Source organism: Ranitomeya variabilis, chromosome 4, assembly GCF_051348905.1.
Source record: "Ranitomeya variabilis isolate aRanVar5 chromosome 4, aRanVar5.hap1, whole genome shotgun sequence".
Taxonomy (NCBI): domain Eukaryota; kingdom Metazoa; phylum Chordata; class Amphibia; order Anura; family Dendrobatidae; genus Ranitomeya; species Ranitomeya variabilis.
The window spans coordinates 367,308,546-367,452,724 of record NC_135235.1 but is presented as its reverse complement, the minus strand read 5'-3'; the positions used below and the strand labels follow the sequence as shown (position 1 = coordinate 367,452,724).

The 144,179-nt window shown below is 48.5% G+C and overlaps 1 protein-coding gene across 1 annotated transcript; it reads right to left on the bottom strand.

The window, feature by feature from the left end:
• Window positions 1–60,186: 60,186 nt before the first annotated feature.
• Window positions 60,187–105,928, bottom strand: DBP (D-box binding PAR bZIP transcription factor). The gene is made up of 4 exons (XM_077250722.1): window positions 104,936–105,928; window positions 94,137–94,469; window positions 70,970–71,190; window positions 60,187–68,263 (listed from the first exon to the last, which is right to left on the bottom strand). Exons 1-4 carry the CDS (start codon window positions 105,096–105,098, stop codon window positions 68,048–68,050), a joined length of 933 nt encoding a protein of 310 aa, XP_077106837.1. The 5' UTR covers window positions 105,099–105,928; the 3' UTR covers window positions 60,187–68,047.
• Between the last annotated feature and the right edge of the window lie 38,251 nt (window positions 105,929–144,179).

Here is a 144,179-nt window from a genome sequence, read left to right as displayed (position 1 = left end):
CCCGGCTCTCACCGGTCCAAGCGTCCGCCTCCGTTCGTAAGAATGCAGAGTGAACTAGGACCTTCGATGACGTCGCGGCTTGTGATTGGTCGCGTGAGCGGTCACATGAGCGGTCACGCGACCAATCACAAGCCGCGACGTCATCGAAGGTCCTAGTTCACTCTGCATTCTTACGAACGGAGGCACCGCTAAGGTCCAGGGTCCGCCGGAGGGGTGAGTATATCAATATTTTTTATTTTTATTATTTATTTTTTACATGAATATGGATCCCAGGGCCTGAAGGAGAGTCTCCTCTCCTCCAGACACTGGGAACCATACGCACCGCACACTTCCGATTCCGATTTCCGATATCGCAAAAATATCGGAACTCGGTATCGGAATTCCGATACAGCAAATATCGGCCGATACCCGATATTTGCAGTATCTGAATGCTCAACACTACATATAAGTGATCACAGCACAGTTACAGATGCTGACGTTTTTTCTGATGAAGTTGTCCACTTTTCCGGGCTTTTCCATTTGGCCTAGACCGACACAACTTCTTCCACCCAGGACTCGTCTGTAGAGAATACAACAAAGACACATTTCACTTCTCATATTTTCAGCATGTCATCATCTATTCCCAACCTGCACAAATTCATCATTCTACTGGTACCCCAATGCTGCTGCCCTATGTGTCCCTATTACTGCACCTGCTTTGTGGTTCTCTGTGCCCTCTAAATTCTAAAGCAACCCTCTAGAATATAGTAATGCCGGGTGCAAGTGCCCTAGAAAACAGTGCCCACATTTTGCTCCCTAGAAAGTAATATTGCCCTGTGTGCCCCTTTGATAGTCACAGTAACCTGAGTTCCCCTATAACAATAAGTGCCCACTTTACATTGAATAATGTCCTGAGTCTCCCCCCTGTACAGCTCCCCTATACACAGCACGATGCTCTCTTACACAGTACATAACATGATGCCTCCTCACTGTAATGTACCCCCACACAGTATACTGACCCCTTAGTAGCCCCCAAACTGATTGATGGCCCCAACACTGTGATGGCCCCTTCACTGTAAACCCCACACTGTATGATGGCCCCCTAGATAGCCTCCATATAGTATAACTAGATGGTGGCCTGATTCTAATGCATCGGGTATTCTAGAATATGCATATCCACGTAGTATATTGCCCAGCCACGTAGTATATTGCCCAGCCACGTAGTATATTGCCCAGTGACGTAGTATATTGCCCAGCCACGCAGTATATTGCCCAGTCACGTAGTATATTGCCCAGTCACGTAGTATATTGCCCAGCCACGTAGTATATTGCCCAGCCACGTAGTATATTGCCCAGTCACGTAGCATATTGCCCAGTCACATAGTATATAGCACAGACCGCTAAGTCTTTTGGGTAATTTTGCAATGCATCGCTGGGAACGGAAGAGGGCGGCCAGCGCGAGCACCTCGGCGGACTAAGGAGGGTGAGTATAGCAGGTTTTTTGTTTTTTTTATAATTTTTAACATTACATTTTTTTACTATTGATGCCTGGACACCCAGGGTTAATAGCAGCGGTTACAGAGTGTGTTACCCGTGGCATAACGCGGTCCGTTACCGCCGGCATTAACTCTGTGTGAGCGGTGACCGGAGAGGAGTATGCGGGCGCCGGGCACTGACTGCGGGGAGTAAGGAGCGGCCATTTTCTTCCGGACTGTGCGCGTCGCTGATTGGTCGTGGCTGTTTTGCCGCGACCAATCAGCGACTTGGATTTCCATGACAGACAGAGGCCGCGACCAATGAATATCCGTGACAGACAGACAGAAGGACGGAAGTGACCCTTAGACAATTATATAGTAGATGTGCCAAATAGTCCTCAATATAGGCCGATAGGCCTGTATAGTATAATGCATTCCCCATAGGCCTGTATAATATAATGTACTCCCCATAGGCCTGTATAGTATAATGCACTCCACATTGGCCTGTATAGCATAATGCACTCCCCATAGGCCTGTATAGTATAATGCACTCCCCATAGGCCTGTATAGCATAGTACATTCCCCATAAGCCTGTATAGTATAATGCACTCCCTATAGGGCTGTATAGTATAATGCACCCCATAGGCCTGTATAGTATAATGCACTCCCCATAGGCAGCCAGTACAGTATAATGCACCTCCATTAGGCAGTCTGTTTAGTATAATGCACCGCCATTAGGCAGCCTATATAGTATAATGCACCACCATTAGGCAGCCTGTATAGTATAAGGCACCGCCATTAGGCAGCCTGTATAGTATAATGCACCCCCGTTAGGCAGCCAGTACTATATGATGCACCCTCATTAGGCAGTCTGTATAGATTATTGCACCCCCATTAGGCAGCCTGTATAGTATATTGCACACCATTAGGCAGCCATTACAATATAATACACTGTTAGGGCTAGCGGAACGCACCAAATTATAAGAGAGATGGTATAAGGTGTGTTCGCAGCCTGGGGTCCACTGTGCAGAGATGGAACCTGCTGCTGAGTAATGACGGACTATATGGCGGTACAATGTGGATACACACACGGGTTAACTTCACCCTTTGTGAAGGAAGCAAACCCTGTTGCGTCACAGGGCCGCGGTACCGCACCAAGAGCGCAAGCAAGGAGTCTCAGGACTCTATCCCAAGACACTGGATAAGAGTACTTACAGACCACTTGCGCTCGACACCGCAACTGGGGTGTCAAAGTAACAGAAAAACTTAAAGCACAAGAGTGCGTGCTGTGCCGCTTTGGCGGACATCACTAATCACCCAGACTTGGCATAGGAAAGCGCTCTATAAGAGCACGGTGCCGCACTGGTGGCTACCGCAGTAGATCCTGTATCTTGTGTCTTTATGTTGACATCTAGTCGGGTGCTAGACAGCAAGCATCCACCTTTCGCGAGCAGTCATACACAAGGGAGGGGATATTAAAGAACGACTTGCACTCATCAACACACACATGTATACAAATGTACACTAGCGCATGGCCGTGCGGTCATGCGAAGCTTATATAGCTGCAGCACATATAGGACCTTCCAAAAAGGACCAATGGAAAGCTGCCAAAAAAGTTCAGCACCTTCAGGACCTTCCTGGAGGACCAATTGGATCAGCTGCAGCATCTGAGCATGTGACCTTCGATCTCCAATGGGAGATCTTGCCCTGGGCATGCTCAGAAGGGGAAAAGCAGGACTTAGTCCCAAAAGCGTCTGCTCGCCGCTGCCCAGCATTGGCTTTAATGGCAGAAGCTGGAAAAGCAGCAGTAACTCTATGCACAGAGTGAGACTGAGCAAGACGCCTGGACTGACATCTCTGCTGAGCAGACTCCACCGTGGCTGGAGAAGAATGGGAAACCACAGCGGAGATGGTTTGAGATTCCCCCTGTGCAGAGGCAGGAACTCAACACCTAAGATTATCCCCCCTCCAAGGGCCCCCCCTCCTTGGACCTCGCTACGCTCGAAGGCAGCAATGAGTTCTGGAGCTCAAATGTGTTCAGCAGGCTCCCAGGACCTGTCCTCTGGGCCATAACCCTTCCAATCCACCAAATAGAATTTTTTGCCACGTACCACCTTGCACCCCAAAATAGCGTTCACCTCGTAATCGTCCGTAGATGAACCCGATGTCCCGGCAGATGACTCGGAAAACCGGGACATGTATACGGGCTTCAAGAGGGACACATGAAAGGTGTCGGTGATACCCAGGCATGGAGGAAGGGCCAGACGGTAGACCACAGGGTCAACCTGTTCGAGGACCTTGAAGGGACCCAAGTAGTGAGGTGCAAACTTAGTGGACTCAACTCGCAGCCTGATGTTACGGGCGGAGAGCCACACCAAGTCGCCAGGAGCAAAGCTCGGAGCGGGGCGCCAATGAGCATCGGCGGAGGACCTCATTCTCTCCTTGGAGGCCCGAATGGCATCCTGAGGGCAGTCCCAAATGTCCCCTGCCTCCACATCCCAGTCTGCCACCCTGGAGTCAGCGGAAGACACAGGCATGGGCACAGGGACACGTGGATGCTGGCCGTAATTTAGGAGGAATGGAGTCTGACCGGTGGAATCGGCTACAGCGTTGTTAAGCGCAAACTCTGCCCACGGTAGCAAGGATGCCCAGTCATCCTGCCTGGCAGAAACAAAATGTTGTAAATATGTGACCAGGGTCTGGTTGGCCCTCTCAACCAACCCATTCGTCTCGGGATGATAGGCCGAGGAGAGATTCAACTCAATACTGAGAAGACGACAAAGCTCTCTCCAGAATCGAGACGCAAACTGGGGACCCCGGTCACTGACAATTTTGTCCGGCATACAGTGTAGGCAAAAAATATGTTTGATAAACAACACTGCCAGAGCCCGTGCAGAAGTTAGCCGTGGAAGAGGCACCAAGTGCACCATCTTGGAAAAATGGTCAGTGATCACCCATATAATGGTGCAGTTAAGAGACTTGGGTAAGCCCACCACAAAGTCCATCCCGACCATCTCCCAGGGCCTGTCCGCCACTGGCAGGGGGTAAAGCAACCCAGCTGGCCGTTGCCGAGGAGACTTGTTTTTGGCCCAAGAGACACATGCCCGAACATAGTCTGCAACGTCGCGAACCATATGCGGCCACCAATATGTCCTCGCCAGTAGCTCAGATGTCCTTTTGGACCCAAAATGTCCACCCACCCTGGACGAGTGAGCCCAAGAGAGAACCTCCGGACGCAGATTGGACGGTTCAAAAGTCTTGCCCGGAGGCACAGACTCGAGCGAAACCGGGGCCACAGTTCTCAGACTCTCGGTGGGGACAATAAGCCGAGGCTCCTCTTCCTCCTCCTCAGATGATACAACGGAGCGACAGAGAGCGTCGGCATGAATGTTCCTCTCCCCAGAAAGAAAATGGAGGGTGAAATGGAACCGGGAGAAGAACAAGGACCACCTTGCCTGACGAGAATTTAACCTCTGGGCTGTCTGCAGGTACACCAAATTCTTGTGATCTGTGAAGACTTGGAAGGGAAAACGAGCTCCCTCCAAGAGATGTCTCCACTCCGAGAAGGCCAACTTCATGGCTAGCAACTCCCTGTCCCCGAAGGAATAATTCCTCTCTGCTGGTGAGAAGGTCTTAGAAAAGAAGAAGCAAGGATGCTTCCGACCTTGAGCATCCTTTTGGAAAAGGACTGCTCCAGCACCAACAGATGAGGCATCCACCTCCATTATAAATGGCTTATCTACATCGGGGCGATGTAGGATGGAAGCGCTAGCGAAGTGTGACTTAATGGAGTTAAAGGCCTTGGAGACCTCCTCAGACCACAATTTGGGATTTGCTCCCTTCTTGGTGAGGGCAACCAAGGGAGCTACCAAAGTTGAGAAGTGTGGAATGAACTGGCGATAGTAATTAATGAACCCCATAAAGCGCTGCACCGCTTTAAGAGAATGGGGTTCCTGCCAGTACATCACAGCCTGTAGTTTGGCAGGATCCATAGCCAATCCCTGGGCAGAGATGATGTAGCCCAGGAAAGGTAAGGATTCCTGCTCAAACACACATTTCTCCAACTTTGCGTAGAGGGAATTTGCCCGCAAGAGGTCGAAGACTCTGCAAACATCTCTCCGGTGGGAGTCAATATCTGGAGAGTAGATGAGAATATCATCCAGATAGACTATGACTGAGGTGGAAAGCATATCCCAGAAGATGTCGTTCACAAAGTCTTGGAAAATGGCTGGGGCATTACAGAGCCCGAAGGGCATCACCAGATATTCATAGTGCCCATCCCTGGTGTTAAAAGCCGTCTTCCATTCGTCCCCCCCACGGATGCGAATCAGGTTGTAATACCCGGCAGATCTAATTTTGTAAATACCCTTGCTCTCCGAAGCCTATCAAAGAGCTCAGATATCAGGGGCAGAGGATACTTATTCTTAATAGTGATGGCGTTAAGACCCCTGTAATCTATGCATGGACGTAGTTCTCCATTCTTCTTCTGCACGAAGAAGAACCCAGCCCCTGCAGGTGACACTGACTTTCTAATGAATCCTCTTGCCAGATTTTCCTGGATGTACTGTGACATTGCCTCCGTCTCCGGGAGAGATAACGGATAGACTCGACCCCGGGGAGGCTCAGCACCAGGCAAGAGGTCAATAGGACAGTCATAGGGGCGGTGAGGCGGAAGGGTCTCCGCAGCTCTTTTGGAGAACACATCCGCATAGGGCCAATATTGCTTGGGGAGAGAGGATAGATCTGTGGGTACCTCAGTAGTAGCAACCTGAACACATTCCCTCTGACATCTACCCCCAAAAGATTCACCCCATCCCAAAATTCTGCCTGTGGACCACTCAATATGAGGAGGATGGTACCGTAGCCAAGGCATCCCTAACAGGATCTCGTCGATTCCCTCAGGAATGATGAGCAGAGATATAATCTCCTGATGAGATGGCGACATGGACAGAGTGAAAGGGATGGTCTGGTGTGTTATCTGTGAGGGCAGTGTCGACCCATTTACCACTCGTACGGTCACTGGTTGAGCTAACATTACCAGGGGAATTGCGTGACGTTGGGCGAAGGCAGATGACATAAAATTTCCCTCTGCCCCAGAATCCACGCAGAGCTCTACCAAGTGGGAAAATGGACCTATAGTAATTGTCCCCTTAAAGGACAATTTGGAGGCAAACGTCGCCGTGTCTAGTGTACCTCCACCTACTACCACTAGACGCTGATGTTTCCTCGACCGCTGGGAACATCTGGTTGCAAGATGTCCTGACTGCTGGCAAACATGACAAACCTGGAGTGCACGAGCGGTCCGGGACTTAGATCCTGCTCGTGACACTTCCATGGCTTCATGTGACTCAGAGGCTTGGACTGAAGATTCCAAAGGTTTAGCGAAGGTAGGAGCCAGCCGAAACCTCTGCCTACACTGGGCTCGCTCTAACCTCCGCTCATGAAAACGGAGGTCAATACGAGTGGACACTGCTATTAACTCCTCCAGTGTGGCAGGAATCTCCCTAGTGGCCAGAGCGTCCTTCACATGGTCAGCCAGCCCCCTCCAAAATATTGGAATAAGGGCTTTATCCGACCACTCCAGCTCAGACGCTAGGGTGCGAAAGTGGACGGCAAAATGGCTGACCAAGGTCGAGCCCTGAGTCAATGCCAACAGTTGGAGCGCCGTATCATGGGTGACACGAGGTCCTAAAAAGACCTGTTTCAGAGTGCTCAGGAACAACGAGGCACTCTGCACCACATGATCGCCACGCTCCCACAGCGGCGTAGCCCACTCCAATGCCCTGTCTGACAGGAGAGACACAATAAATCCCACCTTAGCCCGCTCTGTGGGGAAACGTGCGGCCAGAAGCTTGAGATGTATAGAGCACTGAATCACGAAAGCCCTACAAGACTTACTATCACCAGAACATTTTTCTGGCAGTGGAAGGCGAGATAGAGTCGGAACAGGGGTGGCAGTGGACAAGGTTGCTGCAGCCACGCTAGCAGCCTGAACAGCAACTGCGGTTACATCCACAGCTGAGGTTGTGCGCTCGAGAGCCGCCAACTTACCCTCCAGCTGCTGGATGTACAGCAAGGATTGCTGTTTGTCTGCCATTACTAGCCAGACCCTGGCACTAGTGTAATGTTAGGGCTAGCGGAACGCACCAAATTATAAGAGAGATGGTATAAGGTGTGTTCGCAGTCCGGGGTCCACTGTGCAGAGATGGAACCTGCTGCTGAGTAATGACGGACTATATGGCGGTACAATGTGGATACACACACGGGTTAACTTCACCCTGTGTGAAGGAAGAAAACCCTGTTGCGTCACAGGGCCGCAGTACCGCACCAAGAGCGCAAGCAAGGAGTCTCAGGACTCTATCCCAAGACACTGGATAAGAGTACTTACAGACCACTTGCGCTCGACACCGCAACTGGGGTGTCAAAGTAACAGAATAACTTAAAGCACAAGAGTGCGTGCTGTGCCGCTTTGGCGGACGCCACTAACCACCCAGACTTGGGATAGGAAAGCGCTCTATAAGCGCACGGCGCCGCACTGGCGGCTACAGCAGTAGACGCTGTATCGTGTGTCTTTATGTTGACAGCTAGTCGGGCGCTAGACAGCAAGCATCCACCTTTCGTGAGCAGTCATACACAAGGGAGGGGATATTAAAGAATGACTTGCACTCATCAACACACACACGTATACAAATGTACACTAGCGCATGGCCGTACGGTCATGCGAAGCTTATATAGCTGCAGCACGTACAGGACCTTCCAAAAAGGACCAATGGAAAGCTGCCACAGAAGTTCAGCACCTTCAGGACCTTCCTGGAGGACCAATTGGATCAGCTGCAGTATCTGAGCATGTGACCTTCGATCTCTAATGGGAGATCTTGCCCTGGGCATGCTCAGAAAGGGAAAAGCAGGACTTAGTCCCAAAAGCGTCTGCCCGCCGCTGCCAAGCATTGGCTTTAATGGCAGAAGCTGGAAAAGCAGCAGTAACTCTATGCACAGAGTGAGACTGAGCAAGACGCCTGGACCAACGTCTCTGCTGAGCAGACTCCACCGTGGCTGGAGAAGAATGGGAGACCGCAGCGGAGATGGTTCGAGATTCCCCCTGTGCAGAGGCGGGAACTCGACACCTAACATACACCTCCATTAGGCAGCCAGTACAGTATATTGCACCTCCATTAGGCAGTCTGTATAGTACCTGAAAAAAGGGTGGCCTGAAAAAAGGGTGGGAATGGATGATAGACTAGAGAGCCCACATTGGGTAAACAGTGACGTGCCTGTTGTAACCTAGTGTGCAGACTCCTGCAGGCTGCACCGACGTGACTGTAAGCCAAGATAATGTGCCTGTAGCCGGTACTGTGCCTGTTGCAAACTGTGAGCCAAACAAGATAATTGCCAAGCAATGTAACTGGTGGTGTACGACGCCCGCAGTGGAAAAAGGCTGACCTGGTATGTGGGTGTAGCGCCCCCACTGCCGCAGGGCCGAGGGGTACCCGGTACTTGGCCTCTGAGTCTCTGCTCTGGGGTTGTCACGGTGGCTAGACTCGGTCCGTAACCCTGCTGAAGGGCGCCCAATGAAAGGTGTTGATGGTGGTGGTAGTGCGGTGCAGTGCTGGTCACAGTAAATAACGAGGACACCAGGTTGCAGTCTCTTTACCTCTTTACTGAAGGCTCCAGGATCCTCAGTCCGGAATATGGTTAACCAGGCTGCGCAAGTCCGGCAGTCCGATGGCACCTCCAGAGTTCCCTTTGCAGGTGGAAATCTGTGCCTACCTTCTAGCGCTTGTGTGTTGTGGTCCTCCCCTGCTGTGCTTATGGGATAGTCCCCACAACTGTTGTGTCTGTTTCTGAAGTTCCCTCACAACTCGATTATGATGTTCTTCTTCGTCCCCCAGATGATATGTCTAGGACGCACCCGTATGACGGGTAGGCTCGGAGCTCTTCCTGGACCCTAGTGTCGCCCTTCTCCTGTTGTTGCCCCCTGTGTCTTCGTAGGTGATTGGTGTGAGACAGCCCGCCTAAAGCTGACTGTCCTGCCATAGGTTTGAGGTACTGATTGGAGCCTAGTACTTCCTCGGCGTTCCGGCCACCGGCTACGCGCCTCAGTAGGATGTTGCCTTGTCTTACAGCACGACTCCTACTGGTGTTTCTCCTTGTTGCGTTGATCTCGTTTCTCACTCAGCACAATAAACCTCGCTTCTTGTCCTTTCTTAGGGAACCGCCGCGATCAGGTGCAGGCGCGGTCCCTTAACATTCTCTCAGTTCGCTAGGTCTCTGCCAGGATCCCACCCCTGACAGGGACCCCCCTGAGTCTCTCCCCGCAACACCCTCTGCCACAGGATGTTGCCTGTTCGATTCCCAGTCAGCTTCTCTCTAACTTCCTGCCTAACCCCCAGTTTTACCAGATTGTGAGGAGTGGCCTAATACATAGCACCCTTAGCTCCCCCTGGAGGCCAGACTGTGAAGTGTATTGGTGTCTGTGATACCTGGTCAGGTTAACTCCTTCAGTGCCATCAGACGTACCATAGCCCCCCTTAGCGGCGGAGCATCAGTACTGCAACGACCAGGACTCTGGGGCGCTGCACTCCCCCCCGGTTAAATCCAGTACTCCTGGACTGGGAAGAAAACAACAATACATGTCAGCAAAAAGACATACAATTTTGGAAATGCAATAACAATAAGTAAATTTGAACAGAGCTTCCCTTTATGGGAGGTGAGGACACTTGAACGTTACAAACATGGTTAAATATTTTAAATAACATACTATAAATAACTTTTCTTACCCAACCGGGTATTCTACTAAGTGCAAATTTTTGAACAATAATTTAACATTGCCTTTAAGGATGTACACGCTAAATCCACTAAAGACCTTCTTATAAAACACTATAAGGCTAATCAACTTTTCCTTCATTTTCCATCCTTACATCTGCAGGACCGCCTGTCTATCTGCCCCAGGCCTACTGCCTCTCGTTCTGTTGCAGGACCGCCCCTTTCCGCCCGGGCCTACTGCCTTTCTGCCACTATACACAGTATAGAACTTATCTTCCACCTCTCAGTTCAGGATCACCGAGCCATCTCTGTATGGCTCCTAGGAGGACTGTTGTGAATTTGCTTTTTGCTCCCTCTAGTGGTTACTAGTTTTTTGACTCTGGTTTTTTTCTGTCATTCCTTTTATCCGCACCTGGGTCGTTAGTTAGGGGTGTTGCTATATAAGCTCCCTGGACCTTCAGTTCTATGCCTGGCATCGTAGTTATCAGAGCTAGTCTGCTGTGCTCTTGTCTACTGATCCTGTTTCCAGTTATATCAGCTAAGTCTGCCTTTTGCTTTTTGCTATTTGTTTTGGTTTTGTATTTTTTGTCCAGCTTGTTCCAAATCTATATCCTGACCTTTGCTGGAAGCTCTAGGGGGCTGGTGTTCTCCCCCCGGACCGTTAGACGGTTCGGGGGTTCTTGAATTTCCAGTGTGGATTTAGATAGGGTTTTTGTTGACCATATAAGTTACCTTTCTTTATTCTGCTATCAGTAAGCGGGCCTCTCTGTGCTAAACCTGGTTCATTTCTGTGTTTGTCATTTCCTCTTACCTCACCGTTATTATTTGTGGGGGGCTTCTATCCAGCTTTGGGGTCCCCTTCTCTGGAGGCAAGAAAGGTCTTTGTTTTCCTCTACTAGGGGTAGCTAGATTCTCCGGCTGGCGCGTGTCATCTAGAATCAACGTAGGAATGATCCCCGGCTACTTCTAGTGTTGGCGTTAGGAGTAGATATATGGTCAACCCAGTTACCACTGCCCTATGAGCTGGATTTTTGTATCCTGCAGACTTCCACGTTCCTCTGAGACCCTCGCCATTGGGGTCATAACAGTTTGCCAGGCCAGTATTAAAGGTTTAATGCATTGCAGAAGAGGGATTATAAGAAAGAAGATTCTGAGTTTTTTTTTTTTTTTTTTTTTTTTCTTCTTCCCCTTTACCTCAGAGTGGCTATGCTTGCTGCAGACATGAATGTCCAGACCTTGATTACAAGTGTGGACCAGCTGGCTACTCGTGTGCAGGGCATACAAGACTATGTTATCAGAAATCCTAGGTCAGAACCTAAAATACCGATTCCTGAACTGTTTTCCGGAGACAGGTTTAAGTTTAGGAATTTCATGAATAATTGTAAATTGTTTTTGTCCCTGAGACCCTGTTCATCTGGAGACTCTGCTCAGCAAGTAAAAATTGTTATTTCGTTCTTACGGGGCGACCCTCAGGATTGGGCTTTTTCGCTGGCGCCAGGAGATCCGGCATTGGCTGATATTGATGCGTTTTTTCTGGCGCTCGGTTTACTTTATGAGGAACCCAATCTTGAGATTCAGGCAGAAAAGGCCTTGCTGGCTATGTCTCAGGGGCAGGACGAGGCTGAAGTGTATTGCCAAAAATTTCGGAAATGGTCCGTGCTGACACATTGGAACGAGTGTGCACTGGCCGCTAATTTTAGAAATGGCCTTTCTGAAGCCATTAAGAATGTTATGGTGGGTTTTCCCATTCCCACAGGTCTGAATGATACTATGGCACTGGCTATTCAAATTGACCGGCGGTTGCGGGAGCGCAAAACCGCAAATTCCCTCATGGTGTTGTCTGAACAGACACCTAATTCGGTGCAATGTGATAGAAAAACCGCAAATTCCCTCATGGTGTTGTCTGAATAGACACCTGATTTAATGCAATGTGATAGAATCCTGACTAGAAATGAGCGGAAAATTCATAGACGCCGGAATGGCTTGTGCTACTACTGTGGTGATTCTACACATGTTATCTCAGCATGCTCTAAACGTATAGCTAAGGTTGTTAGTCCTGTCACCGTTGGTAATTTGCAACCTAAATTTATTCTGTCTGTAACTTTGATTTGCTCACTGTCGTCTTATCCTGTCATGGCGTTTGTAGATTCAGGTGCTGCCCTGAGTCTTATGGATCTGTCATTTGCTAAGCACTGTGGTTTTACTCTTGAACCATTAGAAAATCCTATTCCTCTTAGGGGTATTGATGCTACGCCATTGGCAGCAAATAAACCGCAGTATTGAACAACGCGAGGTGATACGTTTCCTGGTTTTACATAAAATGCATGATTTGGTTGTTTTAGGGCTGCCATGGTTACAGACCCATAATCCAGTCCTGGACTGGAAGGCTATGTCAGTCTCAAGTTGGGGCTGTCGGGGTATTCATGGGGATTCCCTGCCTGTGTCTATTGCTTCTTCTATGCCTTCGGAAGTTCCGGAGTATTTGTCTGATTATCAGGATGTCTTCAGTGAGTCTGAGTCCAGTGCACTGCCTCCTCATAGGGACTGTGACTGTGCTATAGATTTGATCCCAGGCAGTAAATTTCCTAAGGGAAGACTGTTTAATCTGTCGGTACCTGAACATACCGCTATGCGTTCATATATCAAGGAGTCTCTGGAGAAAGGACATATTCGTCCGTCTTCTTCCCCTCTTGGTGCGGGATTCTTTTTTGTGGCAAAAAAGGACGGATCTTTGAGACCTTGTATTGATTATCGGCTTTTAAATAAGATCACTGTCAAATTTCAGTATCCTTTACCGCTGTTGTCTGACTTGTTTGCCCGGATTAAAGGTGCCAAGTGGTTCACCAAGATAGACCTTCGTGGTGCGTACAACCTTGTGCGCATTAAGCAAGGTGATGAATGGAAAACCGCATTCAATACGCCCGAAGGTCATTTTGAGTACTTGGTGATGCCTTTTGGGCTCTCCAATGCGCCTTCAGTTTTTCAGTCCTTTATGCATGACATTTTCCGGAAGTATCTGGATAAATTTTTGATTGTTTATCTGGATGATATTTTGGTTTTTTCTGATGATTGGGATTCGCATGTGGAGCAGGTCAGGTTGGTCTTTAAAATTTTGCGTGAAAATTCTTTGTTTGTCAAGGGCTCAAAGTGTCTCTTTGGTGTACAGAAGGTTCCCTTTTTGGGGTTCATTTTTTCCCCTTCTGCTGTGGAGATGGACCCAGTCAAGGTCCGAGCTATTCTTGATTGGACTCAGCCCTCGTCAGTTAAGAGTCTTCAGAAGTTCTTGGGTTTCGCTAACTTCTACCGTCGTTTTATCGCTAATTTTTCTAGCATTGTGAAACCTTTGACGGATATGACCAAGAAGGGCTCCGATGTAGCTAACTGGGCTCCTGCTGCCGTGGAGGCTTTCCAGGAGTTGAAACGCCGGTTTACTTCGGCGCCTGTTTTGTGCCAGCCCGATGTCTCACTTCCCTTTCAGGTTGAGGTGGATGCTTCAGAGATTGGAGCAGGGGCCGTTTTGTCGCAGAGAGGCCCTGGTTGCTCTGTTATGAAACCTTGTGCCTTTTTCTCTAGGAAGTTTTCGCCTGCCGAGCGAAATTATGATGTGGGCAATCGGGAGTTGTTGGCCATGAAATGGGCATTTGAGGAGTGGCGTCATTGGCTCGAGGGTGCTAAGCATCGTGTGGTGGTCTTGACTGATCACAAAAATCTGATGTATCTCGAGTCTGCTAAACGCCTTAATCCGAGACAGGCCCGCTGGTCATTGTTTTTCTCCCGCTTTGATTTTGTTGTCTCGTATTTACCAGGTTCAAAGAATGTGAAGGCCGATGCTCTTTCTAGGAGCTTTGTGCCTGATGCTCCTGGAGTCGCTGATCCTGTTGGTATTCTTAAAGATGGAGTTATCTTGTCAGCTATTTCTCCGGATCTGCGACGTGTGTTGCAGAGATTTCAGGCTGATAGGCCTGAGTCTTGTCCACCTGACAGACTGTTTGTCCCGGATAAGTGGACCAGCAGAGTCATTTCCGAGGTTCATTCCTCGGTGTTGGCAGGTCACCCGGGAATTTTTGGCACCAGAGATCTGGTGGCCAGGTCCTTTTGGTGGCCTTCCTTGTCAAGGGATGTGCGGTCATTTGTGCAGTCCTGTGGGACTTGTGCTCGAGCTAAGCCTTGCTGTTCTCGTGCCAGCGGTTTGCTCTTGCCCTTGCCTGTCCCGAAGAGACCTTGGACACATATCTCCATGGATTTCATTTCTGATCTTCCGCTATCTCAGGGCATGTCCGTTATCTGGGTTATATGTGATCGCTTCTCAAAGATGGTCCATTTGGTTCCTTTGCCTAAGCTGCCTTCCTCTTCCGATCTGGTTCCTGTGTTTTTCCAGAACGTGGTTCGTTTGCACGGCATCCCTGAGAATATTGTGTCAGACAGAGGATCCCAGTTCGTTTCCAGGTTCTGGCGATCCTTTTGTGGTAGGATGGGCATTGATTTGTCGTTTTCGTCTGCTTTCCATCCTCAGACTAATGGACAGACGGAGCGAACCAATCAGACTTTGGAGGCTTATTTGAGGTGTTTTGTCTCTGCTGATCAGGACGATTGGGTGACATTCTTGCCGTTGGCTGAGTTTGCCCTTAATAATCGGGCTAGTTCCGCCACCTTGGTTTCGCCTTTTTTCTGCAACTCTGGTTTCCATCCTCGCTTTTCTTCGGGTCATGTGGAGCCTTCTGACTGTCCTGGGGTGGATTCTGTGGTGGATAGGTTGCAGCGGATCTGGAATCATGTGGTGGACAACTTGAAGTTGTCACAGGAGAGGGCTCAGCGCTTTGCCAACCGCCGCCGCGGTGTGGGTCCCCGACTACGCGTTGGGGATTTGGTATGGCTTTCTTCCCGCTTTGTTCCTATGAAGGTCTCCTCTCCCAAATTTAAACCTCGTTTTATTGGGCCTTACAAGATATTGGAAATCCTTAATCCTGTATCTTTTCGTCTGGATCTTCCTGTGTCGTTTGCTATTCACAATGTATTTCATAGGTCCTTGTTGCGGCGGTACATTGTGCCTGTAGTTCCTTCTGCTGAGCCTCCTGCTCCGGTGTTGGTTGAGGGTGAGTTGGAGTACGTGGTGGAGAAGATCTTGGATTCTCGCCTCTCCAGGCGGAGGCTTCAGTACCTGGTCAAGTGGAAGGGCTATGGTCAGGAGGATAATCCTGGGTGGTCGCCTCTGATGTTCATGCGGCCGATTTAGTTCGTGCCTTTCATGCCGCTCATCCTGATCGCCCTGGTGGTCGTGGTGAGGGTTCGGTGACCCCTCACTAAGGGGGGGGTACTGTTGTGAATTTGCTTTTTGCTCCCTCTAGTGGTTACTAGTTTTTTGACTCTGGTTTTTTTCTGTCATTCCTTTTATCCGCACCTGGGTCGTTAGTTAGGGGTGTTGCTATATAAGCTCCCTGGACCTTCAGTTCTATGCCTGGCAACGTAGTTATCAGAGCTAGTCTGCTGTGCTCTTGTCTACTGATCCTGGTTCCAGTTATATCAGCTAAGTCTGCCTTTTGCTTTTTGCTATTTGTTTTGGTTTTGTATTTTTGTCCAGCTTGTTCCAAATCTGTATCCTGACCTTTGCTGGAAGCTCTAGGAGGCTGGTGTTCTCCCCCGGACCGTTAGACGGTTCGGGGGTTCTTGAATTTCCAGTGTGGATTTTGATAGGGTTTTTGTTGACCATATAAGTTACCTTTCTTTATTCTGCTATCAGTAAGCGGGCCTCTCTGTGCTAAACCTGGTTCATTTCTGTGTTTGCAATTTCCTCTTACCTCACCATTATTATTTGTGGGGGGCTTCTATCCAGCTTTGGGGTTCCCTTCTCTTGAGGCAAGAAAGGTCTTTTGTTTTCCTCTACTAGGGGTAGCTAGATTCTCCGGCTGGAGCGTGTCATCTAGAATCAACGTAGGAATGATCCCCGGCTACTTCTAGTGTTGGCGTTAGGAGTAGATATATGGTCAACCCAGTTACCACTGCCCTATGAGCTGGATTTTTGTATTCTGCAGACTTCCACGTACCTCTGAGACCCTCGCCATTGGGGTCATAACAGAGGACTCACCGATTAACCCCATCTGGGTTCACTTCCTGTCCTCATTCTTCTAGCAACATCATTAAACATTTCTTACTATCAACTGTCTGACTACATATAACTTTACATGTAAGCATTATCACTATTTCTCTTAAGGCATCATTATACTTTAAGTGCTATGGGTGAACGTTCCCTTTAAGAAGGGACCAAGTCTCTATGAGGTAGTGCAACTTCTCAAGCTGCAAGTCCGTATGCAGTAAGGACTCCGGTGCTGTTTCCAGGAACAGTTTCTTCGCAAAGAGTCCTTTCTTTTATAAAACCAGTAGAGGGCACCTTTAAGAAGGTGCAAACTATTTACAATAAGTTTGTAATCATGTAGTGTTCATGATCCAGCAGTCTTTTCCAAATAGGGGGTAAAAAGGAGCAGAAAGGGAAAACAAAAACAAAAATAAAAGCAATAGGGATCCCGGGTAAACAAAGGGATCCCTTTAAAAATAACCCTAGTCGGGTTTAAAGCAGCAAAGAGCAGGGAAACAAACAGTTAGCTATTTACATATCCATGGCATCGAGGTTTACTCTTGCTCTGGCGGCCGTAGCTCCGCATAGACATCGCTCGGCAAGGTGATCGGCGAGATCGGGGCCTTTAAGAAGTGCTCCATACCCATGGCCCGATCCCAGGGTGTAAGGCGCCGGAGTCTATAGGTCCCAGGGAGAGGGGGTGCCGCGACGGGGCCTATCAGCAGGTCCTCTGCTGGCGGGGCAGGGTCGTTCTTCATACCTGCTTCAGATGCGGTCCCTCCGGTGCCGGTCTGCTCTGCCTCCGCTGGGGTCTGGAACGCTGATTGCGGGGCCTTGTGCTGCAACGTTGTCATCTCTGCTCGCAGCATCTCGCTTTCCGGCAGGGCCTGGCTTTCTGGCTTTGGAGCGCTGTAACTTCCTTCCTGCTCCGGACCAGACGAGGCTGCCGACAGATGTCTGGCGAGGCTCCCGATGATGGTCTTCTTCCACCCAGCCTCAGTGCTCAGCTGCGTCTGCAAGAGTTGGTGGATCAGCTCGTCCGCTCCGGTCTGCAGGAGGTCAGCGTCAACTGTGGAGGTCTGGCTGCGGTGCCTCTCCAGGTAGCTGGGGGAGTCCTCGGCTCTGACCCCACGCTCCGGCTCCGGGCGGCTGGCCATGGCGTCCTCCATGTCACTGACTTCTTCTTCCTGGTCCTTTTCCCGCTCTCTCCTTCGTGGGCGGTTTCGCTTTCTTTGTCTCTGCCCACCATCGAGGATCAGTAGGCGGATCTCGGCTGCTGACGGACACGTCCTCAAGGGGCAGAAATATTTAGACTGGGCGGCCATTGTCTTTCGCGCTCTTCAGCTTGTCTACGCCCACTCCACGCCCCTCTTCTTCTTCTGCGCTCTCCTCAGCGCTGTAATGGCGGCGGTTTTGGCGGGAACTTCTGGCAGCAAGTGGCAATACACAGTCTTTGCAATAAGTCACAGTCCAAGCACAATAAATCACAGTTCCAAGGCACACATGACCTGATTCTTCAGGCTTAAGTAGATCCTGTTCGTGACGCCAAATTTGTATCGCCCCCACTGCCACAGGGCCGAGGGTTACCCGGTACCGGGCCTCTGAGTCTCTGCTCTGGGGTTGTCACGGTGGCTAGACCCGGTCCGTGACCCTGCTGAGGGGCGCCCAATGAAAGGTGTTGATGGTGGTGGTAGTGCGGTGCAGTGCTGGTCACAGTAAATAACGAGGACACCAGGTTGCAGTCTCTTTACCTCTTTACTGAAGGCTCCAGGATCCTCAGTCCGGAATACGGTTAACCAGGCTGCGCAAGTCCGGCCGGTCCGATGGCACCTCCAGAGTTCCCTTTGCAGGTGGAAATCTGTGCCTACCTTCTAGCGCTTGTGTGTTGTGGTCCTCCCCTGCTGTGCTTACGGGATAGTCCCCACAACTGTTGTGTCTGTTTCTGAAGTTCCCTCACAACTCGATTATGATGTTCTTCTTCGTCCCCCAGATGATATGGCTAGGACGCACCCGTATGACGGGTAGGCTCGGAGCTCTTCCTGGACCCTAGTGTCGCCCTTCTCCTGTTGTTGCCCCCTGTGTCTTCGTAGGTGATTTGTGTGAGACAGCCCGCCTAAAGCTGACTGTCCTGCCGTAGGTTTGAAGTACTGCTTGGAGCCTAGTACTTCCTCGGCGTTCCGGCCACCGGCTACGCGCCTCAGTAGGATGTTGCCTCGTCTTACAGCACGACTCCTACTGGTGTTTCTCCTTGTTGCGTTGATCTCGTTTCTCACTCAGCACAATAAACCTCGCTTCTTGTCCTTTCTTAGGGAACCGCCGCGATCAGGTGCAGGCGCGGTCCCTTAACATTCTCTCAGTTCGCTAGGTCTCTGCCAGGATCCCACCCCTGACAGGGATCCCCCTGAGTCTCTCCCCGCAACACCCTCTGCCACAGGATGTTGCCTGTTCGATTCCCAGTCAGCTTCTCTCTAACTTCCTGCCTAACCCCCAGTTTTACCAGATTGTGAGGAGTGGCCTAATACATAGCACCCTTAGCTCCCCCTGGAGGCCAGACTGTGAAGTGTATTGGTGTCTGTGATACCTGGTCAGGTGAACTCCTTCAGTGCCATCAGACGTACCATAGCCCCCCTTAGCGCCGGAGCATCAGTACTGCAACGACCAGGACTCTGGGGCGCTGCACGGGCTCCTGCAGGCTGCAAAGGCATAGCAGGAGGCAGGTGTAGCAGAAATGGATTTGTACGTCCAGTGCTGCAGAGAGGCGTCTGGCATGTGGATGCCCGATAGAAGCGCGGGCAGGTAAAAATGGAGCGGTGGCAGCTGAGTACTGCAGGAAAGCTGCACAGAGCTAGAGAAAGCCCCGGCCGTTGGCGTCTCTGGATGTGAGCGTGGAGGAAAGATGGCCGACAGAGGAGCCTAACGTGTGACGTCACAGGGGCTACGGAGCAGCAGTGGGACGAAAAGAGTACCAACACGTTTCAAAGGAACTGCGTCCTTCTTCGTCAGGGTTACCAGTCCCTTGATGCTCCCAGCTATTTACGCTAGTGGCCTGTCAATCAACCTCCAAACAATCTGCCGGCTTCCCTCAATGCATAAAACACCTGTGTATGCTAATGAGATGCTCAAAAAGAGCCATGGTACTAAAAACTCAAATAGATGGAAAGACAATCAATGAGGATGAATGTACCCCCAAAGAGTGCGTAAACTCAGGGGAAAAAAATGTGAAATACAAAGAGGTGGTGAATAACCTGGTAAAATAACATATATCCTTGTACACATACCGCCCACAAGAGTGTAAATGCATATAGCTGAATGAAGGGAATTTAAAAAATATCAAACCAACATATCTAAAGATAAAACCAACTTTTAATAAATAACAAGTTAAAAAATACCCCATATTGGTGTATGTAAAAACTACTAAATGGAAAGTAAAAACAGAAACAAAGGGGGAATATTGATAAAAACATGTGTAAGGGTTTGCAGTGCAGAGTACCGATACAAGCGAGTACAAGTTGTTAGGGCTAGCGGAACGCACCGAGTAAATATAGAGGTTTTATTATAATAGATGCGTTCGCAGCCCGGGGTCCACCGTGTAGGAGAACCTGCTGCTAGCAAACGGCGGAACTATAAGGCGGTATGAGCTAACCCTGTTACTTCACAGAGTAGCCGAAACTCAAAGCACTGCGCCCTGTTTGACTTCACAGTGGCACAGGCTAACTACCCAACTGAGAGCAGTCAGTGGTCATGCATGCACACAAACTCCTCGCCGGAGGTGCCAGCATTCTAGGGGCTTATTTCAGCCAGGTCCCTGAACACATTCACACAAAATCTCCTCGCCGGAGGTGCCAGCATTCTAGGGGCTTATTTCAGCCGCGTCCCTGAACACAAACTCACATGACCACACTGGCGCAAAGCACATAACATAGAACAGTACTAGCGCATGGCCGTGCGGCCATGCGAGCCTTAAAGGGCACCTGTCACCCCGTTTTTTCCGTATGAGATAAAAATACTGTTAAATAGGGCCTGAGCTGTGCATTACAACAGTGTATTTTGTGGACCCCGATTCCCCACCTATGCTGCCAAAATACGTTACCAAAGTAGCCGTTTTCGCCTGTCAATCAGGCTGGTCTGGTCAAAAGGGCGTGGTGTCTTCCCCCAGATCTTGCTTAGTTTTCCGTTGGTGGCGTAGTGGTTTGCGCATGCCCAAGGTCCCGAATCCACTGCACAGGGGAGTTAAAACAGCGCGATGTGCGTTATTTCCCTGTTGATCGGTGGGGGCGGCCATCTTCCTTTGGCCGCGCGTGCGCAGATGGAGCGCTCTGCTGCCCACGGCTTCAGGAAAATGGCCGCGGGATGCCGCGCGTGCGCAGATGGAGATTGCGGCGGCCATTTTCCTGAAGCAGAATTCGCATCTCGGCTTCAGGAAAATGGCCTCCGCGATCTCCATCTGCGCACGCGCGGCATCCCGCGGCCATTTTCCTGAAGCCGCGGCCAGCAGAGCGCCGCTTCTGCGCACGCGCGGCCAAAGGAAGATGGCCGCCCCCACCGATCACCAATGAAATAGCACACATCGCGCTCTTTTTACTCCCCTGTGCAGTGGATTCGGGACCTTGGACATGCGCACATCACTACGCCACCAACGGAAAACTAAGCAAGATCTGGGGGAAGACACCACGCCCTTTTGACCAGACCAGCCTGATTGACAGGCGAAAACGGCTACTTTGGTAACATATTTTGGCAGCATAGGTGGGGAATCGGGGTCCACAAAATACACTGTTGTAATGCACAGCTCAGGCCCTATTTAACAGTATTTTTATCTCATACAGAAAAAACGGGGTGACAGGTGCCGTTTAAATAGTTGCAGCACGTACAGGACCTTCCTAGAAGGACCAATGGCCTTAGCTGCAGTATCTGATCACGTGACCCTCGAGCTCCACTGAGAGATCTTACTCTGGGCATGCTCAGAACGAGAAAAGCAGGACTTAGTCTGCTCGCCGCTGTCCAGCACTGACTTCAATGGCAGAAGCAGGAAATGCAGCAGTAACTCTTTGTACAGAGTCAGACTGAGCGAAACGCTGAGACCGACATCTCCGATGAGCAGGCTCCACTGTGGCAGGAGACGAATGGGAGACCGCAGCGGAGATGGCCCGAGATTCCCCCTGTGCAGAGTCGGGAACTCGACCCCTAACACAAGTAATATGATAGTGAGGACTGAATTGCCCTTACATATCTAACACAAACCACAAAAAAGTGGTATTAGAATACTTAAAAAATATAAAATATAGACAGAACGCGTCAGTACAATGCCGGTACCACATAGGTGCCCCAGTGGACTCAGAGGAGAACAAGGGGCAAAAAAGGAATGGTCGTGGGTACCGGTGTAGATATAAACCTCTATGGCTACTTAAAAGGTGTATATCTCTAGCCCATGATTCAAGCCAGGGGCGGATTATCAGAGGGTCAATATGGGCTGTAGCCCAGGGCCCAGTGGTGTGGGGGGGCCCTGGGCTACCGCACAGATTGACCCTCTGATAATCCGCCCGAGTACTGTGAATGCCCGCCGGCACCCGGGCGCTGGCATTTATGTGCCCCCGGACCCGGTGGGCAGAGAGAGGGGGCCCGCATCGGGCCCCTTCTCATCTGCTCACCGGGCCCCTTCCGGCGCTGTGGCGGTTTCCTATTGACGTGCGGGCGCGCGCCCGCACGTCAATAGTTAACAACAGCCGCCAGCCAATTGGAGGCTGGCAGCTGAAGTCGGCCGCACACGTCGCCGGCGTCTGACGTCATTGTCAGTCGCCGGCGAGTGTGCGCTGCTGGAGGGAGCTCGCCGCCTGGATCGCTGATCAGGTGAGGAGATGTTTGGGGTTTTTTTTGTTTTGTTTTTTTTTCATAAGCTAACGGTGGTGGACACACTGGGGGCAATGCTGGAGGACACACTGGGGCAGATTGCTGGAGACACTGGGGGCAATGCTGGACACACTGGGGGCAATGCTGGAGACACTGGGGCAGATTGCTGGAGACACTGGGGCAGATTGCTGGAGACACTGGGGGCAATGCTGGAGACACTGGGGGCAATGCTGGAGACACTGGGGAAGATTGCTGGAGACACTGGGGCAATGCTGGAGACACTGGGGCAGATTGCTGGAGACACTGGGGCAATGCTGGAGACACTGGGGCAGATTGCTGGAGACACTGGGGGCAATGCTGGAGACACTGGGGGCAATGCTGGAGACACTGGGGCAGATTGCTGGACACACTGGGGGCAATGCTGGAGACATTGGGGGCAATGCTGGAGACACTGGGGCAGATTGCTGGAGACACTGGGGCAAATTGCTGGAGACACTGGGGCAGATTGCTGGACACACTGGGGCAATGCTGGAGGACACACTGGGGCAGATTGCTGGAGACACTGGGGCAGATTGCTGGAGACACTGGGGCAGATTGCTGGACACACTGGGGCAATGCTGGAGGACACACTGGGGCAGATTGCTGGAGACACTGGGACAATGCTGGAGGACACACTGGAGCAGATTGGTGGAGACACTGGGGCAATGCTGGAGACACTGGGGCAGATTGCTGGAGACACTGGGACAGATTGCTGGACACACTGGGGCAATGCTGGAGGACACACTGGGGCAATGCTGGAGGACACACTGGGGCAATGCTGGAGGACACACTGGGGCAGATTGCTGGAGACACTGGGGCAGATTGCTGGAGACACTGGGGGCAATGCTGGAGGACACACTGGGGGCAATGCTGGAGACACAGGGCAATGCTGGAGACACTGGGGCAATGCTGGAGACATTGGGGCAATATGCTGGACATACTGGGGCAGATTGCTGGACACACTGGGGGCAATGCTGGATACTCTGGGGCAATATGCTGGACATACTGGGGCAGATTGTTGAACACACTGGGGGCAATGCTGTAGACACTGGGGCAATGCTGGAGACACTGGGGCAATGCTGGAGACACTGGGGCAATGCTGGACACTGTGGGCAATGCTGGACAATTGGACATACTGGGGCAGATTGCTGGACACACTGGGGGTAATATGCTGGACACACTGGGGCAGATTGCTGGACACACTGGGGGCAGGACTGGAGGCATGGGCAGAATGTAGACACGGGGCATGATTGGAGACACAGGGCAGAATGAAAGACATGGGGCAGGATTGGATCATGGGGCAGGATGGATACGATGGAGACAGATGGGGCAGGATGGGGAGATCACATGGGGTAGAATGGATACTCATGAGTGCAGGATGGGAGAACATATGGCTGGAGCCAGGAATGAGACACACGGGGACAGGGTGTGGGAATATTATTACCATAGGGGCTAATTAAGGAATATTATTACTGCAGTGATGTATTTATTTTATTTTTTGAGTATACTGTTTTAAATGGGGGGGGGGGGGCGGTCCTGTTACTGTGCAGAGTGACACTATATCGCCTTTTTTCTCCATGTGGTGTAATGTAGAAGTTGTGAAAAATTAAGTAATGTGTTCTGCAACCAGAGCTCGAGATAACTGTGTTATTTCCTGCAGAAACGAGTCCTGGCTGGAAGAAATGATGGCGGTCTGTGCTGGATGAAAGATGAAGGACTTCACCTAGAGTCATCACTGGTGAGTCAGTGTTACCTATACACTTACACTATACAATGTATACTATATACAGAGGTCCTGTGTACAATGTCACCAGTGATCACTGTATTACCTATACATTATATACAGAGCTCCTGTGTATAGTACCACCAGTGATCTCTGTATTACCTCTACACAGACACTGCATACTAAGTACAGATCTCCTGTGAATACTGGCACTTATGGTGATAGTATTGTGTTTTGTTTTGTTTTTTTTAATTACTGATCAGTATTGTAGTATTCAGTCACTATGTGGTGGTAATATGTGGTCTGGAAATGGAGTTGTGGTATTTGTCCCTTGAATGTGCTATTTGGTCACCAAGTGGTGGTAATATGTGGTCTTGACATGGTGCAGTGGTATTTGTTCCTCTTATGTGATATTATTCGATCACTGTGGTTGTAATTTGTGGTCTGGTCATGGTGCGGTGGTATTTGTTCCTTGTATGTGATATTATTGGTCAAAATATACCTAAATTGTATTGCAGATTTTAACAAATATTTAATAGGTTACAGTAGAGTAGGGCCCGGCCATTTTTCTGGAATAATCTGGTTCGGGTATAACATGACCCCCGTCACATGACCCCCGTCACATGACCCCCGTCACATGACCCCTGTCACATGACCGGGGGGAGGGCCCACAGTATCTGAACAGCCCGGGGCCCTGGCTACCCTTAATCCACCCCTGATTCAAGCCCTTAGGTGCAAGGCAATCTAAGGAAAATAACCAATTAGACTCTGTCCGAGACATAGCCTGTAATAAATTGCCACCTCTTATATTGATATGGAAATAATTTGGGTTGGATAAATTTATCCCTCTGTGTGTGCTGTGGCCGCTCCCAATAAGACTGAGTATTTTGAGCGCTCAAGGAAGAATGAGACTGCACAACATTATTGCATCAATAACATTCCATCAATACTGATACTTTATTGTACATACATAGTTTTTATGATAGCATATAGAAAGGAGTGGTTAGGGGTTGTTAGGGGTGGGTTAGTTAAGAACCATATTGTCTAGCTCCTCTGTCATTGGTTATCTAAACATATATGGAATATTGTGATTAATGCTCATATGACTGCTGACCAAGCAACTAGAATTGAGCTCTGTATCTAGGACAAAGTTGAAACATTTGATCAGCAGTTAATACATCTGACACTGTTCCGCTTTTGGGATGAAAAACCCCATACAATCTGTCTGGCTTATATTAGTTCATGTCAGCCATTTTAAACCATTGATTATAATGTATATATTAGTTGTGAGTATATGAGTATAAATGATTATAGAGGAGTATACATGCAAGTGAGATCTACATGATATACATATTTCTGGAGGGGTAGTTTGGCATATATTTAATTGAGTGTCCGTGCAAGAAACTGTATGTAGGCCACACTATGAGGCCCCTTATGGTGCGTATTAAGGAACATTTGATAAACATCCAGAAAGGTTTTGCTGGTCATCCCCTCTCACGGCATTTTAGTGAGAAACATAATAAATCAATGAAAAATGTACGTTTTTGCGGAATCCAAAGAGTTCAGCAAAATATAAGAGGTGGCAATTTATTACAGGCTATGTCTCGGACAGAGTCTAATTGGTTATTTTCCTTAGATTGCCTTGCACTAGTTTATCCCAAACAATAGCCTATATTCCAGGCACTTCCAAAGTAAAGCAAATATCCAAAAAATAGAACCAGAACGGAAGCTTTGTGCCAATAAAAACATAAATTTTATTAATAATAATACATTAAAATCCTAATAAAGTCCAAATGACAATCAGTGGTAAAACATAAGACAGAATATATACTGTCTGCTGAGAAGATACATATGTCAGTTCACCTATCCAACAAAAAATGTTCCCTAATAATTACAGCCCAAAACAGAGAATATATAGGATATATAAATACTAAATAGCATAAATGCTTAAATGTATATTATTCCATATATATGGGCTAAATAGAAATGCATAAGTCTGCACTGCATGTCATTACATAAGCTAGGGCTACATAATGTATTATAAAAAAGAGGTATATAAACCTAAAAGAGTATAAATGAGCCCTTAACAGTATAGACGATGGTATCACTATGTATAACTGAACATATTTGCCACATGGTAATGCTCAAATATAAGGCATCATAAAGGTATATGAAGTAATGCCACTATATATATCAATATACTGACCATATGCCAAGTAATGCACAGACATAAGATATAGGGAGAGGTGAAAAAGTGTTTACCTGTACCAGCAGAACAGTAAATGGACCCCGACGCGCGTTTCGCGGTTAAGCTTCGTCCAGGGGAGTAGTCTTAACTATAGTGGCCATACAGGGGTTTATATAGCAGCTATAAAGCAGTGGTGGCAGCGGTTGGTAATGGTGCTTGCATCGACAACGCCGGTTCGGACGTCACTTCCGCTCAGCGTCACAAGCGGATCGTCCACTCCCCAACCCGACGCATCAGAGCAGGGGAGCGAGACGAGCCACACAGGAAGGACGCGTTGCTATAGTGACCCGATGCCAGGAGTCTCAGCAGGCGCACACCGCATAGAAAGAGAGACAATTTACTATCAAAATTACACTTAAATAGATAGAAAGTGACTAGTGCATGAATTGGCCATTGTGCCTCCAAGCGGAATATCAACTAATGTGAAGCAAAAGAGTTAAAGTGCTATTCTATTATATGTGCTGAATAAAAGTGACTGATGCATAACAGTGCATGATAAATTCCTACTAAGCCCTCAGTCACAGAGATAAAGGTGATAATAATAAATAATAGTGTAAAAAGAATATTAATGTATATATACATTATTAATTAATTAGTTCATATATAAAAAGACAATAATTTAGTAAATACAACAAAATATTTTTTTAAAAATAAAGTGAATAATTTCATCATATATAAATACTTGTGTAAAATGCATTATTAAAGGAACATATAAGTTTATATTACAAACACTAGCAAATATATGAGTGAACAAATACATAAATGTGCAAATAAATATATAATATAAATACAAATATACCCTCCACATAGCACCAAATAAGTAATAATACCATTAAATACAAACATACATATTTCTAAATACACATATAATATAGAAAAATGGTAAATTTTGATAGACGTAAAATCCCAGCTTCACATGAATATCGAACTGCATATATAGCCAGACACTGCTATCATGACATCAAGCAATAGGACTGCTCAGGAGCTAAAAACTCATTAAGACCCAATTATTAGGGAACATTTTTTGTTGGATAGGTGAACTGACATATGTATCTTCTCAGCAGACAGTATATATTCTGTCTTATGTTTTACCACTGATTGTCATTTGGACTTTATTAGGATTTTAATGTATTATTATTATTAATAAAATTTAAAATAAAATAAAATAAAAATAAAAAGTTTTTATTGGCACAAAGCTTCCGTTCTGGTTCTATTTTTTGGATATTTGCCTTGCACTAGTGTTGAGCATTCCGATACCGCAAGTATCGGGTATCGGCCGATACTTAGCGGTATCGGAATTCCGATACCGAGATCCGATACTTGCCGTGTATCGGATACCGGAATCGGAAGTTCCCAGGATTCAAACTGCACAACTTTGTACGAAATCAGCCAATGAGACTGATTCCAAGTGTGGGCACATCCTGTTCAGCATGGAGGGCCTGAAACTACTGGCAAGGCTGTGATTGGCTGCTGAAATGATGTCATGATGCAGTTTAAAAGTCGCTGGCGCCATTTTGCGCTCACTCTGCTGTGAATTCAGTTAGTGACAGGACGCTGTTTGCTGACTGAGGGCCAGTTTAGAGATAGTGATTTGCTACTTTGTGCTTTTCCAAGGCTAAGTTAGCAACCGCTGTGTTCACCTACTAATCACCTTGCTTTTGCCTTGTAGCGCTGTTTTCACAGCGATCTGCAAGGTCTGTGTGTGTGTGTGTGTGTGTGAGTGCAGCCCACTCTCTAGTCTGAGTGCAGCCACATAGGCCATCCATAGCTGGTTGTATTCAGTTCAGGGAGGGTGGTTCATTGCCTCATACTGTTCTTTTTTTTTTTTTTTTTCCAAGTAGTGTAGTCTGCTGCTAATTTTTTCAAAAAAATCCTATTAGTGTCTTTCCACCCGTCTCCAGCTAATTTGTGGAAAAACACTACATAGGATAACGTAGAGGAGGGTTTTTGGGCCTTGCAGCGCCGTTTACGGCTGTCTGCACGGTCTCCGTGTGACTGCAGCTCGCCCTGTAGTCTGTGAGCAGCCATAGCCTGGTTGTCTCCAGCTCAGGGTTCTTCACTGCGTCATACCGTAAAATCAATTTTCCTTTTCTTTTAAGTAGTGCAGGCTGCTGCACATTTTTTCAAAAAATTCCTATTAGTGTCTTTCCACCCGTCTCCAGCTAATTTGTGGAAAAACACTACATAGAATAACGTAGAGGAGGGTTTTTGGGCCTTGCAGCGCCGTTTACGGCTGTCTGCACGGTCTCCGTGTGACTGCAGCTCTCTCTGTTGTCAGTTCAGCCCCCAAAAAATAAATAAATAATAAAGTTCACCAAACACACCAGTGACACCACTTTACATTTGTGTAGGCCACATTAGCTCATATTAAAGTCTAGTCCACACTTTAGAAAATTAGTGTTTCTTATACCTGTTAGGAGTTGTTCAGGAATAAGCACACAAAGCCGTTAGTACTTTTCTGCTTATCTTTATCAGTCAACCAAGATGAAGAAGGCAGTGAGTAAGGCACGTGGGCGTGGGCGCGGAGCAGGGAGGGGACGTGGGGATTCTGTGCCTGCTGCGGGCACCGGTGACTCATCAGCACCCACTTTCACCAGGGAACAGTCATTCATGCGCAGATTTGTCGCAGAGCGCCGTACACCGCTGCTGCGTGAAGGACAAATTGAAGCCGTTGTCGGATGGATGGCAGCTAATGCATCAACTTCAATTAGTGCCACATCCTCTCAGACACAGAGCACTGGAGAGCAGCCATCTGTCTCTTCACCACCTGCCAAATTGCCCAGGCAGACAGAGAGCCCAGGACAGGAGCCGTCTCTACTTCTGTTCTCTGAATCTCTTGGCTTGGAAACAGGGGGCCAGCCAAGCAGCATTGGAGAAATGGAAGAAGAGGCAGGGTGCAGTGATGCCCAACAGCTTTTTCTCTCTTCCTCTGAAGAGGCGGGTGGGCCAGTGGCTCCGGTCACCACATCGCAGGCCGCATCAGCTGATGATGACACTCAGGTGCCACTTACTGGTGCATGCTCTGCTGCTGAGACTACCCAGGAGGAGCAGTTGGGGGCAGAGGGTAGTGTAGATGATGAGGTCCTTGACCCATCTTGGCGTGAGGGACAGGAAGGTGGTGGGAGCAGCTCTGAGGAAGAGATTCCCCGTACGGCCCAAAGAGGGAGAGGGAGGGGGAAGACTGCGGATCCTGCAGCCTCCGCTTTGGCACCCGTTAGGAGCATGTCTCTTCCAAAAGCCAAAAAGGGCGCTCCCAAGACTTGCAGTGCCTGGTCCTTTTTTGACACAGTTGCAGATGACATTTGCTATGTCAAATGCAAGGTGTGTCATCACAAAGTCAAAAGAGGTCGAAATGTCAGCAACCTCAATACCTCCAACATGTGGAAACATGTGTGCACCAGGCACGCGGCGGAGTTAGAAAAACACACTGAAGAGCTAGGCCAACCAACAGCGGCAGCTACCACCTCTTCAGCTCGTGTTGCCTCTTCCTCCAGCTCACACGCAGCTGGTTCGGCTTCCTCCCAGGATCGCCGTGGAAGAACCTCTGGCCTTGTTGTCCAGAGACCCGCTATAATTCCACCCGCAGCACCACTTTCCCAGTCATCCACACACTCCCAGCCCAGTCTACAGCCATCGGTAGTACAGGCATGGGAGAAAAGGCGGCCTTTCTCGTCAAACCACCCACGAGCACAGCCTCTGACTGCAGGCATTGCCAAACTTCTGTCACTGGAAATGCTGTCATTCAGGCTGGTGGAGACTGACAGCTTCCGTGACTTGATGTCATTGGCAGTCCCACAGTACAATGTGCCCAGCCGCTTTTACTTCAGCAGGCAAGCCGTCCCTGCCCTGCACAAGCATGTGGAGGGACACATAAAACACGCGCTACTGAATGCCGTCAGTAGCAAGGTCCACCTCACCACCGATGCGTGGACCAGTCAACATGGACAGGGGCGATACCTTTCCCTCACTGCCCATTGGGTTAATGTCGTTGAGCCAGGTACAGACCGTGCGAGTGGCGCAGGACGTGTCCTGCCCACTCCAAGGATTGCAGGAATCCATTCTGTACGCATTGACTCCTCCTCTTACACCAGTTCCTCAGAATCATCGCTGCAGGAGCCGTCACAGTCCACCTCCACATGGACCCGTGATGAACGTTTACCTGTTACGACCGACATGAGCACAGCCGTGGCCAAACGTCAACAGGCCGTCTTGAAATTAATTTCTTTGGGGAATCGAAGCCACACAGTGCAGGAGCTCTGGAATGCCATCAAGCAGGAGAGCGATGTGTGGTTTGTGCCAGCGAATCTCCAGCCAGGCATGGTAGTGTGTGATAATGGCCGAAATCTGGTGGCAGCTCTGGGCCTCGGCAACCTCACTCACATCCCATGTCTGGCACATGTGCTCAATTTGGTCGTGCAGAGTTTTTTGAGGGACTATCCGGATCTTGATGCACTGCTGCACAAGGTCCGCTTAGAGTGTGCTCACTTGCGGCGTTCCAGCACGGCAAAAGCGCGCATTGCGGCTCTGCAGCGCCGACACCACCTGCCGGAACATCGCATCATATGTGACCTACCTACCAGGTGGAATTCCACGTTACATATGTTGGAGCGGTTGTGTGAGCAGTAGCAAGCTGTAATGGAGTACCAGCTGCATCAGGCGCAAAGAAGTTGCACTCCGCGCCGTTCAGACTTCACAACCACAGAGTGGGCCACTATGAAGGACGTCTGCCAGGTTTTGCGTCCCTTCGATTATTCCACGCGGATGGTGAGTGCAGATGATGCACTAGTCAGCATGACTGTCCCCCTTATCTGCCTGCTTGAAAAATCACTGCAAGCGCTAAGGGATGATGTTGTGGAAGAGGTGGAGGATGAAGATTCACCATTTCCATCATCTTCTGGACAGTCAGCGCCACGTGGTTCCTCACAAACGCGTAGGCAGGGGACAGTTTGTGAGGAGGATGAGGAGGAGTCAATGGAGGAGGAAGACATCCGTCCAGAGGAGGGAGTTACACAATTGTCCAGTACTCAGTGTGTACAGCGAGGGTGGGGTGATGACAAGCGGGCACAGATCACGCCTCCAGCAGGGGACAGCGTTTCTTGGGCAGTCGGCAGTCTGCAGCACATGGTGGATTACATGCTGCAGTGCCTGAGAAACGACCGCCGCATCGCCCACATTCTCAACATGTCTGATTATTGGGTGTTCACCCTCCTCGATCCTCGCTACCGGGACAACGTAGAAAGCCTCATCACACCGTTGAACCGGGAGCGAAAAATGCGGGAGTACCAAGACACACTGGTGAATTCCATCATCTTCTCCATTCCAACTGAGAGAAGTGCTGCTAGTGCATTACAAAGCAGCTCAATGCGTCCAGGCAGTGGTGGAGGCTCTGCACAAAGAGGGAGCAGAAGCAGTGCCTCTGCCCAAGGCAAGACCAGTATGGCCGAACTGTGGCACAGTTTTCTGTGCCCGCCACAAAAGTCTACACCATCACAGACGGCTCCAGTCAGCAGGAGGCAACGGTTCCGTCAGATGGTGACAGACTACATGTCTTGCCCTCTTGCTGTACTCCCAGACGGCTCTTCCCCTTTCAAGTTTTGGGTCTCAAAGCTGGATACATGGCCAGAGCTAAGCCAGTATGCATTGGAGGTGCTGGCTTGCCCTGCGGCTAGTGTATTATCGGAACGTGTCTTTAGTGCTGCAGGTGGTGTACTAACTGACCGTCGCATGCGACTATCCTCCGATAACGTTGACCGGCTTACTTTCCTGAAAATGAACAAGGCCTGGATCTCGCAGGAATTTGCCACTCCTCTTCCTGATTAAATAATTAGGTCACTGTCTACGTTATCCAGGTCTCCTGTTGTGTTCATCTTTCTACCACCTGAACTTAAATTCCTGGGCTCCAACACCGCCAGTTGAGGCTCAGAAGTGCCGTCTGCACAGTCAAAACATACGACATACAACATAAAACATATGCACAAGGAAAAGGTAGCTATTTTTGTTTAGCTCCTTGCACACGCAGAACTTAACACTTATAAAATGTGTCCACTGATGCCGTAAAACCGTCCCGGAGGTGGGACTTTCCTTCGTAATATGACGCAGCACAGCCGTCATTCCTACCCCCTTGGCGCTGCGCATGGCCACGGATCCCAGGCCCGCGGTGGGATTACATTAGACGACACTGCGAGGCGGGCTCTCGGCCAGCGCGTCCGCACAGGCGCAGCCGGCCTGACACCAAATGATGTCAGAAGACGGGCAGCGCTAAGTGTGCCTGGCCAAGGGATAACATAACAGCGCAGGCTCCGGGACGGAATCAAACAACGCTGAGGAGCCGTGGCACGGCGCCGGGGGGGTAAGAATGACGGCTGTGCTGCGTCATATTACGAAGGAAAGTCCCACCTCCGGGACGGTCTCACGGTTTCAGGGGACACATTTTATAAGTGTTTAGTTCTGTGTTTGCAAGGAGCATAATGAAAAGAGCCACCTTTTCCTTTTGCATATTTTGTGCTGCACAAGCTGGCTCTTTCAGCTACAAACGCCTTGGGGGGGGTTAAAGGTTCCCTTTCGACTTTCTCCAATCAGGCTTCGGCCTACATTGTGTTCCTCTGCTTTTCCTGCTGTCCCTGGGCTCCAACACCGCTAGTTGCCATCCAGAAGTGCTGTCCGCACAGTCCCAACAGTCCCTCCTCTGTTATTGGGGTTCAGTAACGTCAGCTGTTCCCCAGCTGTGTGTGTGGCAATCCCTCCTATCTCCTCCACCTCCTCCTCCTCCTCCTGTCCCTGGGCTCCAACACAGCTAGTTGCCGTCCAGAAGTGCTGTCCGCACAGTCCCAACAGTCGCTCCTCTGTTATTGGGGTTCAGTAACGTCAGCTGTTCCCCAGCTGTGTGTGTGGCAATCCCTCCTATCTCCTCCACCTCCTCCTCCTCCTCCTGTCCCTGGGCTCCAACACCGCTAGTTGCCGTCCAGAAGTGCTGTCCGCACAGTCCCAACAGTCCCTCCTCTGTTATTGGGGTTCAGTAACGTCAGCTGTTCCCCAGCTGTGTGTGTGGCAATCCCTCCTATCTCCTCCACCTCCTCCTCCTCCTGTCCCTGGGCTCCAACACCGCTAGTTGCCATCCAGAAGTGCTGTCCGCACAGTCCCAACAGTCGCTCCTCTGTTATTGTGGTTCAATAAAGTCAGCTGTTCCCCAGCTGTGTGTGTGGCAATCCCTCCTATCTCCTCCACCTCCTCCTCCTGTCCTTGGTCTCCAACACCGCTAGTTGCCGTCCAGAAGTGCTGTCCGCACAGTCCCAACAGTCCCTCCTCTGTTATTGGGGTTCAGTAACGTCAACTGTTCCCCAGCTGTGTGTGTGGCAATCCCTCCTATCTCCTCCACCTCCTCCTCCTCCTCCTGTCCCTGGGCTCCAACACCACTAGTTGCCGTCCAGAAGTGCTGTCCGCACAGTCCCAACAGTCCCCCCTCTGTTATTGGGGTTCAGTAACGTCAGCTGTTCCCCAGCTGTGTGTGTGGCAATCCCTCCTATCTCCTCCACCTCCTCCTCCTCCTGTCCCTGGGCTCCAACACCGCTAGTTGCCGTCCAGAAGTGCTGTCCGCACAGTCCCAACAGTCGCTCCTCTGTTATTGGGGTTCAGTAACGTCAGCTGTTCCCCAGCTGTGTGTGTGGCAATCCCTCCTATCTCCTCCACCTCCTCCTCCTCCTCCTGTCCCTGGGCTCCAACACCGCTAGTTGCCGTCCAGAAGTGCTGTCCGCACAGTCCCAACAGTCCTTCCTCTGTTATTGGGGTTCAGTAACGTCAGCTGTTCCCCAGCTGTGTGTGTGGCAATCCCTCCTATCTCCTCCACCTCCTCCTCCTCCTGTCCCTGGGCTCCAACACCGCTAGTTGCCGTCCAGTAGTGCTGTCCCCACAGTCCCAACAGTCCCTCCTCTGTTATTGGGGTTCAGTAACGTCAGCTGTTCCCCAGCTGTGTGTGTGGCAATCCCTCCTGTCTCCTCCACCTCCTCCTCCTCCTGTCCCTGGGCTCCAACACCGCTAGTTGCTGTCCAGAAGTGCTGTCCGCACAGTTCCAACAGTCGCTCCTCTGTTATTGGGGTTCAGTAACGTCAGCTGTTCCCCAGCTGTGTGTGTGGCAATCTCTCCTATCTCCTCCACCTCCTCCTCCTCCTCCTGTCCCTGGGCTCCAACACCGCTAGTTGCCGTCCAGAAGTGCTGTCCGCACAGTCCCAACAGTCCCTCCTCTGTTATTGGGGTTCAGTAACGTCAGCTGTTCCCCAGCTGTGTGTGTGGCAATACCTCCTATCTCCTCCACCTCCTCCTCCTCCTGTCCCCGGGCTCCAACACCGCTAGTTGCCGTCCAGAAGTGCTGTCCGCAGAGTCCCAACAGTCCCTCCTCTGTTATTGGGGTTCAGTAACGTCAGCTGTTCCCCAGCTGTGTGTGTGGCAATCCCTCCTATCTCCTCCACCTCCTCCTCCTCCTGTCCCTGGGCTCCAACACCGCTAGTTGCCGTCCAGAAGTGCTGTCCGCACAGTCCCAACAGTTGCTCCTCTGTTACTGGGGTTCAGTAACGTCAGCTGTTCCCCAGCTGTGTGTGTGGCAATCCCTCCTATCTCCTCCACCTCCTCCTCCTCCTCCTGTCCCTGGGCTCCAACACCACTAGTTGCCATCCAGAAGTGCTGTCCGCACAGTCCCAACAGTCCGTCCTCTGTTATTAGGGTTCAGTAACGTCAGCTGTTCCCCAGCTGTGTGGCAATCCCTCCTATCTCCTCCACCTCCTCCTCCTCCTGTCCCTGGGCTCCAACACCGCTAGTTGCCGTCCAGAAGTGCTGTCCGCACAGTCCCAACAGTCGCTCCTCTGTTATTGGGGTTCAGTAACGTCAGCTGTTCCCCAGCTGTGTGTGTGACAATCCCTCCTATCTCCTCCACCTCCTCCTCCTCCTCCTGTCCCTGGGCTCCAACACCGCTAGTTGCCGTCCAGAAGTGCTGTCCGCACAGTCCCAACAGTCGCTCCTCTGTTATTGGGGTTCAGTAACGTCAGCTGTTCCCCAGCTGTGTGTGTGGCAATCCCTCCTATCTCCTCCACCTCCTCCTCCTCCTCCTGTCCCTGGGCTCCAACACCGCTAGTTGCCGTCCAGAAGTGCTGTCCGCACAGTCCCAACAGTCGCTCCTCTGTTATTGGGGTTCAGTAACGTCAGCTGTTCCCCAGCTGTGTGTGTGGCAATCCCTCCTATCTCCTCCACCTCCTCCTCCTCCTGTCCCTGGGCTCCAACACCGCTAGTTGCCGTCCAGAAGTGCTGTCCGCACAGTCCCAACAGTCGCTCCTCTGTTATTGGGGTTCAGTAATGTCAGCTGTTCCCCAGCTGTGTGTGTGGCAATCCCTCCTATCTCCTCCACCTCCTCCTCCTGTCCCTGGGCTCCAACACCGCTAGTTGCCGTCCAGAAGTGCTGTCCGCACAGTCCCAACAGTCCTTCCTCTGTTATTGGGGTTCAGTAACGTCAGCTGTTCCCCAGCTGTGTGTGTGGCAATCCCTCCTATCTCCTCCACCTCCTCCTCCTCCTGTCCCTGGGCTCCAACACCGCTTGTTGCCGTCCAGAAGTGCTGTCCGCACAGTCCCAACAGTCCCTCCTCTGTTATTGGGGTTCAGTAACGTCAGCTGTTCCCCAGCTGTGTGTGTGGCAATCCCTCCTATCTCCTCCACCTCCTCCTCCTCCTGTCCCTGGGCTCCAACACCGCTAGTTGCCGTCCAGAAGTGCTGTCCACACAGTCCCAACAGTCGCTCCTCTGTTATTGGGGTTCAGTAACGTCAGCTGTTCCCCAAGCTGTGTGTGTGGCAATCCCTCCTATCTCCTCCACCTCCTCCTCCTCCTCCTGTCCCTGGGCTCCAACACCGCTAGTTGCCGTCCAGAAGTGCTGTCCGCACAGTCCCAACAGTCCCTCCTCTGTTATTGGGGTTCAGTAACGTCAGCTGTTCCCCAGCTGTGTGTGTGGCAATCCCTCCTATCTCCTCCACCTCCTCCTCCTCCTCCTGTCCCTGGGCTCCAACACCGCTAGTTGCCGTCCAGAAGTGCTGTCCGCACAGTCCCAACAGTCGCTCCTCTGTTATTGGGGTTCAGTAACGTCAGCTGTTCCCCAGCTGTGTGTGTGGCAATCCCTCCTATCTCCTCCACCTCCTCCTCCTCCTCCTGTCCCTGGGCTCCAACACCGCTAGTTGCTGTCCAGAAGTGCTGTCCGCACAGTCCCAACAGTCGCTCCTCTGTTATTGGGGTTCAGTAATGTCAGCTGTTCCCCAGCTGTGTGTGTGGCAATCCCTCCTATCTCCTCCACCTCCTCCTCCTCCTCCTGTCCCTGGGCTCCAACACCGCTAGTTGCCGTCCAGAAGTGCTGTCCGCACAGTCCCAACAGTCCTTCCTCTGTTATTGGGGTTCAGTAACGTCAGCTGTTCCCCAGCTGTGTGTGTGGCAATCCCTCCTATCTCCTCCACCTCCTCCTCCTCCTGTCCCTGGGCTCCAACACCGCTTGTTGCCGTCCAGAAGTGCTGTCCGCACAGTCCCAACAGTCCCTCCTCTGTTATTGGGGTTCAGTAACGTCAGCTGTTCCCCAGCTGTGTGTGTGGCAATCCCTCCTATCTCCTCCACCTCCTCCTCCTCCTGTCCCTGGGCTCCAACACCGCTAGTTGCCGTCCAGAAGTGCTGTCCGCACAGTCCCAACAGTCGCTCCTCTGTTATTGGGGTTCAGTAACGTCAGCTGTTCCCCAGCTGTGTGTGTGGCAATCCCTCCTATCTCCTCCACCTCCTCCTCCTCCTGTCCCTGGGCTCCAACACCGCTTGTTGCCATCCAGAAGTGCTGTCCGCACAGTCCCAACAGTCCCTCCTCTGTTATTGGGGTTCAGTAACGTCAGCTGTTCCCCAGCTGTGTGTGTGGCAATCCCTCCTATCTCCTCCACCTCCTCCTCCTCCTGTCCCTGGGCTCCAACACCGCTAGTTGCCGTCCAGAAGTGCTGTCCGCACAGTCCCAACAGTCGCTCCTCTGTTATTGGGGTTCAGTAACGTCAGCTGTTCCCCAGCTGTGTGTGTGGCAATCCCTCCTATCTCCTCCACCTCCTCCTCCTGTCCCTGGGCTCCAACACCGCTAGTTGCCGTCCAGAAGTGCTGTCCGCACAGTCCCAACAGTCGCTCCTCTGTTATTGGGGTTCAGTAACGTCAGCTGTTCCCCAGCTGTGTGTGTGGCAATCCCTCCTATCTCCTCCACCTCCTCCTGTCCCTGGGCTCCAACACAGCTAGTTGCCGTCCAGAAGTGCTGTCCGCACAGTGCCAACAGTCGCTCCTCTGTTATTGGGGTTCAGTAACGTCAGCTGTTCCCCAGCTGTGTGTGTGGCAATCCCTCCTATCTCCTCCACCTCCTCCTCCTCCTCCTGTCCCTGGGCTCCAACACCGCTAGTTGCCGTCCAGAAGTGCTGTCCGCACAGAGCCAAACACCTCGCCAATGTGTTAGTGGGGTTCAGTAATGCCTGCTGCTCCCCTGCTGTGTATACGGCAACGTGTCCTGCGACCGCCACGCAGGCACAACAAGTTAAATTTAAGGGAACCTGTCCCCCCCCCAGGCGTTTGTTACTGAAGGAGACACCTTGTGCAGCAGTAATGATGCAAAGGGAAAAAGTGCCTCTTTTCCTCGTGCTCCTTGCACATGCTGAACCTAACACTTTTGAAATGTGTCCCCTCACACGGTTAAACCGTCCGGTCGGTGGAACTTTCCTTTGTCATGTGACGCAGCACAGCCGTCATTCTTACCCCCTTGGCGCCGTGCGCCTCCTCCTCAGCGTTGTTTGAATCTGTCCCGGAGTCTGCGCTGTTATGTTATCCCTTGGCCAGGCACACTTAGCGCTGCCCGTCTTCTGACATCATTTGGTGTCAGGATGGCTGCGCCTGTGCTGCCGCGCTGGACGAGATCCCGCCTCGTAGTGTCTTCTGATTTAAACCCACTGCGGACCTGTGATCCATGGACATTAGCAGTGCATATCTGAACCTCAGCCTCTCACTCATCTCCCTACGCCTTCTTCAGACTGTGCGCTGTCAGCTGATCCCTAATAGCATGCCACGGCCGTGACGCCGCACAGTCTGAAGAAGCCGTAGGGAGGGGAGTGAGAGGCGAGGATATGCTCTGCTCATGCCCATGGATCACAGGTCCGCAGAGTGATTACATTAGATGACACAGCGAGGCGGGATCTCCTCCAGCGCGGCCGCACAGGCGCAGCCATCCTGACACCAAATGATGTCAGAAGACGGGCAGCGCTAAGTGTGCCTGGCCAAGGGATAACATAACAGCGCAGACTCCGGGACAGATTCAAACAACGCTGAGGAGGAGGCGCACGGCGCCAAGGGGGTAAGAATGACGGCTGTGCTGCGTCACATGACAAAGGAAAGTTCCACCGACCGGACGGTTTAACCGTGTGAGGGGACATATTTCAAAAGTGTTAGGTTCAGCATGTGCAAGGACCATAATTAAAAGAGCTAAGTTTACCTTTTCCAGCATTAGTGCTGTACAAGATGGCTCTTTCAGCTACAAACGCCTGGGGGGGGGTTAAAGGTTCCCTTTCAACTTGCTCCAGTGCAGGCTGCGGCCTACACTCTGCTCCATCTGCAGAGCCCGGGCTCCAACACCGCTAGTTGCTGTCCGGAAGTGCTGGCTGCACAGAGAAAAACACCTCGCCAATGTGTCAGTGGGGTTCAGCACCGCCAGCTGTTCCCCTGCTGTGTAGCCGGCAACGTGTCCTGCAACAGCCACGCAGACACAACAGACCCAAAGCTGCCGCCAGTGCAGGCTTCGGCCTACACTCTGCTCCCCCTGCTCCTCCTGCTTACCCTGGGCTCTAACAACGCCAGTTGGTGCCCGGTACTGCTAGCTGCACAGAGAAATACACCAGCCAATGTGTCAGTGGGGTTCAGCACCGCCAGCTGTTCCCCTGCTGTGTAGCCGGCATCGTGTCCTGCAAAAGCCACGCAGACACAAGAACTGAAATTGAAGGGATCCTGTCGCCCCACCCCCAGGTGTTTGTATGTTTTACAGCCACCTTGTACAGCAGTAATGCTGCATGTGTGCAGGGTGGCTCATAAACTTATTCTCCTTGCACCCGTGGAACAGAACACGTCTACAATGTGTCCCCTGAGACCATTAAAACGTCCCTGAGGTGTGACTTTCCTTTGTAAGGACACGCAACGACCCCCTTGGTAGCACAGCCCTTCTTATGACATCATTGTTTGGCTGGCTGCGCCTCTGCGGCCGCCCTGCCCGACACAACGCCCCTCGGTGTCTTATTTATTTTGACTGCGAGGGTTTGATTGACGGGCATGAGCAGTGCATATCTTCGCCAGGCTGTCACTCAGCTCCTTCCGCCTTCTTCAGACTGTGCGGCTTCATGGCCGCGGCATGCGATAAGGGATCAGCTGACGCCGCACAGTCTGTAGCAGGTGTAAGGACACGAGCGAGAGGCGAACCTATGTACTGCGCCAGGCCATGAATCCCAGCCCCGCAGTGTGAAACACTGTAAAGACACTGCGGGGCTGGGATTCATGGGCATCGCGAACCGCACCAGCCGACATGAAATGATGTCAGAAGATGGGCAGCGCATGGCCAAGGGATAACGCAACAACGCAGACTCCTGTACATCAAAATGCGATGCTCAGGAGGCCGCGCCAAGCACCAAGGTGGTATTTTTGCCAGCTGTGCTGCGTCTCATTACGAAGGGAACTCCCGCCTCAAAGACAGATTGACTCTATAAGGGCCAAAATGTTGTACGTGTTTCATTCAGCTTGTGCAAGGAACAAAATTAAAAGAGCAACCTTTGACTTGTGCAGCACTACTGCTGCATAAGGCGTGGCTCTTCTACATTGTAACACCTGAGGGGGGGTTAAAGGTTACCTTTAAAATTGGTTCAATTAGGCTTCGGCCTACACTCTGCTCCCCCTGCAGAGCCTGGGCTCTAACACCGCCAGTTGGTGCCCCAAAGTGCTGGCTGCACAGAGAAAAACACCCGCCAATGTGTCAGTGGGGTTCAGCACCGCCAGCTGTTCCCCTGCTGTGCAGCCGGCAACGTGTCCTGCAACTGCCACGCAGACACAACAGACCCAAAGCTGCCGCCAGTGCAGGCTTCGGCCTACACTCTGCTCCCTCTCCTCCTCCTGCTGACCCTGGGCTCTAACACCGCCAGTTGGGGCCCAGATGTGCTAGCTGCACAGAGAAAAACACCAGCCAATGTGTCAGTGGGGTTCAGCACCGCCAGCTGTTCCCCTGCTGTGCAGCCGGCAACGTGTCCTGCAACTGCCACGCAGACACAAGAACTGAAATTGAAGGGAACCTGTCCCCCCTCCCCCAGGCGTTTGTATGTTTTCCAGCATTCCAGTGTTGTACAGCAGTAATGCTGCATGTGTGCAAGGTGGCTCATAAACGTATTCTCCTCGCACATGTGGAACTGAAAACACGTCTAAAATGTGTCCTCTGTGTGACCATTTAACCGTCCCGGAGGTGTGACTTTCCTTTGTAATGACACGCTGCAACCCCCTTGGTAGCGCTGCCCGTCTTCTGGCATCATTGTTTGGCTGCCTGCGCCTCTGCGGCCGCCCTGACCCACACAACGCCCCTCGGTGTCTTATTTATTTGGACTGCGAGGGTGTGATTGATGGGCATGAGCAGTGCATAAGTTCGCCTGTCCCTCATCTCCTTCCGCCTTCTTCAGACTGTGCGGCTTCATGGCCGTGGCATGCGATAAGGGATCAGCTGACGCCGCACAGTCTGAAGCGGGTGTAAGGACCCGAGTGTGAGAGGCGAACATATGTACTGCGCCAGGCCATGAATCCCAGCCCCGCAGTATTTTAACAATGTTAAGACACTGCGGGGCTGGGATTCATGGTCATCGCGAACCGCACCAGCCGACATTAAATGATGTCAGAAGATGGGCAGCGCTAACAGCGCTAGGCCAAGGGATAACACGACAGCGCAGACTCCTGTACAGCAAATAACAACGCTCAGGAGGCTGCACCCAGCACCAAGGTGGGATTCTTGACATCTGTGCTGCGTCTCATTACGAAGGGAACTCGCGCCTCCAACACAGTTTGACTGTATAAAGGGCTAAATGTTATACGTGTTTCATTCAGCATGTGCAAGGAGAAAAATTAAAAGAGCAACCTTTGACTTGTGCAGCACTACTGCTGCATAAGCTGTGGCTCTTCTAGTTTGGAACACCTGAGGGGGGGCTTAAGGTTACCTTTGAAATTGGTTAAATTAGGCTTCGGCCTACACTCCGCTCCCTCTCCTCCTCCTGCTGACCCTGGGCTCTAACACCGCCAGTTGGGGCCCAGATGTGCTGGCTGCACAGAGCCAAACACCTCGCCAATGTGTCAGTGGGGTTCAGCACCGCCAGCTGTTCCCCTGCTGTGCAGCCGGCAACGTGTCCTGCAACTGCCACGCAGACACAACAGACCCAAAGCTGCCGCCAGTGCAGGCTTCGGCCTACACTCTGCTCCCTCTCCTCCTCCTGCTGACCCTGGGCTCTAACACCGCCAGTTGGGGCCCAGATGTGCTAGCTGCACAGAGAAAAACACCAGCCAATGTGTCAGTGGGGTTCAGCACCGCCAGCTGTTCCCCTGCTGTGCAGCCGGCAACGTGTCCTGCAACTGCCACGCAGACACAAGAACTGAAATTGAAGGGAACCTGTCCCCCCTCCCCCAGGCGTTTGTATGTTTTCCAGCCACCTTGTACAGCAGTAATGCTGCATGTGTGCAAGGTGGCTCATAAACGTATTCTCCTCGCACATGTGGAACTGAAAACACGTCTAAAATGTGTCCTCTGTGTGACCATTTAACCGTCCCGGAGGTGTGACTTTCCTTTGTAATGACACGCTGCAACCCCCTTGGTAGCGCTGCCCGTCTTCTGGCATCATTGTTTGGCTGCCTGCGCCTCTGCGGCCGCCCTGACCCACACAACGCCCCTCGGTGTCTTATTTATTTGGACTGCGAGGGTGTGATTGATGGGCATGAGCAGTGCATAAGTTCGCCTGTCCCTCATCTCCTTCCGCCTTCTTCAGACTGTGCGGCTTCATGGCCGTGGCATGCGATAAGGGATCAGCTGACGCCGCACAGTCTGAAGCGGGTGTAAGGACCCGAGTGTGAGAGGCGAACATATGTACTGCGCCAGGCCATGAATCCCAGCCCCGCAGTATTTTAACAATGTTAAGACACTGCGGGGCTGGGATTCATGGTCATCGCGAACCGCACCAGCCGACATTAAATGATGTCAGAAGATGGGCAGCGCTAACAGCGCTAGGCCAAGGGATAACACGACAGCGCAGACTCCTGTACAGCAAATAACAACGCTCAGGAGGCTGCACCCAGCACCAAGGTGGGATTCTTGACATCTGTGCTGCGTCTCATTACGAAGGGAACTCGCGCCTCCAACACAGTTTGACTGTATAAAGGGCTAAATGTTATACGTGTTTCATTCAGCGTGTGCAAGGAGAAAAATTAAAAGAGCAACCTTTGACTTGTGCAGCACTACTGCTGCATAAGCTGTGGCTCTTCTAGTTTGGAACACCTGAGGGGGGGTTTAAGGTTACCTTTGAAATTGGTTCAATTAGGCTTCGGCCTACACTCCGCTCCCTCTCCTCCTCCTGCTGACTCTGGGCTCTAACACCACCAGTTGGGGCCCAGATGTGCTGGCTGCACAGAGCCAAACACCTCGCCAATGTGTCAGTGGGGTTCAGCACCGCCAGCTGTTCCCCTGCTGTGCAGCCGGCAACGTGTCCTGCAACTGCCACGCAGACACAACAGACCCAAAGCTGCCGCCAGTGCAGGCTTCGGCCTACACTCTGCTCCCTCTCCTCCTCCTGCTGACCCTTTGCTCCAACACTGCTAGTTGGGGCTCTAGGAAGACAAGCTTGAATAGGTCCCCATCCTGGTTCCAGCACCGTCAGCTGGTTCCGGGCAGAGCCTTTGGCTTAGGTGCCTCCCTCTGGGTATCCGAGTTCCACCAACGTCAGGTGGTCCTTGGTAGTGCTTTCAGGCACGGGTACCTCCTGCTTAGTAACTGGGTTCCAGTAACGTCAGCTGGTCCTCGGTAGTTCCATTGGCTCTTGGACCTTCGGCTACCCATCCGGGTTCCAGCACCGTCAGCTGGTTCTCGGCAGTGTCTTTTGCTCTTGTACCTTCTGCTCCCCATCCTGGTTCCAGTACCGTCAGCTGGTTCCGGGCAGAGCCTTTGGCTTAGGTGCCTCCCTCTGGGTATCCGAGTTCCACCAACGTCAGGTGGTCCTTGGTAGTGCTTTCAGGCACGGGAACCTCCTGCTTAGTAACCGGGTTCCAGTAACGTCAGCTGGTCCTCGGTAGTTCCATTGGCTCTTGGACCTTCGGCTACCCATCCGGGTTCCAGTACCGTCAGCTGGTTCTCGGCAGTGTCTTTTGCTCTTGTACCTTCTGCTCCCCATCCTGGTTCCAGCACCGTCAGCTGGTTCCGGGCAGAGCCTTTGGCTTAGGTGCCTCCCTCTGGGTATCCGAGTTCCACCAAAGTCAGGTGGTCCTTGGTAGTGCTTTCAGGCACGGGTACCTCCTGCTTAGTAACCGGGTTCCAGTAACGTCAGCTGGTCCTCGGTAGTTCCATTGGCTCTTGGACCTTCGGGTAGCCATCCGAGTTCCAGTTCCATCAGCTGTTTCTTGGCATTTTCTCAGCCTTCTTGTACCTTCTGCTACATTTCCAAGTTCAAGAGACTAAACACGATGACCCGGAAGACCACCCCTAAGATGACGACGACACCAGAGACGACAACCACCGTGATGACGACGACCCTGGAGACGATGACCCTGAAGACCACCCCGATGACGACGACCCCGGAGACAACGACCCTGGAGACGACGACGACCTGGAAGACCGAGAAGCAGAAGAACAAGAGGCTGCAGAACAAAGAGCAGAAGAACATTAAGCATAACACTAAATATCAGAGCAAAAGATATTATCTAAATTATAAGCAGAAGAAGACTAAGCAGTGTATGGGGGTGAGTCCGTTCCTCCTCGTGGTGCCCCTGGATAAAGCCTGATGCTGCAGGCCAAACTGAACGCGGACAAATGTAACTCTTTTGTGACAGGCAGAACGGAAGGTGTAATCTTCAAACTTTTATAGATAACAACTACGGGAATGCCTGTCACAAATAAGAATATGATGAAGAAGTAGAATATGAAGAAGATAATAGTTAAATAAAAAGAATATGAACAATGTAACAAAAAAAATAATAGGTAGAAGATGAAGAAGAAGATGAATAAGGTTAGTTGATGTCAAAGAAGTTGATGATGAGGATAATGAAGAAGAAAGTGTGGGAGAAGTAAAAAAGAAGGTGAAGGGCGTGGAAGTAGTGAAACATCAATATCTGACAAAATAAATAAAAAATTAACATAGTCAAAATCTTTCTAACGCCGAACGTCATAAAAAAAAATAAAAATCCTGCTATTCTATTTGATTGGGCTAAACCTCTATGCCTTTAATGTCTCCGCCACGTCCCCCAATACATCCTACATTATTCTTAGTTGTTTTCCTTCATGTAGACTTAACCTACAAGGCAAGAAAGGGTTTATTTTAATTCCGATATTTTCGTCCCATTGACTTGCATTGGGATCGGGTATCGGTATCGGATTAGATCCGATACTTTGACGGTATCGGCCGATACTTTCCGATACCGATACTTTCACCTAAGGGCTTGAATCATGGGCTAGAGCTATATGCCTTTTAAGTAGCCATAGAGGTTTATATCTACACTGGTACCCACGACCATTCCTTTTTTGCCCCTTGTTCTCCTCTGAGTCCACTGGGGCACCTATGTGGTACCGGCATTGTACTGACGCGTTCTGTCTATATTTTATATTTTTTAAGTATTCTAATACCACTTTTTTTGTGGTTTGTGTTAGATATGTAAGGTGCAATACAGTCCTCACTATCATATTACTTGTACTCGCTTGTATCGGTACTCTGCACTGCAAACCCCTTACACCTATTTTTATCAATATTCCCCCTTTGTTTCTGTTTTTACTTTCCATTTAGTAGTTTTTACATACACCAATATGGGGTATTTTTTAACTTGTTATTTATTAAAAGTTGGTTTTATCTTTAGATATGTTGGTTTGATATTTTTTAAATTCCCTTCATTCAGCTATATGCATTTACACTCTAGTGGGCGGTATGTGTACAAGGATATATGTTATTTTACCAGTTTACTCACCACCTCTTTGTATTTCACATTTTTTTCCCGAGCCTACACACTCTTTGGGGGTACATTCATCCTCATTGATTGTCTTTCCATCTATTTGAGTTTTTATTACCATGGCTCTTTTTGAGCATCTCATTAGCATACACAGGTGTTTTATGCATTGAGGGAAGCGGGCAGATTGTTTGGAGGTTGATTGACAGGCCACTAGCGTAAATAGCTGGGAGCATCAAGGGTCTGGTAAGGCTACGTTCACATTTGCGGTGTGCGCCGCAGCGTCGCCGCCGCAACGCACAGCGCAAATGTGAACACATGCACAACGCAGCTTTTTGCGCCGCATGCGTCCTTTTTTTCATTGATTTTGGACGCAGCAAAAATGCAACTTGCTGCGTCCTCCGCGACCCGACGCGGGCGCCGCAGGGACGCATGCGGCGCAAAAAGCAAGTGCACCGCATGTCCATGCGCCCCCATGTTAAATATAGGGGCGCATGATGCATGCGGCGCCGCTGCGGCGCCCGCCGCTGCGGCGGGCGCCGCTAATGTGAACGTAGCCTAACCCTGACGAAGAAAAACGCAGTTCCTATGAAACGCGTTGGTACTCTTTTCGTCCCACTGCTTCTCCGTAGCCCCTGTGACGTCACACGCTAGGCACCTCTGTCGGCCATCTTTCCTCCACGCTCGCATCCAGAGACGCCAACGGCCGGGGCTTTCTCAATTCTCTGGCTCTGTGCAGCTTTCCTGCAGTACTCAGCTGCCGCCGCTCCATTTTTACCTGCCCGCGCTTCTATCCGGTATCCACACGCCGGACGCCTCTCTGCAGCACCGGATGTACAAATCCATTTCTGCTACACTTGCCTCCTGCTACGCCTTTGCAGCCGGCAGGAGCCCACATACCGGGGCAGCCTTTTTCCACTGCAGGCATTGTACATCACCAGTTACGTTGCTTGGCAATTATCTTGTTTGGCTCACAGTTTGCAAAGGGCACGGTACGGGCTACAGGCACGTTATCTTGGCTTACAGTCACGTCGGTGCAGCCTGCAGGAGTCTGCACACTAGCTTACAACAGGCACGTCACCGTTTACCCAATGTGGGCTCTCTAGTCTATCATCCATTCCCCCCCTTTTTTCAGGTATTTATCGCTTGGGGATTCTCCCACTGGATTTCTATAGGGTGATCCCCATTACATGTACATGCTTTTTCTAGAGTTTTCATTCCCTTAAGCGCGGTTTTGATTTTTTTCTTGTTACTGGCATTTCTCACTACAGTTTCAGCACCTACCTGTCTCGATCCCAGCCGCTGATGGCCTTTCATGTAGTGTAGCGCTGGTCTGTCTTTTTATAAAGTCTGTATAGTATATTGCACCCCCATTAGGCAGTCTGTATAGTATATTGCACCTCCATTAGGCAGCCAGTACAATATAATGCACCATTAGGCAGCCAGTACAGTATAACGCACCGCCATTAGGCAGCCTGTATAGTATAATGCACCCCCATTAGGCAGCCTGTATAGTATAATGCACCCCCATTAGGCAGTCTGTATAGTATAATGCACACCCATTAGGCAGCCAGTACTGTATAATGCACCCCCATTATGCAGCCTGTATAGTATAATGTAACCCCGTTAGGCAGCCAGTGCTGTATAATGCACCCTCATTAGATAGTCTGTATAATATACTGCACCCCTATTAGGCAGTCTGTATAGTATATTGCACCCCCATTAGGCAGCCAGTACAGTATAATGCACCTCCATTAGGTAGTCTGTATAGTATAATGCACCCCCATTAGGCAGCCTGTTTAGTATAATGCACCCCCATTAGGCAGTCTGTATAGTATATTGCACCCCCATTAGGCAGCCAGTACAATATAATGCACCATTAGGCAGCCAGTACAGTATAACGCACCGCCATTAGGCAGCCTGTATAGTATAATGCACCCGCCATTAGGCAGCCTGTATAGTATAATGCACCCCCATTAGGCAGCCAGTACAATATAATGCACCATTAGGCAGCCAGTACAGTATAACGCACCGCCATTAGGCAGCCTGTATAGTATAATGCACCCGCCATTAGGCAGCCTGTATAGTATAATGCACCCCCATTAGGCAGTCTGTACTGTATAATGCACCCCCATTAGGCAGCCTGTATAGTATAATGTAACCCCGTTAGGCAGCCAGTGCTGTATAATGCACCCTCATTAGATAGTCTGTATAATATACTGCACCCCTATTAGGCAGTCTGTATAGTATATTGCACCCCCATTAGGCAGCCAGTACAGTATAATGCACCTCCATTAGGCAGTCTGTATAGTATAATGCACCCCCATTAGGCAGCCTGTTTAGTATAATGCACCACCATTAGGCAGCCTGTATAGTATAATGCACCCCTGCACCCCCATTAGGCAGTCTGTATAGAATATTGCACCCCCATTAGGCAGTCAGTACAATATAATGCACCCCCATTAGGCAGCCAGTACACTACAATGCACCCCCATTAGGCAACCAGTACAGTATAATGCACCTCCATTAGGCAGTCTGTATAGTATAATGCACCGCCATTAGGCAGCCTGCATAGTGTAATGCACCCTCATTAGGCGGCCCGTTTAGTATAATGCACCCCCATTAGGCAGCCAGTACACTATAATGCACCCCCATTAGGCAGCCAGTACAGTATAATGCACCGCTATTAGGCAGCCTGTATAGTATAATGCACCCTCATTAGGCAGCCTGTATAGTATAATGCACCCCCATTAGGCAGCCTGTATAGTATAATGCACCCACATTAGGCAGCTTGTATAGTATAATGCACTGTCATTAGACAGCCTGTATAGTCTATTGCACCCCAATTAGGCAGCCTGTATAGTATAATGCACCCACATTAGGCAGCTTGTATAGTATAATGCACCGTCATTAGACAGCCTGTATAGTATATTGCCCCCCCATTAGGCAGCCAGTACAATATAATGCACACCCATTAGGCAGTCTGGTAGGCACGGTACCGCATAGGGAATGTGCCTCTGACTGCGGAGCCCCTTATAGATGAAGATAATAGGAAACAGCGTGCAGTGCCTATTCCCTCCTCACACTACTCCCCCAGGTGATGCAGTAATTGGGACGCCCAGCGGACCAACGGGAAGAGAGAGGAAGGGGCATCTGGCCACACCCACAAAGGTTAAATCCAGGTGCTGGGGTCAGTTCCTTCCTCTTTCTCCCCGGCTGACCCTCTGGAAGCAATTGTCCCGGATACCCCGTCTGCCATGTCGGACCCCATGATCGAGGCCATACAACGGAGAGCTGCACAGGAAGGTGAGCAATGGTTGCGATCCCTTATTTCTGGCCTGGGTGCTCACCTTCCTGTGCAGCTCTCCTCAACCCCTAGCCTCCCCGTCGTCGTCCCCCGGGGCCCCTTCCTCCCATACACTTTCCCCCGGGGCCTCGTCCTCTCTCGCTGCCCCAGGGCTGCTAATCTCCCCTCCCCTGCCGGTGGGATCGGCCCCATCCATTCAAATGCCGGGGTCAACTCGCCCATATCAGGCCATCCGGTGCTCCTGTCCCCAGCCACCTCGGGTCACGCCGGTGTAGCGGCGCCTCCGGGCAGACGCTTTTCACGTCCTCCCGAGCGCCTGTGCGTCGGAGGGGAGCAGGCGCTTCCATCTCGCCTTGCTCCGTCCTCTGCCCCACGTGTGGCTTCGGGGGGCGCAGCAGGCGTCGCGACGGCAGTGCCGGGCACCGCTGCCCGCCGGTGTCAGGCGCCATACACAGAATCCGTCCGGACCCCGGTCGCTTCCGGTCCCTGCTCCACAGACCGGGGCCCAGCGCACGTGGCGGAAGCCCTGCCCACTAACACAGATCAGGCCCGCCCTGCCGCCCAGAATGCGGGGCGGGATAGGAATGCCCACTTCCGGCTCCTCCTCCATTCAGGCCCGGAGCGCCGGGCAACTGCCCGCCGCCTCCGTATCTTCTGCGGCACTCCAGCCGCTCATCGGGTCCGGGGGGCGGCGCGGCCAGTCGGCCCAGGCGCGCCGCAGGTGCCCCGCAGCTCCGGAGAGCATCCCCTCCCTGATGCCTGCCTGGCACCGCCAAACCCCGCCCACTTTCGCCCCTGCTAGCACGGCGCTGCCAGTGGGGCCCCAGCCCACCAAGTTGTGCTGAGGGGCGCCTCACAGGCAGCACTGTTTTGCCCCCCCAAGCCAGGTCCTGCTGCCACACCCGCCGCCCCAGCACATATCCGCCAGCTGCGGCCTGGCCCACAGCGTCCTTCCGGCAGGCATTCCCGCAATGCCTGCACGGGGGGGGGCCATGGGGGCAGGCCTTCCTCCCAGGAACGCGGTCGCGGAGCGCGCCGGTCGGTCCATCTCGACCGACCGGCACGCTCCGCGGCCGGTACAGTGTAACACAAGCACAGTCGCACGCAACACGAACACACCACTAATTAACGGTGCACTGCCGACACCCCCATACACTCAGACGCAAACCGATCCATTTCATACACCCTCCCCAGTCCTTTCCAGCACACCCCTGGTGGCTAACGGTGTCGCCTTATCGCCAACGCCGTCACCACGCCCCACACCGCCAGCTATGACACACAGCCAGCGAGCCCCAGTCTCATCCCCTAACCACGACAGTCACAGGTGTATACGCTGCAGACCGTCCCCATCCTCCGTAGACTCCCAACATTACGTCCTCGGTCCCCCAAATCCCCGCTATTCCCCCTATAGACGCTGCGCGCATACGTATCGCCGCAGATCCCGGTCCGCTAGGTGGCGCTCGCCATCCACGTCGGGACAGTCTGACAGTTCCGAGCGCAGCGAGAGGCGCTACCGTAGAAGGCGGCGCTCACCCCGAGGATCCATCAGGGCGGGAGCGACGCCAACAGCGGTAACGGCTCAGCCACACGTCGACATGGCGGGAGCAACACCATTAGCGGTAACGGCTCAGCCACACGTCAACATGGCGGGAGCAACACCATCAGCGGTAACGGCTCAGCCACACATCAACATGGCGGGAGCGACACCATCAGCGGTAACGGCTCAGCCACACATCAACATGGCGGGAGCGACACCATCAGCGGTAACGGCTCAGCCACACATCAACATGGCGGGAGCGACACCACTAGCGGTAACGGCTCAGCCACACATCAACATGGCGGGAGCGACACCATCAGCGGTAACGGCTCAGCCACACATCAACATGGCGGGAGCGACACCATCAGCGGTAACGGCTCAGCCACACATCAACATGGCGGGAGCGACACCACTAGCGGTAACGGCTCAGCCACACATCAACATGGCGGGAGCGACACCATCAGCGGTAACGGCTCAGCCACACATCAACATGGCGGGAGCGACACCATCAGCGGTAACGGCTCAGCCACACATCAACATGGCGGGAGCGACACCACTAGCGGTAACGGCTCAGCCACACATCAACATGGCGGGAGCGACACCATCAGCGGTAACGGCTCAGCCACACATCAACATGGCGGGAGCGACACCATCAGCGGTAACGGCTCAGCCACACATCAACATGGCGGGAGCGACACCATCAGCGGTAACGGCTCAGCCACACATCAACATGGCGGGAGCGACACCACTAGCGGTAACGGCTCAGCCACACATCAACATGGCGGGAGCGACACCATCAGCGGTAACGGCTCAGCCACACATCAACATGGCGGGAGCGACACCACTAGCGGTAACGGCTCAGCCACACATCAACATGGCGGGAGCGACACCAATTAGTGGTAACGGCTCAGCCACACATCAACATGGCGGGAGCGACACCATCAGCGGTAACGGCTCAGCCACACATCAACATGGCGGGAGCGACACCACTAGCGGTAACGGCTCAGCCACACATCAACATGGCGGGAGCGACACCAATTAGTGGTAACGGCTCAGCCACACATCAACATGGCGGGAGCGACACCATTAGCGGTGACGGCTCAGCCACACATCAACATGGCGGGAGCAACACCATTAGCGGTAACGGCTCAGCCACACATCAACATGGCGGGAGCGACACCATCAGCGGTGCACGGCTCAGCCACACATCAACATGGCGGGAGCGACACCATTAGCGGTAACCGCTCAGCCACACGACAAGCCATTGCCATCAACGTCTCTAGCCTCGGCTACCGGCAGGGGATACCTACCCTCATGTCCCCGGGCTACCAATCTACCCCCCCCCCTGGGCTTACTGTCAACAAGTTATATCTACGACGGGAGTCGGAGTACCTCCACTACCAGGAGACACTCGGCCTGCGTCAGACAACGGTAAGAGCTCTGAATTTGGCGAGCATCACGCCATACATATCACAGGGGAAGGAGAATTGGCATCTACTATCAGGGCGCTGGTCCACCAGCTGACTCGCTCGGCCGGACCAACTGACACAAGGACAGCTCAATCAGCTAGCCTCCACAAAGACGCATTTTTTTGCGGTATTAGTCCCCTAGGTACACACGTGGATCAAGAGATAAAGCAGAAAATATGGGATAACGATTACGTGGATATATGGTCGCTATTGTCAGAAGACCAACAATCCGTAGATAAGGAGCGGAGGGCAGGACTCGAAAGAAACAGACCTAAGATCGCCCAAACCATGAATAACTGGCTTCAGGCCTTTGCAGTCTTAGGCTGCATCATGGGTCAAAAACACCCGGAACGCTGTTCCGAGCTCTTCATATACCAAGACCTAGTATATAACTCGTATAAGTCTCACAGCGGGTCAGCGTGGAGGCGGTACGACGGAGAATTCCGCAGGCGGCTTGCTATGCAACCCGAACTAGGCTGGGGCGTAAAAGCGACGGATGTTTGGCTGCGTCTTATACTATCCCAAAAACAGCCCCCCCCCCTTTTTCGTCGTCGGCCACTAATTACCCAGCCACCGCAGGCCAAAATTCAGTGGTCGCACGGAGACCAGGGGCCTGCTTGCTGTACAACGAGGGGTACTGCCGCTTTCACGGTTCCTGTAGATACAAACACGACTGCTCCGCCTGCGGTGGCGGACACCCCGCAGCAAGATGTACGCGCCAAGCACCTGCACGGCATAACCCCGGTGAACGTTACCGCAACGGGCCCTTGGCTAAGCCTCTGCCCCAAAAAAGAAACCGCGCAGCAACTCGATCTCGGCTTTAAATTCGTTTTCTTTATCCCCTTTAACTTTAGTCGCGAAACGTAATCGGCAAATAATCTAAAATCCACTCGCGAATTTACTGAGATCTGACGGGAAAAAGTTCAAAAAGAGGTAGAACTAGGCAGGATGGCGGGCCCATTTACGTCACTGCCATTCAGGAATTTTTAGAATCTCACCTCTGGGCATCATCCCTAAAAAGAACTGGGAAAATATCGGTTAATCCATCACCTCACACAGCAAAGAGCTTGAACAGCATGTCATCTGCATCCCCACCTTTTACTCATGTTCTATGCTGCCTGGCATTACTATGCTTGAAGCACAACATCTGGTGTCGTGCCACAGTTACGTCTGTCGATGATAACCTTGTTAACGCTCTGTTATTCTCCGATTGGCAGGCTTTCAAGCTCTCCTTCCGATCGCGCAACCATCGGGTGTCCAGTGTCCAACACTCCTTTTGGACACGGTAGCCAATCAACGATGCTACTGATCCGCGCATCAGTTACACCGGCTACCTGGCAGGTTTATGGTAAGGCATGGGACGAGTGGTGCTCATTAATTCATGGAAGACCGGTGGATAGGTGCCATCGGGCGAGATGCGAGGTGCTGGTCGATCTTTTGAATTTGCTCAGGTAAAGAGGCACGTTGGGAATATCGGCGCAGCGACATCTCTCGGGAATAGCCTTTTTCTTCCAGTTTTTTGGGGTGGGCAGACGTGACGAAATATTTTTTCATCAGACAAGCCGTTAAAGGCTGGAAAAGTCTCCAACCTAGTCAGCAGTGTCGTCGTCCCATTTCTTTGAGTTTACTACACGATATTATCACGATTTCCCCATCGGTGTGCACCTCCCACTACGAGTCAGTCCTAGCGTCAGCCGCGTTGCCATCGCCGTTTTCGGAGCGTTTCGGATCAGCGAGCTGGTACCGCTTTCAAAATCTCACTAGATGGCGGGCTAATCAACGAAGACCTCGTCATATGTAACGAGGCACTGCGCATTAGGGCGCACAAATCCAAATGCGACCCCGCCGGGAGTGGGTCCTCGTTAAGTCGTCGGATGGCCCCATATGCCCACTAAACGTAGTAAAAAAGATACACAGCAATGAAACGCGCGGGTAGATTCTTTCTGGCACATGCAGATGGCTCCCCCTTACCAAATACCAGTTCCACACAATTTTTAATCGGTGTCTCGAAGCAGTCAGCGTCGATCCGTCGGAATACGGTACACATTCTTTCCGTATAGGGGCTGCCACCGAGGCGGCTAAGGCCGGCATCCCCGAAGCTGAAGTGCAGCATTTGGGTCGGTGGAAATCCGCATGCTTCGCCAGATACATAAGACCCGACCTGCTTAAGTAACATCTTGTTTTCCAGGCGCTAAAAAACCTGCAGTTTGGGTGGTTGGACATTCATACATCTACTGGGCAAAGAAGCGGGCCGAACATCGGCCCGGGGGTGCGAATCTAGGCTTCAGGAACGTAGTGGTCAACCGGAGAGGGATAAGAGGCTTACAGTGGCCAAAAATCTTCCCTGAAGTCATCGACATCGCTAAAAGGGCCAAAGGGCCGGTGATACTAGTCTTGCACGCTGGTGGCAACGATCTGGGAAAACGGAGATATATTGACCTCAGCTCAACGATGTCAGCTGATATCGAGCGTTTCTTCCACCTGTTACCCGACATGATATTGGTGTGGTCGGAGATGGTGCCGCGTGCGGTCTGGCACGGGGCTAAGGACCCAAGAGGCTTAGAACGATCAAGAAAAAAGGTCAACCTGAGAATGGCAAGATTCGTAAAATCAAAATTCGGCATTGTGGTTCGCCACAACCAACTGGAAGTCGACCAATCAGGAATGCTGAGGCCCGATGGCATTCATCTCACGAACATTGGTCTCGACATATTCTTGTTAGGTCTACAAGACGGTATCGAACAGGCACTAAGGCTGAAGGGTGGGGGTCGGAGTCACGTGTAGGTAGTACACATGATCCTCCGTGGCGGAAATGGAGGGAGGGGCGAAGCTTCGTAGCCGCTCATTGGCTGGCCGCCGGTCGGTCGCAGACTGGGCCCACGGCTGTGAGCCCGCTGCGAAATGTAATTTGCCCCTCCCTGCTTATTAAATTAATAAACTGTGACCGACTAGTTCAACCCATCCGAGCCTGTCTGTGTTGTCTTTTCGGGATTGGTGGTAGGGGGGAAGGCACTATTTACGACACACGGGTCGCCGCAGTCTGGTAGGCACGGTACCGCATAGGGAATGTGCCTCTGACTGCGGAGCCCCTTATAGATGAAGATAATAGGAAACAGCGTGCAGTGCCTATTCCCTCCTCACACTACTCCCCCAGGTGATGCAGTAATTGGGACGCCCAGCGGACCAACGGGAAGAGAGAGGAAGGGGCATCTGGCCACACCCACAAAGGTTAAATCCAGGTGCTGGGGTCAGTTCCTTCCTCTTTCTCCCCGGCTGACCCTCTGGAAGCAATTGTCCCACCCTCCCTCCCCTACATATTTACTACTGTGTTTATGATTTTAAAATGCTTTATTACTTGAAATTTATAGCTGATGATTATAATACTGTTATTTTTAAGTCACAGCGGAAATGGAGGGAGGGGCGAAGCTTCGTAGCCGCTCATTGGCTGGCCGCCGGTCGGTCGCAGACTGGGCCCACGGCTGTGAGTCCGCTGCGAAATGTAATTTGCCCCTCCCTGCTTATTAAATTAATAAACTGTGACCGACTAGTTCAACCCATCCGAGCCTGTCTGTGTTGTCTTTTCGGGATTGGTGGTAGGGGGGAAGGCACTATTTACGACACACGGGTTGCCGCAGTCTGTACAGTATAATGCACCCTCATTAGGCAGCCAATACTGTATAATGCACCCCCATTAGGCAGTCTGTATTGTATAATGCACCCCCATTAGGCAGTCTGTATAAGGCTACGTTCACACGATCCGGATTTTGATCCGGATCCGTAGCGGATTTTCAGCTGCGGATCCGGATCAGTTTTCCATGTTGGTTACAGTACAATGTAACCCAATGGAAAACCAAAACCGCTGTGCTAACGATCCGTTTTTCCGCTGGAAAATCCGCGCGGATTTTCCAGCGGAAAAAAGAAGTAGCATGTCAATTCTTTCAGCGGATTCCGCACCGGTTTTCCAGCAGCTCCAATAGGAAACTGCTATTGGAAACCCGCAGTGGAAAACGCTGAAGAAAAAGGATCAGAAAACGCAGCTCAAATTCACTGCGGAATTTAGCTGCCGTTTTCCAAAAACGGGCAGGAAAAAAAAAGGATGGAAATCCTGATCGTGTGAACGTAGCCTAATATAATGCACCTCCATTAGGAAGACAGTATAAAATAATGCACTCCCATTAGGCAGTCTGTATAGTATAATGCACCTACATTAGGCAGCCTGTGTAGTATAATGCACCTCCATTAGGCAGCCAGTACAATATAATGCACCCCCATTAGGCAGTCTGTACAGTACAATGCACCCCCATTAGGCAGTTTGTATAGTATAATGCACCCCCATTAGGCAACCTGTATAGTATAATGCACCCCCACTAGGCAGTCTGTATAGTATAATGCACCCCCATGAGGTAGCTTGTATAGTATAATGCACCCCCTTTAGGCAGCCTGTATAGGATATTGCACCCCATATGCAGCCTGTATAGTATAATGCACCCCCATTAGGCAGCCTGTATTGTATAATGCACCCCAATTAGGCAGCCTGTATAGTATAATGCACCCCCATTAAGCAGCCTGTATAGTATAATGCACCTGATAAAAAAAAACCCAAACAACTCACCTTTCTTCCTTGTTCCCACAGTGCTCTGAGCGCCCACTCATCTCCTGACAGCGGGCGCTGGGTACTGACGTCACAGCTACCCCGTCAGTGTCGGCATCGGTGACGTCAGAAGCCAACAGGGGGATGATGGGAGGAGCGTAACGCTCCCTCTCCAACAAGCTGACCCTGCGATGATGGGTAGAGGGCCCACTGCTGGCACCGGGCCCCCCACTGCCTCCTCAGGGTCCACACAGCGGCTGTCGGCAGAGCAGGGAGATCGTGTCTCCCTGCTATGCCGCAGAATGTAACTATCGGCGAGCTGTGCACGCCGATAGTTACAGTTGCGTAGCTCCGGGAGGCCCCCTCAGAGCGCGGGGCCCTGGACCACCGCCTACACTGCCCACCCCCGGTAGCTACCCTACTGCTTACAAGGTCTCTTTTAATCTAACTTTGTGGAGATGATTTGTCCTCTCTACAATGACTACAACTGACTTTTTCTACAAAGAAAATTGAAAGGTCTGATTACACTTTATATGCAGCAGGTTTAATTATTAGCAGAGGAGAAATTCTTGATTGTTGAATTAACTCATTATCTGCATTGTTTTATTTTACATGTACTAACAAAGTATTTAAAATTGACTTTAAAAAAAACAGTACGCCCCAGTGATTGAGTCATAGCTTGGGTTTCCTTCGCCAGGGGGAAAGATTTGGTTCCCTGCCCAGAGTGGCTTGTCTGCACTTCCCCAGAAAACAGGGGATGAAGCGTTTCTCCTGTGTGGAGTGACATAAGCCATCCCAGAGTCCTCCATTTGGGCCATATCATTAAGAGTCATGCGTTGTACTAGATCCTGAGCTGAGTGTAAATCATAGGCTGCGGATATGTCTATTTCACGTATGGAAGGAAGGAGCACATGACATAAAACATCGGTCCTAATAATCATAATGGAAGGCATGGGGGTCTTCCGCAGACATCTATCTATTATTGCACCCAACGATCACATCAGGGAGCCGGAGCAGGGTTTGCACACTGTAAATGCCACTCTCAGAGAATGACACCAGCATGTAAGGAGTTAACAGCAGTGGACGGAGCCCAGCTCCATTGGCAGCTGTACAGGCAGATGATGGCTGAATAACACAGTCAGCATCTGCAGGAAAGAAGGCAGACGTATATTATATGTTGGAAAAGGGCTAACTTTATTATTATTAGCAATTTGTTTCCATCATCTTATAATTTTTCATGTATTATTTTCTGCCTTGTTATAATCAACCACTTTTCTTCCAGCCACATATAAACTTTAGAAAGTAATGAAGGCTTGTAGAGCATCCGGAATAGACAAGTAACTTGCTTTTCAAGTGCAATTTCTTATTCTTGTATCAAGGATGTAGTGGTTGGTAATGAGCTAGTAAAGTAACAGAAGGGAGAGCATTGTATGCCTGGTATCCTGGAACACCTAACATCAATTATGTTACTTATCTCCAAATATGTCAAATGCTTATTACATTATGTGATTAAGGGCATGGAAAAGTAAAGAAAATGCAACTCTACTTATCTAATTAGGTCTACAATTCTATACATGGCTCTCATTATAAAGGGCTTGTAATCAGCCATGTAACAGTGTTTGCCTGAAGCGGCCACTAGGGGCAGTACTTGCATATGAATTTATACAGTTCCCATTGAACCCTACAATAGATCCTTATGTAGTGAGCTCCTCATACTGGCAGGAGGTTGTTTTATCAAGCAGCCAAGCTTCTCAAAAGGAGTTGTCTGGCCTTGGGCTACAAATCTGCAGTCACTCTATATTTCTGCAGACTTGTGAATAGTCATATTGCACTCACTGCACGCTGTGCGGATTCTCTGGTGTCAATCATGTGACCGCACATAAGCGATTTGCATACTTGCGGCCACATTAAGACTAGATGTGTCCTTCACGTCTAGTAGGCATGTAAGCAAATTGCATACTTGTGGTCATGTAATGGTAGCTCTGTGTCGCAAAATCTTCACAGTACACGCGATGTAAGGATTAACAAGGCTGCAGACATATACAATGACTGCAGACCAACTTCAGACAAGCACTTTAAGAAAAGCTTAGGTTTCCTGCCACTAAAAATCTGCCAGAGTTGCATTGCCCAATTTTTTAAATTTTCATTTTGAACAGAATTTGTAAAAATATTTTCATCTGTATGAAAGGGTAGACCACATAGACTATATACAGTGCCTTGCGAAAGTATTCGGCCCCCTGGAACTTTTCATGTCATGCTTCAAAAATAATGATACCAAATGTACATTTTTGGTGAAGAATCAACAACAAGTGGAACACAATTGTGAAGTAGAACGAAATTTATTGGTTATTTTAAATTTTTGTGGAAATTCAAAAATTGAAAAGTGGGGCGTGCAATATTATTCGGCCCCTTTACTTTCAGTGCAGCAAACTCACTCCAAAAGTTCATTGTGGATCTCTGAATGATCCAATGTTGTCCTAAATGCCTAATGATGATAAATATAATCCACTTGTGTGTAATCAAGTCTCCGTATAAATGCACCTGCTCTGTGATAGTCTCAGGGTTCTGTTTGAAGCAGAGAGAGCATCATGAAGACCAAGGAACACAACATGCAGGTCTGTGATACTGTTGTGGAGAAGTTTAAAACCAGATTTGGATACAAAATGATTTCCAAAACTTTAAACATCCCAAGGAGCACTGTGCAAGCGATCATATTGAAATGGAAGGAGAATCATACCACTGCAAATCTACTAAGACCCAGCCATCCCTCCAAACTTTCATCTCAAACAAGGAGAAGACTGATCAGAGATGCAGCCAAGAGGCCCATGATCACTCTGAATGAACTGCAGAGATCTACAGCTGAGGTGGGACAGTCTGTCCATAGGACATTCAGTCGTACACTGCACAAATCTGGCCTTTATGGAAAAGTGGCAAGAAGAAAGCCATTTCTCAAAGATATCCATAAAAAGTGTTGTTTACAGTTTGCAGCAAGCCACCTGGGAGACACACCAAACATGTGGAAGAAGGTGCTCTGGTCAGATGAAGCCAAAATCGAACATTTTGGCAACAATGAGAAACGATATGTTTGGCATAAAGGCAACACAGCTCATCACCCTGAACACACCATCCCAACTGTCAAACATAGTGGTGGCAGCATCATGGTTTGGGCCTGCTTTTCTTCAGCAGGGACAGGGAAGATGGTTAAAATTGATGGGAAGATGGATGGAGCCAAATACAGGAACATTCTTGAAGAAAACCTGTTGGAGTCTGCAAAAGACCCGAGACTGGGATGGAGATTTGTCTTCCAACAAGATAATGATCCCAAACACAAGGCAAAATCTACAATGGAATGGTTCACAAATAAACGTATACAGGTGTTAGAATGGCCAAGTCAAAGTCCAGACCTCAATTCAATCGAGAATCTGTGGAAAGAGCTGAAAACTGCTGTTCACAAACGATCTCCATCAAACCTCACTGAGCTCGAGCTGTTTGCCAAGGAAGAATGGGCAAGAATTTCAGTCTCTCGATGTACAAAACTGATAGAGACATACCCCAAGCGACTTGCAGCTGTAATCGCACCAAAAGGTGGTGCAACAAAGTATTAAGTTAAAGGGGCTGAATAATATTGCACGCCCCACTTTTCCGTTTTGAATTTCCACAAAAATTTCAAATAACCAATAAATTTTGTTCAACTTCACAACTGTGTTCCACTTTTTGAATCTTCACCAAAAAATTACATTTGGTATCTTTATGTTTGAAGCATGATATGTGGGAAAAGGTTGAAAAGTTCTCAAGTTCTCAAGGCACTGTACAACGTGAATGATTTAAAGACCTACAATATATGAGTAGTGTATATGGATATCAAACCAAGCAAATATCATTTTATAAAAAATAAAAAGGCAAAACTCAGGGAAACACAAAACACATAAGCTTTACTATGTATTACAAGGTTGCAATAACTGGAACAAAATGCTCCATCCACAATATTCGTCAGCAATAACAATAGCAAAAGGAAAAAACACAAGACAAGCACCAAACCATATGTCTTTATCTCAAAAGAAAAACATGACCCACATATCTGTAACCTTTATTGCTTACAAATATAATTCTTGGATGATAAAATAAATATATCTATACATCTATATTATATATCTCTATATATATTGTTCTTTTTCTCTGAATATATTATCTTGTGCTAAATATAACCGTCATTTGGCAGCTTAGTAAAAGAAGAAAATTAAAGTGATCCAGGTAACTGTTTACACCTAAAATATAGAACTCACTGGTGCGTGATAGTGCGATAAAGAGGGTCACATACAATATCTGGTACGTCCTCTTAGGAGACCCACTAGGAAAGAATCAGAAAAGATCAAAGAAATGAAAACAGTTTTTACAGGCCTAAAATCCGAATCCGGTTCTCATGACGACTTGTGTTCTTCTGAATTTGGTCAGGTGTGTTGTCAGACACCGTGTACCTCCTTTGTACATGTGTGGACGTAGAAGGGAACTACACGTTTCACTCACAGCACTTTACCAAGTAGGAACCATTGTGTCTCAAAAACCAGACTCAGTCTTCAGGCCTGTAACTTATCATACCTCTGTACTAAAGATATTAAAGAAGACCCATCATCAGCTCAAAAGTGATCAGTTTTTGGCTCTTTTATTCCCACGGCTCCTTTGAGTATTCCATTTTTTATCAACCCACCCTACAGTGCTAAAGATATGGAGCTTTTTATTTAGTGCTAAATTCTATGGTCTTTACAAGGGGGCGTGTCTCACAGGATCCTCAGGGGAATGTCTATGCTGCTCTGCATAATTACTCTGTAAGCACCGCCCCCCTAGAACTACCAACTGTGGGAATAAAATCAGAGCAAAGACTGGACACTTGACAGATCCTCTTTAGTGGTGGTTTTCACTATCGTAGCTTAAAGGACTTTATTTCAATTTTTTGTCTTGTATGTCTCCTTTATACCATCTCAATGCTAATTAATATTTCATCCTCTTTATGAACATCTAGATATAAGTTGACAATAAGGGGTTTAGTTGAAATTAAGATCACTGGTGCCTTATGTAGAGTGTAATGTCTGCTCAGTTTTAATGGCTATGAATACCAGAAAGTATTAATAAAGTATAACGAGGGAGAACTATGCCACCTATGAACTAAGAGTTATGACTTCAAGTACATCAATAGGCAGATTATTGTTGAAAATTTCAAAGATAAAATTCAAGGCTTATATTCTGTGGCCCTCAGATTCCCTGAGAACATTTACCCTACTGTCCACACTTTTGCAATAGGACGTAGCAATTAAAGATTGGAAAATGTAGGCGTCCTGTAGGTGGCCATTGCCGTTACCATGATTCTGTCTTTTGGAAGTGAATCAGAAATTAAAATGGGAACTGATCTTCTTTAAAAACACTGAAATGATAGATTAGTAGAATTCCGCAGCTCTGCATTTCCAGTTTGGTTCAAGCATTCAGCAAAATAATAGCTTTAAATAGACAGATGGGGCTTCATCTATGAACCCGTGCAGCCTACAACAGGAGCCGATCACATTACGACTCTCATTTCTCAGGTTATTTTGAGTCATTTCTTCACTTCAATAGCTTTAAGAAATAAGGGTCAAAGTTTATAAACTGCTTCCAACAATTCAAAGAATTAAAAGGAACCTGTAAACTGGTTTTTGCAGCCTAATTTGAGACTCAGCAATTTGTCACTTACTAGGCTGCTTGGTTTAGTTTTGATAAAACACTGATTTTATCAGCAGGAGTTTATCACTAGAGGACTAGCAAACCTGCTGCCAGGTAGTCAAGTATATTTAGCTGTATAACCCTATATAACCCTGCCCACACCACTGATTGGCTTCTTTCTGTGTGCATGGGCAGAAAGCTGCCAATCAGTGGTACGGGAGGGGTTATACAGTACTCTGCATTCAGAGAACCGCTAGATCTGCAGCAGGTAAAATAAGGATTATTATTAAAACTACAGCAAGCAGCTCAGTAAGTGATACATCACTGGAATCAGCATCTCTGCCCTTACATTATGCTGCTGTCAGATGGGGTAGCAAAAACCTGGTGATAAGAGTCCCTTTAAATTGTACTGAATTTTAAGTATATATGTCATATAACAATATTGTAGAAAACTTCTCATGTTGCTACCTGGCATCTATTAACACATATGACTTAGTTCTTGCACTGGTTACATAGTAATGAAACAGTCAGACCCATATTCCATTCGGAGCAGCAGATTATTACAGTTTTTAGCCAGCATGACAAGATCATTTTTCTACATGGTGCGGAATAAAACAAATGTAGAAATAAAACAAGAATTTTTTTTTTTTTTTTACATCACAGGGATTATTTTACATTTCTTGATTGTAACGCCAGTTTGAATGAACTGGTTAGCAGAGAATAGTGAGACTAATGATAAGGCATTCTGTCTCCCTCACGTTATACCTTACCCAAATGTATTTTCATTATGAGAAAATACTATATATCTTTTATATTAAGTGCCATCTATATTAAAAGGGGTTTCCCAAAGAAACACAAGGATCACGTTGGTGGACATCCATAAGACGGGCCCTTCATCGATGCACAAACGGAAGAGGTCCTGGCTCCGATTTGTAGGTAGAGTTACTGAGTGCCCCTCATACTAATCAGGCATTTCAATGATAATAAAGTTAGAGTCGTCATCTGTATAAAGAGATTTAAAATATACATGCCCCACCTACAGTGGTTTATCTCTGTACTGGAAAAAATAGATTTTACTTAGCACATTGTATGGTAGCAGTTACCTAAGCCGAGTGCCAGCAATAACATTGCACAGAGAATCAGTTACCATGAGGGAGCGCAAATCTGTATATTGGTCCCCTCATTTGTCTTCCTACAACTTGTTTTGTTTTTTACGGCATTCCTATAGTATACACACACATATATATATACACATATGTATATGTGCAATCCAAAGGTGTTGGCACCCTTGAAATTGTTCCCCCCAAAAATCTTCATTTTTATATACATGTTTATTTTTTATATTGTTCAACAGTTTTGGTTCTCAAGTCCTCAGACAGTTCTCTTCTCCTCTTGCTGTTCTCCATTCTTAGTGTGGCACACACAGACACACAATGCAAAGATTGAGTCAACTTCTCCCCTTTTAAACTTGTTTCAGGTGTGATTTTCATATTGTCCGCACCTGTTACTTGCCCCAGGTGAGTTTGAACGAGCATCACCTGCTTGAAACAAAGTTGTTTACCCACAATTTCGGAAAGGGGACAACAATTTTGTCTGGCTAATTTTTGGGGTTTTGTGTGAAATTATGTCCAATTTTTTTGTGTTGGTCCAATACACACAAAGGAAATAAACACGTGTATAACAAAACGTGCAATTGCAATAGTTTTATAGGATAAATTATTCATGTTCTGGAACAATTTCAAGGGTGCCAACACTTTCAGCCATGATTATATGTATGTATGTGTGTATGTGTGTATTTTTTTTCCTGTAAAATGCAGTTTCCAAGTAGAGGGAAGACATAAAGGTTACTGAAGACTATCATACAATCTGTACCATACAATAAGGCACCCAGGGTTGTGGATTGTTTGGTAATTATAAAGTAGAAAAAGTAGACCCTACAGTAAATGTGCAATAAATGTATCCTTTGTTATTGCAGTAATTCCAGTTATCACAAGGGGTAGTCAGCTATAAATGGCAATTAACATACAACGTCTTATTGTATAGTACTAATTCATTGCGATATTCTCCTATCTGTCACCGAGTGATTCTCTAGGACAACTGTTAATAGTGCATAAGGTGCATCCAATTTACCACGTACAATATTTCTCAAAAGTGCCTCTTGCAAGAAAATAAAATCGAGTCAAACATATTTTTGGCTTGCCATTTAAAAGACAAGTACATCTGAGACCTCTGTAAATATAGAAAGTATCTAGAAAATACAAACATTATCGTAGAAAACAAAAGATCATGCTCTATTAATATCGGAAAAGTGGGAACACCTAGAAGTAGAATGGTTATTCTGTATCCATTATAAACTAGTGCAAATCACAGATATGAGCACACACTGTCTGCAGACGCACCGCAGGCTCTCATACAAAGGGATTCTTCACCTGGCAAATTTTCAAAGTGGCCAAGAAGGACAAGACCCGGGCCAGACTCGGACAGACAGAAAAGTTCATCAATCCACTTTTTGAGTGCAAGGGATAGAGCACAAGATTACTAGAAATGAGGCCCAAAACGTGGGAATGTGTGACACATGGGGAATGTGTCAGGGCAAAAAAACCTTCCTACCAACAATGAACACTTTAGATGAAAAACTGCATGATCAATTTGCTGATGTGGGACTGGGCACAACATATGAAGTGATAAAGGCAGAAAGCAATCCCAGATGTCATCTCTAAAAATTCTAATAATTAGTGATGAGCGAGTGTACTCTTTGCTCGGGTTTTCCCAGCACGCTCGGGTGGTCTCCGAGTATTTATGACTGCTCGGAGATTTAGTTTCTGTGGCTGTAGCTGCATGATTTGTGGCTTCTAGACAGCTTGAATACATGTGGGGATCCCCTAGCAACCAGGCAACCTCCACATGTACTCAGCTTGGCTAGCAGCCGTAAATCATGCAGCTGCGTCGACAAAAACTAAATCTAAGAGCAGTCACAAATCCTCGTAGACCACCCAAGCATGCTCGGGAAAACCCGAGCAACAAGTATACTCGCTCATCACTACTAATATCTTAAAGAGTAACTGGTTTTTTTTTAATTTTTTTCCCTGTAAATCATCAAAGGTCCCATACTGCTCTGTCTAGGGACGGGAGCGTCAGTGACAGAAGGTGGACATAGCAGCTGGTAAGCACAAGACTAGGTTTGAGGACCTTACATTAGAAGAACCACTCCAGCCCTGCAATAAAAAAGCCCCTGGAGTGGTGCTTGAAACAACAGTTACACTTTAAGGAATACCCCAAGTCCAGCAAACAATCATTGTAATCCTGGTACAGACCCAGCTGTCTGAGAGTTTTCATATTTCGAAGTTAGCCATCTGAGGTATTACACAATTTAACAAATGTTCCTCCTCTGGGTTCACACCTCTATGCATAAGTATAGACGCCGCCCTCAGCCATCACTCTTCATGGATGCACAATTGTGCAATGGTCTGATCATTGGTAGCTAACACAGGGAGGAACCCATTAGACACAATCTTGTGATCGAGGTGATCAGGATCACACAATGCTGCCCCTTTTCATCCAAAATTAGCAAACTGTCCAAGCCCTAAATGGTGGCTTGTGGTGTTCATGTTGCAGAACTACCAAGAGATGGCTATTGTGAACCGCAATGTGTCCATCAGAGTTTGGTAGGGAAGACAGGAAAACCCAACATGAAACTTTTGCCTTGGGTAGTTTCTTAGATTTGTCACATTGTATTTTACAGTGTGTTGTAGTCTGTTGCTAAGCAGTGTGTAGTCTGTTGCTAAGCAGTGTGTAGTCTGTTGCTATAGAGAAACTGGACCTATTAATAAGATATCACAGGACAAAGCTCAGAAAAAGCCAACTTTTAGGAATTTCTCATTGTTGCGGTTCATACCTTGCTTGATAGCTATAACTATGGCTGCCGTGACATTATGTGTCTTTTAAAGTGCAAGAGTTGGAAAATGTTTAAGGCAGTATATGTCTAAGAGATGACAGGAAGCCATACCCAGGGCCCGGTCAGGCAGGAGGATGGCGGAGCGCATAACCGAATACAGACGCACATACTGCTCCTTGTGTAAAAAGAATAAATAACCCAAAATTTATATTTTTTTCACTTTTAGGAAAAAACATCCTGCGGCTACCCTTTTTAGCTAATTGTGCTGTGCCTACGGAGAGAAGGTGCTGTCTTACTGTGCAAATAAATAGGGTCATGTAGGCGGAGCCCTATAAAAAAGTAATCTATGGGATTACCACCCTTGGTAATGTGAGGCATCTGTTATTAAAACACATTATTATATCTTTTCATATCTAAAAAAACTCCAAGATGAGAAACCACATTACATGACATGCCCAGTGCACACACTATCCCGGCACACCTCATATGTAGTATCAGCCTTTTATGCCGATCCAAACTTATTTATAGTCCATCAATTAGGACTGGATAAACCTTTCTATGAACCTTACACCAGATTTTTTACATTTTTTTCTGTGACAAAAATAAAATAAAAATTGAATAAAGCCAATATGTGATGTGAAGTGCGATGACTTGGACTTACTAATTCTTTGTAAGGCGACAAAGAAAGGCTTTCCCACAGACTGATTGTCTAACTTTTCAGAGATTGTTGCATGGGCTAAATTTTTTAATTCTTGAAAGGCAATGTCTGGAGTTAGATTTAGAGTATGTTCCCCCAGTCAACCTCAATCAAAATGTTCTTGGAAAATGAGTATAAGCCCCCAAGGAACACACCCAAAAGGGTCGGTCCTACTCATGAGGGAACACACTCATTAAGGGTCAGCCCTACTCATGAGGGAACACGCCCATAAGGGTCGGCCCTACTCATGAGGGAACACACCCATAATAGTTTCCTCTACTCATGAGGGAACACACACATAAGGGTCAGCCCTACTCATGAGGGAACACACCCATAATAGTTGACCCTACTCATGAGGGAACACACCCATAAGGGTCGGCCCTACTCATGACGGAAGACACCCTTAAAAGGTCGGCCCTACTCATGAGCTGTTTTGGTGCTTAGTCCCATTCTTGTGAACAATCTCTTGGCTCTAGAAGATAACCAGGTAAAAGCTGTTTTATAACTGGTAAGAAATTACTGATTTCATTATAACATATGGCTCTAGTAAGGCTGGAAAATCATTTAGTGACTTCTCACTAACACTTCTTCCCAGGATTTTGATGACTATTGTAAGAAGAAAGCAGATAAGGAATCTAATTCTAAAAGAGAACGTGCCAGTCTAGTGTAAGGAGGTAAAATACTTTTGCAATTGGTCCTAGCAAAAAAGGCTAAGCATGAGAGGTCTCCCCACCACTATGGCTATCATTTCATGCACACATTTTAGTTCTAATTTTCGGCCTAGAAATTACTAACAATGAAGTAATGAATAGTGCTCAGTTGTCATGTGTCACAGTAGTGGTCAGTGTCTGGCTTTTAGAGGTGGAACATCCTTGATTTAGTAAGATACTAGAATATGAAATCCCTGCAGACCTAACTCAATATTTTTTTTATGTATTCACCCTTTTCCTGCTTGTTTAATTGTAATACCATTTCATTTAGAATATTCATTTCACATATTTACATCTTTGTACATATATTTATCATCCACGCTGTATCCACCAAGCTTTCGACAACAATTTTATAAAAAATGCAATGCTACTGGACAGTGGCGTGAAAGGATTGTCAGATACGGGGACATTGGCCTTTTTCGTGGTGGCTGGTGTATTGGATGGTGCCAGTGTTCAGAATCAGTTTTGGCTTCCTTTTCCTCACCTCTGTTTGCCTAATCGCTGGTGATACCCCATAGTGTCCGGTAGTCACTATAGCACCTTTGTCCTGCAGAAAAGGAGGTCAAGATGGACCGCTGATAATTGGAGGAAGAAAGCAAGGCAATAAAAGAACTGTACATCGGCCTGCTTCCTGTGTGTCCCTCAAGCCCTCTACATCTTGTGAGAGTTCTTAGTGAATAAGGGTCATTCGTCAGGTAAGAAAAAAGGAATTGTGGGGACGATTCTTGTGAGGTTGTGTTAGTTCGTGCAACCAGGTGGGACAGCTACACATTTTCTCAGTTTTTTACAAGGCTCCATGCTGAGACTCATATTTTGACAGAATGTTTCGGTAGCGAGAAAGTTCTTGGCGAATTTTGGCTACCTCTTGACGCAGAACTGAATTTTCTTTCTCCAAAAAGGCAGCCCGAACTGTGATCTGGTTTTCCTTTAGCCGACGTGCATCTCGAGAACGTTTGGCAGCTTCGTTGTTTTTGTACCGCCGGTTCCAATATTTTTCATCCTGAATGTGAAACAAAAAAGTAGCATGAGTTGTGAACAATTACAAACCTGACGTCTGAACTTGGCCTTACAGTTGGCAAAGGAAAGGGATCTCTAAAAATCATCTCTGAAACCATAAGGTTAGGCTGACAGGAAAGGTCCAGATAGGAGCTGGAAAACTAAAGCTTAAGTTGGCAACGCTGAATACTCCATTGGTTAGTTTGGCAGCTACCACTGGATCATAGAAAGTTAAAAAAACGTGAAAATACTACATTTCACAACCTGAAAATCAGAATATCCTATAAAGATACAGTATGCTTATGAGACATAACACTATAAATATAAAATTAACGTGTGGTAGGCGCTGGTCTGTTGGGGTCTCAGGACTTGGACTTCCACTGACCTGCAGGTAGATTTAGTAACTACCAAAAGCATGTTAAAGTGCAGGGAAACCTTGAAACTTAGATCATTAAGATGATATTTTATAAGTCACATGCTGCTTTATGCTCCCGTCACATTGGCAATGGAGATTCCAAGATGTGCTGAGCTTTTTATTTCATAAAATGCCTGACACCATGACTAGTCAAGTGTATTGCGGTCTCTGAGGAGCTCAGAGGAAGCAGGTAGGTCAGATGGAATGAAAGGTCCACCGCAGCTCCAGCCGTGTGCCTCCGATGGAGGATGGGTGCAGTAGTAGAATGAAAAAAACGGTCAGAGGAGTCCTAGGAACTCAAGGACACAGGTGTATTAGATGATTCCACAATGTATTTCGACGGTGACCCCTTCTTCATCTGATGGAGATCTACCTGATGAAGACGGGGTCACCATCGAAACGCGTTTTGTGGAATCACCTAATACACCTGTGTCCTTGAGTTCCTAGTGCTCCTCTGACCGTTTATTCATTTTACTACTGACACCATGACTAAGCCCAGATGGACCTCATTAGGGTCAATGTGGTTCGTTTAGTACCGCTGGTGTCTGTCATGTAACATTTCTGGCACCTCCGTGAACAGAAAAGCGGACCTAAGAGTGCACATGTGAACAGCGCCTATAGATGATATTATTTATTTTAATTGTAAACAGCGGAAAACAATAAGAAATGCAAAATATCCAACGCTGGTTAACGAATTACAAGATTTGATAAAGGAAAATAGATTCAATGGTCTTACACCTCATTTATGAAATGACATCGGGTATTGCTTTGGTTTAGAGACCAGAAACGTAAAGGGTAAGAAAAACGGATTCCCAAGTCGCCCATACACAATAGGAACTGTCCGACAGTCTAATGGGGTCCTCCCAACTCTCCTTCGACAGATGATGTTGGGGCAGATAATGATCGGACATGTCGGATTTAGGAGTGCCTTTTGTCTCTGGAGAGATGAGGCCCAAATGAGGTTTGGCAGCAGAACACAAGTGCGATTGGCTGAGTATTGAGGAGTCGGCAGAGACAGCTGCTGGCCGCACCATCATCAGATCGACCTTTCAGCTGACTGCTATCTAAAGTGGATGGGACCCCTTAGTGAAAGAAGCTATATGGTCCTTAAAGGCATCATATCAGTCATTAGATTATTAACCAACTGCAGATTATTATGGAGTCTGTGAAAATGTAGACTTGTAGGAGACTCACTGAAAAATTTAGAAGCAAAATTAATTTTTTACTATCTAAATAAATATATAATTACTGTTGTAATAAAAAAAAGATGGACTGTGTACAGTGACAGTGCTGCTTTTGCTGCTTATCGTTTTGGCAATGGATTCTGTACCATTACTTTCCGCTTCCGAGATATTTGCAAAAAGTTGGCTATTTTCAATTGTTCAAAATTTGCTTATGGTAGATTGGATGAGACTTTTTTTTGTTTAAATTGTGGCAAAAATTGGAGGCAATACAGGATCCTGGAAGGGGTTGTCTCCTGTTTGATCTTCAGGAGTGCACTGCTCACCAGTCTCCTGGGGGACAGTGCACTCCTGAAGATTCACAGTTTGGGCTAGTAACATGACTCTCTAATACTGCTAGCAAATGAAGTATCGGAGAAGCATCAGGGGATTTTGAATCTGGCCAGATCGAGGGATCCGAGAGTAGCGCTTACAAGCTGTATAGCAAAGAGCGTGAAAGCTAAGGAGACCTACCTCTGCAGACGTAAAACGAAAAATCACTTCTTTCAGGGTTATTGCAGGTTATTTCTTGCAGGTTATTCCTGGCACAATCGTGCAGCTGGTAGAGCGGCATCCATCATAGTATTATATTTAGGAACTGCTATTTTATGAATTCCCAATATCTCTCAGAAACATTTTGCAGGACTTTGACACTATGGTATTTTATTTTCCTAAAGTTATGGAAACAGACCTGACTAATTACTATGCGTGTTCCCCATGAAATAACCATTTTGGTGCATCTTTCCTAAAGCTTTGTGTGTTGTGCTGCTTCCAAGTTATATCTCCTGGAAAGGTATTACTAAATTGACAACTGGGCATTACTTTTAGTCCTGCCAATAGGGTGTGTCCTATCTAATCTGATAGAGGGAATGGTAACACCCAGTTGTCAATATAAGCTTTAGAGCTGAAGCTGGCCGCATCGATGAATCTACTTGGTAGGATACGGCATGGCCATGCTGCTGGTCCGAACTGTCATTCCTAAGGAGCACACCACCACTGGCAAGCAAATATTCCGTTAATGGGCCCTCTGAAATTGACTTCTAGAAAACACAAAAGTTGTGGGGTTTATTTTTACCTTCTGTTCATCTGGCACCTGAATTTTTCTTGCTTTTTTCATAATTGGCTGAGGTTTCAGTTCTTCTTCAGAAAATCTATGCTTCCTAGGGTCAAATGTTTCATGTCCAGGCACACTGGACAAGGCAAGGTCAGCGGGATCAGGGTCAAAGTTCATCATTACTTCCACTGACTCTGGGTCAACAGGACTTGGGCTTTCTCTGGATGAAGGAGTTATCTGACCTATAGAGCAAAGCATTTCATGTTAGAAGACCTTCCTAATCATTGAAGGAATACATACAACAGATCATGTCATCAACCACTCAGACCACCAGATATGCATCATTACCCAAACCCCAGAACTCCCCGAGGACTAGTGCCCGGTCAGTTCATCTAGGCATGTGATCTCCAGTCAGAGACTAGTGCCTGGTCAGTTCATCTAGGCGTGTGATCTCCGGTCAGGGACTAGTGCCCGGCCAGTTCATCTAGGCATGTGATCTCCGGTCAGGGACTAATACCCGACCAGTTCATCAAGGCACGTGATCCCCGTTCAGGGACTAGTGCCCAGACACTTCATCTAGGCATGTGATCTCCAGTCAGGGTCTAATACCAGACCAGTATATCTAGGCATGTGATCTCCGGTCAGGGACTAAAGCCCAGCCAGTACATCTAGGCATGTGATCTCCAGTCAGGGACTAATACCCGACCAGTTCATCAAGGCATGTGATCCCCGGTTAGGGACTAGTGCCCAGACACTTTATCTGGCATGTGATCTCCGGTCAGGGACTAGTTCCCGGCTCGTTCATGTAGGCATGTGATCTCTGGTCATGGACTAGTGCCCAGACACTTCATCTAGGCATGTGATCTCCGGTAAGGGACTAGTGTCCGACCAGTACATCAAGGCATGTGATCTCTATAATGCCACAGCACAGAGTTCCAGAGTAAAACATTGATGGCTGCAATGACAGCCAAACTCCAATTTATCGTAGTTCTGATTTCCTGCTAGTTCGGGTAGCAGGAATCAGGTTTACTTTAAAGCAACAAAGTAGAGGAAAAAAAATCAGCTCGCCATGTCTTTTACCTTGACCTCCTTTGTGATCACCAAACACCTCGCACGGATCAGGGTGAAGTAACCACAATGAATCCATCATAAAAGCAGGTGTGTCCAGCGAGCGGTGAAGGTAAAAAAATAACTTTTAATGAAAACATATTAAAAATACATCCATATACATCCACCATGTCGAAACGTGGAAACGTGTAGATAGTCATTAGGTTCTCTAGCCAGTGTGCACTGAGTGCTGGATACCATATATATGGATGTATTTTTAATATATTTTCATTAAAAGTTATTTTTTACCTTCACCTTCGCTGGACACACCTGCTTTACTTTAAAGCAAGTCCTAAATCTGATTTGGATGTGGACAGATATTACTGTGACTTTAGGGAGCAAGGCAATATGGTATCCAAAGCGGAAAGCTCAATATTATTGAACAACTGATAGTGGGTGCCGTTAACCAAAACATACGCCTGATATGCCTAAAGCCAGCCACAGACTTGAGATATCCTTTGACTAAATGCACATCCTACACCTATTTCTTCAGAGTTCAACATAAACATGCATGCACCGTGTTGATTTTGCACTTTCAACATGTAAATGGCCAGTTAGTTCTCCTAAATGCCTGCCTGGGTGTGCCACAAATCTTAGCAGCATTCAGCAGCTCTCACTTCCACATTGTAGGGCGATGGCCACTGCTGATGTGCTGTCCATTAGCCACCTGTCTGATATTGTGCAAAGGATAGGTGGTCAGTACCTGCCGGCCAAGATCTCCAGCAAGTGGCCAACACGGGCCATGTCACCTGCACTTCTCACCTCCGACAATGGATGGAAGCTAGTAGAATGCTACAACCCCATGGAGAAACTGGACTTTCATAGATAGTTACTATTTCTAATTCATTTTTGTTTCATCACTGTATAAGAACCATGCAATAAAGACGACTGCACACATGGTTAATACATGGAAGCCGAGGCTTGTGTATATCAGCAGGAACACTGCAAGTGAACTGTAAAAGGGAGCATTTGTTAAGGTGGAACAAATCCCTTGGATGGCGGGCACACATCTGTGCCATGCAGGCGGACTATGCTGCAAACGCTCCACGCTCAGCCCTACTGCAGCTCTGCGACTAATTCAAGTGTACATAATTCAGATAAAGCCCGGAAAATGGAAGACATGTCTATTTTTATTCCCATCGTCTTCTGCTTGAAGCAGTAACTCCCACGCCAACAATACGAAGGAGCTGATGAGCTGGAGAATTACATCTGAGGGTACAATCACAGAGCTTAGCGCAATGGCTTCCAGGATCCCTCTGCCTGAGAAGACCTACACAATTCCCACCACCGCCACACATGCTGCATTTCTGCGCCATTCCTATTCACCTTAGCACAGTTCACATTTTCTTCCATTTTTATTTCCCATAAAAAACAAAAAATCTCTCCAAATCCTACATTTCCTAGATCTAAATTTTAGTTTAAACTGGACATGTAACCAAGCTTAACCTTTGCTTTACATTTTCAACGTGCAGCGGTACTAAATGCACTCTGTATTTGATCCCCTGCTGATTTTGTACGTTTGCCCACCTTTTCCGGCACATGTCAGCAGTTTTGAACAGCTGACATGTGCTGCTAACAGCACGGGGGGGGAAATCGCAATCCTCTCACAGCTGTTAGCCGCTGACAGCAGCACTTAACATGCATTTCCGGTAATTGTGCTGGAAATCTGCCCATCGGTGACCCCCGTCACGTGATTGCAGGTCACCGATGGGTTGGCATGACAACCAGAGGTCTCCTGGAGACCTCTATGGTTGTCACTGCTGAAATGCTATGAGCGCCACCCGGTGGTCGGTGCTCATAGCAAGTCAGGTATTCTGCCACATTCAGGCAATCTGATCATCGCCTGTATGTAGCAGTGCCAATCGGGTTATGGCAGCTTCTAGTCTCCCTGGAGACTATTGAAGCATGCCAAAAGTAAAAAAAAAAAAAAAAAAGTTTTTAAAAATATTAAATAATATATAAAAGTTCAAATCACCCCCCCCCCCCATACAAAATAAAAAAAATTAAAACAAACATATTTGGTATCGCCGAGTTCAGAGTCACCTGATCTATCAAAAAAAAAGATTATCCTTTTTGATAAATGGCGTAGTGAGAAAAAAAAAGTCAAAATGCCAGAATTACGTTTTTTGGTCACCATGACATTGCATTAAAATGCAATAACGGGCGATCAAAAGATCGTATCTGCACCAAAATGGTATCATTAAAAACGTCAGCTCGGATCGCAAAAAATAAGCCCTCAACCGACCCCAGATCATGAAAAATGGAGACGCTACGGGTATCGGAAAATGGGACCTTTTTTTTTTAGCAAAGTTTGGAATTTTTTCTCACCAATTCCATAACAAAGAACCTAGACATGTTTGCTGTCTATGAACTCGTAATGACCTGGTGAATCATAAATGGCAGGTCAGTTTTAGCATTTAGTGAACCTAGTAAAAAAAAAAAAAAACAAGTGTGGGATTGCACTTTTTTTTGCTATTTCACCGCACTTACAATTTTTTTCCCCATTTTCCAGGACACGATATGTTAAAACCAATGGTGTCTTTCAAAAGTACAACTCGACACACACACACACAAAAAAAAAACAAGTCCTCACATGGCCATACTGACAAAAAAAAAAAAAAAAAAGTTATAGCTCTGGGAAGAAGGGGAGCCAAAAACGAAAATGCAAAACCAAAAATACCTCAGGTCATGAAGGAGTTAGGGTAGGTTAATTTTAACATTGAGAGATAGAATATCAAATATAAAATCCAGAAAAATCACTGTTTAAATTACATAAATTTATCTGTATTTTGCAGTGAGAAGTAAGTATTTGATCCCCTACCAACCATTACGATTTCTGGCTTCTACAGACCAGTTAGATGCTACTAATCAACTCGTTACCTGCAGTAAAGACAGATGTCTTACATACAGGGGCGTAACTACCGCGGTCGCAGCGGTCGCCATTGCGACCGGGCCCCGCAGGTCAGGGGCCCCGGGTTGGCAGGTCAGTGCAGGGCCGGACTGGCCATCGGGCACTTCTGGCAAATGCCAGAAGAGCCGGTGCCAGTAGTGGGCCGCTGCACTGTTCCCCCCCCCCCAGTGCCGCCGCCGCATTTAACTATACCGGCGTCTATGACACCGGTATAGTTCAATGCAATGATGTCGGAGAGAGCGTCACCTGACGCCCCCTCTCCCATCATTCCCCGCTCTGCCTCTGACAGTACACTGCGGGTGCGCGATGACGTCATATCATCGCGCACCTGCAGTGTCCTGGGCAGACTGCAGCCGCCGGGAGCAGCGCGGGCAAAAGGAAAGGTGAGGAGAGTTTTTTTTTTTTTTCTTTTTAACTGGACTGTGGGGCCATTATCGGGGGGGAGATGAGATGTGCGGGCTGTGCTGTATATATCCCTGTGCGGGCTCTGCTGTATATATCCCTGTGCGGGCTCTGCTGTATATATCCCTGTGCGGGCTCTGCTGTATATATCCCTGTGCGGGCTGTGCTCTATATACCCCTGTGCTGGCTGTGCTGTATATACCCCTGTGCGGGCTCTGCTGTATATATCCCTGTGCGGGCTCTGCTGTATATATCCCTGTGCAGGCTGTGCTGTATATATCCCTGTGCGGGCTGTGCTGTATATATCCCTGTGCGGGCTCTGCTGTATATACCCCTGTGCAGGCTGTGCTGTATATACCCCTGTGCGGGCTGTGCTGTATATACCCCTGTGCGGGCTGTGCTGTATATACCCCTGTGCGGGCTGTGCTGTATATACCCGTGCGGGCTGTGCTGTATATACCCCTGTGCGGGCTGTGCTCTATATACCACTGTGCGGGCTGTGCTCTATATACCACTGTGCGGGCTGTGCTCTATATACCACTGTGCGGGCTGTGCTGGATATACCACTGTGCGGGCTGTGCTGGATATACCACTGTGCGGGCTGTGCTGGATATACCACTGTGCGGGCTGTGCTGGATATACCACTGTGCGGGCTGTGCTGGATATACCACTGTGCGGGCTGTGCTGGATATACCACTGTGCGGGCTGTGCTGTATATATCCCTGTGGGGGCTGTGCTGTATATATCCCTGTGCGGGCTGTGCTCTATATACCCCTGTGCGGGCTGTGCTCTATATACCCCTGTGCGGGCTGTGCTCTATATACCCCTGTGCGGGCTCTGCTGTATATATCCCTGTGCAGGCTCTGCTGTATATATCCCTGTGCTGGATATACCACTGTGCGGGCTGTGCTGGATATACCACTGTGCGGGCTGAGCTGGATATACCACTGTGTGGGCTGTGCTGGATATACCACTGTGCGGGCTGTGCTGGATATACCACTGTGCGGGCTGTGCTGGATATACCACTGTGCGGGCTGTGCTGGATATACCACTGTGCGGGCTGTGCTGGATATACCACTGTGCGGGCTGTGCTGGATATACCACTGTGCGGGCTGTGCTGGATATACCACTGTGCGGGCTGTGCTGGATATACCACTGTGCGGGCTGTGCTGGATATACCACTGTGCGGGCTCTGCTGTATATATCCCTGTGCGGGCTCTGCTGTATATACCCCTGTGCGGGCTCTGCTGTATATATCCCTGTGCGGGCTCTGCTGTATATATCCCTGTGCGGGCTCTGCTGTATATATCCCTGTGCGGGCTCTGCTGTATATATCCCTGTGCGGGCTCTGCTGTATATATCCCTGTGCGGGCTCTGCTGTATATATCCCTGTGCGGGCTGTGCTCCATATACCCCTGTGCTGGCTGTGCTGTATATACCCCTGTGCGGGCTCTGCTGTATATATCCCTGTGCGGGCTCTGCTGTATATATCCCTGTGCGGGCTCTGCTGTATATATCCCTGTGCGGGCTCTGCTGTATATATCCCTGTGCGGGCTGTGCTGTATATATCCCTGTGCGGGCTCTGCTGTATATACCCCTGTGCGGGCTGTGCTGTATATACCCCTGTGCGGGCTGTGCTGTATATACCCCTGTGCGGGCTGTGCTGTATATACCCCTGTGCGGGCTGTGCTGTATATACCCCTGTGCAGGCTGTGCTCTATATACCACTGTGCGGGCTGTGCTCTATATACCACTGTGCGGGCTGTGCTCTATATACCACTGTGCGGGCTGTGCTGGATATACCACTGTGCGGGCTGAGCTGGATATACCACTGTGCGGGCTGTGCTGGATATACCACTGTGCGGGCTGTGCTGGATATACCACTGTGCGGGCTGTGCTGTATATATCCCTGTGGGGGCTGTGCTGTATATATCCCTGTGCGGGCTGTGCTCTATATACCCCTGTGCGGGCTGTGCTCTATATACCCCTGTGCGGGCTGTGCTCTATATACCCCTGTGCGGGCTCTGCTGTATATATCCCTGTGCAGGCTCTGCTGTATATATCCCTGTGCTGGATATACCACTGTGCGGGCTGTGCTGGATATACCACTGTGCGGGCTGAGCTGGATATACCACTGTGTGGGCTGTGCTGGATATACCACTGTGCGGGCTGTGCTGGATATACCACTGTGCGGGCTGTGCTGGATATACCACTGTGCGGGCTGTGCTGGATATACCACTGTGCGGGCTGTGCTGGATATACCACTGTGCGGGCTGTGCTGGATATACCACTGTGCGGGCTGTGCTGGATATACCACTGTGCGGGCTGTGCTGGATATACCACTGTGCGGGCTGTGCTGGATATACCACTGTGCGGGCTGTGCTGGATATACCACTGTGCGGGCTGTGCTGGATATACCACTGTGCGGGCTGTGCTGGATATACCACTGTGCGGGCTGTGCTGGATATACCACTGTGCGGGCTGTGCTGGATATACCACTGTGCGGGCTGTGCTGGATATACCACTGTGCGGGCTGTGCTGGATATACCACTGTGCGGGCTGTGCTGGATATACCACTGTGCGGGCTGTGCTGGATATACCACTGTGCGGGCTGTGCTGGATATACCACTGTGCGGGCTGTGCTGGATATACCACTGTGCGGGCTGTGCTGGATATACCACTGTGCGGGCTCTGCTGTATATATCCCTGTGCGGGCTCTGCTGTATATACCCCTGTGCGGGCTGTGCTGGATATACCACTGTGCGGGCTGTGCTGGATATACCACTGTGCGGGCTGTGCTTGATATACCACTGTGCGGGCTCTGCTGTATATATCCCTGTGCGGGCTCTGCTGTATATATCCCTGTGCGGGCTGTGCTCTATATACCCCTGTGCTGGCTGTGCTGTATATACCCCTGTGCGGGCTCTGCTGTATATATCCCTGTGCGGGCTCTGCTGTATATATCCCTGTGCGGGCTCTGCTGTATATATCCCTGTGCGGGCTGTGCTGTATATATCCCTGTGCGGGCTGTGCTGTATATACCCCTGTGCGGGCTGTGCTGTATATACCCCTGTGCGGGCTGTGCTGTATATACCCCTGTGCGGGCTGTGCTGTATATACCCCTGTGCGGGCTGTGCTGTATATACCCCTGTGCGGGCTGTGCTCTATATACCACTGTGCGGGCTGTGCTCTATATACCACTGTGCGGGCTGTGCTCTATATACCACTGTGCGGGCTGTGCTCTATATACCACTGTGCGGGCTGTGCTGGATATACCACTGTGCGGGCTGAGCTGGATATACCACTGTGCGGGCTGTGCTGGATATACCACTGTGCGGGCTCTGCTGTATATATCCCTGTGCAGGCTCTGCTGTATATATCCCTGTGCTGGATATACCACTGTGCGGGCTGTGCTGGATATACCCCTGTGCGGGCTGTGCTGTATATACCCCTGTGCGGGCTGTGCTGTATATACCCCTGTGCGGGCTGTGCTGTATATACCCCTGTGCGGGCTGTGCTCTATATACCACTGTGCGGGCTGTGCTCTATATACCACTGTGCGGGCTGTGCTCTATATACCACTGTGCGGGCTGTGCTGGATATACCACTGTGCGGGCTGAGCTGGATATACCACTGTGCGGGCTGTGCTGGATATACCACTGTGCGGGCTGTGCTGGATATACCACTGTGCGGGCTGTGCTGGATATACCACTGTGCGGGCTGTGCTGTATATATCCCTGTGGGGGCTGTGCTGTATATATCCCTGTGCGGGCTGTGCTCTATATACCCCTGTGCGGGCTGTGCTCTATATACCCCTGTGCGGGCTGTGCTCTATATACCCCTGTGCGGGCTCTGCTGTATATATCCCTGTGCAGGCTCTGCTGTATATATCCCTGTGCTGGATATACCACTGTGCGGGCTGTGCTGGATATACCACTGTGCGGGCTGAGCTGGATATACCACTGTGTGGGCTGTGCTGGATATACCACTGTGCGGGCTGTGCTGGATATACCACTGTGCGGGCTGTGCTGGATATACCACTGTGCGGGCTGTGCTGGATATACCACTGTGCGGGCTGTGCTGGATATACCACTGTGCGGGCTGTGCTGGATATACCACTGTGCGGGCTGTGCTGAATATACCACTGTGCGGGCTGTGCTGGATATACCACTGTGCGGGCTGTGCTGGATATACCACTGTGCGGGCTGTGCTGGATATACCACTGTGCGGGCTGTGCTGGATATACCACTGTGCGGGCTCTGCTGTATATATCCCTGTGCGGGCTCTGCTGTATATACCCCTGTGCGGGCTGTGCTGGATATACCACTGTGCGGGCTGTGCTGGATATACCACTGTGCGGGCTGTGCTTGATATACCACTGTGCGGGCTCTGCTGTATATATCCCTGTGCGGGCTCTGCTGTATATATCCCTGTGCGGGCTGTGCTCTATATACCCCTGTGCTGGCTGTGCTGTATATACCCCTGTGCGGGCTCTGCTGTATATATCCCTGTGCGGGCTCTGCTGTATATACCCCTGTGCGGGCTCTGCTGTATATACCCCTGTGCGGGCTGTGCTGTATATACCCCTGTGCGGGCTGTGCTGTATATACCCCTGTGCGGGCTGTGCTGTATATACCCCTGTGCGGGCTGTGCTCTATATACCACTGTGCGGGCTGTGCTCTATATACCACTGTGCGGGCTGTGCTCTATATACCACTGTGCGGGCTGTGCTGGATATACCACTGTGCGGGCTGAGCTGGATATACCACTGTGCGGGCTGTGCTGGATATACCACTGTGCGGGCTGTGCTGGATATACCACTGTGCGGGCTGTGCTGTATATATCCCTGTGGGGACTGTGCTGTATATATCCCTGTGCGGGCTGTGCTGTATATACCCCTGTGCGGGCTGTGCTCTATATACCCCTGTGCGGGCTGTGCTCTATATACCCCTGTGCGGGCTCTGCTGTATATATCCCTGTGCAGGCTCTGCTGTATATATCCCTGTGCTGGATATACCACTGTGCGGGCTGTGCTGGATATACCACTGTGCGGGCTGAGCTGGATATACCACTGTGCGGGCTGTGCTGGATATACCACTGTGCGGGCTGTGCTGGATATACCACTGTGCGGGCTGTGCTGGATATACCACTGTGCGGGCTCTGCTGGATATATCCCTGTGCGGGCTCTGCTGTATATATCCCTGTGCGGGCTCTGCTGTATATATCCCTGTGCGGGCTCTGCTGTATATATCCCTGTGCGGGCTCTGCTGTATATATCCCTGTGCGGGCTCTGCTGTATATATCCCTGTGCGGGCTCTGCTGTATATATCCCTGTGCGGGCTCTGCTGTATATATCCCTGTGCGGGCTCTGCTGTATATATCCCTGTGCTGGCTGTGCTCTATATACCCCTGTGCTGGCTGTGCTGTATATACCCCTGTGCGGGCTCTGCTGTATATATCCCTGTGCGGGCTCTGCTGTATATATCCCTGTGCGGGCTGTGCTGTATATATCCCTGTGCGGGCTGTGCTGTATATACCCCTGTGCGGGCTGTGCTGTATATACCCCTGTGCGGGCTGTGCTGTATATACCCCTGTGCGGGCTGTGCTGTATATACCCCTGTGTGGGCTGTGCTGTATATACCCCTGTGCGGGCTGTGCTCTATATACCACTGTGCGGGCTGTGCTCTATATACCACTGTGCGGGCTGTGCTCTATATACCACTGTGCGGGCTGTGCTGGATATACCACTGTGCGGGCTGAGCTGGATATACCACTGTGCGGGCTGTGCTGGATATACCACTGTGCGGGCTGTGCTGGATATACCACTGTGCGGGCTGTGCTGTATATATCCCTGTGGGGGCTGTGCTGTATATATCCCTGTGCGGGCTGTGCTCTATATACCCCTGTGCGGGCTGTGCTTTATATACCCCTGTGCGGGCTGTGCTTTATATACCCCTGTGCGGGCTGTGCTCTATATACCCCTGTGCGGGCTCTGCTGTATATATCCCTGTGCAGGCTCTGCTGTATATATCCCTGTGCTGGATATACCACTGTGCGGGCTGTGCTGGATATACCACTGTGCGGGCTGAGCTGGATATACCACTGTGTGGGCTGTGCTGGATATACCACTGTGCGGGCTGTGCTGGATATACCACTGTGCGGGCTGTGCTGGATATACCACTGTGCGGGCTGTGCTGGATATACCACTGTGCGGGCTGTGCTGGATATACCACTGTGCGGGCTGTGCTGGATATACCACTGTGCGGGCTGTGCTGTATATATCCCTGTGGGGGCTGTGCTGTATATATCCCTGTGCGGGCTGTGCTCTATATACCCCTGTGCGGGCTGTGCTCTATATACCCCTGTGCGGGCTCTGCTGTATATATCCCTGTGCAGGCTCTGCTGTATATATCCCTGTGCTGGATATACCACTGTGCGGGCTGTGCTGGATATACCACTGTGCGGGCTGAGCTGGATATACCACTGTGTGGGCTGTGCTGGATATACCACTGTGCGGGCTGTGCTGGATATACCACTGTGCGGGCTGTGCTGGATATACCACTGTGCGGGCTGTGCTGGATATACCACTGTGCGGGCTGTGCTGGATATACCACTGTGCGGGCTGTGCTGGATATACCACTGTGCGGGCTGTGCTGGATATACCACTGTGCGGGCTGTGCTGGATATACCACTGTGCGGGCTGTGCTGGATATACCACTGTGCGGGCTGTGCTGGATATACCACTGTGCGGGCTGTGCTGGATATACCACTGTGCGTGCTGTGCTGGATATACCACTGTGCGGGCTGTGCTGGATATACCACTGTGCGGGCTGTGCTGGATATACCACTGTGCTGGCTGTGCTGGATATACCACTGTGCGGGCTGTGCTGGATATACCACTGTGCGGGCTGTGCTGGATATACCACTGTGCGGGCTGTGCTGGATATACCACTGTGCGGGCTGTGCTGGATATACCACTGTGAGGGCTCTGCTGGATATACCACTGTGCGGGCTGTGCTGTGTATACCACTGTGCTGGATATACCACTGTGCGGGCTGTGCTGGCACCCAACACCATGTTGCAGTGCAGGAGATTCCTGCGACAGTCCAAGGCGTATCTAGGGGAAGGTGTGTGTGTGTGGGGGGGGGGGGTGTTGAGGCGGGGGGACCCGGGGTGGGGTGGGGGGCCCCATTTGGAAGTTCGCACCGGGGCCCATAACTTTGTAGTTACGCCACTGCTTACATAGTCACCTTTATAAAAGACTCCTGTCCACAGACTCAATTAATCAGTCAGACTCTAACCTCTACAACATGGGCAAGACCAAAGAGCTTTCTAAAGATGTCAGGGACAAGATCATAGACCTGCACAAAGCTGCAATGGGCTACAAAACCATAAGTAAGATGCTGGATGAGGAGACAACTGTTGGTGCAATAGATAGAAAACAGAAGAAATACAAAATGACTGTCAATCAACATCAATGTGAGGCGCCATGCAAAATCTCACCTCATGGGGTATCCTTGACCATCAGGAAGGTGAGAGATCAGCCTAAAACTACATGGGGGGAACTTGTTAATGATCTCAAGGCAGCTGGGACCACAGTCACCAAAAAAACCATGGGTAATACATTATGCCGTAAAGGCTTAAAATCCTGCAGTGCCCGCAAGATCCCCTGCTCAGGAAGGCACATGTGCAGGCCCGCCTGGAGTTTGCCAATGAACACCTGGATGATTCTGTGAGTGATTGGGAGAAGGCGCTGTGGTCAGATGAGACAAAACTTGAGGTATTTGACATTGACTCAACTCGCCGTGTTTGGAGGAAGAGAAATGCTGCCTATGACCCAAAGAACACCATCCCCACTGTCAAGCATGGAGGTGCAAACATGTTTTGGGGGTGTTTCTCTGCTAAGGGCACAGGACTACTTCACCGCATCAATGGGAGAATGGATGGAGCCATGTACTGTAAAATCCTGAGTAACAACCTCCTTCCCTCCACCAGGACATTAAAAATGGGTTGCGGTTGGGTCTTCCAGCAGGAAAATGACCCAAGACATACAGCCAAGGCAACAAAGGAGTGGCTAAAAAAAGCACAATAAGGTCATGGAGTGGAATAACCAGTCTCCAGACCTTAATCCCATAGAAAACTTATGGAGGGAGTTGAAGCTCCGAGTTGCCAAGCGACAATCTCAAAATCTTAATGATTTAGAGATTATCTGCAAAGAGAAGTGGACCAAAATTCCTCCTGACATGTGCACAAGCCTCATCATCAACTTCAAAAAACCTCTGACTGCTGTGCTTGCCAACAAGGGTTTTGTCACCAAGTAATAAATCTTGTTCAGAGGGATCAAATACTTATTTCTCACTGCAAAATGCAAATAAATGTATATAGTTTATACCATGTGATTTTCTGGATTTTATTATTGATATTCTATCTCTCAATGTTAAACTTAACCTACCCTTAAAATTATAGACTGTTCATGTCTTTGTCAGTGGGCAAACTTACAAAATCAGCAAGGGATCAAATACTTATTTTCTTCACTGTACACCTGAGGATGTCCAGATAGGTCAGGAGACCCGAGATGCAAGCACTGGCCATGCATGTTATGTACACCCGCACCCAGCAGTCTTCTATACACCTGAGGATGTCCAGATAGGTCAGGAGACCCGTGATGCAAGCACTGGCCATGCATGTTATGTACACCCGCACCCAGCAGTCTTATATACACCTGAGGATGTCCAGTTAGGTAGGAAGACCCGAGTCCTGGTTATGCATCCCAAGTTCATACATGGACTATGTGTCATAGACATCTGAATTCACCCCTTAAAGAATGCCATCTTAAAAACTGGCAGCTCATGGACCCACAGAATTTAGAGGCTCAGTTCGCACATCCATGAGTGTTGTGTTTGTTCCATGAAACTCAGCGCACGTCCTATTCTGGTTACTTTTCATCGGCCATTGAATATACGAGGCTCCATTAGCAGCAGATTCCCTATCAGTATGTCTTTGGATTGTAGGAGGAAACCGAAGAACCCGGAGGAAACCCAGGCAAACATGGGAAGAGCACACAAACTCCTTGCAGATGTTGTAGAGAACAGCCATGGATGAAAGGTCTTCTAGATCTTGTAGGTGCTTGGTCTTTGCAGACATCAGGGGTAATTTTCGGACGGTAACCTTCTCTTTGTCCCTCCTGTAAATACATTTGTGCAGCACCGGTTTGCAGAGGCAGCTTATGTCCTGCACGTTCCAATCCAAGCTCTTTAGAGATTAGCAAGCCTACAGCATGTGGAGGAACAGCTGGAGCGGCCTCACATTACTGTTGACGTGGGGGATGCACGTGTGGAGGAGGGAACCATGGAGTGCACGGGCTCAGGCACACACCAGGATGAGCCTCTCGGGAGCTCACTGTACAGTCTGCTGCTTCCAGTAACTCCACACACCCATACACCAAGGACATTCCTTTCTGGGCCCTCGCCGATGCCAGAAGTACAAAGGGCGTGCTCCACACCATAACATGGCACAATCCAGCTCGGTTTGGGCTTTAATCAAACATAATAAACAACTACACTAAATCCTGATCAGGGACAACCCCCGACATTGTCGTATTCAGGGCAGCAACCTTTCTGAAGAATGCTCCCCTCTGGCTCACAAAGGGGGTCCTGACCTCCGGGGGGAGAGTTATAGGCTATTTACACTTTTTCAATCTATTTATTCAATTCACATAAAATAAAGCACCTTTGCAATCGATTAGACATATTCTCCATTCACTGAGTCCACGGTCATTATTATTAACTAGATGGTGGCCCGATTCTAACGCATCGGGTATTCTAGAATATGCATGTCCACGTAGTATATTGCCCAGTGACGTAGTATATTGCCCAGCCACGTAGTATATTGCCCAGTGACGTAGTATATTGCCCAGTGACGTAGTATATTGCCCAGCCACGTAGTATATTGCCCAGTGACGGTATATTGCCCAGCCACGTAGTATATTGCCCAGTGACGTAGTATATTGCCCAGCCACGTAGTATATTGCCCAGCTACGTAGTATATTGCCCTGCCACGTAGTGTATTGGCCAGCTACATAGGATACAGCACAGCGACGCAGGATATTGCACAGAGCCACATAGTATATTGCACAGCTTTGTAGTATATTGTCCAGCCACGTAGTATATTGCCCAGCCTTGTAGTATACAGCAGAGCCACGTAGGATATTGCCCAGTGACAGGTCCAAAAAATAAACATACTCACCTAACGATCCGAGGGCCCCTTGTAGTGTATCATACTCACCATTCTTGTCGCTGCTCCTCCGCATCCCGCCTCTCCTCTTCCTGGGATCCTGTGCAGATGGTAGTGCTCGGCTTCAGGAAAATGGCCGCGGGATGCCGCGCGTGCGCAGATCGAGATCGCGGCGGCCATTTTCCTGAAGCCGAGTTCCATTGCAAGTGCCAGGGCTGGTGGGAGCAGGACCTATGAAGACGTCGCGGTCACATGACCGTGACGTCACGGCAGGTCCTTGCCGCACACCAGCCCTGGGACGGGACCTCACCGCAAGCTGACGCTTGTAATGGAGCGGTCCGGGTAGCGTGGCGAGGAGCGAGAAAGGCGGCGGAGGGTAAGTATAGCAGGTTTTTTTTTTTTATTTATTATTTTTAACATTACATTTTGTACTATTGATGCCGCATAGGCAGCGTCAATAGTACAAAGTTGGGGACACACAGGGTTAATAGCAGCGGTAACGGAGTGCGTTACCCGCGGCATAACGGGGTCCGTTACCGCCGCCATTAACCCTGTGTGAGCGGTGTATGCCGGCGCCGGGCAGTGAGTGCGGGGAGTAAGGAGCGGCCATTTTTTTCTGGACTGTGCGCGTCGCTGATTGGTCGCGGCAGCCATGACAGGCAGCTGCCGAGACCAATCAGCGAACCAATAACGGTGACAGAAGGACAGACGGAAGTGACCCTTAGACAATTATATAGTAGATATTTCAGGCTTTGGCTCCGATTCATCATCCTTTTTTTTTTACTTCACTTTCCTTTTTTGTGTTGTAGTATTTATTTATTTTATTTGTTGTCATGATTAAGGGAGCTTAGTCTCCAGAAACGCGTTGAGATTCTTACCCATATGGCTTGTGCTGAAGTCTGTATCCTCTATGCTTAAAGTTTGTGAATAAAGAAAACTCTTTTTTACGGATTCGGTAACGCTGCACATTCTCTTCTTTTTTGGATTCTATATGCCTGGACACAGCGGGTCCGTGCTCCCGAAGATTGGTTTATGCATCACGGGTGAGCTGGTTTATATTCCTTCTTTCTAAGTATTTATTGCCCCAAAATTCTTCAAACAGTTGCACGTGCATCTTGAATTTTGCATAAATTAAAAAATGCTCGCCATTGACCTGTTTTGCCAATTGTTTTTTGCTAGATGAAATACCTGCACCCCCTCTTTCAGAATGGGGCTGTAGCTAGAAGACTGGCTCCAATGTACAGCAATGCATCTCTGATGTCGAGGCGAGAAGAGCTGCCGGTCTGGTCAGACACGAGGACCCTGATGGAGCAACATCTGACAATGTTCATGATTCCTTGGTTCGAGGGGTCCAGGACTTCGGTTATTTTTCCGACCGGCCTATTCTACTTGGTGGAGATTCTCCTGCTTCTGGTGAGGTAACGTGGACGGAGCAGCTTCTTCTTTTCCGGTCTGCCAACATGGCGTAACTACTGTTGCCATCCTGAGCGACAGCCGGCTCCCTGATTCTAAACTGCGGGGAGCCAGCTGTCAATCAGAATTAAGTTGGCAGCAACAGCACAGCGGAAGACAAGGTGGTGCTCTGATGGCAAAACCGGAGTCACCGCTGTGAGCTGGCAGGGACCAGCACAGGTAGGCAGCCTTCCTAGCCCCACGGGAAAAATAACCAAACCCCTTTGTGACGACGCACCACAAATATACGGAAACTGAGACATGGGGGCTCGGACACACCGCAGTGCCTGGTGCTCACTTGTGACCCGTCAGGGAGGACGCTGACCATTGACTAAAAGCCAAGTATCCCAGAACCCAAGTGTGAACAACGCGTACAACAAAACAATGCCATCCATGGAGGCTGCAATACCCTACACTGCCGGCAGGTGCGCCATATTCACAGGACAGGAAAACACCTCGCCCTAAAGAGTCACCAATTACTGGAAAGCGGAGAACTGCATTCACTATTGGATCAGCTGACAAGTGCCCTGGATGCGGCCCCGCAGCGTGCGACCACAGTAAAGGCTGTGTCCTGCCACTGCTCCGCTCCTGGTGGGCAATAGCCTACGAGCCGCGGGCGATATGATCCTGGTGGTGACCAGCGGGTGACTGCCGCGTGCAGGATCCGAACGCACCATCGCGCGCTGCGGCCGGCGAGCGCCCCCTCGTGGAGCAGCGCGGTGACTGCCGCCGCCGAGCTGTGTCGTGTCTTGCCATGTGCCGCGTCCTCCCCGCCTCTCGCACAGGGCGCGCACATGGCCGAGGCTGCAGCTGCTCCCTGTGAGAGCGGATTTCCCTGGCCGGCCGCGCTCTATTGGAGGCGGGCGGAGGGAGGGCTTTGTTTGCGGTGAGCACGCACATGGAGCTGGAGTGTGAGGTGGCCCCAGGGAAGGGAATGCAAAGGAGGGCGGCGGAGCCAGAGGAGGGCGGGAGGCGCGGGGAGAGGACTCGTACAAAGGAAGCCGGCCGAGCGCGACTAATTGATGTGAAATCCCAAATTCCTGGGGGGAAATGGGAGGTAGAGAGCGGCTCCGACTGCAGCTTACTGGGGGGAGCGGAGCGCAGTGTGCAGGGATGGGGGGCACGCCATACATACCGGCATGCACGGGGACTAGGCTCACACAGTGTACGGGGGACTACAAGCCCCAGCTACAGGCTCACACAGTGTACGGTGGACTACAACTCCCAGCTACAGGCTCACAGTGCACGGGGGACTACAACCCCCAGCTACATGCTCACACAATGTATGGGGACTACAACCCCCAGCTACAGGCTCACACAGTGTACGGGGACTACAACCCCCAGCTACAGGCTCACACAGTGTACGGGGACTACAAGCCCCAGCTACAGGCTCACACAGTGTACGGGGGACTACAAGCCCCAGCTACAGGCTCACACAGTGTACGGGGACTACAACCCCCAGCTACAGGCTCACACAGTGTACGGGGGACTACAACCCCCAGCTACAGGCTCACACAGTGTATGGGGAACTACAACCCCCAGCTACAGGCTCACACAGTGTACGGGGACTACAACCCCCAGCTACAGGCTCACAGTGTACGGGGGACTACAAGCCCCAGCTACAGGCTCACACAGTGTACGGGGGACTACAAGCCCCAGCTACAGGCTCACACAGTGTACGCGGACTACAACCCCCAGCTACAGGCTCACACAGTGTATGGGGAACTACAACCCCCAGCTACAGGCTCACACAGTGTACAGGGGACTACAACCCCCAGCTACAGGCTCACGTAGTGTACGGAGGACTACAACCCCCAGCTACAGGCTCACACGGGTGTACAGGGGACTACAACCCCCAGCTACAGGCTCACGTAGTGTACAGTGTAAAGCCATGGTCATCTGCAGTGCAATGGAGCAGTCGGTGAAGAGATATGGTCATTACAGTACAGTGGTGTAGTTGTAGAGCCATGGTCAGCTACAGTACAGTGGAGAAGTCGGTGTAGAGCCATGGTCAGCTACAGTATAGTGGCGATCTACAGTACGATGGAGTAGTCGGCCAGAGGCCACAGACATCTCCAATTTGATGGAGATGTCCATGGAGCAGTCGGTCAGGAGCCATGGTCATCTACAGTACGATGGACCGGGCGGTCAGGAGCCATGGTTCTATACAGTACAATGGAGAAGTTGGTGAAGAGCCATGATAATCTACAGTATGATAAACCGGTTAGTGAGGAGCCAGGTATATCTACCATACAGGGGAACGGTTGGTCAGGAGACATGGTAGACACCCCCTTTAAAAAGATGTTTTTAGTGAATTACATACGACTTATTGATCGCTTTTTATTGATTTTTGGGTAAAGCTATGTTCCCACAATGAGCTTTTGGTGAGTGTTTTTACGCTGCATATTTAAAAAAATGAAAAAGTCACATAGCCTATTTTACTTAAAGGGAACCTGTCACCACGTTTTTGGAAGATGGGATAAAAATAGCGTTAAATAGGGGCAGAGGTGGGCGTTACATTAGTGTGTGTGTTATGCGTTTATTACCCACCTAAGTTGCCGAAATAACTTTGCAAAGTCTCCGTTTTCGCCTGTCAATCAGGCTGGTCAGGTCGCATGGGCGTTGTCTTCCCCCAGATTTGGCGTAGTTTTCCGTTGGTGGCGTAGTGGTGTGCGCATGCCCAAAGTCCGGAATCCTCTTCCAGGGGATTTAAAATAGCGTGGTGTTCGTTATTGCATTGGTGATCGGTGGGCGCGGCCATCTTCCTTTGGCCGCGCGTGCGCAGAAGCGGCGCTCTGCTGGCCGCGGCTTCAGGAAAATGGCCGCCGCGATATCCATCTGCGCACGCGCGGCATCCCGCGGCCATTTTCCTGAAGCCGCGGCCAGCAGAGCGCCGCTTCTGCGCACGCGCGGCCAAAGGAAGATGGCCGCGCCCACCGATCACCAATGCAATAACGAACACCGCGCTATTTTAAATCCCCTGGAAGAGGATTCCGGACTTTGGGCATGCGCACACCACTACGCCACCAACGGAAAACTACGCCAAATCTGGGTGAAGACACCACGCCCATGTGACCTGACCAGCCTGATTGACAGGCGAAAACGGAGACTTTGCAAAGTTATTTCGGCAACTTAGGTGGGTAATAAACGCATAACACACACACTAATGTAACGCCCACCTCTGCCCCTATTTAACGCTATTTTTATCCCATCTTCCAAAAACGTGGTGACAGGTTCCCTTTAAGGAGCCCAGAAATGCTGCAGAAAATCTGCAACATCAAGAGCTCATTGTGGGAACAAAGCCCAAGTGCGATGACTTACAATACACCAATGTGGCGTTTGATCCTGCGAGTCTATCTGTGACTGACCGCAGCATTTAAATAGTCCCTCTCCAGGCAGACGCTTTCTGTGTGACACAGCCGGCATCTGCTCCTCAGCCCGCGCACCCCAGTAACTAACATTGCAGGAATCAGGGTCTCCGTCACTACATTCTGCTGCTTTCAGATTAGGTGGCATAAACCTTATGACAAATTCCCCTTTAAGAACTGACTGTTCTTTTGCTGCCTGTTATATTCTGCGCTTTGATAGGCGACATCGGCTGAGAAACACTTCACCAATCTGTGGTTTTAATGTTATGGCTGATAGGTGACATTTTTCAGATTTTGGTCTACATGGCAATAATGTGATCAGCATCTTCAGAAGTGACAGGAGAGCTGCAAACATCTCAGCCCATGTGCAGACATGATGCCAGTCTCACCCACACCTTACACACTGCCAAGTCACCCTGCATCACCCCTGCTACCGGAAGCACAAGGCACACCGTGCAGCAGGCAGATACACGCAGGGTGCCAGCCCAGCATACCCACAGTGTCACACGGCCGTGCCCTCTGCCATCTGTCCTGCCCGCCGCTCTGCCTGTAGATGCCTCACGTGGACTGTGCACTCCTTCTGGCAGCAGGAGGCTTCTTAGTTCTCCCTTCACGTTTCAGACACGAGTGTAAGGAGAAGCAAAGTCTGACGAGGTAATTCAGCAACACAGACGGCCAATTTGTCAGATAAGCCAAACCACCCTGGCCTACTATTCACAGAAACAGGATTCCGTGACCCAATGTAAACCCTGCGAGATAGAATGACAGATTATTCCCAGAATCACATTACTTCTCACCAGTGAATGCAGATTGTTCACATACAGATGGTTTCCATCTATCTGCCCCTCGCTGGATCCAGTTTTACATAAGAATAGCACATGAACTGTGCATTTAGTTATCTGCTAGAACTACATTTCCCAGCAGACCTTGCTTCTCCTCAGTGCTGAAGACCCCCCTCCTCTCCTATGCTTTATGCTTTTTCCCCACATGAGAAATCATCACACTCAGTGTTGAATTCACCCTCATTAGCTGGCTATAGCAGAGCCCAACTCTTCTGCTCGCCTCCACAATGGCAGTGCAGAGTGGCGATTGTTGCATGATGCTGACAGATCAGTGATCGGAAACTGCAAATCCTGCTCCGTTAATGCATATGATAGAAGACAATCCTTTGTTATATGCATCAATAGGTCTGTATTTGCTGTTTCACATCACTGGTCCCTCAGAAGCAAGAAACAAACAAAGCTCAACTAATCTCAGCCCACGTATACAGCCTCATTCTACAGTATATCTCTCCTCTCAGCCCGTCTATGTACATCACCATCCTGCAGTAAATCTTTCCTCCCCTTTATGTACAGCACCATCCTGTAGTATATATTTATTCTTTGCTCATGTACATAATTCCTTATGGAGTATAGCACTCCTCTCAGCCCCTGAAATACAACCCATCCTGCATATCTCTCCTCTTAGCCCCTTTATACAGAGCCATTTCTTGCAGTATATCATTCCTCTCAGCCTCTCTATATTCAGCACCATCCTGCAGTATCTCTTTCCAGACCCAGTGCACATAACTTCCCTGTGCAGTATAGCGATCCTTTCACCCCCTGATTACAATGCATCCAGCCATAAACATTTCCTCTTAGCTTCTCTATAGAGCACCCTCCTGTAGTATATCTTTATTCCCAGGCCCTCTCTATACAGCACCATCCTGCGTATATCTCTCTTAGCCCCTTAATACAGAGCCACCTCTTGCAGTATATCATTCCTCTCAACCTCTCTATATACAGCACCATTGTGCAGTATATCTTTCTTCTCCCCCCCTTTATGTACAGCACCATTCTGCAGAATATCTTTCCTCTGCCCACTATAAATAGCCTCCTTATGCAGTTTAGCTCTTCTCAGCCCCCTGAATATAACCCATCCTCCAGTATATATTTTCTTAGCCTCTCTATACAGAGCACCTCCTGCAGTATATCTTTCCTTCCAGACCCTCTATACACAGCACTTGCAGTATATTTTTCCTCTGCACCCACTGTATATAACTTCCTTATGCAGTAGGTCTCTCTTCTCAGCCCCTGAACACAGCCATTCTGCTGTATATAGCTCTTCTCAGCCCCTCTATATAGAGCCCCCACCAGCAGTATATATTTCTTCTCTTAGCTACCTGTACATGGCCCCCTCCTACATTGTCTCCTCTTAGCCCCTGTATACAGCCTCCTCCTACATTATATTTCTCCTTTTAGCCCCTGTATACACCCCCAGTCTGCAGTACATCACTCCTCTCAGCCCGTCTATGTACATCGCCATCCTGCAGTATATCTTTCCTCCCCTTTATGTACAGCACCATCCTGCGTATATCTATCCTCTTAGCCCCTTTATACAGAGCCATCTCTTGCAGTATATCATTCCTCCCAGCCTCTCTATATACAGCACTATCCCCTGCAGTATACCTTTCCTCTCCAGACCCACTGCACATAACTTCCTTATGCAGTATAGCGCTCCTTTCACCCCTGAATACAATGCATCCTACCATATACATTTCCTCTTAGCCTCTCTATACAGAGCACCCTCCTGCAGTATATCTTTCCTCCCAGCACCTCTATATACAGCACCATCTTGCAGTATATCCGTATATAGCTCCTTTCAGCCCCTCTATATAGAGCCCCTCCTGCAGTATATTTCTTCTCTCAGCTACCTGTATACAACCACTCCTACATTATATTTATCCTCTTAGCCCTATTCTGCAGTACATCACTCCCCTCAGGTACCAGTGAACAGACGCTGTTGCTTCCTGGCCTGAACGCTGCACTGTAATGAATGAGACATCGACCTTTTAGTGACATCCACCATACCAGTAGAACGAAGCATTCTAGGCACATCCCAGAGCACAGGAAGACAGCGAAGACTCACTGCGCCAGATCAAACAGGGCCAGGACAGTGCCAATGGCCCTGTGGACTAAATACAGCCGGAGGATCATCCTTAGGAGAGTGATATGAAAACTGGTGAAATTGGCACAATGAGTGTGTACAATATGGTAAGACCAATTTGTATTTTCAGAATAACCCTTTGACTTACTACAGCATAAAGTCTATTCTAGCTGAATTAGACTATGGCTCCTGTTCAGGTTTTAGGCTTCTCTACCAGAACGCTCCTGGCTGGCACAACATGGCAAACCGTTTACATGTTTGTGGATGGGGCGAGTGTCCTATTGAAATAAAGAGAGCTTTGGACTGTCTCCATTGCTGTGTGCTTGCCAGGGGAACAGTAGCACTCAGCGTTTCCTCCACACTGCCACGGGTATAATTACTGGTAACCGGCTCACTGCAATCCCAGCCCAGTTTTAATAGTCATCTGTCTGGTTACAACTCAAGTTATGGAGAACGCTAAAATCAGATGTCTAGCACATCAAACTGCATCCGACGCTCACAATACATTGCTGTAGTATACACAGCGGTACATCGCAGGGTATACGGCCAAAGCATTGAGCACAAAGGAGTCAGGGATGCGGTTTCGTGGCACAATGTGACCAATGCAACAAATCATCTGAGTCATAAGTCAACAGTGCTAGCATGATTGAGGCTGGTGATTGGCTGCAGCGGTCAAGAGGATGCAACGTCCTCACTGCACACACAATGATCACGAGGCGGGACACCCGGTGTTATGGCAATGGCATTCACAAGGTAATTCATTACAACATAATGGTTCAGTTAGTAATACCTTCTTTGCCATTTGGATGGTCGAATTCGCTATCCATCATGCTCTGCACGGGAGACGAACAGGCGGAGGTAGAAGAGGCGCAGGAGGCTGGGCGACTGAGGTCAACGACTGACTGGTTGGATGGCGGAGGAGTCAAGTTAGCTGGTGAGAAAGGCTGGTGAGGTGGGCTTGACGGTAGACCATTTTCTAGTAAGAACTCATCCAGATCAACATATTCTATTTCATTGTACGGCAAAGTGCGTTCCCATAGAAGGGAGCCGAGGAAAGCACAATGGGCAGGGCGAGGGCCAGACATTTCATCTTCCAGTTTTCTCTCCTTATCTTTTACAATACCTGCAACAAACAAAGAAAAATCAGATGCTTCACAAATTCTTAATACTGCTTCTACAAAGAAGAAATAAAAAGATCCCGAACAATGGCCAACTACAAAGCAATCCATTGCCATGTGGCACAGTGCAGCACACATACAGTCCTGGAATTGCTGATGGGCTAAGGACATACCCAGCTAGCGTGCTCCACCGGCCAGTAGTCGGCAATAATGGTTCTTCTGCAATTTGTCACTTTAAATTTCTCAAAATCAGCACAATAGTTGTAATTTACTTGGAAAGGGGCGTTCAGTAAGTGCCAGGATATGAGGTCATTCAATGATCTCTGGGGGAGGTCTACCTTTAAGATCCCGATCTTTTTCATTTTTTTTGCTACCTCATCAAATAGTAGCCTGATGTAGGCAAAAAGAAGCTGAATCCAATGATGTATCACTTAGATTAAGAGGTGCAGCCGTTCTGACACAATCAGTTTTCAGGTTAGCAATGCAGCAGAGCTGAGAAAGCTAATCCCGCCCACACCAGGCTCCCTATGTACAAAGTCCATAGACAGTGAGCTGCTTATTACAGGAGGGGGCGTGTCAGACTAGCATGCACGCTCTGCTGTGTCCCAGCAATGATAAGCTCCCGGTGCTAAAACAATCAACGCAAGCAAACAAGACCACTGAGCTTGATGAGAGGCATTGACGAAATCTGTGTTTTAATCCCTACCTTGTGCTGTCTTCAGATTACATACCAAAAATCTGCTGACAGATTCCCTTTAAGGGGCCACAGCACTTTTCAGTTTTTCCCTGTGCTGCCGTGTTCCTGGCCACATCCACGTGGCAATAGCAACACTGTAATGGGGAATATCCCTGTGCAGAGAAAGACCTGTGACGGGGACAGTACTGACACCTCTATTTTCCAGATCGGTGGGTCACTTACTGAGCTGCCGACACAGTGTATTGCACGTACCTGGGACCTACAGACGGCCTAGGCTTACATTCCTCTGTACGGGTGAATGTGCCCTTATGGAGCACCGCAGCCTCGCCTAGTAGGAATGCTGCCCCCGCTCCCACCAGTAACCTCCATCATACATCAGATGAAGGTCTGCCTGACATTCGGGATGCCTCCTTACATAACATGTCACTAACTGTAGTAACCACTCCAGGATGGCTAGAGTAGAAATCTGCGGCAGGCGGCCATGAGACCGTGGTGTTGAAAATGTTTTTCGTAACTGGAAACACCATCTGCCTTGTAGAACACCAGAGGCTTCCAGTTTTCCTTCCAGATAATTTTTTCCATGTCGTGGCTAAGTCTGCTGTCAGATTTCAGTATAATGGTTCCTTCAGTGGACATTAGTATGTTATATGACGTCTGTACCTAGAGGGAATGTGTCACCTAATCCGAGAGCAGCATGATGTAGAGACTAGCTGCAGTTCTGATAAAAATCACTTTTACCAGCTGAAGATTGTCACTAGAAGACTACTAGATCTGCTGGTATGTAGTCCAACCACACATCTCCCACCATGTACTGCTACATACTTAGGCAGTTAACTGGTTCATGCAGCTTTACGTGAACACTCGAGCCTTACACTATAGCTGGTCCAAATAACTAAATTGTTACCATCCACCTCTCGTGTCTCCCCTTTTCCTCATAGGTTGTAAGCTTGCGAGCAGGGCCCTCATTCCTACTGGTATCCGTTTGGAACTGTGATTTCTGTTATACTGTAATCTCTATTGTCTGTACAAGTCCCCTCTATGAGTTGTAAAGCGCTAAGGAATATGTTGGCGCTATATAAATAAAAATTATTATTATTATTATTGATTGGCAGCTTTCTGCCTATGCACAGTGTGCACAGAAAGCTGACAATCAGTGGTGTGGTCAGGGTTACACAGGGCTCAGCATTCAGAGCTCTGCTAGGTCTGCACAGAGAAAATAAGGATTTTTACTAAATTGCAGCAAGCAGATCAGTAAGTAATACATCACTGGAATCAGGGTCTCTGCCCCTATATGAGGCTGCACTGCAATGGGGTTCCTTTTTAAGTGTTTCGGTACTTTCACGTGTTGTGGTCATAATGTCACTTACAGAGCTGCTTCTAGTCACCGCTTTATGCCCCAGCTGCCTGTCAGCTCTCGCTCTGCCTTCCATTAACCGGGCACGCATGGATCATAAAGTAGTGTCTTTTGGACAACAAACCAACACCGCTCATCTAAGCAGTGCTGAGCTGGCGCACCACCTGTCCATCACATCCATTCCCACAAGGACTTGGGAGCTCGCAGCCAACACAGCTCATCCATGCTGTATCAGCACTCGGCTCTGCTTAGGAGTGCAGGCACATCGGGCCCAGAGCGCTGTTGCTCGTGCTACTGTGAGCAGCCTATCTGGTCTAAATGTAATAACACGGATGACATAGACAAATATATCACAACACTTTAAGACATGAGTATATGATATTAGACAAGGTAGGTAGCACAGACCAAACAACCGGTGCTGTCCATCACCAACGCCATATATACAAAAATCACATGCATAATGCAAAAAGTAATAAAAAGGGGCACAGAGTCAAGGAGAAATAAGTCGGGTCGTATATGTAAGCACAGTACAGCCCTGTACACAGGCAAAATACCCAAATAGCTATATGTTCAGACCCATCCCCGTGCTCTTACCACAGTACTGGCGTCAGACCTGGACAGCACCGTTGCTGTCCAGGTCTGACGCCAGTACTGTGGTAAGAGCACGGGGATGGGTCTGAACATATAGCTATTTGGGTATTTTGCCTGTGTACAGGGCTGTACTGTGCTTACATATACGACCCGACTTATTTCTCCTTGACTCTGTGCCCCTTTTTATTACTTTTTGCATTATGCATGTGATTTTTGTATATATGGCGTTGGTGATGGACAGCACCGGTTGTTTGGTCTGTGCTACCTACCTTATCTGATATCATATACTCATGTCTTAAAGTGTTGTGATATATTTGTCTATGTCATCCGTGTTATTTAATAAGATTTGATATATTTCTCTGGACATGTACTCCAATTTTTTCTGGTTCATTCTATAGCAGGAGTGTCCTTTTTCAATTACTTGTGTCCCCCCTCTTTTTAGGCTCCCCCACTGGGGTTGTGAGCATGTGGGTGAACTTTAGATGGTTATTTTTCTTCTTGGGTTTGTTTTATTATCTGGTCTAAATGTGCAGCATCTCTAGGCCTGTCTCCCATCAAGCACATTTTGGACGTCATTGCACAGGGAGCTGCCAGCAGGGGATCTTGATGATTTGCGGCACAAGTGCATTCAACATTGCAGAATATTAGTCAGACCACCAGTAATAACCTCACTTATAGCAGCCACAGCTTAAGACCACGTGTACACGAGTATTTGGTAATTTTTTTTACCTCAGTGTTTGTAAGCCAAAACCAGGAGTGGGACAATCAGAGGAAAAGTATAATAGAAACATGCACCACTTCTGTATTATCACCCACTCCTGGTTTTGGCTTACAAATGCTGAGGTAAAATACTGACCAAATTCTGAATGTGTGAATATGGCCTAAGTGTGGGGATTGGGGTATGTGGCGCTCAAACTGGATTCTGAATAAATCAACATTTTTGAAAATGTTTCCATTCAACAGTTGCCGATCATTAACACATCCATGGATCCTGTAATTTCCACCACCTTTCCTTCGTGTTGCTGAGGAGCATATTATTATGGGTTGTTCTCAGCACGTGTTGTGGCTGGTGCTGCCTCCCTCACAATGGCAGGCGATGGAGAAGCATGGCGACCACAGCTCTCTCATCAGCCTCCTATTCAAAAAATGGTCCATGGGAAAGGCACATTGCTCAAGAGCTGAAGGACCAGGGTCATACATCCCACCAACAGATGTCCCAAGAAGAAGAGTATTGTGTGCGCTGTGAGGAACGCGTGCTTCTCTGAAGGACGAGAACCTGCAATACTTATGTAATAGTAAGGGCCACAAAATAACGCACCTGACACATTTGTTAAAACTAAACCAGCCCCCCTTACAAAGGGTTTGGCCACTACTTTTTATTGGTGGCCTAATATCTGATTGGTGAGGGGCAACACCCGGCATCCACGCCGCCGGTCAGCTGTTACCAGCAGTGGCTGGAAGTTCTGGATGCTGTCTTTCTATACTGAAGGGGGCGCTATTCATAGGGGTGGATCTGCAGTACCCGACTGCGACCCCCTATAGTGTGGATGGAACTGCCATGTTCTGGCCACTGTTGGCGTCTGGTGTCGCAGCCCCATCGAAAAGATACTGATGACCTCTCATATGGAAAAGTGATAAGAAAAACATATCGACCAACCTCTAACGTAGACATTTCAACCATAAGGCAAAAATGCAAAGACGTTATATTGAAGGAGAGAAAATCTTGTTCTGGAGAATTCTTGCTACAGATGTAGGTTTCTATTTTACACCATAAAAGTCAAGAGAAGAATTACTGAATCGTTGTCATTTAGGTGACTGAACGTTGTGATGCCGTCTCCTCTGCTCAGATGGAGCCGCACATGACAGGCTGGTAAACACATGCTGCTGTAAACAATGGCCGCAATTATCCAGGAGGAGGCCACATGGCTTGTCCTGTAAGAACCTAGCGCTACACGTGATGGAGCCAGTCACCCAGTCAGGTGTCAGCCATGCAGGACACTGCACTTCCCATCTCACCTGGAATGCTCTCTACCTGCGCCCTGCCCTGTGTGGCTTATGGGCCGAACTCCAAGTCATTGTGCAATGCACCTCTCCTGTGTGCTCCTCACATCCATCACAAGAAGATTCAACACATGTCGTCTTCCTAAACCCAGAAATGTATTATGCCATCATAACAGAGAGTGAATCTGCATATCACACATTACTTCTCACCAGACCCCTGGCACAAGCTATAGCAACGTCTGCAGACCCCTGGCGCAAGCTATGGTGATGTCTGCAGACCCCTGACGCGAGCTATGGTGATGTCTGAAGACCCATGACCCGAGCTATGGTGATGTCTGCAGACCTCTGGCCCAAGCTATGGTGATGTCTGCAGACCCCTGACCCGAGCTATGGTGATGTCTGCAGACCCCTGACGCGAGCTATGGTGATGTCTGCAGACCGCTGGCCCGAGCTATGGTGATGTCTGCAGACCCCTGACCCAAGCTATGGTGATGTCTGCAGACCCCTGGCCCAAGCTATGGTGATGTCTGCAGACCCCTGACCCGAGCTATGGTGATGTCTGCAGACCCCTGACCCAAGCTATGGTGATGTCTGCAGACCCCTGACCCAAGCTATGGTGATGTCTGCAGACCCCTGGCCCGAGCTATGGTGATGTCTGCAGACCGCTGGACCGAGCTATGGTGATGTCTGCAGACCGCTGGACCGAGCTATGGTGATGTCTGCAGACCGCTGGACCGAACTATGGTGATGTATGCAGACCGCTGGCCCGAGCTATGGTGATGTCTGCAGACCCCTGGCCCAAGCTATGGTGATGTCTGCAGACCCCTGGCCCAAGCTATGGTGATGTCTGCAGACCCATGACCCGAGCTATGGTGATGTCTGAAGACCCATGACCCGAGCTATGGTGATGTCTGCAGACCTCTGGCCCAAGCTATGGTGATGTCTGCAGACCCCTGGCCCAAGCTATGGTGATGTCTGCAGACCCCTGACCCGAGCTATGGTGATGTCTGCAGACCGCTGGCCCGAGCTATGGTGATGTCTGCAGACCCCTGGCCCAAGCTATGGTGATGTCTGCAGACCCATGACCCGAGCTATGGTGATGTCTGCAGACCCCTGGCCCAAGCTATGGTGATGTCTGCAGACCCCTGGCCCGAGCTATGGTGATGTCTGCAGACCCCTGACCCAAGCTATGGTGATGTCTGCAGACCCCTGGCCCAAGCTATGGTGATGTCTGCAGACCCCTGGCCCAAGCTATGGTGATGTCTGCAGACCCCTGGCCCAAGCTATGGTGATGTCTGCAGACCCCTGGCCCAAGCTATGGTGATGTCTGCAGACCCCTGGACCGAGCTATGGTGATGTATGCAGACCGCTGGACCGAGCTATGGTGATGTCTGCAGACCGCTGGACCGAGCTATGGTGATGTCTGCAGACCCCTGGCCCCAGCTATGGTGATGTCTGCAGACCCCTGGCCCCAGCTACGGTGATGTCTGCAGACCCCTGGCCCAAGCTATGGTGATGTCTGCAGACCCCTGGCCCGAGCTATGGTGATGTCTGCAGACCCCTGACCCGAGCTATGGTGATGTCTGCAGACCCCTGACCCGAGCTATGGTGATGTCTGCAAACCGCTGGCTCGAGCAATGGTGATGTCTGCAGACCGCTGGCCCGAGCTATGGTGATGTCTGCAGACCCCTAACCCAAGCTATGGTGATGTCTGCAGACCCCTGGCCCAAGCTATGGTGATGTCTGCAGACCCCTGGCCCAAGCTATGGTGATGTCTGCAGATCCCTGGCCCGAGCTATGGTGATGTCTGATTTTACTGCTCAATGGCTAAATTCTCGCTTAACAATTTCTAACATTTGATCGGATCCAGTAGTGTTACACCCAGTGCTCATTTGAGAGTTTTTTGGTCTGAGTTTCATCATTGTTTTGGATCCGATTTTTACTTTGGTCATAGTGTCAGTTTTTACCATCCGGTTTGCTCGTAAAAAATTAGGAAAAGTGTGGTGGTATCTCAGGCTTCTCTGATCAGCCCTTAAATCTGCATTGGCAAGTTTATCCGTGACTTTGGAAATGTCTCTGTGACATAGTGCGGACCTCTCGGCCCATACATGGACATGTGAACACCCCGATAGACATGGTATGAGAGCCATCTGCGAAAAACATGGATCAAACTGGTGAGAAACTGATGTGTGAACGAGCAAATCCCAAAATTATTTGGATAATGTGAAGTATTCTGTCTGCTGGTTGTTTCTGAATGACATAACACAGTGATGCAGCATCCATCCAGTGGTGGTGGAAATGTAGGCCAGGCTGGTGCATTCTGCCTGCAGTGCAGATTTATACTCATTATTTTCAGGGTACGTGCACATGTTGAGTAACATTTCAGCATGTCTTGGCAGGAAAAACGCAGCTTCATTCTCCCTCTGCGTCTGACTTCTCACTATTTTGCACTGCTGTACCCGAACGGTGAAGATTTTCAGAGCGCTCACTGCCGGGAACGGAGAAGCAGTGGATCAAGGAGGAGCAGTATTTTTTTTTTAATGTGAGACCCATTATACCGAATGGCGGACTATGTGGGGGCCATTATACCGAATGGCGGACTATGTGGGGGCCATTATACCGAATGGCGGACTATGTGGGGGCCATTATACCGAATGGCGGACTATGTGGGGGCCATTATACCGAATGGCGGACTATGTGGGGGCCATTATACCGAATGGCGGACTATGTGGGGGCCATTATACCGAATGGCGGACTATGTGGGGGCCATTATACCGAATGGCGGACTATGTGGGGGCCATTATACCGAATGGCGGACTATGTGGGGGCCATTATACTGAATGGCGGACTATGTGGGGGCCATTATACCGAATGGCGGACTACGTGGGGGCCATTATACCGAATGGCGGACTACGTGGGGGCCATTATACCGAATGGCAGACTGCGTGGGGGCCATTATACCGAATGGCGGACTACGTGGGGGCCATTATACCGAATGGAGGACTACGTGGGGGCCATTATACCGAATGGCGGACTATGCGGGGGCCACTATCCTGAACAGAGTACATGAGGGCCATTATACTGCATGGAGGACTATGTGGGGGACATTATACTGTATGGTGGCCATTATTCTGTATGGAAGACTATGTGAGGCCCATTAGACTATATGAAGGGTTGTGTGGGGATCACAGCTGGCCATCATAAGGAGGGGGTACAGTAGGGTCGTGTGGAGGGGACTGTGGAAGAATTCACTGTGGGGATATCATTATGTTTGGTGGGCACTTTTGTTAGCATCATACTTTATGGGGGCAATGAAAGGGCAATCTGTGGGCTTCAATAGGAGGAAATAGGAGGAAAATTACTCTGAAAGGGAATCAAAGTTGTGAGATTGCCAAATATTAAGTTTTTTGGGGGGGTCGGGGAGTGGGGGCCCAATTAGAACATTTTCTATGGGACCATATGACTTATCTGTATGCCCGTCAGTGCTCTGGTCATGTGATATGACTCAACATATATTACTTAGCATGTTCATGTTCAAGTTCATTCTCTGTCCTCCGGAGTACATGCCAGCGCAAGGCAATATTGCCTTGCACAGGCGTGTACTCCGGAGGACAGAGAATGAACTTCAATCCAATATTGCGGCCAGCATGCAGCCAGCGGGTAAGGAAAGTGTGAATCAAACACCTGAAAACCCCGCCCATATGACCCAAAACTGGTCCCGCCAAATTCAGGTGACATGTTCCCTTTAAGCCAATAACTCAGCCCAGCGGCTTATGTCATCAGCCCGGGCAATTCTGTGTGGCTTAGGCTACTTTCACACTAGCGTCGGTACGGGGCCGTCGCGCTGCATCGGCCCGATGTACCGACGCATACTGTGCAAGCGCCGCACAACGGGGGCAGCGGATGCTGTTTTTCCACGCATCCGCTGCCCCATTATGAGGTGCAGGGAGGTGGGGGCGGAGTTCCGGCCGCGCATGCACGGTAGGAAATGGCGGACCGTTGGCACAAAAAAAGTTACATGTAACGTTTTTTGCTGCCGGCGGTCCGCCACAACACGACGCAACCGTCGCACGACGGTTGCAACGTGTGTCAATACGTCGCAATGCGTCGGCAATGTTAGTCTATGGGGAAAAAAAGCATCCTGCAGAAAACTTTGCAGGATGCGTTTTTTCGCCAAAACGACGCATTGCGACGTATGCAAAAAAACGCTAGTGTGAAAGTAGCCTAAGTTGTTGGCTGCAGCGCTACCAATGTGACGTCAGAGCCCCGTCATTAACAGACAGAGGGTGCGGCGGTGGGGGCTCAGCAATGGACCGGAGGAGGGTGATGGGCACAGAGCTCTCATCGCTCCCATTATGAAACAGCAACATTCAATGTACTGGGGTGAAGTAGCACCGACCAATTCAATAGTCCGGGATCAATTCTGGTCCTCCATGACAGCTTTATGTGTCGCCCTGGGCTCCTCTACCTCTTACTAGGCATTGCAACACCATGAGGTCGCAGCCAGATTCGTAGTGACTAGGTGTCATGAAGTCACGGGGCCAGGTACATAGCCAGAAGTGAAGAGCGGCTGCCGCGGGGGACAGGACAACACATGACGTCACTAGCTCCGCTGCCCAATGTGCTCAGAGTGGAGGCATCTCCTGATCTATCTTGTTCATCAACAGCGTTGGGTTATGGAGCTTTCCTTTTCCTCCATCTCGATTTTATCAGGAACTCCGAATCTGCTTGTACAGGTGGCAATATACGATGACAGCGCAGACGTATGGCAGAATCGGCCTTCACACGACTAGACCGTATTAACCGCTGCCAAATTTAGCAGATACGATTATAACAAATGATAAATATTCGGAATATTGGACTGTTAGCATTTTAAGTGGTTTATCGTTACAATTTCTGCAAAACCCATCATATTTACCAGCTCCAAAGTATCCAAGAAATCCTACACTGGAGCAATCACCATGAGATACACAGAGAATAGAGACCACCGACACGTGGGAGAGACCAGCAAACTGTCTATCCACAGAGAATGGTGCACGCAGGATCAGTCATGATTGGCCAGGTACTGATGGTCTGTAGGCCCAATGGTGGACATATCATTGGAGCCACCTGAGGGCCACTATCACCTGCATAATGGGCTGCAAGGGCCTATACTCTGCTCTTACACAGGGGCCCCTGACGTCTGTGCCCACCAGTGAACAGTCTACGGGGGTGACGGGAACGAACCCGAACAGCGAGAATTCAATGCTCGATACAATCATTCCACTGGAGCAGATCTGGAGAAGTGAATGTGCAGCCCCCTCTAATGTCAGCCATAGCCATGGGGATGAGGAGTCACACGCTGAGAGAATGGCTGCTGGAACACTCCGGGAAGAGGCAGGAACGTGAGGACGGCGCACAAGAACTTACTAAGGGAGGATGGAAAACAAAGCAATGGTGCAAAACATCAACATAAACAAGAAGGTTCCACACAAACACACAAGTCACTGCCGGAGACATGGAGAGAGATAACGTATAGGTAACAGAGGGATACAGATAGACAGACAGATAGAAAGATAATAGATAGATAGATAGATAGATAGATAGATAGATAGATAGATAGATAGATAGATAATAGAGAGATACCGGTAGATAGATAATAGATAGATCATAGACAGATAATGTATAGTTAGATAATGGATAGATAATAGATAGATACACAGATAATAGATAGCTGATAGATAATAGATATGTGATGGCTATATATAAATAGATAGATAACAGATTCTATAGGCAGAATGTACAGACACACACGGGTCGGTGAGGGCTGAGCTGCCCGGCGCACTTACAGTTGGACAGCTCCTTGGCCCTGCGCTCCTGCCCCTTGATGGGCCCTTGCAGCAGGCTCTTCAGGCTCACCATCCCCGCCCCTGCGGCCCCTATAGGGGGTGTGGGCTGCAGCTGTCCCTGCAGCTTCTCGGTGCCCGCCAGCTGGGCTGTTGGCCGCGCCATCTTCTCCTGACGGTCGGAGCCTCCTCTGCACCGGATCCGCTGCTGGAGATTGTTCCTGACCACACGATCTTGCAGGAGATAACTGAGAGGAGAGTCCGGGGGTCTCCGGGGGTCGCTCAGCAGGCGGGCAGCAGGCACAGGACGCGCTGGGGTTCCCCCATTTCCTGATGAATGGGGCAGTGTTGGGGTCTTGCGTCCTTCTCCTCCACCGCGGTGACAGCACAGGGGGCTCTGGCAGCAGCTACATCCATGTACGGCGCAGCCCGGAGCTGTGTGTGTCCGGACCCCGGTCTCTCTTTCCGTCCCCGGTCCGCCCTCGCTCCGCTGCTGTCACCGCCGTCTGCCCCGCTGTGTTTGTGTTTTCCAAGTTTCTCTGGGATAGTCATGTGGCAGTGACATGGGGAGAGGCAGGTGGACCCTGACCTATTTTTGTCCAATCACAGTCGGGGCAGGAGGGGCTTGACCCAGTTATAGCCAATGAGCTGCGTGGGTGGGCGTGGCGCCGAGGGTTAGGTACACATGGCCGGGCATGTGTCACCTGGCTGTTCACTCTGAGCCGCTGATTATCTATGTGCGGCAGCTCCGGGCACATGCAGCCTGTCAGTGGCCGGCAGCCAGCGCTCCGCGGCCATCACTGCTCCTGCACTGCAGCGTCTAGGGGATGTGCACCTCCGCGTCTACTCCGCTGCGGGGGCGTGTCCTCCATCTAGCTGTGTTGACTGACAGCTGGTCACGTGGCACGGTGCTGTCATGGAGCCATATGTGACTGCTGCAGTGATGGCAGCGCTCCGGGGAGGCGCTCTCCAGCAATGGCCGCCCGTCCGCTCTCCTCAGCCCTGCTCCTCCGTGAGGAGATTCATTACAGGCTGTCAGTCACACTGAGTGATGGCTCCTTATCAGCCCTGTCTCCGGGTAATGAATATTCATGTGGTGACGTCACTGACACGCATCTGGTACCGCCGTGCTGTGCACGGACCCGAGACCTCAGGGGGATGACGCACATGCGCAGTACGGTTCCCTGGGCTGCAGCATCTCTCCTGTTTCCTGTGTGCACGGAGCCCTGAGGCGATGCTGCGGCAATGTGATCAGTCCAATAGGTCTGTGTCATACAAGGATCAAACACCGTGTGTGCTTATCAGCATGGACCAATCACCATGAAGCCCTGCCACATAACATACCATGGCTCCGTGTACAGGTGCATCACACAAAATTAGAATACCATCAAAAAGTGAATTTATTTCTGTTCTTCAATACAAAAAGTGAAACTCATATATAGAGTCATTACACATAGAGTGATCTATTTCAAGTGTTTATTTCTGTTAATGTTGATGATTATGGCTTACAGCCAATGAAAACCCAAAAGTCATTATCTCAGTAAATTAGAATACTTTATAACACCAGGTTGAAAAATGATTTTAAAATGCGAAATGTTGGTCTACATAAATGTATGTTCAGTAAATGCACTCAATACTTGGCCGGGCCTCCTTTTGCATCAATTACTGCATTAATGCGACGTGGCATGGAGACGATCAGCCTGTAGCACTGCTGCGGTGCTATGGAAGCCCAGGTTGCTTTGATAGCAGCCTTCAGCTCGTCTGCATTGTTGGGTCTGCTGTCTCTCATCTTCCTGTTTACAATACCCTATAGATTCTCTATGTTATTAAGGTCAGGTGAGTTTGCTGGCCAATCAAGCAGTGATACTGTTGTTTTTAAACCAGGTATTGGTACTTTTCGCAGTGTGGACAGGTGACAAGTCCTGCTGGAGAATGAAATTTCCATCTCCAAAAGCTTGTCAGCAGAGGGAAGCAGGAAATGCTCTAAAATTTCCTGGTAGACGGCTGCGCTGACTTTGGTCTTGATAAAACACAGTGGACCAGGTACAGACTAGGCCTGGTATTTGAAATCACACAGGTCCATGTTGTCCCCATCCCCATGAACCAGATGGGACATATTACTAATATTATCCAGGATGGAGGAAAGAAAAATGTTCTACAAGACCAATATTTCTAACTAGATGGTAGCCCGATTCTAACGCATCGGGTATTCTAGAATATGTATGTAGTTTATTTATGAAGATTTTAGAATAATACATTGAATACACAGGATTTGGCCAGCCACGATCAATTAGCGAAGCGTGGTTCAAATCCCACGCCAATTCACGGCCGGACTGCGCCTGTCGCTGATTGTTTGCGGCTGGCCACGTAGTATATAACAGCCACGTAGTATATAACAGCCCACGTAGTAAATAGCACAGCCACGTAGTACATAGCACAGCCACATAGTATATTGCACAGCCACGTAGTATATAGCACAGCCCACGGAGTATATAGCACAGCCTATGGACTATATAGAACAGCCCACGGAGTATATAACACAGTCCATGGAGTATATAGCACACCCACGTAGTATATAGCACAGCCCACGGAGTGTATAACAGCCCACATAGCATATAACACTGCCACGTAGTTTATAACAACCCACGTAGCATATAACACAGCTCACATAGTATATAATAGCCCACGCACGCAGTATATAACACAGCCCACGTAGTGTATAACACAGCCAATATAGTGTATAACACAGGCCACGTAGTGTATCACACAGGCCACATAGTATATAACAGCCCACATAGTGTATAGCACAGCCCACGTAGTGTATAGCACAGCCACGTAGTATATTGCACTGCCACGTAGTATATTGCACCACCCACGTAGTATATTGCACAGCCCACGTAGTATATTGCACAGCCCACGTGGTATATAACACACCCCACGTAGTATATTGCACAGCCCACTTAGTATATTGCACAGGCCACGTAGTATATTCCACAGGCCAAGTAGTAAATTGCACAGCCCACGTAGTTTATTGCACAGCCCACGTAGTGTATTGCACAGCCCACGTAGTATATTGCACAGCCCACGTAGTATATAGCACAGCCCACGTAGTATATAGCACAGCCCACGTAATATATTGCACAGCCCACGTAGTATATTGCACAGCCCACGTAGTATATAACACAGCTACGTAGTATATTACACAGCCCACGTAGTATATTGCACAGCCCACGTAGTGTATTGCACAGCCCACGTAGTATATTGCACAGCCCACGTAGTATATAGCACAGCCCACGTAGTATATAGCACAGCCCACGTAATATATTGCACAGCCTACGTAGTATATTGCACAGCCCACGTAGTATATAACACAGCTACGTAGTATATTACACAGCCCACATAGTATATTGCACAGCCCACGTAGTATATAGCACAGCCCATGTAGTATATTGCACAGCCCACATAGTATATTGCACAGCCCACATAGTATATAGCAATGTGGGCATCATATCCCTGTTAAAAAAAAGAATTAAAATAAAAAATAGTTATATACTCACCTTCCGTTAGCCCCCGGATCCAGGCGAAGCGTTTACAGATGCTCCTCGCGCGCTCCGGTCCCAAGAGTGCATTGCGGTCTCGCGAGATCGCACTGCATGGAGCGGTCACCGGAGCGTCGCGAGGAGCGGGAAAGGCCTGTTCTGGGTCCGAGGGGCCGATGGACGGTGAGTATATAACTATTTTTTATTTTTTTAATTATTTTTAACATTAGATCTTTATACTATTGATGCTGCATAGGCAGCATCAATAGTAAAAAGTTGGTCACACAGGGTTAATAGCAGCGTTAACGGAGTGCATTACACCGCGGCATAACGCAGTTCATTAACGCTGCCATTAACCCTGTGTGAGCGCTGACCGGAGGGGAGTATGGAGCGGGTACTGACTGCGGGGAGTAAGGAGCGGCCATTTTGCCGCCAGACTGTGCCCGTCGCTGATTGGTCGTGGCTGACCAATCAGCAACTTGGGATTTCCGTTACAGACAGACAGAAGGACAGACAGAAAGACGGAAGTGACCCTTAGACAATTATATAGTAGACTAGATGGTGGCCTGATTCTAACGCATCGGGTATTCTAGAATATGCATGTCCACGTAGTATATTGCCCAGCCACGTAGTATATTGCCCAGTTACATAGTATATTGCCCAGTGACGTAGTATATTGCCCAGTTACGTAGTATATTTTACAGTGACGTAGTATATTGCCCAGTTACGTAGTATATTGCCCGGCAAGCATAGTATATTGCCCAGCCACGTAGTATATTGCCCAGTTACGTAGTATATTGCCCAGTGACGTAGTATATTGCCCAGTTACGTAGTATATTGCCCAGTTACGTAGTATACAGCACAGAGCAACGTAGTATATTGCACAGCGACGTATACAGCACAGAGCCACGTAGTATATTGCCCAGTTACATAGTATATTGCCCAGTTACGTAGTATATTGCCCAGCCACGTAGTATATTGCCCAGTTACGTAGTATATTGCCCAGTGACATAGTATATTGCCCAGCCACGTAGTATATTGCCCAGTTACGTAGTATATTGCCCTGTGACGTAGTATACTGCCCAGCCACGTAGTATATTGCCCAGTGACGTAGTATATTGCCCAGCCACATAGTATATTGCCCAGTTACGTAGTATATTGCCCAGTGACGTAGTATATTTCCCAGTTACATAGTATACAGCACAGAGCCACGTAGTATATTGCCCAGCCACGTAGTATATTGGCCAGTCACGTAGTATATTGCCCAGCTACGTAGTATATTGCCCAGCCACGTATGTCACAGGTTAAAAAATAAAAAATAAACATATACTCACCTTCCGAGGGTACCCTTGTAGTTCTGTCACCTGTGTGCGGTGCAGGCGGCAGCTCCCGGTCCCAGGGTGTGATGACATCGCGGTCACATGACCGTGACGTCATGGCAGGTCCTTCTCGCGCAGGGCCTGCGATAACATCGCGGTCACATGACCGTGACGTCATAGCAGGTCCTTCTCGCGCAGGCGCGCAGGGCCTGTGATGACGTCGCGGTCACATGACCGTGACATCATGGAAGGTCCTTCTCGCATACCATCCTTGGCACTGGAACCTGCCGCTTGCATGGAGCGGTCACCGGAGCATCGCGAGGAGCGGGAAAGGCGGCGGAAGGTGAGTATATAATGATTTTTTCTTTTTTTAATTATTTTTAACATTAGATGTTTTTACTATTGACGCTGCATAGGCAGCATCAATAGTAAAAACTTGGTCACACAGGGTCAATAGCGGCGGTAACGGAGTGAGTTACCCGCGGCATAACGCGGTCCGTTACCGCTGGCATTAACCCTGTGTGAGCGGTGACTGCGGGGAGTATGGAGCGGGTGCCGGGCACTGACTGCAGGGGAGTAGGGAGAGACTAATCGGACTGTGGCCGTCGCTGATTGGTCGCGGCAGCCATGACAGGCAGCTGGCGAGACCAATCAGTGACTTGGATTCCATGACAGACAGAGGCCGCGACCAATGAATATCCGTGACAGACAGACAGACAGAAAGACAGACAGAAAGACGGAAGTACCCCTTAGACAATTATATAGTAGATGATACCCGTGTCCTGCTGGGGTAAGTGACGGAGTCAGCAACTTTGTGCTCCATCACAACTCTTAACAGTATGGGTATCTTGAGATAACTGATTCTTTTAACAGCGTAGCAGACAAAGCAACCCATGACCAGACAGGCCCTTCTGGCATTTGCCAGATGGCCAGTCCGGCCCTGCAGTGGACCTACACCAGCAGATGACATGGCTCCCCAAACCATCACTGATTCTGGTAACTTCACACTAGACCTCCAGCAGCTTGGATTGTCTTTCCCTCCACTCTTCCTCCAGACTCTGGGACCTTTATTTCCAAGGTCTAGTGTGAAGTATTCACAATCAGTGATGGTTTGGGGAGCCATGTCATCTGGTCGTGTAGGTCCACTGTGTTTCATCAAGACCAAAGTCAGTGCAGCCGCTTACCAGGATATTTTAGAGCACTTCCTGCTTCCCTCAGCCGACAAGCTTTTTGGAGATGGAAATGTCATTCTCCAGCAGAATTTGTCACCTGTCCACACTGCCAAAAGTACCAATACCTGGTTTAAAAACAACAGTATCACTGTGCTTGATTGGCCAGCAAACTCGTCTGACCTTAACCCCATCAATGGGGTACAGTAATGAAGAAAATGAGAGACACCAGACCCAACAGTGCAGATAAGCTGAAGGCTGCTATCAAAGCAACCTGGGCTTCTATAACATCTCAGCAGTGCTCCAGGCTGATTGCCTCCATGCCACGCCGCATTGAAGCAGTAATTGATGCAAAAGGAGCCCCAACCAAGTATTAAGTGCATTTACTGAACATACATTTCAGTAGGATAGCATTTCGGATTTTAACCCCTTCATGACTTTGGGATTTTCCATTTTTCCGTGTTGGTTTTACGCTCCCCTCCTTCCCAGAGCCATAACTTTTTTATTTTTCTGTCAATATGGCCGTAAGGGCTTATTTTTTGTGGGACGAGTTGTACTTTTGAACAACATCATTGGTTTTACCATGTCATGTACTAGAAAATGGGAAAAAAATTCCAAGTGCGGTGAAATTGCAAAAAAGTGCAATCCCACACTTGTTTTTTGTTTGGCTTTTTTGCTACGTTCACTAAATGCTAAAACTGACCTACCACTATGATTTTCCAGGTCATTACGAGTTCATAGACACCAAACATGTCTAGGTTCTTTTTTTACGTAAGTGGTGAAAAAAATTCAAAATTTTGCTTAAAAAAAATAAATAAATTGCGCCATTTTCCGATTACCGTAGCTTCTTCATTTTTCGTGATTTGGGGTCGGGTGAGGGCTTATTTTTTGCGCGCTGAGCTGACGTTTTTAAAGATACCATTTTGATGCAGATATGTTCTTTTGATCGCCTGTTATTGCATTTTAATGCAATGTTGCGGCTACCAAAAAAATGTAATTCGGGCGTTTCAAATTTTTATCTCGCTACACTGTTTCGCGATCAGGTTAATCCTTTTTTTTTATTGATAGATTCTGAATGCGGCGATACCAAATATGTGTATATTAGATTTTTTTATTGTTTTATTTTGAATGGGGCAAAAGGGGGGGTGATTTAACCCCTTTACCCCCAAGGGTGGTTTGCATGTTAATGACCAGGCCAATTTTTACAATTCTGACCACTGTCCCTTTATGAGGTTATAACTCTGGAACGCTTCAACGGATCTTGGCGATTCTGACAATGTTTTCTTGTGACACATTGTACTTCATGACAGTGGTAAAATTTCTTCGATATAACTTGCGTTTATTTGTGAAAAAAACGGAAATTTGGCGAAAATTTTGAAAATTTCGCAATTTTCCAACTTTGAATTTTTATGTCCTAAAATCACAGAGATATGTCACACAAAATACTTAATAGGTAACATTTCCCACATGTCTACTTTACATCAGCACAATTTAGGAACCAAAATTTTTTTTTGTTAGGGAGTTATAAGGGTTAAAAGTTGACCAGCAATTTCTCATTTTTACAACACCATTTTTTTTTAGGGACCACCTCTCATTTGAAGTCATTTTGAGGGGTCTATATGATAGAAAATACCCAAGTGTGACACCATTCTAAAAACTTCACCCCTCAAGGTGCTCAAAACCACATTCAAGAAGTTTATTAACCCTTCAGGTGTTTCACAGGAAGTTTTGGAATGTTTAAATAAAAATTAACATTTAACTTTTTTTCACTCAAAATTTATTTCAGCTCCAATTTGTTTTATTTTACCAAGGGTAACAGGAGAAAATGGATGCCAAAAGTTGTTGTACAATTTGTCCTGAGTACGCCGATGCCCCATATGTGGGGGTAAACCACTGTTTGGGCGCACCGCAGAGCTCGGAAGGGAAGGAGCGCCATTTGACTTTTCAATGCAAAATTGACAGGAATTGAGATGGAACGCCATGTTGCGTTTGGAGAGCCCCTGATGTGCCTAAACATTGAAACCCCCCAAAAGTGACACGATATTGGAAAGTAGACCCCTTAAGGAACTTATCTAGATGTGTGGTGAGCACTTTGACCCACCAAGTGCTTCACAGAAGTTTATAATGCAGAGCCGAAAAAATAAAAAATCATATTTTTTCACAAAAATTATCTTTTCGCCCCCAATTTTTTATTTTCCCAAGGGTAAGAGAAGAAATTAGACCACAAAAGTTATTGTGCAATTTGTCCTGAGTACGCCGATACCCCATATGTGGGGGTAAACGACTGTTTGGGCGCATGGCAGAGCTCGGAAGGGAAGGAGCGCCATTTGACTTTTCAATGCAAAATTGACTGGAATTAAGATGGGACGCCATGTCGCGTTTGGAGAGCCCCTGATGTGCCTAAACATTAAACCCCCCCAACAAGTGACACCATTTTGGAAAGTAGACCCCCTAAGGAACTTATCTAGATGTGTTTTGAAAGCTTTGATCCCTCAAGTGTTTCACTACAGGTTATAACGCAGAGCCGTGAAAATAAAAATTCTTTTTTTTTTCACAAAAATGATTTTTTAGCCCCCAGTTTTGTATTTTTACAAGGGTAACAGGATAAATTGGACCCCAAAGGTTGTCCAATTTGTCCTGAGTATGCTGATACCCCCATATGTGGGGGGAACCACTGTTTGGGCGCATGGCAGAGCTCGGGAGGGAAGGAGTGCCATTTGGAATGCAGACTTAGATGGATTGGTTTGCAGGCGTCATGTTGCATTTGCAGAGCCCCTGATGTACCCAAACAGTAGAAACCCCCCACAAGTGACCCCATATTGGAAACTAGACCTCCCAAGGAACTTATCTAGATGTGTTGTGAGAACTTTGAACCCCCAAGTGTTTCACTACAGTTTATAACGCAGAGCCGTGAAAATAAAAAATATTTTTTTCCACAAAAATGATTTTTTAGCCCCCAGTTTTGTATTTTCCCAAGGGTAACAGGAGAAATTGGACCCCAAAAGTTGTTGTCCAATTTATCCTGAGTATGCTGATACCCCATATGTGGGAGGGAACCACTGTTTGGGCGCATGGCAGAGCTCGGAAGGGAAGGAGCGCCATTTGGAATGCAGACTTAGATGGATTGGTCTGCAGGCATCACGTTGCATTTGCAGAGCCTCTGATGTACCCAAACAGTAGAAAACCCCAAAAGTGACCCCATATTGGAAACTAGACCTCCCAAGGAACTTATCTAGATGTGTTGTGAGAACTTTTAACCCCCAGGTGTTTCACTACAGTTTACAACGCAGAGCCGTGAAAATAAACAATCTTTTTTTTTCCCACAAAAATGATTTTAAGCCCCTCAAATTTATATTTTCCCAAGGGTAACAAGAGAACTTGGACCCCAAAAGTTGTTGTCCAATTTGTCCCGAGTACGCTGATGCCCCATATGTTGGAGTAAACCCCTGTTTGGGCGCACGGTAAAGCTCGGAAGGGAAGGAGCACTGTTTTACCTTTTCAATGCCGAATTGGCTGGAATTGAGGTCGGACGCCATGTCGCGTTTGGAGAGCCCCTGATGTGCCTAAACAGTGGAAACTCCCCAATTCTAACTGAAACCCTAATCCAAACACACCCCTAACCCTAATACCAACGGTAACCCTAACCACTCCCCTAACCCTGACACACCCCTAACTCTAATTCCAACCCTAATGCCAACCGTAAGTATAATCCAAACCCTAACCCTAACTTTAGCCCAAACCCTAACCCTAACTTTAGCCCCAAACCTAATACTAACTTTAGCTCCAACCCTAGCCCCAACCCTAACCCCAGTCCTAACCCTAGCCCTATCCCTAACCCTAACCCTAGCCCTAACCCTAACCCTAACCCTAGCCCTAATGGGAAAATGAAAATAAATACATTTTTTTAATTTTATTATTTTTCCCTAACTAAGGGGGTGATGAAGGGGGGTTTGATTTACTTTTATAGCGTTTTTTATAGCGGATTTTTATGATTGGCAGCTGTCACACACTAAAAGACGCTTTTTATATCAAAAAAGTTTTTGCGCCTCCACATTTTGAGACCTATAATTTTTCCATATTTTGGTCCACAGAGTCATGTGAGGTCTTGTTTTTTGCGGGACGAGTTGACATTTTTACTGGTAACATTTCCGGACACGTGACAGTTTTTGATCGCTTTTTATTCTGATTTTTGTGAGGCAGAATGACCAAAAACCAGCTATTCATGAATTTCTTTTTGGGGGGGGGGCGTTTATACCGTTCCACGTTTGGTAAAATTGATAAAGCATTTTTATTCTTCGGGTCAGTACGATTACAGCGATACCTCATTTATATAATTTTTTTATGTTTTGGCGCTTTTATACGATAAAAACTGTTTTATAGAATAAATAATTATTTTGGCATTGCTTTATTCTGAGGACTATAACTTTTTATTTTTTCTTTGATGATGCTGTATGGTGGCTCGTTTTTTGCGGGACAAGATGACGTTTTCAGCGGTACCATGGTTATTTATATCCGTCTTTTTGATCGCGTGTTATTCCACTTTTTGTTTGGCGGTGTGATAATAAAGAGTTGTTTTTTGCCTCGTTTTTTTTTTTCCCCTACGGTGTTCACTGAAGGGGTTAACTAGTGATATAGTTTTATAGGTGGGATCGTTATGGACGCGGCGGTACTAAATATGTGTACTTTTATTGTTTTATTTTTTTTATTTAGATAAAGAAATGTATTTATGGGAATAATAAATATATTTTTTTTCTTTATTTAGGATTTTTTTTTTTTTTTTTTTTAACTTATGTGGAAATTATCTTTTTTACTTTTTTACTTTGTCCCGGGGGGGACATCACAGATCGGTGATCTGACAGTTTGCACAGCACTCTGTCAGATCACCGATCTGAGTTCCAGTGCTGCAGGCTTACCAAGCGCCTGCTCTGAGCAGGCACTCGGTAATCCACCTCCCTCCCTGCAGGACCCGGATGCCGCGGCCCTCTTGGATCCGGGCACCTCCAGCGAGAAGGAGGTAAGAGACCCTCGCAGCAACGCGATCACATCGCGTTGCCTCGGGGGTCTCAGGGAGGCACGCAGGGAGCCCCCTCCCTGCGCGATGCTTCCCTGTACCGCCGGCACACCGCGATCATGTTTGATCGCGGTGTGGCGGGGGTTAATGTGCCGGGGGTGGTCCGTGACCGCTCCTGGCACATAGTTCCGGATGTCAGCTGTGATAATCAGCTGACACCCAGCCGCGATCGGCCGCGCTCCCCCCGTGAGCGCTGCCGATCGCGCTGGACGTACTATCCCGTCGGTGGTCATAAGGGCCCACCCCACCTTGACGGGATAGTGCGTCCAATGTCAGAAAGGGGTTAAACTTTTATACATATATATTTTTTTTTTTCATATTTTTTTGAACATTTTTTTTTTTACTTCTGCCATGCTTCAATAGTCTCCATGGGAGGCTAGAAGCTGGCACAACTCGATCTGCTCAGCTGCATAGGAGCGATCATCAGATCGCTCCTATGTAGCTGAATTACAGGCTTGCTATGATCGCCGACCACAGGGTGGTGCTCGCAGGAAGCCGGCATTAACAACCATAGAGGTCTCAAGGAGACCTCAGGTTGTCATGCCGACACATTGCTGACCCCCGATCATGTGACGGGGGATGGTGATGCTCTAATTTCCGGCCCGATGGCCGGAAGCGATAGTTAAATGCCGTGGCATTTAACTAGTTAATAGTGTCGCTATTGCGGGCGGATCGCCATTCCATCCGTTGCTATTGCGGGCACATGTCAGCTGTTCAAAACAGCTGTCATGTCGCGACTTTGATGTGGGCTCACCGCCGGACCCCACATCAAAGCAGGGGATCTGACTTCGGACTCGGATGTACTATCCCGTCCGAGGTCAGAAAGAGGTTAAAATAATTTTTCAAGCTGGTGTTATAAAGTATTCTAATTTACTGAGATAATGACTTTTGCGTTTTTATTGGCTGTAAGCCATAATCATCAAAATTAACAGAAATAAACACTGGAAATAGAACACTCTGTAATGACTCTAAATAATATGAGTTTCACTTTTTGTATTGAAGAGCTGTAAGAAATTCACTTTTTGATGATATTCTAATTTTGTGTGATGTACCTGTATGTCAAGAAAATGGATAAAATCCGAGACAGAAAACATAACACAATGTAAGAAGAGGAACCACAACATGACATAAAGGATTGTAAGGATGGCATAATTATTGTCATGGTTACAGAACTCCCAGACACCCCCAATGGGTCATGAATACGTAATTAATCCCATCTGTATGTCCAACAATGAGAGGGTTCCCATGGAAACGCTCCAGAAATCAAACATGGAGGTGTATTCAGGGTGTGTTTATAGCCCACCTATCAGAGTAAGGCCTCTCTGTTATCATGGAAACCAAAGCCCTATCGCCCAATCACATGAGCCGGCCAAGAAACATCGCCAAGGAGCGGTCACATGACTGTCATCCAAGCACCGCACGGTCACAATGCACATGTGCAGATGGTGCACACTGCTGGATAGCGGGCATATGTTTCCCCCAGGTCACATGATCGCAAGCCAATCGCCACGCGGTCTCAATGCACATGTGCGGACGGCGCACACTGCTGGATAGTGGGCCCAGGACTCACTAAGGTCACATGATCGCAAGCCAAGCGCCACACGGTCACAATGCACATGTGCAGATGGCGCACACTGCTGGATGGTGGGCTCAAGTTTCACCAAGGTCACAAGATCACAAGCCAAGCGCCACACGGTCACAATGCACATGTGCAGATGGTGCACACTGCTGGATAGCGGGCCCAGGTTTCACCAAGGTCACATGATCGCAAGCCAAGCGCCACGTGATCACAATGCACATATGCAGATGGCGCACACTGCTGGATAGTGGCCCCAGGTGTCAACAAGGTCATATGATCACAATCCAAGCTCTGCGCGGTCACAATGCACATATGCAGATGGCACACAGTGCTGGATAGTGGCCCCAGGTGTCACCAAGGCCACATGGAGGTGGAAAAGACGAAGAGCTAGCACTCGACTATAGGTAGAGTTTGATGGTGCAGGTGAACAGAGCCAAAAGCCCCCTTGTTACTACAGAGAAAGTCAAATCACTGCACTCATCTTGTTAATTTTTGCTGAAGTGAATAGTTTATTAAAGATGAAGACGAAACCACAGGGCAAATTTTTAACGTTTTGGCCACACAGTGGCCTTGATCACAAACAAGTGCTGTAACAAAATAGAGAAAATTCGTATGAACACACAATATATACAGTGCTCAAATATATACTATATACAAAGTACGCTACAGGAGCTATATACATAATAAAAACTATATAGAAAACATGTCAGGTATCTATGAACAATAGGCAGAGATTAACATGGTTCTGCAATCCCAAGTTAGATAGTAGGACATCAAACAAGGCATGGTCAGCAGAGGGTTGAGTATAAATATGAGAAGAAAAGACAGTACGACACAGGAGGTAGAAACGGATTCCCGTACCCTATTATGGTTGCATTCCGTCATGTGATATTAAAGTATTCTACTATATTCATAGGTGGAGACGGCCCCGTATTACCCTGTTCAGAGGTGATAGGAGAACATGAGTGTAAGTATATATGTCGTTATGTTATTGTATATATTAATACATTTAATAACCCAGGTACTTCAACTTTCTTTCTTTAATGTGCATAGATTCAAAATGGTCTATGGGAATAACGCAATGAGTGGTGTTATGGAAAAATTTGGGTTGGATAAATTTATCCCTGTGTGTGCTGCGGCCGCTCCCAATAAGACTGAGTATTTTGAGCGCTCAAGGAATGAGACTGAAACATCATTGTGTCAATAACATTCCATCAATACTGATACTTTATTGTACATACATAGTTTTTATGATAGCATATAGAAAGGAGTGGTTAGGGGTTGTTAGGGGTGGTTAGTTAATTACCATATTGTCTAGCTCCTCTGTCATTGGTTATCTAAACATATATGGAATACTGTGATTAATGCTCATATGACTGCTGATTAAGCAACTAAAATGTAGCTCTGTATCTAGGACAAAGTTGAGACATTTGATCAGCACTTAATACATCTGGTGTTGTTCCGCTTTTGGGATGGAAAACCCCATACAATCTGTCTGGCCTATATCAGTTCATGTCAGCCATTTTAAACCATTGATTATAATGTATATATTAGATGTGAGCATATGAGTATATATGATTATAGAGGAGTATACATGCAAGTGAGATCTACATGATATATATATTTCTATCACAAGCCCCCCTTAGATATCACTTGCCCTAATCCTAGCCTCCTGTCCCAAAGCGCTGCAACTCTTTTGTGCTGTCGGTGAACTGACACAAGCCTAATGCCTGCGCCCCACTCCGTACAGACTTTTCGCAAATGGGCAGTCAGGAGATCTGTCCCTAACGGGGGTTCGTTGCAATCAGTCTCTTAGTCAACAGCATGTGTAGTGAGCGATGTGTAGTCTTTATCAGGTAGGTCATCTATTCGGTCAGGCAGGGCATCCACAACATCATTCTGGCTTGGGTGTCATCTCCTGGTAGGGGAGCTTTCTTGCAATGCGATGAGTGGCTCCAAGTGGGTCTTCCCTCCAGTTTCACTGAGTTTGGTGTCATCAGCAGCACTTGAACAGGACCATCAAATCTGGGATCGAGTGGTGTTCTCCTTACAAACTTTTTCACCAACACCCAGTCTCCTCGCTTCTAGGAGTGCATACCGGACACTGAATCTGGATCTGGCAATGAAGAAAAAACTCGAGAATGGATGTTAGCAAGTTTCTTCGTGAGTTCAATTTACATAAGCAGACAAAGTATCATATTGCATAATCAGCTGCTGAGGGAAAGGATACCCCTAACCTGGGACTAGACCCAAACAAAATTTCATATGGTAACTGCTTTTCTGGGTCTCTGGGAGTGTGCCTAACACGAAGTAGTGTGATTGGGAGTGTGTAGGCCTAAGTCTGACCCTACTGCTGAATAGATCTCTCCGTGTGAGATTTGCTGTGAATGCGGGTCCCTGGTCACTCTCTATCACTTCTGGGCCCCCATAGCTGCACATCTCGTCTCTGAGAGTAGCTTCTTTGCAGTAGTCTTTGCTGACTGGTTCCTCACTGGGAAAGCTTCTGGCCATCCTGAGAACATGTCCACGACCACAAGGGCATATGTAGCGCCCCCACCGCCGCAGGGCCGAGGGGTACCCGGTACCGGGCCTATGGGTCTCTGCTTCTGGGGTTGTCACGGCGGCTAGGCCCCGGTCCGTGACCCTGCCGTGGGGCGCTCAGTGAATGATAGGTGTAAATGACAGTGGTGGTGGTGCGGTGCAGTAAATAACGAGGACACCAGGTTGCAGTCTCTTTACCTCTTTACTGAAGATCTCTGGGTCCTCAGTCCGGAATACGGTTCACCAGGCTGCGCAAGTCCGGCCGGTCCGATGGCACCTCCAGAGCTCACTTCACAGGTGGAAATCGGTGCCTTCCTTCTAGCGCTATGTGTTGCGGTCCTCCCCTGCTGTGCTTACGGAAAGTCCCCACAACCGTTGTGTCTGTTTCTTAAGTTCCCTCACAACTCGATTAAATGATGTTCTTCTAATCCTCCGTCCCTCCCTGTTGTTCTGGTTGGGACGGCACCCGTTTGACGGGTAGGCTCGGAGCTCTTCCGGGACCCTAGAGTCGCCCCTCTCCACAAGGTGCCCCCCAAGACTTCATAGGTGATTTGTGTGAGACAGCCCGCCTTAGACTGACTGTCCTGCCGCTGTTTAGAGTATTGCTTGAAGCTGAATGTTATGATACTCCCTCGGCGTTCCGGCCACCGGTAGTGCGCCTCAGTAGGGTGTTGCTCCGGTCTTACAGCACGACCCCTACTGGTATTCTCCTATCACTTGATCTCGTTTCTCACTCAGCACAATCTATCTCGCTTCTAGTCCTTTCTTGGGCCCCGCTGCTTCCCGGAGCTGGCGCGGGCCCGTTACGTTCTTTCAAATGCCAAGCCTCTGTCAGGATCCCACCCCTGACAGAGACCCTACTGTCTCTTCCTCCACAACACCCTCTGCCACCAGGTGTTGCTTCATCCAATCCAGTCAGCTTTCTGATCTAACTTCCTGCCTGACCCCCAGTTTACCCACTATGGTGGGGAGTGGCCTAATGAATAGCACCCTTAGCTCCCCCCGGAGGCCCAGCTGCGAAATATATTGGTGTCTGTGATACCTGATCAGATGAGCTCCTTCAGTGCCATCAGACGCACCGTAGCTCCCCATAGTGGCGGATCCACAGTACTGCAACGACCAGGACTCTGGGGCGCTGCACATATTCGAAACCTCCACTTGGCGGCATCTGGATGTGGTCTATCTGGGTCCTCTGGAATGGGTACAGTGGTCTGGCAAGACGATGTGTGGGAACTCTCTCCATTCTTCCAGGGTTGCATTTGCCGCAGGTCAGGCAGCTGCTAGTGAACTTGGCTGTTAGGGTGGAGATTTCTGGAGCGAACCAGTAAGCACCAATCGGATCATTCATCTGTGTCTTTAATCTGTGTGTGGGCCCATGTGCCCACTGGACCACCATAGGGTACATGCTTCGGGGTAAACCGGGTTTGTAGTCCATTGCGTATACCCTTCCTTCTTCATGTGTTGCTCTCTTCCGCATCCAGCATTCCTTCTTGTCCTTTGGGGCTTGCTCTTGCAGCTTTTTGAGCAGATCACAGGACGTCATTTGGTCAGGTTTCTTGTCTTCAGTCGTCATGTAGTAGCCGTCCGACTCTACGACCTCTCCCACTTCTCCATATTGTCTTCTTTTGACTGCTTCCTTGGCTGCCATATCCGCCAGGTTGTTGCCTCATGCCTCTACTGTGTTTAGTTTTCCATGCACTTTGACTTTTAGTACTGCCACCACTTTTGGAAGTTGAAGTGCGTTCAGCAGGTCCTTAATGGCTCCATGATGCTTCACGGTTGTTCCGCTTGCTGTGATGAAGTCCCTTGCAGCCCAGATGGGTCCGAAGTCGTGTGCTATGCCATGCGAGTACCTTGAATCGGTATACATTTTCTCAGTCTTGTCTTCTGCCATCTGGTAGGCCTTCATCAGCGCTATCAGTTCTGCTTCCTGGGCTGACAGACTAGGCGGCAGACTTCTGGACCACAGGATCTCTTGATTGCTGGTCACTGCACATCCCGTGTGGAATCTTCCTTCATCATCTGCAAATCTGGAGCCATCCACATAGAGGATCAACTCTGGGTTGGTCAGTGGCTCTTCTGCCACCTTGGGTAGTCCTGCTGTTTCCTGTTGCATGATGCTGAAGCTATCATGGTAATCCGTCTGGAGCAAATTCAGATCCCTGCAGAAGGTATCATGCAGGTCCATATCTGTATCCCCCCTTGGGAGTGGGAGTAGAGTGGATGGGTTGAGGACTGTGCATCTGGAGATGGTGACATTGTTGGGCAGGAGTAGAGAGCACTGGAGGCGAAGATGCCTGGCGGTGGAAAGATGTTTTAGCTGGGTTTGGTTGAGGATTGCTGAGATGCCATGCAGAGCCAGGATTTCCAACTGAGGGTTTTCCACTGATGTCAGTAGTCCTGTCCAGAAGGGCGTGTGCTGCAACTACTGCTCTCATGTGGGAGGAAGAGGCTCCCCTTGCATCTGGATCCAGGCGAGCTGAAAAGTAGTCTGAAAGTCTCTGCTTTCCCCCCTGAAGCTGCGTCAGGACTCCAGTAGCAAGGCCTTTTTTTTCTCATCAAGTAGAGACGGAATGGCTTCTCGTAGGCAGATAGGCCTAGTGCTAGCGCTGAGACTACAGAGCTTTTTAACTTCTTGAACGAACTGAAGGCCACATCTGTCTGGAGGAACGGGGTCACGCTGACGTATTCACACAGAGGCTGCATTAGGACGGAAGCATCAGGGATCCAGGCTCTGCAATACGAAACTAGACCAAGGAAGGCCTGTAGCACCTTTGGAGTTGTCGGAGGGACCATCTTCTCCACTGTGGTCTTCCGGTCATCTGTCAGGCGTTTCGCCTGGTGAGCAATGCAGTGTCTCTGGAACGTAACTTGCTTCAGACACCACTGGACTTTGCTCTTTGAGATCTTGCAGTGCTGCTCCGCCAGGTAGAGTAGGAGATACACGGAAATGGGCTTTATACGTGTCAAAGTCAATTGCACAAAGGAGTAGATCGTCCATGTATTGTAGCAGGGTTACTTCTGCATGTTCTGCGACCCAGTTGGTGAGGACTGTGGACATTGCTTTGGTGAACTGCGAAAGGCTGTTCTGGGCCCACTGTGGCATCACTGTCCATGTGTGGTGTCCCCCCTGGTGCATTAACGCAAACAGGAACTGGTCTTCCAGATGAAGGGGAACACTGGAGAAAACATTAGCCAGGTTGTTCACTGTGAACACTTTTGCTGTGGCAGGCACATTTGAGAGCAGAGTGTGCGGATTCGGCATAATTGCAGTTTAAAACACCGTGGCGTCATTCACAGCTCTCAGGTCATATACCATTCTGAACTTGGCTGGCTCTCCTTTTACAGTCTTTTTCTTGATGGGGAAAAGGAGAGCAGGGTATTGCAAGGCGATGTGCGAGGAACAATGATTCCTATTTCCAGGTAGACCTTCAGTTGGTCAGAGGCAGCTTGACTCTAAGCCTGGCCTGGGCCTTATGAGGGTACGGGGTACATGGCTTGAGTGACACCCGTACTGGGGCAACTTGAGGTTTTCTCATGTGCTGGGGTCCCTTAGACCATAGACTTTCTGGTACTACATCCAGTACCTCCTTGGGTAGGCCTCATCAATTGTTTAATGTTCTTGTAGGGCCGCCAGCATGACTCTTCTCGGGTCGGGGATGAAGTAAGTGTCACTGTCCCATCTTCCTGGAACACTGTGGTTGCCTTCAGCTTCTGCAGTAGGTTCGCTCCCAGCAGGTTGAGTGGCAGGTCCTTTACACCACAAACTGAGACAGAATAGAGTGTCCTGGCTGAGTGCACACGCTCAGTGGCTTTGTAAGCTGAGAATGTCTGACTTGACCATCAATGCCCATGCAAGGCACAGAGGATTCTGATAGGCAGCTGGGATCAGCGAGTTCCACAGGTCTCATCACACTTCTGGCTGCACCAGTGTGCAGAAGTAAAGATCTGACAACGCCATCCACTTTCAAGGTAATTTGAGGTATTGGTCTTGCAGATGAAGTTTTACATGTCAGGAGCGTAGTGTCTTGAGGACCTGGCTTGCTTGCCTCTGTCCTATGGACGGGGTACTTCATTGCTTTCTGCACTTCTTCCTTGACCTGTTTCTCTGGACCAACTCTTGGATTGCATGGCTCCAATCTCTTTGGGGGTGTGGGTGCTTTGCACTGGTTCCGGAAATGGCCAAACTTGCCACAGATGTAACACTTGACACTTCTTCTGTCTTTGTAGGGTGGTTGCGCTTCCAGGTTAGTAGTCACCATAAGAGGGGCTGTCTTCTGCACCCCTGGTTGGGACTCAATCCCTTTGGCTACTGTGGACAACATGATGGGTACTGTAGCGGCAGCGGGATCCGGCCCGCTGATTGAAGCTGCGGTGGTAAGATGGGGCCTGCAGGTGCGGGGGTGCTATGAGACCAGCGGCTGCATCCAACCCAAGGTCTTGGGGCATTACAGGGGTTGCGGCTGCATCTGCCATCACTTCTTCCCCCTGTTCTGACATAGCTTCTCCCCTTTGCTAACCTTATTGAGGTCGGTGTCTCTTCTCTGGAGTCTGCAGCGTTTCTTCCAGTGTGTTGCTCGGCACTTTGCAGCGTCTTCACCTCTGGCTCCCCTTCTGGCATTCTCAGCAGCACGGCACCCGTTTCCTTCTTCGCGCTCTTTGTGGTGCTATAATGGCGGCAGTTTTGATGACAATCGTCAATAGTCTACTAGGCGCACATAAAACATTTTGTTGGGTCGGTCCACTGCTATTGACCTGTTCTCAGGCCTAGCTGTAATAGCGTGCAGGTACTGAGTATGTCACCACGGAACAGGCAAACCAACAGTTGAGGGGTTTAATAACAGGAATTAGGTTCTCGCAGGGAGGAAGCAATGGAAAATTACTAGCAATAAAACAATGCAAAAATACGGGAGTTAAACAATAAAACATAATTAAGCAGGATTTCTTGAGAAAAGAACACTTATCAGTTTCATGAGGACTTGCTTGAAGGGTCGTCTTCTCCAATGTAGGCGCCGAGAAACAGCGGCACTTGTCGTCCCTCTGGGGTCCGTGAGCAGAGTAGTCTCTGAGAGCCTGCTGCCTGGGGTTTCGGGAGTTAATGTGGTATGCACAGGCTCTGAGTCTTTAACCTTTATAGCACAGCCAGAAAATCAGGGCTCCGCACGGTTGTCTCTGTACCAGGAAAACAAGGGGCTCTGCACTGTTAAGTCTCTGTACCAGGAAAACAGGGGCTCTGCACTGTTAAGTCTCTGTACCAGGATTCAGGGGCCAGGGTGTAGTAGTCTCTCAACGGGTCTCAAAGCGCCCCCCTAAAGTCACAGCAGAGTCAGCTTTAAGTACTCACTGGATGCAGTCTTTCTGGGCAGTCTCTACAAGATGCAGTCTTTCTGGGCAGTCTCTACAAGATGCAGTCTTTCTGGGCAGTCTCTACAAGATGCAGTCTTTCTGGGCAGTCTCTTTCTCTCTCTCTTCTGGAGCGCAGCTGCACCCGGCTCTGCACGCTGCTCTGCAAGCTGCTCTCTCTCCTGCATCCGTCCTTTTCCCGCTCTCTGGCTGCTTCCCTCCTGTCCCAGTCTACAAGTCTCTCCCCTAGGGAACCTGTGGCACAGCTCAAAGGTTCCGGGCACAGAGCCGAGAAGGTAACCGCCCCCAGACTCTTCTGGTGCTTTTAACTCCTTACATAGCCACTATCAGTGGTTTCCTGATTGGCTGTCTCAGTCCATGCACAAAGGCCTGTACCAACATTTGCCTGTGTATCTGGTCATGAATGGTGAAGCCCAAGTCTTGGAAAACTAGCATTACTCTGCCATGAAACTTCTTTACAGACTCTGTCTTTTCTTGGCTCATGTCCCGTAAGCCGAGGGCTTATCCTGCCAATCTGCCCCCGGCCCACTCTCTGAGCTGTTCAATTAGCTGTGGCCCTGACTCCCACGCGTGTACATCTAATTCTGCTGGAAGTTTGAATTGTTCCTTCATGATTGGCCAGAGTGCATCACCTGCTTCTATTTCCATTCATGGCCCAGAGATCATTCCAGGTGGCTGCATATTTTTGCTGGTTCTGCTACATTCTTCTGTAAAATGGCATGGGATGCATCCCTGGGTCTGGAAGATTGTCACCTGACTTGAAGTGCAGTGCACATAGTGTCATGGTGGTGCCTCTATCTGCCCCTGCATTCTTGGTGCCTGTGGGTTTCTTTTCCTAGTGCTGGACAGCATGTCTGATGTTCCCTCTTCATCTTCATCAGAGGAATAGTTGTAATAGCATGTACTGGGGTCATACACTGGCTGATATTGGACTTAGAAGTTGCCTTTATATGTGAGGATGTCTCCCCCCTTGCTGAAGCTATGATGGATTAGGCTTATAGTTTCATATTGGTGTGAATGTAGGCAGCTCTGACCGGTGCTGAAGTTGTACATTATCAATACATGGTGATATCATTCCTCCCCCCTCTGCACCCAGGGCTGAGCTGTCTGCTGCCTGATATGTCTGGGGGTTGCCTACTGCATTGTGTGTAGTGGGATTTTCACCTTCTTCCCCCGGATATCACAATTGGCAATGGCTGGACTGTGCCAGGGACATGGAACGGGGAACCTTGTGCTGTAAGCACCACATTGTTTGAATTGGGCGTTGGCCCAGTCGGCAACGAAAAGGAAGAAAGAGGAAGAAGAAGGAGGAGGGGTTGATGAGTGAGAAAAAGGAATAGAAGGAGGGGAGAGAGAAATGTGGAGATGAGTGAAGAAGGAGGAAAGAGGTGTGGAGGAGGAGATAGAGGGAGATAGAAAGGTGTGGTGAAGAGAAAAGGAGAGAATCAGGGTGTGCAGAAGGAGGTGGAGAGAGAGAGAGTGAGGAGAAGATGGGAGGTGTGGAAGAGAAAGAGGGAGGAGAAGAGAGGAGTGGAGAAGGGTGTGGAAGGAGAAGTGGAGGAGGAGAGAGAGAGGGTGAGGAGAAGAGGGAGGAAAAGATTGAAGGTGTGGAGGAGAGAGATAGAGAGAGGGAGAGAGAAGAGAAAAGTGTGGAGAGAGGAGAGGAAAGGAGAGTGAGAGAGAAGAATGAGGAGAGAAAGAGTGACAGAGAAAAGGAGGATAGAGAAGATCGAGAACAATAGAGTGGAGTAATTATGCCTTCTCCCTGTAGGGAGGGTCGGGGCGCACCACATACTGTGCAAAAAAAAAAACTCCCTATACCATGGATTCTGCTAAAAGCAGACTGCACAGATCCAATATTTCCCGTCTTATACACACACACACACACAAAAACACTTCCTGGTTTGCTCACATAACTTTCTGTACCACCTAAACGATGTAAGCTCTGCTGCCACTTCATACCATGTATTAGCATTCAGCAATTTAACATCAGCTAACTTCCCTTATTTTCCTTTCTACGTCATGCCATTCCGCAGCTTGAAGTCTGCCATTCTTATGAATTTCACATACTTTATACCTTCCAAACTTCTTCACATACTTAACACCTTCGTATTCTGCCACTATCTGGGGGGCTGTTTTCTCATCAGGAAATAAAAAGATTTTCCTGTTGCCTGGCTACCTTATTCCCCATGGCAAAAGCAAAAAATGAAAAACACACAAAAAGGGAAAAAAAAAAGAAAACAACACCAAAAAATTTCTAAAAAATGAGTATATAAAACTCCAAAAATTACCCAAAATGATCAAAAACTCAAAATTTTGATACAAAAGAAAAAACTTTGGAAAACTTAAAAAAAACTTAAGAAAAACTTTAAAAAATATATAAAAAACAATAAAGACTTTCAAAAGAGTAAAAAAAACCTATATATATATTTCTTCTCCCCTCTCTCTCTGCGCTTAACAGTCAGAGACACACACTTCCCCTTTTCTTATGCTATTGCAATCAATGTCACTAAAATCACGTATCTGAAAACACGTATGTCGCATCTGCCCTGTCCTTCAAACCTCACGTCCAAGCTCTTGCCACCTCCTGTCGCCTCCAACTCAAAAATATTGCCAGAATCCGTTCCTTCCTCAGTCCACAATCTACCAAAACTCTTGTGCATGCTCTCATCATCTCCCGCCTCGATTACTGCAACACCCTCCTCTGTGGCCTCCCCGCTAACTCTCTTGCACCACTCCAGTCTGTCCTCAACTCTGCTGGCCGCCTAATCCACCTCTCTCCTCGCTACTCCCCTGCTTCTCCCCTCTGCAAATCCCTCCACTGGCTCCCAATCCCCCAACGAATCCAGCTCAAACTACTAACACTGATCTACAAAGCCATCCACAACCTGTCCCCTCCCTATATCTCTGAACTAATCTCCCACTATCTTCCCTCACGTAATCTTCGTTCATCCCAAGACCTCCTACTCTCCTCCACACTTATTCGTTCCTCACACAATCGCCTCCAAGATTTCTCCCGAATATCCCCCATCCTCTGGAATTCCATGCCTCAACACGTCCGATTATCCACCACCCTCGGATCCTTCAGATGGAACCTGAAAACCCATCTCTTCAGGAAAGCCTACAGCCTACAATAACCGAGCCGCCGCCTCACCACCGCCAGAGCCGCCGCCGCCGCCTAACCCCTACCTTCTGTCTCTTCCCCACTATCCCATAGAATGTAAGTCCGCAAGGACAGGGTCCTCTCCCCTCTGTACCAGTGTGTCACTGTAAACCTGTTTACTGTAAACAATATCTATAACCCTGTATGTAACCCCTTTCTCATGTACAGCACCATGGAATTAATGGTGCTATATAAATAAATAATAATAATAATAATCAAAAATGATAGATACAATTTGTTTCACTTCTTCACAAAAAGCTACACATAGCCAGCATTGCAGCTGAAAACAGTCAGAAAAAAACCCAGATGTGACAGTGTGATTTACAATGCATATATCCCTCCCACAGCAGCTACAAAAGAGGAAGTACAAAAGGAAAGAGAAAAAAAACAACTTTCTTTTATAATTTCATGCTTTTAAAGCAGCAATACTTGACAAACAGAAACAGATAGACAATCCGGGAGATGCCCCTTTAAATTCTGTGACACGTGCAGGTTGCGCTGGGAACAGACTACTGCCAATCGCACTGGGCACATCCTGTGCCCGGGCCGCCTGAGTGAGAAGCACAACAAGCGGGAAATCTACCACCCCGGTCCGGTCGTCCTAACTGGATTACCGGCACTACGGGAATCTGCAGTAGCCCTCTAAGTTATCACTACCCGTGCCTGGAACATGGGACTACCTGCCCCGGAACTCTACCTGTTCCTCCTATGCACGGGAATCCTGCAATAACTTATCGAGCGATTTGACCTCCTGCGGTCTGTTACCCAGCCACCACAAAACAGTCACTGTTCCAACTTTTTCTCCCGGATCTTACACAAACACAGAACACATACACGGCACACAGCAGACACCTCCCAGGGTTTGGATTCAGGCTTCGGACTTTTTACACTACCTGGGAATTGGCGACCACACCTGACCGGCAAGAGGTATAGACCCGGACTGGGCACAGGGGACTTTCAGGTAAGATGATAACATTTTCTTACCTTACTTATGGAGCTGCGCAGTCTCCGTCCCGTGAACCAAGGCCGTGGCTAACACCTCCGTCTCTCCGGTCAGTAGGGTACGTTTCGTCCCTTTGCCTCGCTGTTGGGGGCCATTTGTTATGGAAAAATTTGGGTTGGATAAATTTATCCCTGTGTGTGCTGCGGCCGCTCCCAATAAGACTGAGTATTTTGAGCGCTCAAGGAATGAGACTGAAACATCATTGTGTCAATAACATTCCATCAATACTGATACTTTATTGTACATACATAGTTTTTATGATAGCATATAGAAAGGAGTGGTTAGGGGTTGTTAGGGGTGGTTAGTTAATTACCATATTGTCTAGCTCCTCTGTCATTGGTTATCTAAACATATATGGAATATTGTGATTAATGCTCATATGACTGCTGATTAAGCAATTGAAATGTAGCTCTGTATCTAGGACAAAGTTGAGACATTTGATCAGCACTTAATACATCTGGTGTTGTTCCGCTTTTGGGATGGAAAACCCCATACAATCTGTCTGGCCTATATCAGTTCATGTCAGCCATTTTAAACCATTGATTATAGTGTATATATTATCTGTGAGCATATGAGTATATATGATTATAGAGGAGTATACATGCAAGTGAGATCTACATGATATATATATTTCTATCACAGTGGTACACAGGGGTTAGACATATAAAGAGGGGGTATTTACCCAAGTTGAGGGAATAAGGCCTTTAGTCCAGTATACGGTTATCCAGAACAGTGTATATATGGTTCTTAGACATCTGCCAAATATAAGGTTGGCTGTAACACAAATGCATGTTTAGGGTAAATATGGTATATGGGTACTTGATAGAGTACCAGGGTTTACATATAGAGAGTGGTTCTACCTTAATTTTATCTGTATATCATTTGACCATAGGATCCGGGACAAATAGAGTGAGAGGTTTTGGTTTCAGGAGCAATAAACTTCGGGTAGTGTAGATCCACTTATATAGAGTGGATGTGTCCGCTCAGATCTGCAAAAAGTACACTGTTCTGGATAACCGTATACTGGACTAAAGGCCTTATTCCCTCAACTTGGGTAAATACCCCCCTCTTTATATGTCTAACCCCTGTGTACCACTCATTGCGTTATTCCCATAGACTTCATTTTGAATCTATGCACATTAAAGAAAGAAAGTTGAAGTACCTGGGTTATTAAATGTATTAATATATACAATAACATAACGACATATATACTTCCTCTCATGTTCTCCTATCACCTCTGAACAGGGTAATACGGGGCCGTCTCCACCTATGAATATAGTAGAATACTTTAATATCACATGACGGAATGCAACCATAATAGGGTACGTGAATCCGTTTCTACCTCCTGTGTCGTACTGTCTTTTCTTCTCAGATTTATACTCAACCCTCTGCTGACCATGCCTTGTTTGATGTCCTACTATCTAACTTGGGATTGCAGAACCATGTTAATCTCTGCCTATTGTTCATAGATACCTGACTAGTGTTGAGCATTCCGATACCGCAAGTATCGGGTATCGGACGATACTTGCGGTATCGGAATTCCGATACCGAGATCCGATACTTTTGTGGTATCGGGAATCGGAATCGGAAGTTTCCAGTGTATGGTTCCCAGGGTCTGAAGGAGAGGAAACTCTCCTTCAGGCCCTGGGATCCATATGAATGTGTAAAATAAAGAATTAAAATAAAAAATATTGATATACTCACCTGTCCGGAGGCCCCTGGACATCACCGCTGGTAACCGGCAGCCTTCTTTGTTTAAAATGAGCGCGTTCAGCACCTTCCATGACGTCACGGCTTCTGATTGGTCGCGTGCCGCTCATGTGACCGCCACGCGACCAATCACAAGCCGCGACGTCATCCCTCAGGTCCTAAATTCCCTTCTAGGAATTTAGGACCTGAGGGATGACGTCACAGCTTCTGATTGGTCGCGTGGCGGTCACATCAGAAGCCGTGACATCATGGAAGGTGCTGAACGCGCTCATTTTAAGCAAAGAAGGCTGCCGGTTCACAGCGGTAAGGTCCAGGCTGCGTCGGAGAGGTGAGTATATCAATATTTTTTATTTTAATTTTTTATTTTACACATTAATATGGAACCCAGGGCCTGAAGGAGAGTTTCCTCTCCTTCAGACCCTGGGAACCATCAGGGATACCTTCCGATACTTGAGTCCCATTGACTTGTATTGGTATCGGGTATCGGTATCGGATCAGATCCGATACTTTGCCGGTATCGGCCGATACGTTCCGATACCGATACTTTCAAGTATCGGACGGTATCGCTCAACACTATACCTGACATGTTTTCTATATAGTTTTTATTATGTATATAGCTCCTGTAGCGTACTTTGTATATAGTATATATTTCAGCACTGTATATATTGTGTGTTCATACGAATTTTCTCTATTTTGTTACAGCACTTGTTTGTGATCAAGGCCACTGTGTGGCCGAAACGTTAAAAATTTGCCCTGTGGTTTCGTCTTCATCTGTAATAAACTATTTACTTCAGCAAAAATTAACAAGATGAGTGCAGTGATTTGACTTTCTCTCTAGTACCAAGGGCACATGATCGCAATCCATGCACCGCACAGTCACAATGCACATGTGCAGACAGCACACACTGCTGGATAGTGGCCCCAGGTGTCACCAAGGTCACATGATTACAATCCAAGCTTCGAGCGGTCACAATGCACATATGTAGATGGCGCACACTGCTGGATAGCGGCCCCAGATGTCAGCAAGGTCACATGTGGGGCCATTATACAGTATGGAGCATCATGTGGGGCCATTATACAGCATTGAGCATCATGTGGGGCCATTATACAGTATTGAGCATCATGTGTGGCCGTTATACAGTATGGAGCATCATGTGGGGCCATTATACAGTATGGAGCATCATGTGGGGCCATTATACAGCATTGAGCATCATGTGGGGCCATTATACAGTATTGAGCATCATGTGTGGCCGTTATACAGTATGGAGCACTGTGGAGCCATTATACAGTATTGAGCATCATGTGTGGCCATTATACAGTATGGAGCACTGTGGGGCCATTATACAGTATGGAGCATCATGTGGGGCCATTATACAGTATGGAGCATCATGTGGGGCCATTATACAGCATTGAGCATCATGTGGGGCCATTATACAGTATTGAGCATCATGTGTGGCCGTTATACAGTATGGAGCACTGTGGAGCCATTATACAGTATTGAGCATCATGTGTGGCCATTATACAGTATGGAGCACTGTGGGGCCATTATACAGTATGGAGCATCATGTGGGGCCATTATACAGTATTGAGCATCATCTGAGGCCATTATACAGCAATGTGCATCATGTGTGGCCATTATACAGTAAGGAGCACTGTGTGGCCATATTTTTTTGTTTATAATTATTGTTTATGAAACAGTGTGATCAGCAGTGCTAAATGGATGTGGTTGGGGTGTGGATATGGGTGTGACTAATTGTTAAATGGGTGTGGTAAGGGGCGTGGCCTAAAATTTGCCGCGGCGCACCGCTACCTTTGTCCCTCTTTGCCTTCTTCAAAAGTTGGGAGGTATGCAGTTAGCGTTGTTCCCTTGCACCGGGTGCTGAAGTGAAGACAGCTTACATCACTGTTCCCTGCTCTGCCTGTGATTATCGTGAGCAGGGGACAATGTTGAGTGTTGTATTCAAGTGTAAAATTAAGAATAAAATTAAAAAATCACATTATACTCACCCCAAGGGCTCATACCCATATGTGAGAAAAAAAACGGTCCAATTTCTGGACCGAAAAAACGGAGGCAAAACATGCGAGTGTCATGCGAGTGTCATGCGATGTCAATGCGATTTTTTATCGCAACATCCGTATTACATCCGTATGCAATCCGTGTGCAATTCGATTTTAACATGAGCTTTTACATACAGCAGTTCTCTGACATTCACACATCGTTTTACAATGAAATATTGTTCAAAACACACCTATATATATATATATACATATACACTGTGTTCCAAATTATTATGCACATAGAGTTTAGGAGTGATAAGGTTAGAATTTTTTTGTTTGTCATTTAAACTCATTGATGGTGATGTGTGTCAGGGCTCTTTATATCACTGAAAGCAATTGCAGATACCTGTGCAAATTAGTTTGGCAGGTGTGTGCAAATAAAGGGAAGACTACTTAAGAAGGCTGCTCCACATTATTAAGCAGCCTACATTTTTTGCCAAAATGGGAAAGAAAAAGGATGTGTCGGCTGCTGAGAAGCAACAAATTGTGGAGTATTTAGGTCAAGGCATGACTACAATCAACATTGCCAAGACACTTCATCGTGATCATCGCACAATCAAGAAGTATGTAGCTGATTCCCAGCACACACGTGTGCGTGCTGATAAAGAAAAATTGAGGACTCTTTCCAACAGGCAATTGCGTAAGGTTAAAAGAGCAGCTGCAAAAATGCCTTGTCATAGCAGCAGACAAGTTTTTGAAGCTGCTGGTGCCTCCAACGTCCCCAGAACAACAAGATGCAGGGTCCTTCAGAGGTTTGCAGCTGTGCGTAAGCCATCCTGTCGACCACCTCTATCCACTGCAACAAGCAGAAACAGCTCCAGTGGGCCAAACGATACATGAAGACTGACTTCCAAATGGTTTTGTTCACCGATGAGTGCCGTGCAACGCTCGATGGTCCAGATGGATGGAGTGGAGGATGGACACCCCATGAAAACACGGCTAAGGCGCCAACAAGGAGGAGATGGAGTAATGTTTTGGGCTGGAATCATGGGGAGAGAGATTGTCGGCCCCTTTATGATCCCTGAAGGGGTAAAGATGAACTGCATAATCTATGTGGAGTTTCTAAAACAATACTTCCTGCCATGGTTCAAGAGGAAGAACTGTGCTTTCCGCAGCAAGATCATTTTCATGCATGATAATGCACCGTCTCATGCTGCAAAAAACACATCTGCATCTCTGGCTGCTATGGGCATAAAAGAGGACAAACTTATGGTGTGGCCACCATCTTCCCCTGACCTCAACCCCATTGAGAACCTCTGGAGCATCATCAAAAGGAGTGTCTATGATGGCGGGAGGCAGTTCACATCTAAGCAACAGCTCTGGGAGGGTATTATGTCCACATGCAAAACAATTGAAGCAGAAACCATACAAAAACTGATAAATTCAATGGACGAGAGAGTTCAGAAGCTTCTTTCGAACAAGGGGTCCTATGTGCAAATGTAACATCACCTAGAATAAAGTTTTCACTTGAAAACTGTTTGATTTCATTTTGTAATAAGCTGATAATGCTTATAACTTCACAATTGACCATTTTTTTGTTGAAAATAAAAAAAAAAGGTTGAAAACTCTGCTGTGCATAATAATTTGGAACATGCATTTTGAGTGTTTATTTTTTTTAAAAAGATACTGTTTTCATAGGCATTTTTTTCCAAAACTTTGCAATTATACTAGAATAGTAGATGACTGGAAAATAACAATGACTGCAATTCAGATAGGTAATTTAGAGAAAATATGAGGAAATATTATTTGCATAATAATTTGGAACACAGTGTATATATATATATACAGTATATATATATGTATATATATACATATATATATATATATATATATATATATATATATATATATATATAAGAAAAAATAAGGCAGCACTCCTTTTCTTCAAGTGAAAATCTGTGTTTTAATTCAGACCCACATGGCAGGCGACGTTTCGGCTCTGGATGAGCCTTTCTCATACACATAATAAAATGGTACAAAAAGAGTTAAATAAAGACACACACACACAAAATCTGCGTTAGGCCGGGGTCATACTCAATACCTGGCACTGCCGCCGGAACTCGGGATCAGAGCATTCAGAAGCATAGAAATACATGCAGCCGCACGCTACAGTCCCAAGTGCTGGGTATTGATGTGAGAGACTTGTGCAAGTTTCTCACAAGTGTGACCCTTGCCTTAAATACAATATCTGTTTAATTTATTAAAAAAATTGAAAAAAAATGGCGTGGGCTCCTGCTCAATTTTTTGCACCAGAGAGGGAAAGCCAGTGACTAGGAGGGGCCAATGTTTATAGCCTGGGAAGGGGATAATACCCATGGATCTTCCCAGGGTATGAATATCAGCCCAAAGCTGTATATTTAGCCTTTACTGGCTATTAAAATAGGGGGACCCCCCAAGAAAAAAACAATGTGGGGTCCCCCTATAATTAATAGCGAGAAAAGGCTATGCAGACAGCTGCGGGCTGATATTCATAGCCTAGGAAGGGACCAAGGATATTGCCCCCCTGCTACAAACACCAGCACTCAGCCGCCCCAGAAATAGCGCATCTGTAAGATGCGCCAATTCTGGCACTTAGCCTCTCTCACTGCCCTGTATCGGTGACATATGGGGTAATAGGGGGTTAATGTCACCTTTGAATTGCAAAGTGACATCAATTGGCTTAGTAATGGAGAGGTGTCAATAAGACACCTATCCATTACTAATCCTATAGTTGTTAATGGGTTAAATGAACACACACACATGCAGAATAAAGTATTTTAATTAAATAAAACTGTAACGGGGTCTAGTGCTGTAGTACCTCTTTAGGTACCACCCTGTGTTTCAGGAGGTCCACTCTGCCTTGGCTGGATTCTGAATGAAGGACGCTGGCTGGAATTCCTTGATTACATGGGTGCATATAAAATCTCACTGCTTCTCCACGTATTTCCAGTCTAACAACACTTTATTCACAGCACACAGAATATATAACACAGATACAGAGGGCAGGCCAATAGAAAAACAGCAGGCCAGACATACATTACAATAGCCGCAGGTGGCCGGAGCCTGCCGATATTTACTGTGGGAATTACAAAGGTGGGGGGAGGTCAGAAGGAGAATATCTTGTCCAGAGGCGCAGCCTGTGGACTGATGCATTTCACATGGAACCTATTATACATACATATACTGCATAACATATTCTTGGTGCTGGGGGGTTCTGTAACACGGCTCCCCTTTTCAGCGACGCGATTGGCATACACAGTCTGATCCTTAACGGATCGGTTTGGGGATGACCGAAGTTTATGGGGTTGGTACAAGTTCCGTTTGTCGTCTTAGTCCATCGGCGTTACCGTTTTGTTTGCCGGGTCTGTAGTGGATGGTGAAGTCCAGAGGTTGTAGGGCTAAACTCCACCGCAGTAATCTGGCGTTGTCTCCGGAGACCCGATTAAGCCAGACTAGGGGATTATGGTCCGTTAGGAGGGAAAACTGTCGTCCATACAAATATGGTTGTAACTTTTTGAGTGCCCAAACTATTGCCAGGCACTCCTTCTCGATGGCCGCATAGCTCACTTCACGGGGCAGTAGTTTCCGACTCAGGTAAGCTACCGGGTGTTCTTGGCCGTCCGGCCCGACTTGGCTTAGTACTGCCCCCAATCCAAACATAGAAGCGTCCGTGTGAACAAGGAAACATTTAGTTGGATCGGGTGCGGCCAATACAGGGGTATTGGTGAGGGCGTCCTTTAGCATGCGGAAGGCTTCCTCACACTCTGAGGTCCAGGTTACCTGGCGAGGTTGGTTCTTACGGGTCAGATCAGTGAGAGGCTTGGCTACGCTGCTGTAATTGGGAACGAATTTCCTGTAATAACCCGCTGTCCCTAGAAACGCCATGACCTGGGTTTTAGTGCGTGGGGTTGGCCATTTGGCTATGGCCTCAATCTTGGCTGGTTCTGGTCTCTGTTTCCCACTTCCCACCCAATGCCCTAAATACTGAACCTCTGCTTTGCCCACGTGACACTTGTTTGGGTTCAGGATGATTCCGGCCTTGTGGATCCTGTCTAATACTGTCTCTAGGTGATTTAAATGCTCTTCCCATGTCGCGCTGTAGATGGCGATGTCATCCAGGTAGGCACAAGCATAGTCCTGGAGACCATCCAGAAGCCGGTCAGCCAGCCTCTGGAAGGTCACCGAGGCAGTCTTCATCCCGAATGGCATAACTCGAAACTGGAATAAGCCGAACGGGGTGACAAATGCAGACTTGGGAATAGCGTCAGGACTAAGGGGAATCTGCCAGTAGCCTTTGCATAGATCGATGGTGGTCAAATACTTTGCCCCTGCCAGCCGGTCTAACAACTCATCCACACGTGGCATGGGATACGCATCCGTCACTGTTTTCTCATTGAGCTTACGATAGTCTACACAAAACCGTGTAGTCCCATCCTTCTTGGGCACTAACACTACGGGGGATGCCCAGGGACTATCTGACTCTTCAATGACCCCTAAGCGCAACATCTCTTGTATCTCTTGTCGCATCCCTTCTCGTACAGACTCAGGGATGCGGAAGGGGGGTTGTTGCAGGGGGGTCTGATCCTGGGTCTCAACCTTGTGTTCTGCCAGGCGAGTGTACCCTGGTCTCCCCGAAAACATCCTCTGTCGCTGCCTCAACAACGCCTCCGCCTGCTGTCTCTCCGGGGGACCTAGGTCTTCACCCAAGTGTACCTGGTCCCATGTTTTAGACTGAGTCCTTTCCCCTAAAACATCAGGCAAGGGAAGTCCGGCTAAATCCTCTGCTTGAGGTGCACAGATGGCCACTACCTCTTCAGGGCGCTCCCGGTAGGGCTTCAGCATATTCACGTGGAACATGCGGATAACCCTGGGGTCTTCACAATCGGCGACATTATAGGTGGTGTCGGCTATTTTCCCCACTACCTGGTAGGGCCCCTGCCATGCAGCTTGGAACTTGTTCTGCCTAGTGGGCTCTAACACCAGGTGTTGTGAAATTGGATTTTGGGCTCCCCCGGTGGCCACTGGTGGAATTGAACTGGTGTGCTTCATCCCCTCTGTTCACCTGTTTCCATCAGGATGTGGGAGTCGCTATTTAGCCTTGCTCCTCTGTCACTTCCATGCCGGTCAACATTGTAATCAGAAGCCTTTCTGTGCATGTTCCTGCTGCTAGACAACTCCCAGCTAAGTTGGACTTTGTCCTCGTTTGTTTTTGCATTTTGTTCCAGTTCACAGCTGTAGTTTCGTTTCTGTGTCTGGAAAGCTCTTGTGATCTGAAATTGCCACTCTGATGTTATGAGTTAATACTAGAGTCTTAAAGTAATTTCAGGATGGTGTTTTGATAGGGTTTTCAGCTGACCATGAAAGTGCCCTTTCTGTCTTCCTGCTATCTAGTAAGCGGACCTCAATTTTGCTAAACCTATTTTCATACTTCGTTTGTCATTTTCATCTAAAATCACCGCCAATATATGTGGGGACCTCTGTCTGCCTTTCGGGGAAATTTCTCTAGAGGTGAGCCAGGACTATATTTTCCTCTGCCAGGATTAGTTAGTCCTCCGGCCGGCGCTGGGCGTCTAGGGATAAAAACGTAGGCAACGCTACCCGGCTACTGTTAGTTGTGCGGCAGGTTTAGTTCATGGTCAGTTTAGTTTCCATCCTTCCAAGAGCTAGTTCTTATGTTTGCTGGGCTATGTTCTCTTGCCATTGAGAACCATAACAGTTTGACCGGCCACAAAGGGTTAAATTAATTGACAGAGAAAGGAGAGAAAAGAGAAGTCTGCTGAAGATTTTTTTTTTTTTTTTCCTTCAGTTCTGAGTGTTCTTGTAATTGAATCTCTTGCAAGTCTGCCTATATTGCAGCCTTTCTCTCTCTCTCTCCTTCTAATCCTGGAATGGCTCTGTGTTCACCTGTTTAAAATGGATATTCAGAGTTTAGCTGCAGGTTTGAATAATCTCACCACGAAAGTTCAAAATTTACAAGATTTTGTTGTTCATGTTCCTATATCTGAACCTAGAATTCCTTTGCCTGAATTTTTCTCAGGGAATAGATCTTGCTTTCAAAATTTCAAAAATAATTGCAAGTTGTTTTTGTCCCTGAAATCTCGCTCTGCTGGAGATCCTGCTCAGCAGGTCAGGATTGTGATTTCCTTGCTCCGGGGCGACCCTCAGGATTGGGCTTTTGCATTGGCTCCAGGGGATCCTGCGTTGCTCAATGTGGATGCGTTTTTTCTGGCCTTGGGGTTGCTTTATGAGGAACCTCAGTTAGAGCTTCAGGCGGAAAAGGCCTTGATGTCCCTATCTCAGGGGCAAGACGAAGCTGAAATATACTGCCAGAAATTCCGTAAATGGGCTGTGCTTACTCAGTGGAATGAGTGCGCCCTGGCGGCGAATTTCAGAGAGGGTCTCTCTGATGCCATTAAGGATGTTATGGTGGGGTTCCCTGTGCCTGCGGGTCTGAATGAGTCCATGACAATGGCTATCCAGATCGATAGGCGTCTGCGGGAGCGCAAACCTGTGCACCATTTGGCGGTGTCTACTGAGAAGACGCCAGAGAATATGCAATGTGATAGAATTCTGTCCAGAAGTGAACGGCAGAATTTTAGACGAAAAAATGGGTTGTGCTTCTATTGCGGTGATTCAACTCATGTTATATCAGCATGCTCTAAGCGTACTAAGAAGCTTGATAAGTCTGTTTCAATTGGCACTTTACAGTCTAAGTTTATTCTATCTGTGACCCTGATTTGTTCTTTATCATCTATTACCGCGGATGCCTATGTCGACTCTGGCGCCGCTTTGAGTCTTATGGATTGGTCCTTTGCCAAACGCTGTGGGTATGATTTGGAGCCTCTTGAAACTCCTATACCCCTGAAGGGGATTGACTCCACCCCATTGGCTAGTAATAAACCACAGTACTGGACACAAGTAACTATGCGGATTAATCCGGATCACCAGGAGATTATTCGCTTTCTTGTGCTGTATAACCTACATGATGTGTTGGTGCTTGGATTGCCATGGCTGCAATCTCATAACCCAGTCCTTGACTGGAAAGCTATGTCTGTGTTAAGCTGGGGATGTAAGGGGACGCATGGGGACGTACCTGTGGTTTCCATTTCATCATCTATTCCCTCTGAGATTCCTGAATTCTTGACTGAATATCGTGACGTTTTTGAAGAACCTAAGCTTGGTTCATTACCTCCGCACCGGGAGTGCGATTGTGCCATAGATTTGATTCCGGGTAGTAAATACCCTAAGGGTCGTTTATTTAATCTGTCTGTGCCTGAACATGCTGCTATGCGAGAATATATAAAGGAGTCCTTGGAAAAGGGACATATTCGTCCTTCGTCATCTCCCTTAGGAGCCGGTTTTTTCTTTGTGGCTAAGAAAGATGGCTCTTTGAGGCCATGTATTGATTTTCGGCTTTTGAATAAAATCACGGTTAAATATCAATATCCGTTGCCGCTGCTGACTGATTTGTTTGCTCGCATAAAGGGGGCCAAGTGGTTCTCTAAGATAGATCTCCGTGGGGTGTATAATTTGGTGCGAATTAAGCAGGGGGATGAGTGGAAAACCGCATTTAATACGCCCGAGGGCCACTTTGAGTATTTGGTGATGCCTTTTGGTCTTTCAAATGCCCCTTCAGTCTTTCAGTCCTTTATGCATGACATTTTCCGTGATTATTTGGATAAATTTATGATTGTGTATCTGGATGATATTTTGATTTTTTCGGATGACTGGGACTCTCATGTCCAGCAGGTCAGGAGGGTTTTTCAGGTTTTGCGGTCTAATTCCTTGTGTGTGAAGGGTTCTAAGTGCGTTTTTGGGGTTCAAAAGATTTCCTTTTTGGGATATATTTTTTCCCCCTCTTCCATCGAGATGGATCCTGTCAAGGTTCAGGCTATTTGTGATTGGACGCAACCCTCTTCTCTTAAGAGTCTTCAGAAATTTTTGGGCTTTGCTAACTTTTATCGTCGATTTATTGCTGGTTTTTCTGATGTTGTTAAACCATTGACTGATTTGACTAAGAAGGGTGCTGATGTTGCTGATTGGTCCCCTGCTGCTGTGGAGGCCTTTCGGGAGCTTAAGCGCCGCTTTTCTTCCGCCCCTGTGTTGCGTCAGCCTGATGTTGCTCTTCCTTTTCAGGTTGAGGTCGACGCTTCTGAAATCGGAGCTGGGGCGGTTTTGTCGCAGAGAAGTTCCGATTGCTCCGTGATGAGACCTTGTGCTTTTTTCTCGCGTAAATTTTCGCCCGCCGAGCGGAATTATGATGTTGGGAATCGGGAGCTTTTGGCCATGAAGTGGGCTTTTGAGGAGTGGCGTCATTGGCTTGAGGGGGCTAGACATCAGGTGGTGGTATTGACTGACCACAAAAATCTAATTTATCTTGAGTCCGCCAGACGCCTGAATCCTAGACAGGCGCGCTGGTCGTTGTTTTTCTCTCGGTTTAATTTTGTGGTGTCCTACCTGCTGGGTTCTAAGAATGTTAAGGCGGATGCCCTTTCTAGGAGTTTTGAGCCTGACTCCCCTGGTAATTCTGAACCTATAGGTATCCTTAAGGATGGAGTGATATTGTCTGCCGTTTCTCCAGACCTGCGGCGGGCCTTGCAGGAGTTTCAGGCGGATAGACCTGATCATTGCCCACCTGGTAGACTGTTTGTTCCTGATGATTGGACCAGTAAAGTCATTTCTGAGGTTCATTCTTCTGCGTTGGCAGGTCATCCTGGAATCTTTGGTACCAGGGATTTGGTGGCAAGGTCCTTCTGGTGGCCTTCCCTGTCTCGAGATGTGCGAGGCTTTGTGCAGTCTTGTGGCGTTTGTGCTCGGGCCAAGCCTTGTTGTTCTCGGGCTAGTGGATTGTTGTTGCCCTTGCCTATCCCGAAGAGGCCCTGGACGCACATCTCGATGGATTTTATTTCGGATCTTCCTGTTTCTCAGAAGATGTCTGTCATCTGGGTGGTGTGTGACCGTTTCTCTAAGATGGTCCATTTGGCTCCCCTGCCTAAGTTGCCTTCTTCTTCCGAGTTGGTTCCTCTGTTTTTTCAAAATGTGGTCCGTTTGCATGGTATTCCGGAGAATATCGTTTCTGACAGAGGAACCCAATTCGTGTCTAGATTTTGGCGAGCATTCTGTGCTAGGATGGGCATAGATTTGTCTTTCTCGTCTGCTTTCCATCCTCAGACTAATGGCCAGACCGAGCGGACGAATCAGACCTTGGAGACATATTTGAGGTGTTTTGTGTCTGCAGATCAGGATGATTGGGTTGCTTTTTTGCCTTTAGCGGAGTTTGCCCTCAATAATCGGGCCAGCTCTGCCACCTTGGTGTCTCCTTTTTTCTGTAATTCGGGGTTTCATCCTCGATTTTCTTCTGGTCAGGTGGAATCTTCGGATTGTCCTGGAGTGGATGCTGTGGTGGAGAGGTTGCATCAGATTTGGGGGCAGGTAGTGGACAATTTGAAGTTGTCCCAGGAGAAGACTCAGCTTTTTGCCAACCGCCGGCGTCGGGTTGGTCCTCGGCTTTGTGTTGGGGACTTGGTGTGGTTGTCTTCTCGTTTTGTCCCTATGAGGGTTTCTTCTCCTAAGTTTAAGCCTCGGTTCATCGGCCCGTACAAGATATTGGAGATTCTTAACCCTGTGTCCTTCCGTTTGGACCTCCCTGCATCTTTTTCTATTCATAATGTTTTTCATCGGTCATTATTGCGCAGGTATGAGGTACCGGTTGTGCCTTCCGTTGAGCCTCCTGCTCCGGTGTTGGTTGAGGGCGAGTTGGAGTACGTTGTGGAAAAAATCTTGGACTCCCGTGTTTCCAGACGGAAACTCCAGTATCTGGTCAAATGGAAGGGATACGGTCAGGAGGATAATTCTTGGGTGACTGCCTCTGATGTTCATGCCTCCGATCTGGTCCGTGCCTTTCATAGGGCTCATCCTGATCGCCCTGGTGGTTCTGGTGAGGGTTCGGTGCCCCCTCCTTGAGGGGGGGGTACTGTTGTGAAATTGGATTTTGGGCTCCCCCGGTGGCCACTGGTGGAATTGAACTGGTGTGCTTCATCCCCTCTGTTCACCTGTTTCCATCAGGATGTGGGAGTCGCTATTTAGCCTTGCTCCTCTGTCACTTCCATGCCGGTCAACATTGTAATCAGAAGCCTTTCTGTGCATGTTCCTGCTGCTAGACAACTCCCAGCTAAGTTGGACTTTGTCCTCGTTTGTTTTTGCATTTTGTTCCAGTTCACAGCTGTAGTTTCGTTTCTGTGTCTGGAAAGCTCTTGTGATCTGAAATTGCCACTCTGATGTTATGAGTTAATACTAGAGTCTTAAAGTAATTTCAGGATGGTGTTTTGATAGGGTTTTCAGCTGACCATGAAAGTGCCCTTTCTGTCTTCCTGCTATCTAGTAAGCGGACCTCAATTTTGCTAAACCTATTTTCATACTTCGTTTGTCATTTTCATCTAAAATCACCGCCAATATATGTGGGGGCCTCTGTCTGCCTTTCGGGGAAATTTCTCTAGAGGTGAGCCAGGACTATATTTTCCTCTGCCAGGATTAGTTAGTCCTCCGGCCGGCGCTGGGCGTCTAGGGATAAAAACGTAGGCAACGCTACCCGGCTACTGTTAGTTGTGCGGCAGGTTTAGTTCATGGTCAGTTTAGTTTCCATCCTTCCAAGAGCTAGTTCTTATGTTTGCTGGGCTATGTTCTCTTGCCATTGAGAACCATAACAACCAGGACCTTTTATCCTATTTCCAAGGTGCGCTCTCTGGCCTTCCG

Coding starts and splice junctions, on each gene's coding strand:
- DBP (XM_077250722.1), bottom strand. CDS start 105,098: ATGGCGCGGCCAACAGCCCAGCTGGCGGGCACCGAGAAGCTGCAGGGA. Junction 71,191..94,136: donor CCATCCAAATGGCAAAGAAG/GTATTACTAACT, acceptor TTTGCTCTATAG/GTCAGATAACTCCTTCATCC. Junction 68,264..70,969: donor AGGTGCCAGATGAACAGAAG/GTAAAAATAAAC, acceptor TTTCACATTCAG/GATGAAAAATATTGGAACCG.